At 48.9% G+C, this 110,940-nt stretch overlaps 6 protein-coding genes across 15 annotated transcripts; 3 read left to right on the forward strand and 3 right to left on the reverse strand.

Annotated features, from left to right (window-relative positions):
- Window positions 1–7,201: 7,201 nt before the first annotated feature.
- C17H12orf43 (chromosome 17 C12orf43 homolog) lies at window positions 7,202–43,771 on the reverse strand. 4 transcript variants are annotated; one of them, XR_009597047.1, is made up of 8 exons: window positions 43,606–43,771; window positions 34,191–34,233; window positions 33,891–33,989; window positions 30,193–30,266; window positions 29,557–29,647; window positions 27,952–29,056; window positions 19,832–20,015; window positions 7,202–18,969 (listed from the first exon to the last, which is right to left on the reverse strand). XR_009597047.1 is itself a non-coding variant. In XM_012097922.5 (6 exons), exons 1-6 carry the CDS (start codon window positions 43,727–43,729, stop codon window positions 28,723–28,725), a joined length of 765 nt encoding a protein of 254 aa, XP_011953312.1. In that variant the 5' UTR covers window positions 43,730–43,771; the 3' UTR covers window positions 27,808–28,722. The 4 variants fall into 4 exon arrangements, 2 of the variants coding, with proteins under 2 accessions (XP_011953312.1, XP_004017475.1); XR_009597046.1 differs by having other exon boundaries at window positions 27,952–29,059; XM_012097922.5 differs by lacking the exons at window positions 7,202–18,969; window positions 19,832–20,015 and having other exon boundaries at window positions 27,808–29,056.
- On the forward strand, window positions 9,964–27,858 carry HNF1A (HNF1 homeobox A). 4 transcript variants are annotated; one of them, XR_006056716.2, is made up of 11 exons: window positions 9,964–10,527; window positions 18,249–18,448; window positions 20,106–20,292; window positions 21,092–21,333; window positions 22,191–22,342; window positions 22,453–22,654; window positions 23,274–23,465; window positions 24,901–25,022; window positions 25,112–25,256; window positions 25,644–25,791; window positions 26,590–26,701. XR_006056716.2 is itself a non-coding variant. In XM_042234695.2 (10 exons), exons 1-10 carry the CDS (start codon window positions 10,196–10,198, stop codon window positions 25,727–25,729), a joined length of 1,860 nt encoding a protein of 619 aa, XP_042090629.1. In that variant the 5' UTR covers window positions 9,964–10,195; the 3' UTR covers window positions 25,730–27,858. The 4 variants fall into 4 exon arrangements, 3 of the variants coding, with proteins under 3 accessions (XP_042090629.1, XP_042090628.1, XP_042090630.1); XM_042234695.2 differs by having other exon boundaries at window positions 25,644–27,858; XM_042234694.1 differs by lacking the exon at window positions 25,644–25,791 and having other exon boundaries at window positions 26,590–27,858.
- A 1,776-nt stretch (window positions 43,772–45,547) lies between the features above and the next one.
- On the reverse strand, window positions 45,548–47,127 carry LOC121816896 (2'-5'-oligoadenylate synthase-like protein 1). The gene is made up of 2 exons (XM_042234225.1): window positions 47,103–47,127; window positions 45,548–46,500 (listed from the first exon to the last, which is right to left on the reverse strand). Exons 1-2 carry the CDS (start codon window positions 47,125–47,127, stop codon window positions 46,073–46,075), a joined length of 453 nt encoding a protein of 150 aa, XP_042090159.1. The 3' UTR covers window positions 45,548–46,072.
- Window positions 47,128–47,226: 99 nt separating this feature from the next.
- LOC101120864 (2'-5'-oligoadenylate synthase-like protein) lies at window positions 47,227–62,163 on the reverse strand. 2 transcript variants are annotated; one of them, XM_015101472.3, is made up of 4 exons: window positions 61,698–62,069; window positions 55,238–55,529; window positions 54,198–54,373; window positions 47,227–47,250 (listed from the first exon to the last, which is right to left on the reverse strand). In XM_015101472.3, the coding sequence occupies exons 1-4, from the start codon at window positions 61,887–61,889 to the stop codon at window positions 47,227–47,229; spliced, it is 684 nt and encodes a 227-aa protein (XP_014956958.1). In that variant the 5' UTR covers window positions 61,890–62,069. The 2 variants fall into 2 exon arrangements, with proteins under 2 accessions (XP_014956958.1, XP_060257264.1); XM_060401281.1 differs by lacking the exon at window positions 47,227–47,250 and having other exon boundaries at window positions 50,803–54,373; window positions 61,698–62,163.
- A 9,222-nt stretch (window positions 62,164–71,385) lies between these two features.
- Window positions 71,386–85,230, forward strand: LOC114118899 (collagen alpha-1(I) chain-like). Of its 3 annotated transcripts, XR_009596904.1 has the most exons (4): window positions 71,998–72,099; window positions 72,420–72,555; window positions 73,045–73,209; window positions 74,722–85,230. XR_009596904.1 is itself a non-coding variant. In XM_042234697.2 (3 exons), the coding sequence occupies exons 1-3, from the start codon at window positions 71,722–71,724 to the stop codon at window positions 73,449–73,451; spliced, it is 921 nt and encodes a 306-aa protein (XP_042090631.1). In that variant the 5' UTR covers window positions 71,386–71,721; the 3' UTR covers window positions 73,452–85,230. The 3 variants fall into 3 exon arrangements, 2 of the variants coding, with proteins under 2 accessions (XP_042090631.1, XP_060256781.1); XM_042234697.2 differs by having other exon boundaries at window positions 71,386–72,099; window positions 73,045–85,230; XM_060400798.1 differs by lacking the exon at window positions 73,045–73,209 and having other exon boundaries at window positions 71,386–72,099; window positions 76,352–85,230.
- A 17,606-nt stretch (window positions 85,231–102,836) lies between these two features.
- On the forward strand, window positions 102,837–108,136 carry C17H12orf76 (chromosome 17 C12orf76 homolog). Its single transcript, XM_042234699.1, has 2 exons — window positions 102,837–102,994; window positions 106,877–108,136. The coding sequence occupies exons 1-2, from the start codon at window positions 102,862–102,864 to the stop codon at window positions 106,960–106,962; spliced, it is 219 nt and encodes a 72-aa protein (XP_042090633.1). The 5' UTR covers window positions 102,837–102,861; the 3' UTR covers window positions 106,963–108,136.
- Window positions 108,137–110,940: the final 2,804 nt, after the last annotated feature.

The following is a 110,940-nucleotide window of genomic DNA, read 5'->3' on the forward strand; positions in this document are numbered from 1 at the left end:
ACCTTCAGTCTTCATCGTGGCATACAGGATCTTTAGGTGGGACCTGGGAACTCGTAGTTGCGGGATCTAGTTCCCTGACCAAGGATCAAAGCTGGGCCCCCTGCACGGGGAGCGTGAACTAGCCACCAGACCACCAGGGAAGTCCCTAGCCACTGTGCCTTATTTTCCTCGGCACCTTTAGTCTCCTCATCTGTAAAAACCAGCACAAAGATGACAAGGCCACTGGGAAGTGACACTTACCCAGAACAACAAATGATGAGGACACCAACCAAAATAACAGTAACAAGTGTTCAGCGAGCGTGAACTACCGCAAAGGCAGAGTGGCATGGAATAGCGGTCAAGGGCTTGGATTCTGACATCAGGGAGATCTGGGTTCAAAGTTAGCTCTGCCAAGCACTAGACGGGCAGACTGTATAGCCTCCTAGAGCCTCAGTTTGCTCATCTGTAAAACGAGGCTAAAAGTACCTACCTCATGAGGCCGCTGAGAGGTTAAATGAAAAAAGCATGAAAATTGCATATAGCAGCGACTGTTCAATAAAGGTTAAAAGGCAGTGGATCTGGGAGGAAGAATAGTCTGAGAATGAAAACAGATGCATCCTGAGGTGGGGTTGGTGGGGGTGGTAATTAAATTCCAAGAGCGCCGGGAGATTGGATGACAGGGCACCCCTCTTGCGCTGCTCCCTAAGTAGAACCCTATGTCTCGCCAGAATGTTCCAAACATCTGCTCACGCAGTAAGCGAGAACGGTGATAAAAGTTCACAACTACAGTTTACTGAACACCCTCTGTCCAAGATCACCTCTTAGGTCCGCAGTTCCCAAACTGTGCCTCCAGGTGCCCCTGGGCACCACAGACTAATTTAGAAGATTTTTGAAAGGAACAGCGACATCTATCGGCCAACGTTCAAACTACCAGGTCAAGGTAATTTGCATTTTGAATGTTAGATGTCATAACTCTGTGAAGCTGGGTTTATGGCAGTTATTCTAATTAAAAAAAAAAAGTTTCATGTAAAAATTATTGTAGGACGGGAAATGAAGGGGCTCACGTTCAATCTAATTCTCGAGTTTGAGCAGCTGTATGCTGCTACTGCTGCTAAGTCGCTTCAATCGTGTCTGACTCTGTGCAACCCCATAGACGGGCTCCCCCGTCCCTGGGATTCTCCAGGCAAGAACGCTGGAGTGGGTTGCCATTTCCTTCTCCAATGCATGAAAGTGAAGTCGCTTAGTCGTGTCTCAGCGACCCCATGGACTGCGGCCCACCAGGCTCCTCCATCCATGGGATTTTCCAGGCAAGAGTGCCGGAGTGGGGTGCCATTGCCTTAGAGCCCAATAAATTCACTTATTTCATTAGTACATACTTAGGATTATTTAAGAAGAAACAGTACATGAACCGAGAACTTCCAGATGTTCAAGCTGAATTTAGAAAAGGCAGAAGAACCAGAGGTCAAATTTCTAACATTCGTTGGATTATAGAAAAAGCAAGAGAGTTCCAGAAAAATATCTACTCTGCTTTATTGACTATGCCAAAGCGTTTGACTTTTTGGATCATAACAAACTGTGGAAAATTCTTAAAGAGATGGGAATACCAGATCACCTTAATGCCTCCTGAGAAATCTGTATGCAAGTTAAGAAGCAACAGTTAGAACTGGACATAGAACAACTGACTGGTTCCAAATTGGGAATGGAGTATGTCAAGGCTGTATATTGTCACTCTGCTTATTAAACTTATATGCAGAGTACATCATGAGAAATGCCGGGCTGGATGAAGCATAAGCTGGAATCAAGATTGCTGGGAAGAATATCAATAACCCCAGATATGAAGATGTCACCCCCACCTTAAGGCAGAAATCAAAGAAGAACTAAAAAGCCTCTTGCTGAAAGTGAAAGAGGAGAGTGAAAAAGTTGGCTTAAAGCTTCAGTTCAGTTCAGTCGCTTAGTCGTGTCCGACTCTTGAATGTGCGCGACCCCATGAATCGCAGCAAGCCTGGCCTCCCTGCCAACACCATCTACCGGAGTTCACTCAGACTCACATCCATCCAGTCCATGATGCCATCCAGCCATCTCATCCTCGGTCGTCCCCTTCTCCTCCTGCCCCCAATCCCTCCCAGCATCAGGGTCTTTTCCAATGAGTCAGCTCTTCTCATGAGGTGGCCAAAGTACTGGAGCTTCAGCTTTAGCATCATTCCTTCGAAAGAAATCCCAGGGCTGATCTCCTTCAGAATGGACTGGTTGGATCTCCTTGCAGTCCAAGGGACTCTCAAGAGTCTTCTCCAACACCACAGTTCAAAAGCGTCAATTCTTCGGCGCTCAGCCTTCTTCACAGTCCAACTCTCACATCCATACATGACCACAGGAAAAACCATAGCCTTGACTAGACGGACCTTAGTCGGCAAAGTAATGTCTTTGCGTTTGAATATACTGTCTAGGTTGCTCATAACTTTCCTTCCAAGAAGTAAGCATCTTTTAATTTCATGGCTGCAGTCACCATCTGCAGTGATTTTGGAGCCCCCCAAAATAAAGTCTGACACTGTTTCCACTGTTTCCCCATCTATTTCCCATGAAGTGATGGGACCGGATGGCATGATCTTCGTTTTCTGAATGTTGAGCTTTAAGCCAACTTTTTCACTCTCCTCTTTCACTTTCATCAAGAGGCTTTTAGTTCCTCTTCACTTTCTGCCATAAGGGTGGTGTCATCTGCATATCTGAGGTTATTGATATTTCTCCCGGCAATCTTGAATTCAGCTTGTGTTTCTTCCAGTCCAGCGTTTCTCATGATATGCGTTTAACTCTGCATATAAGTTAAATAAGCAGGGTGACAATATACAGCCTTGACGTATTTGGAACCAGTCTGTTCCATGTCCAGTTCTAACTGTTGCTTCCTGACCTGCATACAGATTTCTCAAGAGGCAGGTTAAGTGGTCTGGTATTCCCGTCTCTTTCAGAATTTTCCACAGTTTATTGTGATCCACACAGTCAAAGGCTTTGGCATAGTCAATAAAGCAGAAATAGATGTTTTTCTGGAACTCTCTTGCTTTTTTCCATGATCCAGCGGATGTTGGCAGTTTGACCTCTGGTTCCTCTGCCTTTTCTAAAACCAGCTTGAACATCAGGGAGTTCATGGTTCACGTACTGCTGAAGCCTGGCGTGGAGAATTTTAAGCATTACTTTACTAGCGTGTGAGATGAGTGCAATTGTGCGGTAGTTTGAGCATTCTTTGGCATTGCCTTTCTTAGGGATTGGAATGAAAACTGACCTTTTCCAGTCCTGTGGCCACTGCTGAGTTTTCCAAATTTGCTGGCATATTGAGTGCAGCACTTTCACAGCATCATCTTTCAGGATTTGAAACAGCTCAACTGGAATCCCATTACCTCCACTAGCTTTGTTCGTAGTGATGCTTTCTAAGGCCCACTTGACTTCACTTTCTAAGATGTCTGGCTCTAGATTAGTGATCACATTATTGTGATTATCTGGGTCATGAAGATCTTTTTGTACAGTTCTTCTGTATATTCTTGCCACCTCTTCTTAATATCTTCTGTTTCTGTTAGGTCCATACAGTTTCTGTCCTTTATCGAGCCCATCTTTGCATGAAATGTTCCCTTGGTATCTCTGATTTTCTTGAAGAGATCTCTAGTCTTTCCCATTCTGTTGTTTTCCTCTATTTCTTTGCATTGATCTCTGAAGAAGGATTTCTTATCTCTTCTTACTATTCTTTGGAACTCTGCATTCAGATGCTTATATCTTTCCTTTTCTCCTTTGCTTTTTGCCTCTCTTCTTTTCACAGCTATTTGTAAGGCCTCCCCAGACAAGTCTATGCCCCAACCAGTAATGCTGAAGAAGCTGAAGTTGAACGGTTTTATGAAGACCTACAAGACCTTTTAGAACTAACACCCAAAAAAGATGTCATTTTCATTATAGGGGACTGGAATGCAAAAGTAGGAAGTCAAGAAACACCTGGAGTAACAGGCAAATTTGGCCTTGGAATGCGGAATGAAGCAGGGCAAAGACTAATAGAGTTTTGCCAAGAAAATGCACTGGTCATAGCAAACACCCTCTTCCAACAACACAAGAGAAGACTCTACACATGGACATCACCAGATGGTCAACACCGAACTCAGATTGATTATATTCTTTGCAGCCAAAGACGGAGAAGCTCTATACAGTCAACAAAAACAAGACCAAGAGCTGACTGTGGCTCAGATCATGAACTCCTTATTACCAAATTCAGACTCAAATTGAAGAAAGTAGGGAAAACCGCTAGACCATTCAGGTATGACCTAAGTCAAATCCCTATGATTATATAGTGGAAGTGAGAAATAGATTTAAGGGCCTAGATCTGATAGATAGAGTGCCTAATGAACTATGGACTGAGGTTCGTGACACTGTACAGGAGACAGGGATCAAGACCATCCCCATGGAAAAGAAATGCAAAAAAGCAAAATGGCTGTCTGGGGAGGCTTGAAGCTTAACATTCAAAAAAACAAAGATTATGGTATCTGGTCCCATCACTTTATGGCAAATAGATGGGGAAACAGTGGAAACAGTGACAGACTTTCTTTTCTTGGACTCTAAAATCACTGCAGATGGTGAGTGCGGCCATGAAATTAAAAGATGCTTGCTCCTTGGAAGAAAAGCTATGACCAACCTAGACAGCATATTATAAAGCAAAAACATCACTTTGCCAACAAAGGTCTGTCTAGTCAAGGCTACGGTTTTTTCAGTAATCGTGTATGGATGTGAGAGTTGGACTAAAGAAAGCTGAGCGCCAAAGAACTGATGCTTTTGAACTGTGGTGTTGGAGAAGACTCTTGAAAGTCCCTTGGACTGCAAGGAGATCAGACCAGTCGATCCTAAAGGAAATCAGTCCTGAATATTCATTGGAAGGACTGATGCTGAAGCTGAAACTCCAATACTTTGGCCACCTGATGCAAGGAACTGACTCATTTGAAAAGATCCTCATGCTGGGAACGATTGAAGGTGGGAGGAGAAGGGGACAACAGAGGATGAAATGGTTGGATGGCATCACTGACTCGATGGACATGAGTTTGAGCAAACTCTGGGAACTGGTGATGGACAGGGAAGCCTGGTGTGCTGCAGTCCATGGAGGTCACAAAGAGTTGGACACAACTGAGAGTAACTGAACTGAACTGAAGAAGAAACTAAAACATTATTTTTCTTTCAATTTACATGCATTTTCAAGGGCCTCCCTTGTGGCTTAGCTGATAAAGAATCTGCCTGCAGTGTGAGAGACCTGGGTTTGATCCCTGGTTTGGGAAGATCCCCTGGAGAAGGGAAAGGCTACCCACTCCAGTATTCTGGCCTGGAGAATTCCATGGACTGTAAAGTCCATAGGGTCGCAAAGAGTCGGACACAACTGAGCAACATTCACTTCATTCAAGCGGCAACTAAGTTGACCTAAATATGAAACTGTTTCGGCCTCCCTTACTAAACATAACTGTTGGGGGTTTTTTTGCAGGGAAGTGGGGAGGCAAGTAGGGGCTGCCATAAAAAAAGATTACTGAGATATCTAGGGTGCCTAGAACCAAGAAAGTTTGGAATACTTGCATTAGGTATAAAAAGTTGGAGATCTATACCTCTGTTTTATACATAAGTCAGTAAAGGCAAATTCATTGCCTGAGGCCACCCATTGGGGTTGGGGTGTGTGTGTGGGATCCGTGAAATTCAAACTAGGTCTCATGTGATTTTCAAGAAGGCAAAATGCCTCTCCCAACCTCTATGTCCATTCAGATGTGTCCCCTGATTGTAAAGAAGGGCAAATTGGGGCCTGGATCCATCCCTTTCTGTTTGCCAAGCATCAATATCTGACACCCTTCTCATTCAAGAGGGGAGCCCTACTCAGGGGGCCCAGGGCAACAGCCTTTGTGTGCAGTGGGAGCTGAAGTTGGGCCCTGGGGGGATCCTCTTTCCTTAGACACCCTGCAGGATCTCTCCACTCCCGCTCTTAGTCCCCCTCCCAATTAAACCCACCTTCCGTCCCCAAGTCACTGGCTCAGGCACCTGGCTGCCAGGGGCCCCAGAAGTTAAAGAGTTTAAAAGTCGTGCCATGGTGGTTAAGACCGTGCTTCCACTGAAGGGAGTGAAGGTTCGATCCCTGGTGGAGGAACTAAGATCCCACAGGCCTCTTGGTGTGGCAAATAAAAGTCATGCTGGGCATCCAGGTCCCACCCAATCTGGCTCCACTTTCTAGGCAAGAGTCTCCAAGGGGGAGCTGCAGGTGGCAAGCAGCTTCCTGGAGGGGGTAACAAGGGGGAGAGCCACGAGGGGACAGCACATGGCATCGTCCCTGACCTTCGGTTGGACTTGAGGATTCTGCCCCCAGCGGTGAACTGCCTGACCCCAAAGCTACTTATGCTAGAGATAAGGGAAGCGCTGGAAGAATGTGGGCATCTTACTTTCCCAAGGGGCAATTGCCAGCACCATCTTGTGCAGCTAGACTGCCAGGCTCTAGGGGGACTCTGAGCAAGTCGTTCCACCCCTCTGAGCCTCTGTTTTCTCCTCCGCAGAATGGGAATAACAGTGCCTACTTCATAGAGTGGTTCTGAGCATTTCATACATTACTAAAGCTTAGTGCAGAGCTGAGTATACGTGGTCGGTGTGCAATAAAATGTGTTCATTCCATGAATATTTATGGAAAGTGAAGTCGCTCAGTCGTGTCTGACTCTTTGTGACCCCATGGACTAGCCTACCAGGGTCCTCCCTCCGTGGGATTCTCCAGGCAAGAGTACTGGAGTGGGTTGCCATTTCCTTCTCCAAGTGGATCTTCCCAACCCGGGGGTCAAACCCAGGTCTCCTGCATTCCAGGCAGGCGCTTTAACCTCTGAGCCACCGGGGAAGCCCTGGATGAGGCAACATTCTAAGCACTGGGAGTGAACAAGACAGACAAAAGCCCAGCCCTGGGAGGAGTGAGGCGGACATTCTAGCAGAGGCAGACAGGCCATAAAACACAAACATCATCCCGACGCAATGGACGTGAGTTTGAGCAAACTCTGGGAGATGGGGAAGGACAGGGAAGCCTGGCATGCTGCGGTCCATGGGGTCTCGAGGAGTGGGACATGACGGAGCGACTCTACAGCAGTGTGAGTAAATGACCGAGCGGCACAGTCCCATAAAGACAGGGTGTGAGCCGCACATGTGCTTTAAGTGTTTCCAGTGGCGCCATTATAAAAGTAAAAAGAAATGGGTGAAATTAAGGCTTCTAATTTTTTTTAATTTTTATTTTTACTTTATTTTACTTTACAATACTGTATTGGTTTTGCCATACATTGACATGAATCCGCCACGGGTGTACATGAGTTCCCAAACATGAACCCCCCTCCCACCTCCCACCCCATATCATCTCTCTGGATCATCCCCGTGCACCAGCCCCAAGCATCCTGTATCCTGCATCTAACATAGACTGGCGATTCGTTTCTTACATGATAGTATACAAGTTTCAATGCCATTCTCCCAAATCACCCCACCCTCTCCCTCTCCCTCAGATTCCAAAAGTCCGCTCTACACATCTGTGTCTCTTTTGCTGTCTCGCGTACCGGGTCGTCAGTGCCATCTTTCTAAATTCCATATATATGTGTTAGTATACTGTATTGGTGTTTTCCTTTCTGGCTTACTTCACTCTGTATAATCAGCTCCAGTTTCATCCACCTCATTAGAACTGATTCAAATGTATTCTTTTTAATGGCTGAGTAATACTCCATTGTGTATATGTACCACAGCTTTCTTATCCATTCATCTGCTGATGGACATCTAGGTTGTTTCCATGTCCTGGCTATTATAAACAGTGCTGCTAATTTTTAATGTAAAATGTTTAAAAATGTAGTTTTAAGATTAAAATCTTTCGGGACTTCCCCGGAGGTCCAATGGTTAAGGCTCCATGCTTCCAGTGCAGGAGGCGTGAGTTCGATCCCTGGTTGGGGAACTAGGGTTCCATAGGCCACACAGTGTGGCCAAAAATTTTTTTTTAAATACATACACACACACAAAAAAACCTTTCACCTAAAATATTGTTGTTTCCGCCAGAGGCATCAGCCACATTTTAGGTGCTCAGTGGCCACATGGGCCTCACGGTTGCCGAATGTGTCAAGTGAGTGCAAAAATGAAGACTTGACCTTCCCTCTGCTGGCCTGGCCTGGTCTGCAGCGAGAGCCTCCTGGCCAAATGATGCCTTCTCCCTTCCACTATTGGCAAGCATGACCTGGCTCCTCAGACCCCTGAGAGGTGCCCCAGCCTAGGGGCTCCTCAGCACCACCCTGCCCACTCAGGGCAACGGTGTGCACCCCTTGTTCTGGTGGCTTATGGCCGCTCCAGGGAACAGACAGCTGGAAGTTTTGTCCAGGCTCTACTGGAAAAGGGAAGAGGTGGGTCAGCGGGGTGTGAGTTTTTATCCAGGGCTGGGGTCAGTGGGAAGTGAGAGAGGGCTGGAACCTGCCTCTATTTAAAATTTGATATTTTTGTTCATCAGATTTGGGGCATTAATTAAGAAATATGTTTTATTCATATACTACAAAATTTGTCCATTTAAAGTGCAAAATTCAGCGGTTTTTAGTAAAGTCACTTAGTTGTATAACATCACTCAATCAATATTAGAACATTTCCATCGTCCCCAAAGAAACCTTGTTCCCACGAAATAGCCATTCCCTGCCCCCACCCCCATCCCTCCAAACCCTGGCGACCACGAATCCACTTTCTGTCCATGTGGACTTGCCTGTTCTGGATGTTTCCTACACGTGGGATCGTACAATAGCTGGGCTTTTGTGTCTGGCTTCTTTTCACTTAGCATACTGTCTTCCAGATTCACGCCTGTTGTAGTATGAATCAGGACTTCACTCCTTGTTGCTGTGTGTGCTCAGTAGCTCAGTCGTGTCCGACTCTTGGTGGCCCCGTGGACTGTAGCCCACCAGGCTGCTCTGTCCATGGGATTCTCCAGGCAAGAATACTGGAGTGGGGTGCCATTTCCTTCTCCAGGGGATCTTCCCAATTCAGGGATTGAACCCGAGTCTCCTGTGTCTCCTGCATGGCAGATGGATGCTGAGCTATCCGAGAAGCCCATCCTCCTTTTCATGGTCAAATAATACGCCATTGTACGGATGGACCAGATTTTTTTCTATCCATTCTTTCACTGATGGATATTTATGTTTTTAATTTTTTGGCTAAGGTGAATTATTCTGTTGTGAACATTCATATGCAGGTTTTTCTGTGGACATTTCTTTTAAATTCTTTTTAAGGCTTGCATTAATTTAGAATTTTTAATATCCTTATATAAACTATTATTTTATCTACTGAGTTTTTCCATCATCCCCTTAAAATTTGCACCTGAGTCAAGAACTTGACTAGCCTCACCCTGCTTACACCCTGCAGGTCCTGTCCCTGCTAGCTGCGTGACTTTGGGTGAGTTGCTTACCCTTGCAGAGCCTTAATTTCCTCCCCTGTAAAATGGGCACAATTCCTGTGCCCACTGATGGCTGTCAGGGGGCTGCATGGAGCTAATAACGTGAGTTATAGATCCAGTCCTCAGTAGACATGAGTCAGCGCGTTTTTCCTCCTGGGAGGCCTGGTGCCTGGGCTGGCTGTGGGGGGTGTCCCCAGATGGATGTGACCTTGCCCTGCCCTTGAGGAGAGTTGGTCCAACTGCCCGGAAGTCCTTGCTGCTTCTGTTCCCAAGGGTAACCTGCTGTTTGGTTACCTTGCTCCAGCCTGACCCACTACAAGGTCCTGCGGGGGTGGGACCGGATGCTGGTCACCCAGAGGCCTCCCCGGCTGCCAGCACCTTGCAGCCCAGCTGTCTGGGCCCCCCATCGCCGCCTCCCCCACCCTCCACTCTGCCCGTTCCTGTTGAAGGCCGCGGCTCTACCACTCTGCACTGCCATGAGGCCTGCACTGCGCAGGGTGAAGTCCAAAGTTCAGTCCCTTCGCTAAGCACACGGATAAATATGAACCTTGGAGAATTTCCCCAGCTCCAATGTAAACAGAGCGGGCAGGGGCCCTGATTCACTGGCCACTGGGGCCAGGGTTGGGGGGTGGGGGTGCCCACAGGGCTTGGCTAGTGGGGTTTGGGGGGGCAGCGGGTGCAAGGAGCCTGGCTGGGGCCTGCCTGTGGGCCAGCCAGCACGGAGCCAGCCCACGCGGTCGGGGGAGGCGGCCGGCTCGGTGGCCCCTGGCCGCGTGGCCTGGTGCTAGTGGAGCCATGGTTTCTAAACTGAGCCAGCTGCAGACGGAGCTCCTGGCGGCCCTGCTCGAGTCAGGCCTGAGCAAAGAGGCGCTGATCCAGGCGCTGGGTGAGCCGGGGCCCTACCTGCTGGCTGGAGATGGCCCCTTGGACAAGGGGGAGTCCTGCGGCAGTGGCAGTGGCCGAGGGGAGCTGGCCGAGCTGCCCAATGGGCTGGGGGAGACCAGGGGCTCGGAGGACGAGACGGACGACGATGGGGACGACTTCACGCCGCCCATCCTCAAGGAGCTGGAGAGCCTCAGCCCGGAGGAGGCGGCCCACCAGAAGGCCGTGGTGGAGACCCTGCTGCAGTAAGGACCCCTCCCTTGTCCCCCGCTCCCAAGGAGCCCTGAAAGAGGGACCCACCCTCGGCTTCTGCCCGCCCTTCCCAGTCCAGAGTCCCATGGGCTGTAGCCTGGTTTTTGAGACGGGGACAGGGGCCCGTTAGAGCTTGGAGGTGGTGGGAGGGGGGTTCTGACTTGGAGGCTGGAGTCTCCAGTGCCCGATCCGGCCCTCTGCAGATCCGGCCCTGTGCAGGGTCCCGTCCCCATGAGCCAAGGCTTGCAGCCCAGAGCTTGGGAAGTGAGGCATGCCCCGCAGGGGAACCCCAAGATGGGAACAAAGCAGAGAATCCACAATTTGAGTACCCGGGGAGAGAACCAGGGAAGGGGCGGTGGTGGGAATTTTTAGCTACCAGGCTCATTTCTAGTCCCCCAATCCTAACTTCCCTGCTAAGCATTGGGGCACACCCCTGGCTGGGGTTTTGGGGGGCCCCCTTGGCCTCCCCAGAACTCGAGCTTTCAGCCAGGAGAACCCAGGTCTTTCTTACCTGCGGGAAATGGAGCCTCAGGAGGGGAGCTACTCCCCTTTCCAGCACAGCCTCAGGCCCCCCATCACCAGCGGGTGCCGCTAGAAGCCTCCCCGCTTCGTACCCCCACCCACCGATGGCTCTCCCTGTCTCCTGGAGGACGGGGTGGGTCTGAGCCCTCTGCTCCCCTCTCCTCAGCAGAGCTGAGCTGGTTACTAATTACCCACGGGCTTTATTATTTCTCTTTTGTTTTATAAATTTATAAATGGCAAAAGGCTCTGATAAGGCCTGTGATCATTAACTTGTAAGGCTGGTGGCCTGGGGAGTCCTGAGCCAACTCCGACTTCCCCCTAGATGGGGGTGGGGGAGGTTGGAGGTGAGGGAAGGGGAGCCTGGGGGCTTCAGGGACAGGCCCCCCTCCAAGGCTCTGTAACCTCCCTCCTAACAGCCCGGGCAGGGGTGCCCGGCTAAGGCTTCACAGGCGTCATTTCGGGCAATGTTGAGATGAACTCTAGAGGAAGCTACATACAGAGAAGGATGAGGAAAGGAAACTGGGGCACAGAGAGGGGGAAGAGCTGGACCAAGGACACCCAGCTGGGGCTCCACATCCCTCTCTTGGGACCGGGGTCGGAGCTGGGGGCAACTGGGGGTGACTGGGGGGGTGGGTTGCTGAGGAAGAGTTCCCAAAGACTATCTCTTTTCTGTCCAAGGTCCGGATCACAGCCTGGGGTGGGGGAGGGCGGGATCCATCCCTCAGGGAGCCCTCAGGGCCTGCCAGGCCTTCTGAGGGCCGGGGAGGGGGCAGGGGAGCAGCCAGGGCCCCCTGACTTGGCAGGAGGTGGAGGGCAAAGGGCCCTGCCGGGCTGCAGGGGAGGGGCATGGAGTCAGGCATCACCAGACCCAGGGAGAGGGTAACCTGGACAGGGTGGGGCTGGGCCAGAACTGCTCAGGGCCCCAGATGGGCCTGGGGGCTTTCAGCAGGGAGTAGGGGGCAGGGAGGGGGTACCAAAGGCCTTACCTGGCTAGGTGGGGCCTCTTGACCAGTAGCCCCTCCGGTGGGATGATAGGTGGACAGAAAGGCTTGATCCACAGCACGCGACTGGGAAGCAGGGGTCAAAGTGCTCTCTGGGGACCAGCAGAGACCTGGAGGCGGAGGGAGAGAGGGGAAACAAGAAGGAAGAGATGGGAATGGCGGGGGCGTCTCGGGAGGTGATGGAGAGAGAGACCTGGAGAAGCAGAGTGGAGCGGAGCAGCCAGGAGGGGCCTGGGGCTGACATGCAGCTGGGAGAAGGGGCTGGGGAGAGAGCGAGGTGCCCCAAGCTGTGAGGAAGCTGGAGTGCTTGCCTCCCGCCCCGATTGGGTTTTCTTTAATGCTAACAGCATGCTATTTACTTTCCATTTAAATTTGAGATGTTGCTATAAATTATCAACCAGCTCCTTGTTCCTGCGGAGTTTATAACTAACTACCTGGGTTACTTATTGTTCAGGTAACAAAAGGGATCTGAAAATGCCCTGAGGGGGGAAAGTGGGGCCTTGAGCCTCAGGACACAGGCTGCAGAGGGGTGGGGGACCCCCGTGACGGCCCTGGGTGGTGGGGGAAGTTGAGGCTGGAAAGGATGGCGAAGGGGTAGGACTTCCCCAGGAAGCCAGGTGTGACCTAGAGTTACCTTGGACATGTCTCTTCTCATCCTGCCTTGGTTTCCCTGACCAGGACAATGAGTAAAATTCACACTCCCCGCCCACCCTGGTTCCCTGACCTCTTCCTCAGGTACCTCTGCCCCCACCACTTTCTTCCACTTCCACTACACTGACTTCACTGATTCCCACTTCAGGACCTTCTCCCTGGAGCCTTCTTTCCAGATCTTCCCATGACCAATTCCTTCCCCTTTTTGCTCCAATATCACCTCGTCGGGGAGGCCCTCCCTGATCACCCCATCTAAAGGTAGGTCCCAGCATCATCACTCTCTCTTCCCCTATTTTCGTTGACTTTCTCCTGAAATGCATCATTACTTATGATCATCTTATTTTTCTGTTTTCTGTCTCGGCCCATGACTACCAAAGCTCTTCTGGAGCTGTGTTCACCACTCAGACCCCTGATCTCCAGCCCGGTAACTGACATACTTCATGAATGAATGAGTGACAACTAGGTTTCTCTGAGCCCTGGGTCCATCTGCTGCTATGACCAAGGGGGAGCCCATCCCCAGGGCTCCTTCCTGAGTGTCCTCCTAGGCCCTCCTATCCCTGAGCCGCTCAAACTCGAGGGTCTCTGGTCCTCTCCACTGGGCAGTACCAAGGCCCGGAGACGCAGGAAGACAGGGGCTGAGGTGGGGCAACTGACACCCCAACAGAGGCCAGCCTGCCTGGACTTGATCCCCAGCTCGGCTGGGGGAGGCAGTTTCAGTTTTCTGAGCCCCAATGTTCTCTGCAAGGCAGAGCCGATCATAACACTTACCCACAGGGTTAAACAGCATGTAAGTGCAACAAATGACTGCTATTATCAATGATCCCATTTTACAGATGAGCAAACAATGGCTCAGAGAGGCAAAGTGACCTGCCCGAGGTAGTCTTACAAAGCAGTAAGGCCAGGACTTGGACCCAGGTCCTCCCCACTTGACCCAGCACCCTGAGGTCGTAGGCCTGTCTTTGACACGTTCGCCTCCCTCTTTACCCTCCTCCATCAGTCTCACTGTTAACCACTGACTGACTTCCACACAGTGCTCTAGGGCTCACGCGTGTGTGCGTGCTCAGTCACCAAGGCGTGTCCGACTCTGAGATGCTATGGGCTGTAGCCTGCCAGTCTTCTCTGTCCGTGGGGTTTCCCAGGCAAGAATGCTCGAGTGGGTTGCCATTTCCTCCTCCAGAGGATCTTCCCGACCCAGGGATCGAACCTGCATCTCCAGCATTGGCAGGTGGATTCCCTACCACTGAGCCACCTGGGAAGTCCCCTAGGGCTTATGAAGGGCTTACAAATGCATGAAACTCATTTTCTCCTCCTGATAACCTATGAAATATTATTAGCCGCCTATCACGGTTGAGGAATCTGAGGCACATGGAGGTTAAGCAACTTCCCAGAGCCACCTGGAGGGTGAGTGGTAGAGCTGGGGTTCATGCTGAGAACTCGGCTCCCCTCTAGATAAACGGCCCTTCAGGCTGGTCTCCCAGCTCTGTAACCTTAGACCCACCAAAATCCCACGGGCCCGTAAGCAAGAAGCCCAAAGTCTCAAATCTCTGAGGGACTCCAGAACCGGCAGGAGGTGGGAGGAGGGAGATACGGGCAGATCTCCACCATTCCTGAGCCCTCTTCCCTCTGCTGTGGGGCTGGGAGGGGCCAGGACTAAATTGTGGATGGTGATGGTGGAGGTGGTGGTGGTAACAATACCATTCCACTTACTGAGCACTTACTGTGCGCCTGGCCCTGACCTCAGCATTTCACCCCTACTAGAAACTCATCCAGTTCTCCCAATAGACAACTGGGAGGCAGACGTGGATCTATCATCCTGTTACAGGACGGATGAGAGGCATGTACACCACAGGCGTGAGGTCACAGTGGTGGGATTCGAACCGGGGATTGGCTTAACTCAAACCCATTAGCGTGAAGGCAGGAGATGCCTGGAGACCGGGCCTCTTAATTCTGCCCTGGGGAAAATGTCCTGAAAAGAGCCTGTTCTTGGAGACTCCGTGTGTGTGTGTGTGTGTGTGTGTGTGTGTGTGTGAGTGTGTGTGTGTGTGTTTTGTGGAGGTGGAGAAAGCAGAAAACAGAGAGATGGAAAGAGAGTGTGTGTGAAACAGAGACAGACAGAGAGACACGCGGGGTCACATGGACAGGGGGCGACGGCAGATCTTTAGTTTGAGCCTGGAGAGGCGCTGCTGAAGGAAGACTGGGCTCCTTCTCTCTGCAGAAGAGACAGAGGGAAGGAGGACCTCTCTCTCAGGAGGGGGACGATTGCAGTTGCGGGAGGAGGGACGCCATGAGCAGCCCAGCCCCGGAATCAGATAAACATGTTTGCCGTGGAGCACAAGGCTGGACTTTGTCCTGCCCTTCCCTCCCAGGACTGACTGGTATCTGGGGAGCTGGTGGAGGGGGGTGGTAGCAGGGAGGAGAGGCTTCTAAGGGCCCCTGAAATCAGGGAGACAGGGCTCAGGGAGATGTCAGGGGTACAGGCAAAGCGAAATAGTCCTGAGTCCCAGTGAGGTCCCCTTGGACAAGCACACACCTTTCTGAGCCTCAGTTTTCTCACCTGTGAAATGAGCCAACAAGTAGCACCTACCTTCCAGGGTTAAGATTAAAATGGCCAGCCCTTAGCACAGTGCCTGGCTCACTGTGAATACTCAAAAACATGCATTCTCCCGGCTACCAATCAGCCACTGACTGCTGATTGTTTTAACTGCATCTGTCCCTATCTTCCCTTCCTCCCTGCCTCTATGGGAACTGCTGATAAAAAAGGAGGAAGTCAGAGGGCCAATTAGTAGGAAGGTCTCTGTGCCCTTGTGTCTCAGAAGGGCACCGTAAGGGGGGCAGTTGAGACTGGTTCTTGGAGGAAAGAGAAGGCCCAGGGGGGAAGGCAATGCGGGGTGGGCTTTAGAGTGCTGGGGGTGGGGTTAATTTGCTTTTAGATTTTTTTCCTCACAATTCAGTTTTAAACATGATCTATGTAGTATATTATCATGTATGATATTGACATTTGTGATACATGATCCTGTATAATATAATTTACAAAGTGCAGAAGAGTAACAGAGAAAAGCCTCCCGCCCCGTCCCTAGCATCCAATCAATGTCTTCAGTTCATTCTGTATCCTTCCTGAATTTTATGTGAACACAAGCAAACATGTAGAAATCTTCTTTTATCCCACTTAGAAAAAATTTTTTTTAAATTTGGCTGTACCAAGTCTTCATTGTAGCATACAAGAGCTTTATTGCCTTGGGCGGGCTCTTAGCAGAGGCATATAAGATCTAGTTCCCTGACCTGGGCCCCCTGCCTAGGGAGCACAGAGTCTTAACTACTGGACCACTTTAAATTTTATTTTTTTAATATATAATTTTATTTGTTTACTTTTTGACTGTGCTGGGCCTTTGTGGCTTCGGGGGCTTTTCTCTAGTTGCAGCGAGTGGGGGCTACTTTCTAGCTGCAGCCTGAGAGCTCCTTATAGAAGTGGCTTCTCTTGCTGGGGAGCACGGGCTCTAGGGCATGTGGGCCTCAGTAGTGGGGGCACCTGGGCTTGGGAGTCGTGGCTCCCAGGCTCTAGAGCACAGGCTCAGCAGTTGTGGTGGATGGGCTCGTTTGCCCTGAGGCATGTGGGGCCTTCCAGGACCAGGGATCGAACCTGTGTCTGCTGTACTGGCAGGTGGACCCTTTACCACTGGACCATTAGGGAAGGCCCCACGCAGCAGATGTACCAGACGAATTGTTCCAGCTGGGCTTGTGCAGAGCTTTCTCAGGGGGTTGGAGGGAGGCACCGCAATTTGGTTGATCAGCTTCCTTTTGCCGGACGTTCAGGTTGTATCCAATCTTTGGCTGTGACGCGTGACGCAGCAACACATCACCTCCCGCACACGCCAGTCGTCACTTGCGCCGGTATTGGAGGCCTCCGATTTCCGAAAGCAAATCGCTGCGATGAGGCGGTGGGAACACAGGCTTGGGATCGCACAGACCTGGGTTCAAACCCCAGTTCTGCCTCTCTCAGCACGGTTGCACCTGCCTCGTGATGTAGCAGAAGCTCAGGAGAGGATGAAGGGAAGGAGGAAGGCTGAGACAGAGCAGGAGAGGGAAGGGCTTATGTCGGACAGGCAGCCTGAACCCTTTCTGTTCCCCACGGTGAGCTGAGGACGGGAGGCTGAGCCACAGTGGCCTCAGGTCCCTTGAACCCCTCCGGTGGCAGAACTACGTACATTTTTTCTTCCAAGAAGTTCTTGGGATGCCAGCCCATAACCCTGGACTCTGTTGAAAAACTAGCCATCCGCCTCAGGACTGTGTGGAGACTGGCCGCGCCACCATCTAGGGTTTAGTGCAGATTTTCAGGAGGCATTGTGACGCTATGTAACTTTTACCAGATGAGCCGACTTAGAACTAAATCCCTTGAGCTGGGGTGGGACTCTGCTGGGCTGACCCCATGACCTTGGGCAAGAGATGCAGGTGACACAGTGCTTTGAGCCTCAGTGACCCTGGCTGTCAAGTGGGAGAATCATGTTTCTCGCCTTCTTGGCGGATCCAATTTGTTTTTCCCAGTAGGTCACTCTCACCTGTACATCCACCCGCCCACCCACCTATCCACCCACACATCCATCCATCCATGCTTTCAACTGCTCATCCATCATCTACCATCTACCCATCAACCATCATATTGCTTCATCCACCAGCCATCCTCTCACTCGCCATCCACCATCAATCCATTGATCATGCCGTTACCTATCCATCCATCCATCCATCCATGCTTTTATCCACTTATCCACCCGTCTACCCTACCATCTGTCCATCCATACACCCACCTATCCATCCATTTATCGACCATCTACCCATCAACCATCCCATTTATCTATCCATCCATTCTCTCACCCACCACCCACCATCAATCCATTGGCCATCACATTACCTATCCCTGCATCCATCCATCCATCCATCCATCCATATATACATACACTCCTTCTTTCACGCAGTCACCAAGGGCATACTCTATGTCAGGCCTATGTTGGGTGCTGAGAACCAGACAGTCCCTGCCCTCCAGGTGTTTACAGTCTCTCAGTGGATAAGACACAGTCACAAATAACATTTCTAGGTAGAATGAGGAGGGGCCTTTAACAGAGGCACGGAAGTGAGGATCCTCCCCATGGGCCTGTGCAGCTTCCAGGGGAGCCTGTTTAAGTCTACATGTGTGTCCGTGTGTCACTGTGTGTTTCTAAACCTGTAACTTTTACCAGATGAGCCGACTTAGAACTAAATCCCTTGAGCTGGGGTGGGACTCTGCTGGGCTGACCCCATGACCTTGGGCAAGAGATGCACGTGTGTGTGCAGGGCTGGTTGGGGCCTGTCTACACGTCTGCCACGTGTGTGTCTGTGAATCTCTGCCCCCATGTCCTTGTGTCCTGACATGAGTGCCCATACCTCCCTGTCCCTGCGTCAGGCCACAGGCCCCTAGGCTCCGCACCTGCCTCCACCCACCATCCCGGCCTCCCGGGTGGACAGGGCTCCCAGCAGCCACCCCTGGCTCAGCAGACCGTCCCTTCCCCCAGGGAGGACCCCTGGCGCGTGGCCAAGATGGTCAAGTCCTACCTGCAGCAGCACAACATCCCGCAGCGGGAGGTGGTCGACACCACCGGCCTCAACCAGTCCCACCTGTCCCAGCACCTCAACAAGGGCACGCCCATGAAGACGCAGAAGCGAGCCGCCCTGTACACCTGGTACGTCCGCAAGCAGCGAGAGGTGGCCCAGCGTAAGTAATGACCGACAGCAGCCCGTCTTCCCGGCAGGGCCTGGGACTCCCTGCAGCTCGAGGGCAGGGGCTGGAAGTCTCGCCCCCTCCCCATTCCTCGGATAGGCAGACGGACAAAGCCGAGGAGCGGGTGGTGGGGGGTGGGATTCAACCAGCGTGTGTCACCTGTTCTGCGGGAGGCGCTCTGGTGGAGGGGAAGAGGGTTGATCCTGGGCATCGAGAGATGGATGAACTGGGTCCCTGCCTTCTAAGAGCATCCTGTGCGGAGGGGAAGCCGGAGGACAAATCCGCATGATTCGGTGAGACAAGAATTAAAATGTGATAACACCAACAAGAGCCAGAGTTTCTGGAGCATGCACCATGTGCCAGGCCCAGCACAGGGCACCACAGGGAACGTTTCCAAGTGTTGAGCTTGCAGAGAAGCAGCTCCTCTTCCTCAGGGAGGCAGGGGCATCAGGAGGGATCACATGAGGAGTATGACCTCTCGACTAAGTCTTGAAGTGTCAGTTGAATTTTGACCCCTGAAGAGGCAGGGAAGGGTGTTTCAGGCAGAAGGAACAGCAGCAGCTAAGGCTCAAAGGCGAGGTGTATGCTCAGGGAACCCTCCACTGCAAACCTGGGGAGAGCTAGGAGCATTTTCATTCAGGGCATGGTGGGTTTTACCACCTGAGCTTCATACCCTATAGAGTCCCAAGTACACTTCCACACTTTAGAGCCTAAGTGTAAAAAAGATGGGTTTTGATGTTTCCTTTATAATGATCCAGGTTTGTTTTTAGGCAATACTCATACTTAGTTTTACTAAAACAGAAGAAAGATTTTACAATAAAAATTAGGTGTCTTCTCCTAAAGCAGCCATGGGCATACCTAGTCTCATACAGATCCTTCCAGAGGTATAATATAGCGCTGCTCTTTAGTCACTTAGTCGTGTCCGGCTTTTGCCACCCCATGGACTGTAGCCCTCCAGGCTCCTCTGTCCATGGGGCTTCCCTGGCAAGATTATGGTGAACATTGAGGCACCAGGGATGACCCCCGTGCATACATGAGCCATATACTATATATATACACATATATATATTTCCTCTGCTGTTTGAAGGGCAGCTAGCTGTTCTGTTATTTGGAGGTGCCATTAACTGGCCTCCTACCAAAGAATCAGCTGAGAAAGTGGCTGGGTCTCTTCTCTCCTGGCTAATACTTGTACTTTAGGCTTGATTTTCAAGGCTAGAATGTTGAAAATAACTCTTGAATCTACTCAGGAGATACAAGCTCAGGTTTCTGCTCTACTGTGTGGCCCTGGAAAAATATTTAACCTCCCTGACCCTCAGTTACATCTTCTGTAAAATGGGATGGCATACGTGTCCAATGTGAATGAAAGGTGATGCTTACCTGGAGCCTTATATTGAGGACTGTGAGATTATATCGTGGCCCAATAGAAAAGTGTGCAGGGGTTGATTAGTGATGTCTGCCTTGGACGCACGTGAGGCAAAGGGTGACGTGTGTGATGTGTGTTTGTCATCACAGGGGTAGGCGGTTTCTGGGTTCGAGCAGCAAGCTCCTCTGGCTCAGCACCCTAGGAATAAGGAAGAAGCAGAGGCATGCTCAGGCTGATGCGGGAAGGTGGGCTGGCCAGTGTCCTGCTCACAGCTCTCTGTGCCCACAGAGTTCACCCACGCAGGCCAGGGTGGGCTGATTGAAGAGCCTGCAGGAGATGAGCTACCTACCAAGAAGGGGCGCAGAAACCGTTTCAAATGGGGCCCAGCCTCCCAGCAGATCCTGTTCCAGGCCTATGAGAGGCAGAAGAACCCCAGCAAGGAGGAGCGAGAGGCGCTCGTGGAGGAGTGCAACAGGTAGGATGGCTGGCGGTCGGCAGGGCTGGCTGGGTCTGGGCTGGGGAGAGGCTGGGGAAGGTAAGGAGGGCTCCAGATCCTGAGGGAGGCCCCCTGGTTTTGAGAGCTCCTGCTGTTGGCCCAGGAGTTCTCAGCTCCTGTTCAGGGCCTGAAACCTGGCTCTATTTCTGGCACCCACCCCCCACCCAGGGGTCCCCAGCCTCCAAATCTAATGCCTGACGTGATGTGGAGCGATGTAATATTAATAGAAACAACTGTTAATCACTCAGTAGTGTCCGACGTTTTGTGACCCCATGGACTGTAGTCTGCCAGGCTCCCCTGTCCATGGAATTCTCCAGGCAAGAACACTGGAATGGGTAGCCATTCCCTTCTATAGGGGATATCCCTGACCCAGGGATCGAACCTGGGTCTCCTGCATTGCAGGCAGAGGGAAGCCCCAACAGAAGCAGAGTGCACAATGCATGCAATGCATTTGAATCACCCCAAAACCATTCCCCGCTCCCCAGCCCATGGAAAAACTGTCTTCCGTGAAACCGGTCCCTGGTGCCAAAACGGTTAGGAGCTGCTGCCCCGCCTACCCAAGCGCCCCTGAGTGGGGCTGCTCGTCTCACCCGCCCTCCGCTTACTGCGCTCCCTCTGTATGAAGAGACTCAAGAGAGCCTAAGCCATTTGCTCAAGATCGCAGAGCAGACTGGGCTCGGAAGCCAGGTCTGTCAGCTTCAGCTGACTCTCAGGTAGAGAGCCCTGCTTCTCAGAACCTCCCCCAGCCCCAGAAGGCTCACAGTGCCCATCTCTCCAGGGCAGAGTGCATCCAGAGGGGCGTGTCACCGTCGCAGGCCCAGGGACTGGGCTCCAACCTCGTCACAGAGGTGCGTGTCTACAACTGGTTTGCCAATCGCCGCAAGGAAGAAGCCTTTCGGCACAAGCTGGCCATGGACACGTATAGCGGGCCACCGCCGGGGCCAGGTCCCAGCCCTGTGCTGCCTGCCCACAGCTCCCCTGGTCTGCCCCCGCCTGCCCTTTCCCCCAGTAAGGTCCACGGTGAGTGCCATGTGGGCAGGGGGACCGGGCAGTGGGAATATGGGGGTAAGTGGGAGAGTTGGGGAGCACCACCCAAGGACTGAAGCCACACAAGCCACTTGGCACCTCATTATGGCTCCAGCTCTATGCACACTGCCCTATCCGCCCCACCCCTCTCCTCTCCTCTGACCACTCAGCTCCATCCACTGCCCTCTCTTCTGTCCACTGCATTCACTCCAACCCCACTGGATTTGGGTTACAGCAATTCATTCCCGATCAAGCCAACTCAACTGCTTTCAGCTCAGTTCAATTCAACTCAATCCAGTTCAACTCACTATAATCTGAGTTTCATTTACATTTCATACAGTTTGGTCCAATCCCATTCCCAATTGATCCGTTTAACTAAATGTATTTCAAGGAAATTCAGTTAATCTCGTATCGTTCAGTTCAATTTCAATCCAATTCGATTTGATCCAGTTCAACTCAATCAATCTCAGTTCATTTCGGGTTTGCTTCAGCTTGATCAGTTTCATTCAACTAATTCCAATTCATTCTGCTCAAGTTTGCTGCGGTTTAATTTCATTAGCCTCAGTTCAGTTTGGCTCTGTTGTCTTTCACTGAGCACCGACTGTGTGTCTGGTGTAGCCCTGGGCAGTGGGGGCCACAGAGCTAATAAAACACAAAGCTTGTGTTCAAGGGGTTGAACAAGCAGCCAGCACAGGGCCTGGCAGGAAGTGAATACTCCAGCAAAATCTGCTGGCTGCATAGAGAAAGATAGTGTGAGTGGCCTGAACAAGCCAATACAATTAGGGGTGTTGGGGGCCGTGGGCGCAGGCAGGGAAGTGGGGCGCTGAGGCTGGACGTTGCTCCCACTCCAGGTGTGCGCTATGGACAGCCTGCCACCAGTGAGGGGGCGGAAGTGCCCTCAAGCAGCGGTGGTCCCTTGGTGACGGTGTCTGCATCCCTGCATCAAGTGTCTCCCACCGGCCTGGAGCCCAGTCACAGCCTGCTGAACACAGAGGCCAAGCTGGTGAGTGTCCCCCCACCTCCCCCATCTCCCCTCGGCTGGGAGATTCTGGGGCAGTACCCAGGGAGGCAGGGTGGGGCCCCGCCCTGACTCAGTCTGGCTTCCCCTCCAAGGTCTCAGCCACTGGGGGCCCCCTGCCCCCGGTCAGCACCCTGACAGCACTGCACAGCTTGGAGCAGACCTCTCCAGGCCTCAGCCAGCAGCCCCAGAACCTCATCATGGCCTCGCTTCCCGGGGTCATGGCCATTGGGCCTGGAGAGCCTGCCTCCCTGGGCCCCACGTTCACCAACACGGGAGCCTCCACCTTGGTCATTGGTAAGCTGGTGGGGCTGGAAGGGGGCCATCTGGGTGAGGGGCTCATGGAGGCTCCCGCTGAATCCAGGAATAGGGAGAGCCACTGGGACTCATTCATTCATAGATTTATTGAGTGCCTGCCCCATGCTCCACCAGTGACACACAAGTGAACCAAAGAGCCCCAGAACTCAGCCACCCACGTGGGGGAGGCAGATAAACAATACATTAAGTTACACAGTACCTGAGACGGTGAAACAGCTACGGGAAAACAGCAGCGCAAGGGGGACTGACGTTTCCTAGGTTTTAGGGTTTTTTTTTTTTTAAAGCTCAGAGACTTTATTCACAGAACTATTATGCAGAAGCTCAATATATGGGGAAGGGTTACAGAGTTAAGCCCCAGGGCCTTTGCACGGGCTGTGGAACCCCAGGGCACCAAGGAACCCTCTTTGACATACTCCCTGCCCTTATAGCGAGCTAGCAGCTCAGAGAGGGGGAGTCACTTGCCAGGGCCTTAACGCAGTACAAGGCTGTTTCCGGATTACCTCATCCCCTCCTCCAAGCCACAGGCTCTAGGAGGGAGGGATGGTGCCCCTGGTGGTCTCCGAGGCCTGGCCGACCCCTGCCCCTCCCACCACTCCAGGCCTGGCCTCCACGCAGGCACAGAGCGTGCCGGTCATCAACAGCATGGGCAGCAGCCTGACCACCCTGCAGCCCGTCCAGTTCTCGCAGCCGCTGCACCCGTCCTATCAGCAGCCACTCATGCCCTCTGTGCAAAGCCACGTGGCCCAGAGCCCCTTCATGGCCACCATGGCCCAGCTGCAGAGCCCCCACGGTGAGCAGCCCTTGGCCCCCTGCTGGGGGCGGGGGGGCGGGAACCCAGGGGAAGGGGCGGCATGGCAGATGCTGTGGTCTGTGTGTGTGTCTGATACTCACAGAAGTGTGAGTGCCTCTGTGATGGGGGCTCTGGGGGTGCTCAGATGCATGTCCATGGGCTGAATACATTTCAGGGTGTGAATCCATATGGTCATGTGTACACACCCACGTGTGCCCTTGGGGCCATGTGTACCTCTCAGCTCTTAGAAAGGTGATATGGTGCATATACCATGAAGACATACAACACTCTCAGCAAGGCTTGGTCCAACACCCCCTCATCAAACACCACTGTTTCTGCGGCCAAAGGGAGAATTCCATGAAGGGCAACCCACTCCGGTACTCTTGCCTGGAAAATCCCATGAACGGAGGAGCCTGGTGGGCTGCAGTCCATGGGGTCGCTAAGAGTTGGACACGACTGAGCGACTTCACTTTCACTTTTCACTTTCATGCGTTGGAGAAGGAAATGGCAACCCACTCCAGTACTCTTGCCTGGAAAATCCCATGAACGGAGGAGCCTGGTGGGCTGCAGTCCATGGGGTCGCTAAGAGTTGGACACGACTGAGCGACTTCACCTTCACTTTTCACTTTCATGCGTTGGAGAAGGAAATGGCAACCCACTCCAGTGTTCTTGCCTGGAGAATCCCAGGGATGGGGGAGCCTGGTGGGCTGCCGTTTATGGGGTCGCACAGAGTCGGACATGACTGAAGTGACTTAGCAGCAGCAGCAGCAAGGTTAATAGGCTCAGGACCGACTTCGCCACCAGACAAGCTCTAGCACTAACCTGATGAACATCGGTTAGTTTTCAGACCTTTCTGGAACCTGGACTCCTGGATGAGGGATTTGTGGACCTGATGTCTGTGTGCGTGTGGTGGAGGGCACCATTTATGTGTGTCTGTGGGTGGCTGTGTTTTCATCTGAGTCCACACGAGCGTATGTGATTTGTGTCGCTTCTCTGCTGGCGTCTGTGTTTTTCGGGGGCTGGGATTGCAGATGAAATGCTGGGTTACGCTGTGCAGAGGGGTCCTGGAGGTGGGGGATAAGATGTGCCCCCCTCACCAGGGTGCCGACCCTTCCGGGCCCTTCCGTCTGGGGGCCGGTACTGAGTACCTCATCAGCACCTGCATCTCTGGGTCCCTTCCACACCTGGGCTCTCCAGGTGACGGCCGGGGTGGGCTCCCCGCCTCCCCCAGGCTCCTCCCCACAAGACAGGCAGAGCAGGCCCCTGCAGTTGGTGACAGCGCCCATCTCTTCTATCTGGAGCTCCCAGGTTTTAGAAATCAGCCCTGAGTCCCCGACCATTGCCCCACGCCCCTGTGTTGAGGCCCCTCGGGGGAGGAGCCCAGCCGGACCCAGGTGCCATGTCTGTACCCTTCTTTTTCCTCCCTCCTGGCCAGCCCTCTACAGTCACAAGCCTGAGGTGGCCCAGTACACCCACACGGGGCTGCTTCCGCAGACCATGCTCATCACCGACACCACCAACTTGAGCGCCCTGGCCAGCCTCACGCCCACCAAGCAGGTAAGGCCCGGCCGGCCCCGCCGCTCCATGGGCCCTGGGCCCAGCCCCCGCCCCCGGCCGGCGGGGCTCAGGAGCTGCTCTTCTGCCAGGTCTTCAGCTCAGACGCTGAGGCCTCCAGCGAGTCCGGGCTCCACACGCCGGCGTCGCAGGCCGCCGCCATCCACATCCCCGGCCAGGACCCTGCTGGCATCCAGCAGCTGCAGCCCAGCCATCGGCTCAGCGCCAGCCCCACCGGTGAGCCCCCTTGCCCCGCGCCACCCCTTCTCGCTGTCCCCACAGCTGAGGAGGGAGGTGGGCGCGGCGGGTGGGGCGGAGGGGTGGACATGCGAGGGGGCACCGGTGCTCCCCTGAAGTGAGACAAGAGGGGTGTGAAACCACAGGAAGCGGGCCTGTCTCACCGGAACGTCCACTAACTCGGTGGAGGACGAAGATAGCCTGAAGTAGGGAGGAGTCAGGCGCGGGAAGGGCTTGCTGCGGGCGCCGGAAATGACTCCGTGGATGTGCTGCTCTGGCTCAGCGGGTGGCGTTTTTTGAATCTGTTGCCAACAGTTAAAAAACTAAGAGCTTTCACACCTTTCTGGCTTCTCCTGGGTAGTCAGAAGGACTCATGTTCCCCCGTAGCGACCACAGAGCCCGCCACATCCCACCCGAACCCTGCATTTCCGTTCCCCAAGAACCCGAGTCTGCAGCCGACAACGCCACGGTGACGAGCAGGCACTGTGGAGTCAGGCTGCTGGGCTCTGAGACCCGGGGCGGCTACTTGCTAAGTGTGAGTCTTGGGGTCCTCCATCCAGCCCTGGAGGCTGCAGGGACGGTCCCTGGGGGCTCCGCGGTCCAGGCTCCGTGCTCGACCCATGAGATGGGCGGCAGCATCCCTGTTTTCCGGATGAGAAAGCACCTGAGGAGAGGGACTTGGAGGTGGTGGGGCCAGGACCCAGACCCAGGTCCAAACTCCACATCCATTCATTAACCATGTGAATCAGTCAGGGTTCTCCTGGGACGCAGAACCAATAGGGATACACACACGTATTTAAGAAATTGGTTCATACAACCGTGGGGTCTGCAAGTCTGAAAGCTGCAGGGCAGGAGGCCGTGCTGCAGTCTCCTCCTCTGGGAAGCCTCACTTTTTGCTAAAGGCTTTGACTGATTGGATGAGGCCCACCCACAATGTCAAGGGAAATCTCCTCTACTTAACACCAACTGATGTAGGTGTTAACCACATCTGCAAAATACACGGTGACATCTGGACTGGGCTTTGGATCACAACTGGGTACTAAAAGGCAAAGCTGACGCATGAAACTAACCACGACGCCGGTTCACCAGGGCTCCTCTGACGTGCTTGCTAAACTGTGCTGGGGCTGCGGGGGCCACACCCTGGCAGCCCTGGAGCCAGGCTGGGTTAATAAGGCCTGAGAGCTGAGGTGTGACTTTGGGGTTCTAACCTGCTGAGACTCAGGAGGTGGTGGGGTGCTACTTTCCCATCCCAAACACCCTCAGGGACGGCGGTGGTGGGGTGAGGGGTCGGGACCGGCATGGCAGGCACCAGCCACCTCCTCTGCCTCCGCAGTGTCCTCCAGCAGCCTGGTGTTGTACCAGAGCTCAGACTCCACCAATGGCCACCTGCTACCGTCCAACCACGGTGTCATCGAGACCTTCATCTCCACGCAGATGGCCTCTTCTTCCCAGTAACCACGGCCTCCCAGGGGCCCTGAGCCTCCACAGTCTGCTGGATGGGTGACCAGGACATCTGAGCCTGCAAACCTTTACTGCTCACCGGGCAGCTGCTCATCCCTGGAAAACTGTGCCTCAGTCCCCATCCCCATCCTGGCAGCTTCAGAAACGGGGGCTTCTGAGGCGCCCCAACCTGAGGAGGGTTGCTTCAGTGCACAAGTGGGGACCGTGGAGAGCTGGAGAGCAGAGCCGGTTCCTGGTGGGTCACGGGGAGGGACTGTCCCTGCTGCCCAGGGTAAATCTTGTTGCTTGGAACACAACCACCCCGAGGCTTGGAGCCCTTGCACCCCGCAGGGAACTGCCAGCCACACTGCTCAGGACAGCAGCCCGTGTAGCTGGCAAAGGTCATAGGTCAATGTGGCCCCAATTCTGTCACCTATGCCCCAATCAGGCCATTCCACCCAGCCCCCCTGCTATTAACCGCATGCCCCTTTGGACCTACCTGTCCCCCACTCACCTAAGCCTCACCTGAGTGGCTCCTCTGGGCTGGGGCCTGGGGAAACGCAGGCCTCTCCAGCTCTCTTCCTCCAAAGCCAAACCTCTCCCCAGCCCATGACCTCCGGTTTTCAACATTTGTCCCCACTGAGCACCACACCTTCTGAGGCCAGCCTGGCATCCTGCATCTACTGGAAAGCCTCCCTCCCCTGCAGGCCGAGGCGTCGTGCCCTGCCCTTAGTGAGAGGCTGGTGCCAAGTCGAGGCTGTGGGGCAGCACACCCTTCCCGCCTTCGGGAGTGAGGCTGCTGAGCTCAGAAAGCAGCAAGGCCAGGAAAGCAGTGCTGAGGGGCCCAGAGGGAGAAGAGAGGCAAGATCAGTGGAGGGGTTGCACCTGGAAGCTAGGGCCAGCTGGCTGAGGGGAGGGTTCCCAGCCTTCCACCCCACCCCCCGAGGAGGCTGAGGTCCTGAGCGATAAGGCAGCCGTCTCAGCCCAGGGCTCACGTGACCTCATCTCCCGGGGGGGCTGCTGCAGATAACCCAGCCCTCGTAGACCACCGCCACCCTGGAGTGACAGGGCAAGGGGAGAACTAGCATCAGTGCAGCCTGCAGTCAGCTAATAGCGAGCCTGTACATTTATTTAACTTTTAGTAAACATGGACTGTGTTGAATATCTTGCTTGTCGTGTAGGTGGGGTGGGCAGGTGGAAGGGGGCTCGGGGCCTGAGGCGGGGCGGGGCCGGCACACACACTCTCACATCCCACCTCTGTCTTCCTGGCTCCACCGAATCTCCGAGGCCAGGCCTCCGAGCCGGAATGCCTCCTTCACCATGAACTTCTGCTACTTCTTGCAGGACATGTGGGTCCAGGAGTCCCAGGCCATGAGTGCTGTGACACTTCCTGCAGTCTTGAAGTTGGGGTGTGGGAACACTTCCTGGGGTGTAGGCAGGAGGACCCCACCTCCGTGATGCTCATCAAGTTCAGCACTGACTCAGGGGCAGCACCCAGATCCCTGTTACATTTCCGTTTCCTCGACAATTTATTTTCCATAATCTGGCTGGCTCAGAGACACAATCACACATGGCATATTCATATTGTGGAGATAGAAAATTCTGGAAAGCCAGGTGTGGGGGCAGAGTAGATCTCTCTCTTTTCTAGAGAGTGTTTTATGAAGTCTGTGTGGAGGGAGACACACAAGGAGGCCCACTCCACCTCGTCTCCTTCAGGTCGTCTGCTGCACCAGGCTGCGGCGGCGGAGCTCGACTACTTGGCTTTCAGCCTTGAGTAACCGGGAGTCTCCTTCTTCCTGGGGTCACAGAATGTTCTGGTACCATAGGTCGGCCGCGACCCAGGGGGAGCACAGGAGGGCAGACCCCCCCTCACCCTATGACCGCTTCTCAGCCCCAACGCCTGGGCTGGCCCCAGTCACGGGCAGAGCCTGGACTCATCAGCCAAATTCCTGCATTGGAGAGGGACTCAGGGCTCAGACAGGCTAGTCCCTATGGGAAGCCTGAGCTCCCGGCCAGCACACTAGGCTCAGTTCGAGGGCATGGCAGCAGCACTCTTTGTTGGGGGGGACGGGGAAGCCTCACTGGCCTTCTTTGCCTTTTTCTTCCGCTTCTTCTTTTTGGTCCCAGGGGGAGCCTGGTCCCCGTTGAGCTGGGCAGACTCCTTTTCCTGCCTTCCGACTGTAGCCTTGCTGGTGGCGATAGAGGCCACGTCGGCGCTGTCCTCATTCTTGGCTTTCTTTTTCAACTTCCTTTTCTTCTTTTTCTCCACGGGGACAGGGCGGTGGATGGCGGACTCCTGGAGGATGTCGGAGGCGGACACAGCTGCCTCTCGGCAGCGCTGTAACTCATCGCCATCATCGCTGCTGCCAGGGAGGGTGGGGGGAGTGTTAGTGGGACTCGGGATGGGGCCCCAAAGCTGCCGCGCACTGCCCCAGGCCAGGCCACCAGACAGAGGCCAGGGAGAGACGGCGGTATGTGGAGAACTCAGGCTTGGCCGGGGGCAGACCTGGGTTCCCACATAGGCTTCTCTCCTTCCAGGCTGTGTGACCTCGTTTTGTGACTTAACCTCTCCGACCCTCAGGGTCTTCACCTATCAAGTGGGGATCTTAACAGAGCCTAGGCCTCACAGGGATGTCCCAGGAGTGTGGTGTCGGGCATGAGATGGGTGCTCCGAGAGCAGTCAACATCCAGCCCCCAATGGAAGCTCTCCCCCTCCCACTGAGTTACTATGTCTCTAGCTACCTGGTGGGACTCCTCCTGGGTCCAGGCCTGACTGGGGTCTGCGTGGCTATCTGTGGGTGGAGGTGGGGGCGGATCTGGTCAAAATGAGGAAACCTGAGAAGAGGACATGTCATCTTACCTTGAGCTGGAAGGCAACCGTTTCTGGCGGGGCTGGGGAGCAGTTTCCTTCTCAGGGCCACCAGGGATGGACGTGAAGAAAAGGCGGAAGCCTGCAACCCATGGGGATGGAGTCAGCACGGCCAGGGGCCCGCAGGTGCCAAGGCTGCCCCACCTCTGTCCTCACGGAGCCCCTGGTCCAGAGGGCATTGCTCCTGTCTAATAAGAGAGCGGTGCCTTACAGGATGACAGGCAGCATGCTTCCTTCTGCTGCAGAGATGGGACCGGGTGCTTGAGGGGTTGCCAGCCACCGAATCAAGCCAGCAAGTCTCCCGAGGCTTCTGGGACGCAGCAGCTGAGCTGCCTGCCTATGGCAGCTTGCAGAGTGGTGAGTGAGTCGGGCAGGGGACAGAGACTCGTGTGTGAGAGGCTGTGGGGTGCAGCAGGCGCTCCTGCTCAGAGTCACCTGGGGCCAGTGGCCGCATTCCTGGACCCAGCTCCCCTCATGGGTCTCGTGAACAGGGTCACCATAACATCTGCCTCGGACAGGGCCTGCAGGCATGAAGGAAGATAGTATGCCAAAAGGGCATTTTGTAGCTCCAGACTCACAGGAGGGGCTTAATAAAGGAAAGCTGTTATCAACAGTCAAGCTGCTCACCATCATCCTCCAGGGCGCCTCGCTGCACCTCGGCCTTTCTTGGCTCCTTCACGATTTCTGAAATGGTAATGGAGCTATGGGAAGAGACAATGGATTTAGGATGAGATTTTGGGTAACAACAACAAAAATTCTTTTTAATTAAAACTTCTTTTTGTTGTTGCTAAATGGAGGGGACAGAGTAACGCAATGTTACGCACGGAGGCAGAGGGCCCCCAGGCTGATGGGAACATGCCTGGTCACGGCCATAACGTGGTGAAGAGCCCCTGTCAGCTCAAACAACGGTGACTTACTGGTTCAAACCCTACTTTATCCCACAAAGTGCTGAAGAAGTTTTGAAGATACTCACAGTACAACAGAATGCAACTTCAAATAAGGCAAAGAGAAAACGAGACCAAGAGGGACAGAAAGAGCCAGAAGTGTGGCCAGGAAGCCTGACAGACTTGCTAGACAGAGGGCACACATTTGGTTCTCAACTTCCTGGCAGCAAGCCCGAAAAGGGAAACATGACTGGTTGAAGAAAGAACGTTTCAGAGGTTCAGCTCCTAGAACAGGCAGACCTGCTTTTTTTTTTTTTTAAAAAAGCTTGAGTTAATACATATTGACACTCAGTGCCAAGAAATAATATGGGGAGACCCCATGTATTCCTCACCTGGTTTCTCCCTTGGACAACACTGTGTGTAACTAACATCCATGATCACAACTGAGAAACTGACTTTGTTACAATCCACTGACCTTTCTCAGGCTTCAGACCTGGGTTTTAAGTTCTGATTTTTGTCACTTACCCCTCTGAACACTGTGAGTGATGAGACTCCAGGCTTCCTAGAGCTGTTACAAGGTTCAAATGAGAAAGTGGACTCCAATCCCTGAGCATGGAGCCCAGCTGTGAACCAGTAAATGCCAGCCATAACAATGATGAAGATGACTACTGCTGTAAGATAAGCAATCAGTGGAGTTCCCTGGTGGCTCAGTGGTAAAGACCAAGCCTGCCAATGTGGGTTCAATCCCTGGTCCAGGAAGATCCCACGTGCCATGGGGCAACTAAACCCGTGAGCCACAACTACTGAGCCTGTGCAGGCCTGCGAGCTGCAACTACTGAGCCCACGTGCCACAACCACTGAAGCCCGTGAGCCTAGAGCCCGTGATCCCAACAAGTGAAGCCACCACAATGAGAACCCCTCGTACCTCAATGAAGAGGAGCCCCCGCTCGCCACAACTGGAGAGAGCCTGAGCAAAGCAATGAAGACCTGGCACAGCCGGAAAAAAAAGATAAGCAATGAGCTCCAGAGCAATGTGCTTTCTCTAGCACAGACGAAGAGGGGAGAACTGCCGAGACCAGGAAGCAGGTCTCGGGGAGTGCTGGCGAGGCAGTCACCTCGCAACTGGAGACCAACGCTCTAAGCGAAGCCCTTGCAGCAAACAGAATGACGCGCTGGGCGCTTCCCCTAACTGCCTTGTGTAGGTGCCAGAGGCCTCGTCCTGCATGGGACACGGTCTGGGGAGAGGGAACAGAGATGATGCCAACAGGGTCCTGAGCCTATCCTGGGTATCTAACCCGGTGGTTCACTGTCAGTCGGCAGGGACGTTAGGCGATGTCTAGAGATACAGCTGGTTGTCACGGCTGGTGGAGCAATGTTACTAGGATCTCGTGGGTAGAGTCAAAGTATGCTGCTAACCCTCCTACAGCGCTCAGTACAGCCCTGCACAACCATGAACAATCTGGGCCAAGATGTCCATGGTGCCAAGATAAGAAACCTTGATCTAACACAAGGGACTAACTGGGCTATCATTTCTTTGTGCGTGCTATGTTGATTCAGTCGTGTCTGACTCTGTGCAACCCTATGGACTACAGTCCATCAGGCTCCTCCGTCCATGGGATTCCCCAGGCAAGAATATTGGAGTTGGTTGCCATTTCCTTCTCCAGGGGATCTTCCCAATCCGGGGATTGAACCCACGTCTCTTATGTCTTCTGCACTGGCAGGCAGGGTCTTTACTGCTAGCACCACCTGGGAAGCCCTTAAAACACAAGACACGGGCTCAGGATAGCTGTGCACACTGTGTGCGTGCCAAGTCACTTCTCTGGAGAGAAAGAAGCACAGAACACGGCAGGAACTATCCTGAGGGTGGGTGACCAACGCCCTGGTGGATTTCCACCTGGGGAACTGCTCGTCATGGATTACTGCAATGCCAGGTGGCCCTGGTTACCCTGAAGCCGAACGGTCACTGAGAAAAATCACTCCCTCGGATTGAGATGCCCACCTGACCTTCCTAAACACGGTAAGCACATTCCCACACTGGGGACTGGCACTAAGGCCGTGGGGGTGCAGGCTGCTGAGGGCTGGCCCAAAGTTCTGTCTGGGATTAGCAGCAGCTGTGCACTTTGGGAGGGCTCATCTGTCCTTTTTGATGGTTACTTCAAATTGAAGGACCACAGCCCAAACATCCTGAGTCTCCCTTTCGAAATCTGCTAGGGCTTTGTCAAGTGAGAATAGATCTAGCCCAGCCTTCCCCAGACCGAGTCCCATGCCACGCCACTGGTCATCCTCGGAACAGAGGCCCTGTGGCCAAACATGCTCGCAAGATGCCAGGCTAAACAAAGTTACACAGCACTCTTTACTGTAGGACTTTTCAGAGCCTTGAAGACACTACTAAGAATCTAAATCTCCCAGGGCAGGGCTTCCCTGCTGGCTCAGTGGTAAAGAATCTGCCTGCCAATGTAGGAGACATGAATTCGATCCCTGATCCAGGAAGATTCCACATGCCGCAGAGCAACTAAGCCCACTAAGCCCACTAAGCAAACTACTGAGCCTGTGCTCTAAGCCTGGGAGCCCCAACTACTGAGCCCACATGCTCTAGAGCCCTTGCTCTATAACAAGAGAAGCCACTGCAATGAGAAGCCTGTGTACTCAGAGAAAAGCCCACACAGCAACAAAGACCCAGGATGGCCAAAAGTAAATAAATAAAATTACAAAGATAAATTAATTAACCTCCCAAGGCACAGTGGGTATGCAGAGTACAGCATTTCTCCACCTCCTCTTTGCAGCTGGAGCCCTGGTGCCCAGAGCCGCACTCTGGACTCAAGTTCCTGGGCACCTACTTCAGGAATGCTGATCTGGATCTCTCTCTTTTTTTAAGTATTTCTTTGGCTGTGCTAGATCTTACTTGCGACACACGTGATCTTTTCTTCAGTTGTGGCATGTGGGAGCTAGTTCCCTGACCAGGGATTGAACCTGGGCCTCCTGCACTGGGATCACGGAGTCTTAGCCATTGGACCACCAGGGAAGTCCTGCCGACCTGGATCTTCACAGATTATATTCTCGCAGCACCTGCCATACAGTAAGCACTCAGGAAATAGGAATTCCGCTGGTCCCTTGTCCTCTTGTGGGGGGAATAAGCTCCTGCATCCCGGGGTCCCCTCTTCCTCTTGGGGCAGCAGGAGAGCACAGTGGTTAAGAGCAGGGCCCTGGAGCTGAGCCCACTCTACTCCCTCCTCCGTGACTGCAGGCACATGCTTCTTCTTACAGACGGGAGCCTTTTCCCACAGCTGGGGAACAAGCACAACGACAGGCCCTGCATGGTAGGGTGATGCCTTGTGCTTACCACAGTGCCAACTTACATCTGCTGAGCTCCCAGGCCTCGGGGGCCATTAGTCCTGGAATGAATGAATGAGGGCAGGAAAAGAGAATGTAGGTGTTTGCTACCTGTCCAGCAGGGCTCCCAGTTTCTTGGCTACATGGGCTCGGAATTCGGGGGTGGTCTGAAGCTCGTTGCCATCTTGTTCGTGCTCATCTACCTTGTGCCTGCAACACATACGAAAGGACCTCACCTCCTGCCAGCTCAGAGGCTGCCCCCAAGAGGGTGGGGAAGATGTGTGTCTTGCTCACCCTGACATACCAGGGTGTAGCAGGGAGTACATGGGGTGGGGGTGGGGGGGCGCACAGGTGGCAGGAGCCAACATCAACGAATGAACAGATGAAACCTGAATCCAAAGTGCACAGTACCTGAGGCTTGGCTGGTTGGCTGGCAACTTAGCATTTGTAGCACCTGTGGAAATAATGAACACTGAGGTATTTACAGAGGAAACAACTATACCATCTGTTGTGTGCTGGGCACTATTTTATGTGATTTACACCTATAATTTATTGAATCTTTCCAAAAACCCGATGGGACTAACAGGGATGGGGGTGGAGGTGGAGCAGTCACCATCCCCCATTTATAGAGGAAACTGAGGCAAGGAGATGTAAAATAGCTTGTTGTTGTTCAGCTGCTAAGTCATGACTGACTGCGACCCCATGGACTGTAGCCTGCCAGGCTCCTCGGTCCATGGGCTTTCCCAAGCAAGAATGTTGCCATTTCCTTCTCCAGGGGATCTTCCTGACCCAGGGATCAAACCCATGCCTCCCGCATTGGCAGGTAGATTCCTTACTGCTGAGCCACTGGGGAAGCCCTATTAAACAGCTTAGCCAAACAGCTAACAAGTGACAAGAACTGGGATGAGGATCCAGGCTGTCTGGCTCCAGAGCCCCCTCTTTATCACCATGCTGAATAAGCACGTCTAAGTGTACTTTGATTCCAGCATTTATTGAGTGCCCACTGTGTGCTTAGCTGGGTGCTAAGTGCTCTGGAAGAGAGAAACAAAGGGGGCTCAGTTATGCTGATCACTGGACGGGGAGTCTTGCTGGGGTCTCAGCCTCCTCACTCCTTAGAGGCACCTTTCCGGCAAGTTCATTCATTTAAGAATTATTTTGCTGAGCAAGGTATAGGCCCTGGGGATACCATGGTGAACAAACACTAGACCTTGTGAAGTTCACATCATGCAACCTCTCACTCAATAAATTTGTGGAGCAAGTATGAGCCACAGTTGACTCTAGGTACTGGGGTTGGAAGGGTGAAAGGAAAAAAGGCAGGATAAGCAAAGAAGCAATGTAGAGGAAAGCTCGCGGTCGCTCCGAGGCGCAAGCTGGTGGTCCTCGTCCTCGCTGGCTGCGTTTACCTGAGGGACCTGCGGCCGCCCCCGGCCGGCGCCGCAGCCCCCCGGGAGCCCGGCCCCGAGGTGTGAGGTTCCTCCTCTATACCACCACTGCCGCCCCGCCCCCGCCCCGCAAATGCTTTGAAGCTGTCAGGAAAATAAGATGGAGAAGTCTAGAGGCTACTGTGAAAATAAAACTGAAAACCAGAAGCAGGAAGCTTAAACCCAAAGCCTGAAAACATTAGAGAACTCTTGAATTCAGGGAACATTAAGCAATAGGAGCTCATCAAAAGCCTTCATACCTACACTGAAACCAAGCTCCACCCAAGGGCCAACAAGTTCCAAAACAAGACATACCACGCAAATTCTCCAGCAACACAGGAACACTCCCCTGAGCCTCAATATACAGGCAGCTCAAAATTATCCCAAAACCTTTGATGTCTCATAACCCATTACGGGTCACTCCACTGCACTCCAGAGAGAAGAAACCCAGCTCCACCCACCAAAACAAGCCTCCCTAACCAGGAAACCTTGACAAGCCACTGATAGAACCCCACCCAAAGTGAGGAAGCTCCATAATAAAGAGAACTCCACAAATTATCAGAATATAAAAAGGCCACCCCAAACGCAGCAATATAACCAAGATGAAGAGACAGAGGAATACTCAGCAGGTAAAGGAACAGGAGAGTTGCCCACCAAATCAAACAAAAGAGGAAGAAGTAGGGAATCTACCGGAGAAGGAATTCCGAATATTGATAGTGAAAATGATCCAAAATCTTGAAATCAAAATGGAAACACAGATAAATAGCCTAGAGACAAGGATTGAGAAGATGCAAGAAAGGTTTAACAAGGACCTAGAAGAAATAAAAAGAGTCAAAATATAATGAATAACACAATAAATGAGATCAGAAACACCCTGGAGGCAACAAATAGTAGAATAACGGAGGCAGAAGATAGGATTAGTGAAATAGAAGATAGAATGGTAGAAATAAATGAATCAGAGAGGAAACAAGAAAAACGAATTAAAAGAAACGAGGACAATCTCAGAGACCTCCAGGACAATATGAAACGCTCCAACATTCGGAATTATAGGAGTCCCAGAAGAAGAAGACAGAAAGAAAGATCATGAGAAAATCCTTGAGGAGATAATAGTTGAAAACTTCCCTAAAATGGGGAAGGAAATAATCACCCAAGTCCAAGAAACACAGAGAGTCCCAAATAGGATAAACCCAAGGCGAAACACCCCAAGACACATATTAATCAAATTAACAAAGATCAAACACAAAGAACAAATATTAAAAGCAGCAAGGGAAAAACAACAAATAACACACAAGGGGATTCCCATAAGGATAACAGCTGATCTGTCAATAGAAACTCTTCAGGCCAGGAGGGAATGGCAAGACATACTTAAAGTGATGAAAGACAATAACCTACAGCCCAGATTACTGTACCCAGCAAGGATCTCATTCAAATACGAAGGAGAAATCAAAAGCTTTACAGACAAGCAAAAGCTGAGAGAATTCAGCACCACCAAACCAGCTCTCCAACAAATTCTAAAGGATATCCTCTAGACAGGAAACACGAAAGGGTGTATAAACCCGAACCCAAAACAATAAAGTAAATGGCAACGGGATCATACTTATCAATAATTACCTTAAACGTAAATGGGTTGAACGCCCCAACCAAAAAGACAAAGACTGGCCGAATGGATACAAAAACAAGACCCCTCTATATGCTGCTTACAAGAGACCCACCTCAAAACAAGGGACACATACAGACTGAAAGTGAAGGGCTGGAAAAAGATATACCACGCGAATAGAGACCAAAAGAAAGCAGGAGTGGCAATACTCATATCCGATAAAATAGACTTTAAAACAAAGGCTGTGAAAAGAGACAAAGAAGGCCACTACATAATGATCAAAGGAACAATCCAAGAAGAAGATATAACAATTATAAATATATATGCACCCAATATAGGAGCACCGCAATATGTAAGACAAATGCTAACAAGTATGAAAGGGGAAATCAACAATAACACAATAATAGTGGGAGACTTTAATACCCCACTCACACCTATGGACAGATCAACCAAACAGAAAATTAACAAAGAAACGCAAACTTTAAATGATACATTAGATCAGTTAGACCTAATTGATATCTATAGGACATTTCACCCCAAAACAACGAATTTCACCTTTTTTCAAGTGCTCATGGAACCTTCTCCAGGATAGATCACATCCTGGGCCATAAATCTAAACTTGATAAATTCAAAAAATCGAAATCATTCCAAGCATCTTTTCTGACCATAATGCATTAAGATTAGATCTCAATTACAGGAAAAAACTATTAAAAATTCCAACATATGGAGGTTGAACAACACACTTCTGAATAACCAACAAATCACAGAAGAAATCAAAAAAGAAATCAAAATATGCATAGAAACTAATGAAAATGAAAACACAACAACCCAAAACCTGTGGGACACTATAAAAGCAGTGCTAAGAGGAAAGTTCATAGCAATACAGGCATACCTCAAGAAACAAGAAAAAGTCAAATAAATAACCTAACTCTACAACTAAAGCAACTAGAAAAGGAAGAGTTGGAGAACCCCAGAGTGAGTAGAAGGAAAGAAATCTTAAAAATTAGGGCAGAAATAAATGCAAAAGAAACAAAAGAGACCATAGCAAAAATCAACAAAGCCAAAAGCTGGTTCTTTGAAAGGATAAATAAAATTGACAAACCATTAGCCAGACTCATCAAGAAGCAAAGAGAGAAAAATCAAATCAATAAAATTAGAAATGAAAATGGAGAGATCACAACAGACAACAGAAATACAAAGGATCATAAGAGACTACTATCAGCAGTTGTATGCCAATAAAATGGACAACGTGGAAGAAATGGACAAATTCTTAGAAAAGTACAATTTTCCAAAACTGAACCAGGAAGAAATCGAAAATCTTAACAGACCCATCACAAGCACGGAAATTGATACTGTAATCAGAAATTTTCCAGCAAACAAAAGCCCAGGTCCAGATGGCTTCACAGCTGAATTCTACCAAAAATTTCGAGAAGAGCTAACACCTATCCTACTCAAACTCTTCCAGAAATTGCAGAGGAAGGTAAACTTCCAAACTCATTCTATGAGGCCACCATCACCCTAATACCAAAACCTGACAAAGATGTCACAAAAAAAGAAAACTACAGGCCAATATCTCTGATGAACATAGATGCAAAAATCCTCAACAAAATTCTAGCAGTCAGAATCCAACAACACATTAAAAAGATCATACACCATGACCAAGTGGGCTTTATCCCAGGGATGCAAGGATTCTTCAATATCCGCAAATCAATCAATGTAATTCACCACATTAACAAATTGAAAAATAAAAGCCATATGATTATCTCAATAGATGCAGAGAAGGCCTTTGACAAAATTCAACATCCATTTATGATAAAAACTCTCCAGAAAGCAGGAATAGAAGGAACATATCTCAACATAATAAAAGCTATCTATGACAAACCCACAGCAAACATTATCCTCAATGGTGAAAAATTGAAAGCATTTCCCTAAAGTCAGGAACAAGACAAGGGTGTCCACTTTCACCGCTACTATTCAACATAGTTCTGGAAGTTTTGGCCACAGCAATCAGAGCAGAAAAAGAAATAAAAGGAATCCAAATTGGAAAAGAAGAAGTAAAACTCTCACTGTTTGCAGATGACATGATCCTATACATGGAAAACCCTAAAAACTCCACCAGAAAATTACTAGAGCTAATCAATGAATATAGTAAAGTTGCAGGATATAAAATCAACACACAGAAATCCCTTGCATTCCTATACACGAATAATGAGAAAGTAGAAAAGAAATTAAGGAAACAATTCCATTCACCATTGCAACGAAAAGAATAAAATACTTAGGAATATATCTACCTAAAGAAACTAAAGACCTATATATAGAAAATTATAAAACACTGATGAAAGAAATCAAAGAGGACACTAATAGATGGAAAAATATACCATGTTCATGGATTGGAAGAATCAATATAGTGAAAATGAGTATACTACCCAAAGCAATTTACAAATTCAATGCAATCCCTATCAAGCTACCAGGCACATTTTTCACAGAACTAGAACAAATCATTTCAAGATTTGTATGGAAATACAAAAACCTCGAATAGCCAAAGCAATCTTGAGAAAGAAGAATGGAACTGGAGGAATCAACTTGCCTGACTTCAGGCTCTACTACAAAGCCACAGTCATCAAGACAGTATGGTACTGGCACAAAGACAGACATATAGATCAATGGAACAAAATAGAAAGCCCAGAGATAAATCCACACACATATGGACACCTTATCTTTGACAAAGGAGGCAAGAATATACAATGGAGTAAAGACAATCTCTTTAACAAGTGGTGCTGGGAAAACTGGTCAACCACTTGTAAAAAGAATGAAACTAGATCACTTTCTAACACCGCACACAAAAATAAACTCAAAATGGATTAAAGATCTAAATGTAAGATCAGAAACTATAAAACTCCTAGAGGAGAACATAGGCAAAACACTCTCAGACATAAATCACAGCAGGATCCTCTATGATCCACCTCCCAGAATGCTGGAAATAAAAGCAAAAATAAACAAATGGGATCTAATTAAAATTAAAAGCTTCTGCACAACAAAGGAAAATATAAGCAAGGTGAAAAGACAGCCTTCTGAATGGGAGAAAATAATAGCAAATGAAGCAACTGACAAACAACTAATCTCAAAAATATACAAGCAACTTCTGCAGCTCAACTCCAGAAAAATAAACGACCCAATCAAAAAATGGGCCAAAGAACTAAATAGACATTTCTCCAAAGAAGACATACGGATGGCTAACAAACACATGAAAAGATGCTCAACATCACTCATTATTAGAGAAATGCAAATCAAAACCACAATGAGGTACCACTTCACACCAGTCAGAATGGCTGCGATCCAAAAATCTGCAAGCAATAAATGCTGGAGAGGGTGTGGAGAAAAGGGAACCCTCCTACACTGTTGGTGGGAATGCAAACTAGTACAGCCACTATGGAGAACAGTGTGGAGATTCCTTAAAAATTGCAAATAGAACTACCTTATGACCCAGCAATCCCACTGCTGGGCATACACACCGAGGAAACCAGAATTGAAAGAGACACATGTACCCCAATGTTCATCGCAGCACTGTTTATAATAGCCAGGACATGGAAACAACCTAGATGTCCATCAGTAGATGAATGGATAAGAAAGCTGTGGTACATATACACAATGGAGTATTACTCAGCCGTTAAAAAGAATTCATTTGAATCAGTTCTGATGAGATGGATGAAACTGGAGCCGATTATACAGAGTGAAGTAAGCCAGAAAGAAAAACACCAATACAGTATACTAACACATATATATGGAATTTAGGAAGATGGCAATGACGACCCTGTATGCAAGACAGGGAAAGAGACACAGATGTGTATAACGGACTTTTGGTCTCAGAGGGAGAGGGAGAGGGTGGGATGATTTGGGAGAATGCCATTCTAACATGTATACTATCATGTGAATTGAATCGCCAGTCTATGTCTGACGCAGGATGCAGCATGCTTGGGGCTGGTGCATGGGGATGACCCAGGAAGATGTTATGGGGAGGGAGGTGGGAGGGGGTTCATGTTTGGGAATGCATGTAAGAATTAAGGATTTTAAAATTTTAAAAAATAAAAAACTAAAATATTAAAAAAAAAAAAAAAAAAAGAAGCAATGTAGAAGAAAGGAAAGCATTACATATGAAGGGAATCACATAAAGTATGATGATCGTGGAGAGAGGGCATGTAACCCAGTCCTCCTGAAGAGATGGTGTCTCAGCTGTATTAAAGGATAAATTGGAGCCAGACAGGAAGGGGAAATGAGTCCATGACGAGAGACCAACCACATAACTGCTGCTCTCTACTGGGCCTTTAATGTGTGCCAAGCACTGCAGATATATCATCTCTGCTCCTTACAAGGGTGGGTACTATTCCACATTACAGATGAGGAAATTTAAATACAGTGAGGCTTTAAGTACCCTGCCCAAATTCTTCCTGCTAGTGAGTAGTGGCAGGACTTTATTTTGGGGGGCTCCAAAATCACTGCAGATGGTGACTGCAGCCATGAAATTAAAAGACGCTTGCTCCTTCGAAGAAAAGCTATGACCAACTTAGACAGCATATTAAAAAGCAGAGACATTACTTTGCCAACAAAAGTCCGTCTAGTCAAAGCTATGGTTTTTCCAGTAGTCATGTATGGATGTGAGAGTTGGACTATAAAGAAAGCTGAGCGCTGAAGAACTGATGCTTTTGAAGTGTGGTGTTGGAGAAGACTCTTGAAAGTCCCTTGGACTGCATGGAATTCCAACCAGTTCATCCTAAAGGAAATCAGTTCTGAATATTCATTGGAAGGACTGACACTGAAGCTGAAACTCCAATACTTTGGCCACCTGATGGGACGAAGCAACTCATTGGAAAAGCCCCTGATGCTGGGAAAGATTGAAGGCAGGAGGAGAACGGGATGACAGAGGATGAGACGGTTGGATGGAATCACCGACTTGATGGACATGAGTTTGAGTAGGTTCCAGGAGTTGGTGATGGACAGGGAAGCCTGGCGTGCTGCAGTCCATGGGGTTGTAAAGAGCTGGACACGACTGAGTGACTGACCTGAACTGAACTGAGTGAGTGATAGAGATGGAAAGGCATTTCTGCACACAGAAAATTTAAAAATGGCAGTTATGGTGACCACAGATGAGAGGACATAGTATGGTCTGGAGCCTACCTGTGGAACGTGTGGCAGGAAAGCAAGCTGGGAATTGATTACCAAAGGCCAGGAATTGATTACCAAAGGGTTTGTAAGTCCTTTTATTTACTTATTATTTTAACTTTTATAGAAATTATTTATTTACTCAGCTCTGCCGGGTCTTAGGTTCAGCACTCTGGATCCTTAGCTGCAACCTATGAACTTCTTAGTTGCAACATGCAGTCTAGTGCCCTGACCAGAGATCCAACAAAGGCCCCCTGCATTGGGAGCATGGAGTCTTAGCCACTGGATCACCAGGGAAGTCCCGAGGGCTTGTGAGTCCTTTTAAACAAAAGCAGGAGTTAACCTTGCTTTGCTATGGCCTGCTCTGGCAGCCTGGATCCTTCTCAGAATAATTTTTTAGATGCAAAAAATACAACACATAGGATTACAAAGAAAACCAGTGATAGCGAAATTCAGTTATCATTAAGAGTAAAAAGCAAAATTTGGGACACTTTAATATATATGCTTCTTCATTAATGTATTAGATCTACTGATGGACCTAAAAATTACTGTAATTTTTTAAAAATTAATTAATTAATTAATTTCTGGCTGTGCTGGGTTTCCGTTGCTGCCTGAGGGCTTTATCTAGTTACAGCAACTGGGGGCTACTCTCTAGTTTCCATGCTCCGGTTTCTCATTGCAGAAACCGGCTTCTCTTGTTCCAGAGCACCGACCCCAGAGCTTACCAGCTCTGTGGTTTTAGTGCTCAGGACTTAGTTGCCCTGTGGCATGGGGAATCTCCCTGGACCAGGGATGAAACCAGTGTGCCCTGCGTGGGCAGGTGAGTTCTTAACCTCTGGACCACGAGGAAGTCCAAAATTACTTTAATTTTAAAGCAGGGATGAGTGGAAACGACTTTGTTTCCAACATATTCACAACAGTGAATAAAATATTTTTGATATATCTGAAAGACTAACGGGATTTGAAAGTCTTGAGACTTTTGTTAAGACAAAGTAACAGATATTGCCAAAACTACTGCGGTTGTTCACACGCATGATGGAAAGAGAGGCTAAATTTCGGAGACTAGTGAAAGTGAGATGAAATATTCTCCCCATTCAGATTCACAGGCCCTCCGCAGTCTATCCACCATTGGGTGCCCTTATGTTACAGGGTCTGGGATTTATTCCCAGGGCACTAGGGAGTCAGTGAAGGATGGGGAAGATAGTGAAGGATGGGGAAGGCTGGCGGGCTGCAAACCATGGGGTTGCAGAGGCCACGGTCAAGGAGGTGTGGGACACAGCTCGCTGGCAGCCCCAGGGAGTGAGAAAGTGCTGGAGCGGAGGAAAGCCTGGATGCAAGAATCCAGCTCTCGCAGTAATCTCCGAGGAGTGGCGGGGCGCCCGGGGTGCAACAGTTAGGACGGACCCAAGGAGGCAGAGTTAAGAGATATTTTGGTGCCTTGGTTTCCCGAACTGGGGTCATGGAACACCCCGCCCCGCTGCCCTTGTCCTTATTTTGACTCTGAATCCTACTCTGAACCCCACCCAGGCCGTGGAGCCTCCTCAGGGAAAGAAGTCGAATGCCGGTGACACCCTCTTCACCGTCCATCCTCTCAGGCCTCAGGGGAAGATCATACGCTCTTCGGCCAGACCCCCCGAATATAGCCCCCTACCGACTCTTGGCTTCTCTGGACCCCTCGGGCGCTGCTCCAAGCCCCAAGCCGGCATCGCTGCCTCGCGGCACCGTTCCAGCTCCTCTTCATCGCTGCTGCTGCTGCTGCTCTCCAGATCACTCATGGTGCCGCTGGGTGCCGCCACCTTGAAGCACCGCAAAGGATTGTGGGCAACGCCTCCTGGAGCGGTAGTCCTCCTAGGTCCAAAAGGGAGCTGAAAAAAACGCAGGGCATTGTGGGGATTGTAGTTCTTAGACTCAGGCCACCATTGGTCCTAAATTGTCCTGAAGGGTTTCCTGAAACGTGAGAGCTGGAAGGGCCTAAGAGATCAACAGATCTATCCTTGATGAGAAAAATAAGACCTATAGACAGGAAGGAATTGCCTAAGGTCACACAAGGGGTTAATGACAGTCAGGATCGGTTCCCACGTTTTGGTCCAATGCACTTTGATTATCATCCACTTATTCTACAAATTCAGAAGTCTGTTTGGGCATCAGAAGTACCTTAGGGACCTTTGTGTCTGTGGCGGGGTAGGGTGGGGGGCAAGGGGCTTCCCAGGTGGTGCTAGTGGTAAAGAACCTGGCTTCCAAAAAAAAAAAAAAGAACCTGGCTTCCAGTGCAGGAGATGGAAGAGTCACAGGTTCAATCCCTGGGTCAGGAAGATCCCTTGGAGAAGGGCCTGGCAACCCATTCCAGTATTGTTGACTGGAGAATTCCATGGACAGAAGAGCCTGGCAGGCTACAGTCCATAAAATGGCACACAACTGAAGCAACTTAGCAAGCACACACGCACGTCTGTGGTAAAAGTCACATAGTATTTTGTTGTTTAGTTGCTAAGTTGTGTCTGACTCTTGCGACCCCACAGACTGTAAACTGCCTGGTCCTCTGTCCACGGAAGTCCCCAGGTAAGAATACTGGAGTGAGCTGCCATTTTCTTCTCCAGGGGATCTCTCCAACTCAGCGATCAAACTTGCGCCTCCTGCATTGTAGGTTGATTCTTTACTGCTGAGACACCAGGGAAGACCACATCATATAAAACATACTATTTTAACCATATTTAACTGTATGCTTCACATTGTTGTGTAGGGGACTTTTTAAAAAGCAGATTGTTGAGTCTCACTGAAAACTAGGCAAATCAGAGTCTCTGAGAGGTGGGACTCAAATCCGTATTCCTTTCAATATCCTAGGGCTTCGCTACCACTCTCAGTATAATCCATGAACAAGCAGCATCAGCAAACTCCAGAGCCTGTTAGAAATTCAGCCTTGGTTTCAGCCTAGACCTGAATCAGCACCTGCATTTGAACAGGATCTCCAGGTGATACAGACTTCCTTGGTGGCTCCGCAGTAAAGAACCCGCCTGCCAATGCAGGAGACACAGGTTTGATCCCTGGGTCAGGAAGACCCCCAGGAGAAGGAAACGGGAACCCATTCCAGTATTCTTGCCTGGGAAATCCCATGGACAGAGAAGCCTGGTGGGCTACAGTACATGGGGTTGCAAATAGTTGTACTTGACTTAGCGACTCAACAACAACAGCAACAACAATAGGCTATTACAGAGTGCTGAGTCGAGCTCCTCATGCTATACAGCGGGTTCTTATTAGTTATCTGTTTTATATGTAGTGTGTATATGTCAGTCTCAATCTCCCAGTTTATCCCTCCCCTTTCCCCCTTCGCCCCTGGTAACCGTAAGTATGTTTTCTACATCCATGACTGTACGTCTATTTTGTAAATAAGTTGAGGGGATTTTTAAAACTACATCATCCTCCATCTCCCTTATCTCTATCTCACTTTCCTGCACAGTCCTTACTTTCCAGAGTTGAGAGGCTCATATGCTTAGGCTATAACTCCCAGGACAGCCTTAGCACCTGTGGAAATAAATGAAGACCACCCGAAAGAGAACAAACGAAGATTATTTATTCCCAACTCGCTATAGCCAGGGGGTTAGCCACCATCCCTTGCCTATGGCAAAGACACCAAGGCAAGGAAGGCAGTGAGACAGCTTTATAGTGGCATAAAGAGAAGCCTTCAGGTATACCCCAGTTGAGGTTGTTTGCATGGGAAGCTGGAGGTGGGCTAATTAGAAGCAGAGCATCCTATATGATTGGTCAGGGAGCTTGTTTGGCTTTCTTTCATCAGTCCTAAATTGAAAGGGAGGAAATAGGGAAGCACGTAGTTGTTGGCTAAATCCTGATGGTTTCCAGTTAGTTGATACAATGGTTTGGCTTCCAGGCTGGTGGCTGCAGAGCTTGTGGGTCAGAATTCTAGTGTCAAATATGCTCTGGCTATTGTTGGTTTGCATATCTAGTCTCATATCCCTCGTCATGCGTCTACTTGCAAGGTTAGGTGAAATCGATGGGACCTAGATTAAACAGCAAAAACGCACAGGGAGATGTTTCAGAGGAAACTAACTGGGTGGAAATAGAACCTATTCGGCTGTCTTCTTGGAGAGGATGAGGGTGGAGTTGTCTCAGACACCACAGAATCTCAAACTCCACTCATCCTGCAGGACTTGGCTTTGGAACTCTAGCTGTTGCTTCTTTCTGAGTAGCCCCTCCCTCACTTCAATCTGACACTTCAGGTCGAGGACTAAGCTGCTGGAGTAAATGGCATAGGCGTGGCTCCCACCGCTGGGATTCTTCAGGAAGACCTGCATCTCAGGAGAGACAATCTGCAGCAGAGAGATATGAGCGTCAGAGAAGATACTGTAATCTGCCAAGGAGGAGATGTTCCCGAGGACCTGTCGCTCCCCACCAGGCTCCTGGAAGGACAGACGCTGTGGGGCCGAGGACTCCAGCTTACACTGGATCTTCTCTTTAAGCTTCTGTATGGACTCATAAGGGTTCACCTGGATGATGAAATCCACACAACCCCGCTGCTCCACTGTCACCTTGATGTCTCATGCAAACTGGAAGGGAGAGGACAGAGAGGGGTTAAATCCACCTTCCGCTGTCTGAGGACAAACGTGCCCTTCAGGGATTTCCCTGGTGATCCAGTGGTTAAGACTTCACCTTCCAGTACAGGGAGTGTGGGTTTAATCCCTGGTTGGGGAACTAAGATCCCACATGCCTCGTGATAGAAAAAACTGAAAACATAAAACAGAAACAACAGTTGTAACGAATTCAGTAAAGACTGGAAAAGTAGTCCACATTAAAAAAAATCTTTAAAAAAATTCTATTGTGTGGACGGATGTTAAAGAAAAAAAAGTGCCTCTCACCTGTCCTTGTCTTTGCAACAGCAGCAGCTGCAAACATTTTGTTTGGTTGCTAAGTCATGTTCAACTCTGTGACCCCATGGATTGAAGCCCACCAGGCTCCTCTGTCCATGGGATTTCCCAGGCAAGAATACTGGAGTGGGTTGCCATTTCCTTCTCCAGGGGATCTTGTGGACCCAGGGATCAAACCCCTGTCTCCTGCACTGGCAGGTGGATTCTTTTCCACTAAGCCACCAGCATCTCATTCTGAACTTCTAGCCTCTGGCAGCCAGAGAGGAGACATTACCTTCAGTTTCCAGTTGGGGATGCATGTCTCATTGTTGTCGTAGCAACAGGACTGTTTCAGGCAATGGCGGGCCCTCTGAGCCACTATAGCCCACCTGTAGCCTGTTGCCACATTGTAGGTGGGGTCAGCCGGATCCAAGATGATGGGCCTGCAACACAGAGAGAGGGAGCCCAGGTTCTTTCTTGTTTGGAAGCCTAAAAGCCAGAAAGAAATCTTCTTGGCAATTATCTGAGCATCTGCTGTGTTCAGAGCCTGGGGTCGTCAGTCCAAGAGGGTCCACAAATATTGCCAGAAAGTAACAGAATGACGAGGGCTTCCCAGGTGGCTTAGTGATAAGGAGTCGGCCTGCCAATGCAGGAGACTCAGGAGACCTGGATTCGATCTCTGGGTCAGGAAGATCCCCTGGAGGAGGAAATGGCAACCCACTCCAATATTCTTACCTGGGAAATCATCTGGACAGAGGAGCCTGGGGGGCTACAGTCTGTGGGATCACAAAGAGTCAGACTCGCCTGAGTGACTGAGAAGCAGCAGCAGCAACAGAATGAAGAGGATTCTGTTTCCAAGAATTCCTCAGGACTTCGCTTGTGGTCCAGTGGCTAAGACTGCACTCTCAGCGCAGGGGGCCTGGGTTCGATCCTCAGTCAGGGAACTAGATCTTGCATGCTGCAGGTAAAGATCCCGCAGGTAGCAACTATGATCGAAGATCCTGACTAAATGCCACAACTAAGTCCCAGTGTGGCAAAATAAATAAATAAATGCTTAAAGTAAATTTCTCTTGGGGAGAGTATTTTAGGTATTTGTAAGGAATCTTTGAGGTGTACAGAGGTTGAGACCCCCAAAGCCATGATGGAACAAGAATACTGGTCCCTCAGGCAGACCACACCAGCATGTGGGTCTCTTAAGTTCAGAGCTTTCACTTTGCTGAACAGGCTACATAAATGAGTTCAAACCTAGAGCTTCTGAATTGCTTTGGATGAAAACAATATCGCTGGTACCATTACTGATGTTTCCTGAGGCACGGGGTCAATCTCTAAGTAATCTATTTTAATCCCTGCAACAATTCTCTAAGGTAGGACAATGATGGTGGTGGTGATGATGATAATTTCTCCCCACTTTACAGATGAGAAAACTGAGGCACAGACCTCCCTAGGTTCTCCCAACCTGAAGATGGGATTCTGATCCATCTCCTCTGCCTCAGCAGAGGGGAGATTGAGCTTCCTCCAAGTGTCTCTCCTCTAGGTAGCTGTTGAATAGATATTTTAAAGACTATTGGCTTGAAGGGGTCTAATAGCTGACTGAGGATGCATGGGGTGACCATAGGTCTTGGATGTCAAGCCCATGATGAAGCCCTGGCCCTTGTGTGGTTTTCCATTTTTGTTTTATTTGGCTGAGCTGGGTCTTAGTTGTGGAGTGCCAGTTTTCACTGTGGCACGTAGAATCTTGGCTGCGGTACATGGGATCTTTTTAGTTGTGACTTGTGGGATCTAGTTCCCTGACCAGGGATCAAACCCGGGCCCCTGCATTGAGAGCATGGAGCATTAACTACTGGATCACGAGGGAAGTCCCAAGACCTGGACCTTGTACCCCGGAGCTTTTGACTTAGGCAGGAGCTGAGACTTTATCTAAGTGACAGAATGTGTTAGCAGGCTAGTGACATGAACTGGACACTTTAAGCTCCGTGCTTTCAACCCCCAGCATCCCTGGCTCCCTGAAATGGTCCTGCCTGACGGAGTCAGGGAGCAGTGCCACTCTGTCCTGTGGATTCAACTCACCTGATCCAAGTGACCCACCAGGTGAGCTGGAAGGTAGAGCCTCTGCCTGCTGCTGCTGCTGCTAAGTCGCTTCAGTCGTGTCCGACTCTGTGCGACCCCAATGATGGCAGCCCACCAGGCTCCTCCGTCCCTGGGATTCTCCAGGCAAGAACACTGGAGTGGGTTGCCATTTCCTTCTCCAATGCATGAAAGTGAAAAGTGAAAGTGAAGTCTCTCAGTCATGTCCGACTCCAAGCGACCCCATGGACTGCAGCTACCAGGCTCCTCCATCCATGGGATTTGCCAGGCAAGCCTTTTCCAGAGCCTCTGCCTAGTAATCAAATTAGTTCCTTCTGGAGTTTGGACCAGAAATGATGGATGTTCCTCATCACCTTGGAGTAAGAGGGGAGTAGGGCAGGTATGGAGAGAGAAACAGAGGCAGTGAGAGGGGAGGAAGCACATGGGCCATGAGAGGGAATAACAGAGAAGAGGAGTCTATACTAGTTTGCCTCAGGTCCCGACGGTTTTCCCAGGTCAATATTCTGGGCATCCATACAATAAATTGTCTTTTCGTAAGGAGACCTGGTTAACTCTTTCTTGTTTAAAAAATAAAAAATAAAGGCCTGACACTCACATGAGGGAACAATAAATATTCTTATGATATTGCTTACAGTGACCCAAAGCTTCTAGTATAAAGAGTTGTCTCAGGCTGGGCTCTCCTGGAAGCAAAACCTAAGATGAGGATTTGAGTGCAAGTCATTTATTTGGAAGGAGGTGCCAGGAAGCACCGAAGAGCAAGTGGGAAAGTGAGACAGGGACGGGAAGGCTGCCAATAAAGGATATGCATCAAGGTGATTATCTCTGTGAGCAGCTGGGGGTTGGACTCTGAGAACTAGTGTAGAACACCCGACCCAGGAAGAGTCCCTCCATCTGAGATGGGAGGGAGCTGAGATATTTACACACCAATCTCCACCAGTCACTAAGGGAAGCTGAAAACCCACAGGCAAAGGGACACAGGTGCTGACCTTCCTGGAGGTTGAGCCAACCTTCCCTGAAATGGTAAAGGCCCAGAGGATGCAAACGGGTACAAGCAACATGTGTTACAGTACTGGACATTTGGCTGGCGTCCATCATAGGCTAGAGATACAGTGGCCCTTTACGTATATTTTCTCTGACTATCCTAAGAGTCCTTCATGGCTGGTGCCAATTACTCCTGTTTTGGGCTTCCGTGGTGGCTCATTGATAAAGAATCGGCCTACCAGTGGAGGAAATGGGTTCAATCCCTGGATTGGGAAGATCCGCTGGGAAAGAAGTGGCAAGACACTCCAGTATTCTTGCTTTGGAAATCCAATGGACAGAGGAGCCTGGCAAGCTATAGTCCGTGGGGTCTCGAAAGAGCTGGACAACAACAATAACTCCTGTTTTACAGATGAGGAATGGAGGCTCACAGAGATGAGAAAACGGCAGAGCTGGGATTTAACTTGGGTCTCCATGGTTTTTTTTAGTTTCTCATGCTGGGAAAAAGCACTGAAATGGTCTTCTGAGGGTAAGAGGATTAACATAGAGTGGAGTGATAGCTCAAGGAATAAGGAAAAGGCTTATAGCCCCTAAGGCCCTGGCGATATGAAAGGCAATCAGCTTGAGATGTCAACTGTGTTGGGGTGAGATATCCGCTTTTCTACTTAATAAAGTCCACCCAGGCTTCCCTGGTGGTTAAGAATCCGCCTTGCAATGCAGGGGACACAGGGTCGATCCCTGGTCCAGGAAAATTCTACATGCAATGAAGCCCGTAGTGACCACAGCTACTGAAGCCCGTGCACCCTGGAGCCAGTGCTCCGTAACCAAGAGAAGCCACTGCAGGGAGACGCCTTTGAACCACAGCTAGAGGGCAGCCCCCCGCTCGCCGCAAGCAGGGGAGCGCATGCGCAGCAACAAAACAGCACAGCCGAACCGTAAAACAGATGGATCTTTAAATATATATGTTATGTATAGTGATTTTCTATACAAAATAAAGCCCGCCCAGGAAACCCGATACCACCTTTCCCTTAATTCTCTTTCTCTGAGATGTGGCTGGCACGCGACCATCCAGTACGTCTTTTCTCTGAGCTGGTTTCTGACAAAGTCCTCAGTGATCGGGTTCTGCAACGTGTGGTACTTGGTCCAGTAGACGCAGAGGTGCTGATATTCGTGAGCAGCAGCAGCACAGTGGCCAGGCCTTCGTCCAACCTGAAACGCTCTTTCTCCTCAGTACCCGTTTCCCAGGCATAGATGGTCAGTAGCTCAAGGGCATACATCGGGGGCAGCTCCGCCCTAGGGCACTTGGCTTTCACATAGTGTTGAAAGACATGGGAAGAGAGAGAGAGTGACCCCAAGATTCCTTTGAAGGATGACATTGGACCCGAAACTGGAAAAATCCAAGTTCTTGTCCCAGCTTTGCTACCTACCTGCAGCGTATTCTTGGCCAAGTCACTTTTCCTCTCTGGCCTTACCTGGGTCTCCCCATCTTAAAATTAAGCAACTGGGTGAGTCCAGTGGGTTTCAAACTGTACTTGACATAACTTTCGGAATGGAGTGATGAAGAAGTAGCCCAAGGAGTGAGTAGGGACTTTCCTGGTGGTCCAATAGCTAAGATGCCCTGCTCCCAGGTTCCATCCCTGGTCAGGAAACCTAGATCCCACATGCCATAGCTAGAGATCCCGCCGCAGTGAAGGCAGAAGATCCCACATGCTGCAACTAAGAGCTGGTGCAAACAGATAAATACTGAAAAGAGAAAAAAGGGAGTCAGCAGATTGGGCTCTGTCACCAGCACCCCAACTGAAATAACTCTTATTTTAATCTATTTGGGCTTCTGGGAGATTTCTTTTAAAGAAAAATCTTAGCTAAAGAGAAAAAAATGTGTTTGTGTGTGTGTTGGGGGACTATGTTATCATTGCTGTTTAGTTGCTAAGTCGGGTCTGACTCTTTTCGACCCTGTGGACTGTAGCCCGCCAGGCTCCTCCAGGACTCGGTAATAGCTGAGAATCTGTAGTGAACGTTGGGGTTGCTTCTCTAACAGGCATGTCTTTCTTCCCCATTGTTTTAGTGGCCATGCTGTTTGGATGCGATTGGCCCAATCCTCATCTCCAGGGTTGGCCCTGACTGGACAGGATCACGAGGATAAACCTTTCCCCCCTTGCCAAGTGGTTGGTTCAAGAGATGCCTTGTGATCTAAGCTGGCTCAACTTGAGTCAAATCTAGTTCTTTAGTTCTGTGGTTGAGAGAAGAGAAGTCTAAGTGAACGTGAGGGCAGGAACAGATGTGGCCATTTTGCCACCATGAGGGAAACCAGATTGGGGACCAAGTTGACATATAATATTAAGAGCAGCTGTTCCAGGTGGCGCTAGTGGTAAGAACCTGCCTGCCAATGCAGGAGACATAAGAGATGCTGGTTCCATTCCTCGGTCGGGAAGATCTCCTGGAGGAGGAAATGGCAGCCCACTCCAGTATTCTTGCTTGGAGAATCCCATGGACAGAGGAGCCTAGTGGGCTACAGTCCATGGGGTCGCAAAGACTCAGATATGACTGAAGCAACTTAGCACACACACACACACACACACACACACACACACAAGAGAATTACAGAGAAACAGAGCTGGAGCCTTCACCAAACAGTGCCTGAAGCTCTCTCCACTGTTGTAGGTTTTCACACATGAGCTGATAATTCTCTTTATTGGTTAAGCTAGTTAGAGTTGGTTTTACTGTTACTCTCAATTAAAAAACAAAAAGAAAAAAAAGTAGAATCAATTACCCAGGTTAATGTTCTTATTTTTGATGGCTATATGAGGTGGGGAAAAAAAGCTTTCTTTCTTTATTTCCTACCCTCAGTATTGGAGAAGGAAACGGCAACCCACTGCAGTATTCTTGCCTGGAAAATCCCATGGATGGAGGAGCCTCGTAGGCAACAGTCATGGGGTCGCAGAGTCAGACATGACTGAGCAACTTCACTCACTCACTCACCCTCAGTATATGGCTATACATAGTGCAGACTTAAATGATATAGCGTTCCAACTGACATATCAAAATTTAAAAAAAAATGACTTTGTGCATGAGCATACACAAACTTGGACATCTCTGAGATCAGTGATATTCTTACAGTTAAGATTTGGTGAAATCAAATAAAACCCAGAGAATCTAACTTACACATTCCTTGGCCCCAGTGGATGAACTGGTAAGAATCAAAAAATACTTTTGAATCATGATGGTAAATGACAACTCCTGGGTTGTTACAAATTCTCCAGAAAAAAATGAACTGACAACCTTTTTAGCATTACAGGACTCTAGTTCTGTTTAACGTATAATATGAACTCTTTGTGTCCTTGAGTGTTGATCAACACGTCTTGTAACACTTGGCTAAATAAAAATTCTCAAATAAAAGAAAACATCAAATGAATAATACTGAGTCAAGAAACTCTCAAAAAAAACCATATACAGCCAACATCTTGTCTTAGAGGCAGAGTCTTTTAAAGGTTGTTTGTTTTTAGGCTGTGTGGGGACCATGGTTCCCTGACCAGGGATGGAACCCAATACCCCTGCAGTGGAAACTCGGAGTCTTAAGCACTGGATTGCTGGAGAAGCCCCTTAGAGGCAGAGACTTGTACAGAGAAAGGGCTAAGAAGTAAAGCTGGCATGCTTTTCTGTGGACATTGCCAATAAATGTCCCTGTTATATTCAGGAAGAAAACACTTTGAAAACTTAGTCAAACAAACAAAACAAACAGGTCATTCGAGTTCTAGCTCTTCAGATCCACAAAACTTTGGATCATTTCCTGTTTAAGTGACTGACGGGCCAAAAAAACCAATTTCTTTCTTGACTTCGGTGTTGCTAATATCTGAAGATACATCACAACCTTTGTTGAGGTGATAACTATGTAAGAAAACTCTATTTTTCCATCATAAACATACTAACTTAAACAAACTTTCGTAGTATCTCGATTTTTATCTTTAACTACTATTTTTTTCTTTTTTGGTTAAACCAGTCTAAACTCTGACTCTTACCAATTTTTTTAAAATAAGAAATCCTTTTTCTTTTCTTTCTTTCTCATGTTTTGTTTGCTTCTGAGTCTTCCTTTCATAAGCGGAGATGACTCTGCTCATCTGGGTATTTGGAAATACCCTTGGTACCATGAAGACATCCTATGTGAAATCTAAAAAGTAGCTTGTCATGAAACGGGTAACTAACTAACTCCTCTCCCTCCCCTACGACCGTTACCCCTCCTCACAGTATCCCCCTGATGACAAGTCTGGTTCCTTTTCTTCCCCTCCCTCCCCCATCTTCTGCTCTTGCCGCCATCAGGCAGCCTCCTCACCTCCAGGTACCAGTGTTTTACCAGCCGCAGGAGGCTCTTCAGCTTGGTTGGCTTGTATTTCACGAAGTTTCTCTGCAGCTCGCTGAAGGATGGGGAGAAGTGTCCAAGAGTATGGCGGGCCTTAATCAGTCTCGCATAGCCCTCTGGGGAGGGCTGAAAGTTGGGAACAGAAGGCCCTGAGGAGGCAAAGGGGAGACAGTGAGGGCTTAGAAAGCCCCGGTTGCTAACAAGTCCTCAAGGGTTTTGTTGTTTAGTCATTAAGTCATGTCTGACTCCTTGTGACGCCATAGACTATAGTCCGCCAGGCTCCTCTGTCCATGGAATTTCCTAGGCAAGAATACTGGAGTGGATTGCCATTTCCTCCTCCAGGGGATCCTCTTGACCCCAGGGGTCGAATTCATGTCTCCTCTATTGGCAGGCAGATTCTTTACCGCTGAGCCAGTGGGGAAGCTCTCAGGGGAGAGACTGCTAATTCATTTGAGTATCTCTCCAGGGAAGCCTGGAACCACATAGCTTGAGATACTAAAGGCTTGCCTTCTTGACTGTCCTTCTGGAGAATGAAAAGTGAGTTTTGCAGAAACAGATTCACAGATATAGAGAATAGACCTGTGTTGCCAAAGGGGGAGACGGATGGGTGGGGTAGGGATAGATTGGAAATTTGGGTTTAGCTGACGCAGACTATTATATATAGCGTGGGGAAACAACCACCCCCAGGGTAAGTGTTCCAGAGTCACCCCGGGGGTTGCTCTAATGCTTTCCCTTCCTTGACTCTCCCTTGCTCGACTCTCCCTTCCTCTCCAATCATACATTTATTTGCGTGATTCCTTGATAAATCTGTTTGCCCCATTGAACCACAAGGATAGCCAGAGCTGAGTCAGTCCCAGGCATTTCAGTCGCTGAAATGCCCAGCACCCACCACGGGATATGGGTTGAATGGGTACATGCAGGCATCTGCACGTGGCCACAAAGGAGAGGTGAAGGAGCTGCGGGTCCTCCCCCTGGGGAGGGCAGGTGTGCGAGTCAGGTGGGCTTTCCCTTACTCAGGACCCTGTAGGCCGGCACGATGGTGACAGTGACTTGCTGTTCCATCTCCCAGGTCTGAATGGTGAAGGGGACAGCAGAGGTGACTCCGTGGACCAGCCTCAGGTTCTGGGGCTGGAGGTGAAGCAGATCCGGGCAATCCGTGAGCTTTTCACAGAGCATGCTCAGAACATGCTTGTGGTGGTTGTGGTTGCTGGCTTCCTCCTGGAAGCTGCTAAAGCCACTCAGGAACATCACCAGCTCCACCTCCGCGTGGTTCTTGAGCACCGTGCCATTCCCGAAGGAGCCCACCTGTGGAACACAGAGTCCCATCACCCCAAGGCCACTGCCAGGACCAGGGAATCCCTACGGCTCTCCCACAGATGATCCCGTTCATCGTTACCTGCCTCACCGATGGGTGGGAAGTACCCACATCACCTCTTTACAGGGGAGGAAAGTGGAGAGGTCAAGACGGCAAGCCGCTCACCCAGGGTCACACAGTGGATGTGTCAAACTGAGGCAGCCGGACTCCACAACCATGTTTCTTATTTACTCCACTGTCTTTCTTCTGAGACTCAGCCTTATCTGCAGAGTGATCCCCACTCCAAGGAAACCATCGTCCTCTACAGGGGGGCAGTTGGAGGATTCTAGGGGGTGGGAGGGGCAGGTCTGAATAATTTTGTGCTCTGTGTGTGTATGCAAAGTCACTTCAGTCGTGTCTGACCCTTCGGGACCCTGTGGACTGTATAATCCACCCGGCTTCCCTGTCCATGAGATTCTCCAGGCAAGAATACTGGAGTGGGTTGCCATGCCCTCCTCCAGGGGATCTTCCCGATCCAGGGATTGATACTGTGTCTCCTACCATCTCCTGCAGTGGCATAATTTTATGTCATTAAAAAAGGCTGTGGAGATCTAGGGGCTTCCCAGTTGGCGCTAGTGGTAAAGAATCTGCCTGCCAGTGCAGGAGACATGGGTTCCATCCCTGAGTTGGGAAGATCCCCTGGAGAAGGGAATGGAAAACCGCTCTAGTATTCTTGCCTGGAGAATCCCATAGATAGGGGAGCCTGGCGGGCTACGGTCCATAGTGTCACAAAGAATCAGACACGACAGAAGTGACTTAGCACACGCTCATGCCCTTGGTGATCTAGCTGGGTGGGATGAAAGGAATGGGAGGGAGGTTCAGGATGGAGGGGCTATATGTATACATATGGCTGACTCACTTTTTTGTACAGCAGAAACTAACATAACATTGTAAAGCACGTATACCTCAGCAAAAAAAAAAATTTCTCAATAAAAAGGGGGCACAGGATTTCTTGGTGGATAAGAGCCATGGGCTGGGGAATGGGGCAGCCTAATCTTGACCTCCCCTCTCGCTCCTGTTCCTCATCAGTCATCTCAGAGTAACGATAGCACATGAGTCACTGGGTTATTGGGAGGATTTGGTAAGACTATTTATGTCAAGGGCTTGCCGTGGTGCTGGTTACACAGGAAGTCAGCCATATAGCTCTCTTCCTTCTCTTTCTCGAGTTGACTTAGATCACCTCTTCTGCTTGAGCTTCAGCTTCCCCATCTGAATTGAAGGAGACTGAGCTGGATGATTTTGAAGGGGTCTTTTTGATGTTCTGAGATCCTGGACTTGCTCTCCAGTCCTGCTGCCTCTGGTATACAAAGGCCCCCAGCTCTTTGGCTTTCTCTCTTTCTCACTCGGGATCGAGAGGCGGAATTGCCACAGATGTATCAGACCTCAGGTGGGTTACCTCTGCTGGTGGGTGGAATCATTGAAAATTGACTATGACCCAGCTGCCACCAGCTGAGCCCTCACTGTGTCCGGCACCACTGAAAGCCTTTTATACAAACAGTCTTTTAATCCTCAGTCTCACTAATTGAGGCGGCGTGTCAGTCTCTCAGTCATGTCCGAGTCTTTGCGACCCTGTGGACTGTTGGCTGCCAGGTTCCTCTGTCCATGAGCCTTTTCAGGCAAGAATGCTGGAGTGGGTTGCCATTTTCCATCCCCAGGACATCGTCCCAACCCAGGGACCAAACCCAAGTCTCCTGTGTCTTCTGCATTACAAGTGGAGGCTTTACCTGCTGAGCCATCAGGGAAGCGCCCAGTTGAGGTGGAGGGACTAGGGTAATTATCCCCATTGTACAGATGAAAAAAAGGAGGCAATTGGGGGTTAACGGATTTGCCATGGACTCATAGCCAGGAGTCATGGTCACAGTCAGACAGAGGGTCAGAACGCAGGGTGTGGTTCATCTGCCTCTTTATTGCCAGTGACCCATGTCTACGTGCCAGGCCCTGCGTCTGCGGAAGAGAAGTCTGCCATCTTTATTTTCCTCTTCCTTTTTGGCCTCACCATGTGGCATGCAGGATTTTAGTTCCTCATCCAGGAATCCAGGAATCAGACCCACAGCCCTTGCATTGGAAGCGTGGGAGTCTTAACCACTGGACCTCCAGGGAAGTCCTCCTCTTCCTTTTCCATTTTTCTTTTTCCACCTGCATTCAGAGTCAGCATTTCTGCCCCATGTGAGAGCACTGGGGATGGCACTCTGTGTGCCGATGAAAGCCACAACTCCTTGAAGGCTGTGCCCTTCTTACCTTTCCCAGTGGGAAAATACAGGCAGAGAAGGGAGAACATTCTAGAACAGGCTATATGATTTGCTCTAGTCCAAACCTATTCCAACACAAGGATAAGCATTCACTCATATGGGCCAGCACAGCTCACCAGATTTTCATGGGAGGGAAGAGGGTTTAAAGCCCAAATAGAGTGCTAATTTCTCAATGGCCATTGCTCTTTGGGTGTCTCTATTATTTATTAGTTTCAAGATTGGAGAAGGTTGCAGGCAGGATTTGAGGGCTGGGTTAATACCACTTCCTGCCGTCAAAACTCATGTTTGAGACATCCTTCTGTCCCACTCACTTGCCCCATGCCATCTGCATTATTCTCAGGGTTAGTGGGGTGGGGTGGGCTTGGTCTGGGAGGAGTCATACTGGTGCTCCAGGCCCAGAAGAAAGCTCGAGCAAAAGTTGATAACAATGCCTTTGTTTTTGAACATTGACTAATCATTTAGCCTGCACCGCTCTATTTGGTTGATGAGGGACAGATGATGATGATGGTGTGGGTGCGTGCTCAGTTGAATCTGACTCTTTGTGACCCCATAGACTATAGCCCAGCAGGTTCTTCTGTCCATGGAGATTCTCCAGGCAAGAATACTGGAGTGGGGGCCTTCCCTGATGGCTCAGTGGTAAAAGCATCCATCTGCTAATGCAGGAGATGCAGGTTCAATTCCTGGTCCAGGAAGATCCCACATATCACAGAGCAACTAACCCCACATGCCACAACTACTGAGCCTGCGCTCTAGAGCCCGGGAGCTGCAACTACCGAGCCCTCGTGCCACAAGTACTGAAGCTGGTGTGCCCTGGAGTCCGTGCTCTGCAACAAGAGATGACACCACGATGAGAAAACCGTGTATTGCAATGGAGAGTAGCCCCTGGTATCCACAACCAGAGGAAAGCCCATGCAGCAACGGAGACCCAGAACATGGCCAAAAATAAATAAAATAAAATTATATATATATAAAAAAGAATACTGGAGTGGGTTGCCATTCCCTCCTCCAGGGGATCTTCCTGACCCAGAGATGGAACCTGAGTCTCCTATATTGGCAGGCAGATTCTTTACCACTGAACCACTAGGGAACCCTTGCCTCCCACCCTCACTGTGATGCCGGTGATGTCATCCCAATTACACATGAGAAGACTGAGGGTTTGAGAGACAAGATTGTGACTCTAAGGTCACCTACCTAGTGAGGGAAGAAGCCAAGAGTCAAGCCCACGCCTAGTGTCAAAATGTATGGTTTCTCACTTCTAAATCACATGGCTTCAGGCTCTGGGTGCTGGGGATGAGAGTTAAAAAGCAACATGGGCCTGCGGCTTCTAAACCCTTCCCTGCAGTGACTGCTCCTAAAGGCAGAATTAGAGCACTGAGCTTCGAGACAGGAGTCCCAGTGTTAGCCTTGCCTGGACCACCAGCTTTCTGTGTGAACGTGGAAAGTTTCTCACCCTCTCTGTGCCTCAGTTTCCTTAGTGTTTACAGGAAGGATTGGCTGAGACTGTCTGCCTCCAGGACCTTTCATGTTGGGAAGCTGAAACTGGTGGATTGAATTAAGAACATGTAGGGTTTCCCTAGTAGTCCAGTGGTTAAGAATCTGCCTTGCAATGTAGGGGACACCGGTTTGATCCCTAGTCCGGGAAGATTCCCTACGCAGTAGGGCAGCTGAGCCCCTGCGCCACAATTGCTGAAGCCCGTGTGCCTAAAGCCTGTGCTTTGCAACCGGACAGGCCACTGTGGTTGAGAGGTCCACGCAGCACAACTAGAGAAAGCCCTGGTGCAATAACAAAATCCTCAGTGCAACCAAAAATAAAATAAATAAATAAAATTTAAAATATGTAGGTTTTTACTTGATGAATGAGGGGGCACAAGCCACCCATACGGGCAGGTAGCTGCCCCAGCAAGCCCACCTGTAGGGTAATGAAACTCACGGGGCCATCTGGAGGAAAGACACAGTTTCAGTACACCCATACAGAGGAAGTGGAGTCATAAGATTTATTACTTATACAAACAGATAACTAATGAGGACCTACTGTACAGCTCAGGGAACTCTACTCAACGCTCTGTGGTGACCGAAATGAGAAGGAAATGTCAAACAGAGTGGATAAATGTATAGGTATAACTGCGTCCCTTTGCTGTACAGCGGAAACTAACATTCTAAAGCAACTGTACTCCAACAAAAATTCATTAAAAATTAATTTTAAAAAAGGCTTATTACTTAAAGATCCCAGAAGCAAGGGGACTCAGTGAACCGGGGAGAGAGCAGGCCTTCTCCCCAGATCACAATTCAGCAGGACGCAGAACAGGGTAGAAAGCATCCAGTTCTTACAAGGTGATTGGGGCAGAGGTTACTAACGTTTCGCAGGCTTAACTTTCAAGTGGTTATTTTATTTTATTTTTTAATTTAAAAAATCCATCTTGACTCTATATTAAAAAAAAACTTAAAAAAAATTTCGTTATTTCTTTTGGCTGCATCGTGTGGCTTGTGGAATTTCTCTGACCAGGAATCGAATCTGTGTCCCCTGCAGTAGAAGTTCAGAGTCTTAACCACTGGACCGCCTAATAACTGGTTATTTTAAAAGGCCGCACCAGGAGAAGCAAAGCATAAACTTGCAGGGTGCCCAAAATTTATCTAAAGTTCCAGACTCTGGACTTTTGGTGTTAGCAGGATCATCATACTGTAAGGCACCTAGGCAGCAACTCAGAAAAAGAAAATTGTTTTTTTGTTTTTCCTCATCACACCTCAAAAGTCATTTTTTCTCATCACACCTTACTAGTTTTGACCCTCTTGGAGTATTATCCTAGTTAGGACCAGAGGTGACAAGAGGCAGCTGCTGAAAGGGTTTTGGGGAAATAAGGCTCAGTGGGTGCAGCCCAGAGTGGAGTAAGAAATCCCAGCTTCACCACCAGCTGTGTGACCTTCAGTAAGTCCTCACCTCCCTGATCTTTCATTTAAAAACAACAACAACAAAAAAAAACGTTCCATTATCAAAATTTGTAAACATAAAAATAGAAAGAGAAAACAAAGAACATTTATACTTCCGCCCCATCAGATTCAACATGTCTAAACTTCTTGCCATGTTTCCTTCAACTAAGCCACTTTAAAGTAAATTACAGGGACTTCCCTGACTGTCCAGTAGTTAAGACATCACCTTCCAAGGCAGGGCATGCAGGTTCAATCCCTGACCTGGAACTAAGCCTCGAGACCAAAAAACCAAAACATAAAACAGAAGCAATATTGTAGCAAATTCAAGACTTGAAAAACGGGCTGCATCCAAAAATCTTAAAAAATAATAATAATAAAATAAATTACAGAAACTGAGGACCATTGTCCATAAATACTTCAGCATTTATGTCCAACCAAAGAGAACATTTGCCCCCACAACCACAAAACTATTACACTTCAAAAAAAAATTCCCATATATATATACATATAAAATCCAACATTCTGGCCATATTGAAATTTTCCCAATTGTTCCCAAATTATATTCTCCGGATGGTCCATTCACACCAAGATTTAACCAGAGACCTTGCGTAGCATTTAGCCATTGTAGATCTTAAGTCACTGAGTTTGCATTGTGCTCATCTGTAAACTGGGAAGACTAGTGCACACCTCAGAGGGTGTACAAGTTAGAGACAGTACCTGAGAAGGGCTTAGGCAAGTGCATCCAAAATGTACGCTACTATTATCAGCTTCCTTACTCAACTTGCCCTGCTCCAGGCAGCAGTGTGTTGGGATGCTGTGTCTTGAGATGTCAGTAGCATAGACTAGAGATAATGAGGCAAGAGGTCCCTAGCATCCTCAGAGACATGGACCCATGGGTTGGGTTTTGCCCAGCCCTGGCTGGGAAATGGAGGGGACCAGTCCCACCTGAATCACCTTCAGCACCTTCTGGTCCAGCCCATGGTCCCCCTGGAAGTGCTGCTCCTTCAGGAACTTCTCCACGGACCGCACAGCCTTCACCACATCTTCTTTCCACTCCTTGATGTTAGGCTGGCACTGAGCCACAAAGGAGTTCAGCCTAGAAGCTGGGGTATCAAACAGCTCCAGGGATACTGCCATCTGTCTTGAGAGTACCACTGGCGGCTAGGTATACAGCTATGCACCTACCTAGCTGCTGGCACACGCCCCCTTCTTTAAGGACACTCCTTTCCAGTACCCTGTGGAATAAAGGACCAGAGTGGAGAGGAAACCAAGGGTGTCCGGCTGACCTGGGGCTCCTCTTTATTGAGGCTGTGTACAGTGGCTGGCGCGCCTCAGACACTGAGTGATGACTGGAAGGTCAGGTGCCACCTTAATGGGTGTGGCTTTCAGTCACCCTTCCTGTGGCAGGTTTCGTGTCTCAACTGTTAGCTTTCCTTTTTTTTTTTTTTTTTTTTAGCTTTCTTTTTATAAGCTGCAAACTGACATTGGCTTGAGGATGGCCCTGGAAGAGGCAACTCCCGCAGTTGGATGGTATCCACCAATCCCATCGCCCTACGTTGTCATCCAAAGCAGGCTGACAAAGAGCAGGGACCCACTCTAGGTTGAGCAGAAGCATGGGAATTCTAGGTTCCCCAGTACAAATGCTGGAATTCCAGTCTGCCCTTTGTCAGACTCTTAACCTCTCTGCTGCTGCTGCTGCTGCTGCTAAGTCGCTTCAGTCACGTCCAACTCTGTGCGACCCCATAGACGGCAGCCCTCCAGGCTCCCCCATCCCTGGAATTCTCCAGGCAAGAACACTGGAGTGGGTTGCCATTTCCTTCTCCAATGCATCAAAGTGAAAAGTGCAAGTGAAGTCGCTCAGTCATGTCCGACTCTTCGTGATCCCATGGACTGCAGCCTACCAGGCTCCTCCATCCATGGGATTTTCCAGGCCAGAGTGCTGGAGTGGGGTGTCACTCTGACCTTCACATAAATAATCCTTAAAATGGGTTTAGGAATAATACCTATCCCATAGGGTGTGTGGATTAAGCCTGAGAACATTTAGAAGGGAAAGTATTAAGCAAATGTACATATTGGACTTCCCTGGCAGTCCAGTGGTCGAGACTCTGTGCTTCCAGTGCAGAGGGCATGGGTTTGATTCCTGGCTGGGCAACTAGGATTCCACATGCTTCACGGCCAAAAGCAAAAAATATATGCAAGTATTATTAGTTTACTATACATCTAGTGAGGCTTCCCAGGTGGCTCGGTGGTAAAGAACCCGCCTGCAAATGCAGGTGACATGGGTTCAATCCCTGGGTTGGGAAGATCCCCTGCAGGAGGAAATGGCAACCCACTCCAGTGTGCATGCCTGGGAAATTCCATGGATGGAAGAGCCTTGGTGGGCTACATTCCATGGGGATCACACGAATCGGACACGACTTAGCGACTAAACCATCTTCCATTCCACATGTGTGGATAGTGAGGGGTGATGGTATTTGGGAGGTTAGTCTCAAGTAAGGTGGTTAGGGAAGTTCTGAAAAGCAAATATTTGAGCAAAACATGAAGGAGGCAAAGAGTGGGCTGGATGTACGTCGGAGGAAATAATGGGAGAAGGCGCAGCAAGTACGAAGGCCCCGTGGTAGCAGTGTGCCTGGTGGGTGTGAAGAAAAGCAGTGTGATGGGAATGGGATGACCAAGGGGAGGAAAGTGGGAGGGGATGAGGTTTGAGTAGTACAGAGTGGGGGGCAAATTGTGTAGGATCTTGAAGACTACTGAGACTCTGGCTTCTACTCTGAATGAAATGGGCTTCCCTGGTAGCTCAGATGGTAAAGAATCTGCCTGTAATGCAGGAGAGCCAGGTTTGATACCTGGGTCGAAAGATCCCCTGGAGAAAGGAATGGCTACCCACTCCCGTATTCTTGTCTGGGAAATCCCAGGGACAGAGGAGCCTGGCAGGCCACAGTTCATAGGGTGGCAAAGAGTCAGACATGACTGAGCAACTAGCTTTCACACTGAATGAAATGGGGAACCATGGGGGAGTTCCAAGCAGAAGAGGGACATGGTCGGACTTTTTACAGAATCACATTGGCTCCCGGTGGGAGGATTAGATTAAAAGTAGAGGGTGAGAGAGGCGGTGAGAGCAGAGCAAGAATTTATTAAGAAGTTACTGCAACAGTCCAAACGAGAGATGTGGTGGCTTGGATCAGAATATTAGCAGCGAAAGGGAGGGAGAAGTGGTATTATTTATTTTTCTTATGGAAAATTTCAAACATGAACAAAAGTAGAATATAATGAATGTCTCTGCTCACCTCCCACTTCAACAATTATCAAAGCGAAAGTGAAGTTGCTCAGTTGTGTTCGACTCTTTTCGACCCGATGGGCTGTAACCTGCCAGGCTCCTCTGTCCATGGGATTTTCCAGGCAAGAATACTGGAGTCGGTTGCCATTTCCTTCTCCAGGGGATCTTCCCGACCCAGGGATCAAACTTGGGCCTTCAACATTGAGGGCAGACTTTACCATCTGAGCCACCAGGGAACCCCTTCAACAATTATCAACCTATAGACAATTTTTTATGTTTATTCAGGTCTTCTGCCCATTTGTGCGTGTGTGTGTGTGTGTGTGTGTGTGTGTGTGTGTGTGTGTGTGTGTGGCTATGTGGCTTGCAGGATCTTAATTTCCCAATCAGGAATAGAACCTCTGCAGTGGAAGCAGAGTCCTGATTGCTGGGCCTCCAGAGAAGTCCCAATCTAGAGACAGTCTTTCTTGAATGATGTCCCCATCTCCCCTCTTGTGTTATTTGGAAGTGAATCCCAGACATCATAGGGGCTTCCCTGCAGGCTCAGTCAGTAAAGAATCTGCCTGCAATGCCAGAGATGCAGGTTCAACCCCTGGACTGGGAAAATTCCCTGGAGAAGGAAATGGCAATCCACTCCAGCATCCTTGCCAGGAAAATCCCATGGACAGAGGGGCCTGGAGGGCTACAGACCATAACCTTGCAAAGAGTCGGACACAACTGAGTGACTAAGCATAGGCGCGCAGCGAAGACATATTTAAAGACATGAGTCTGGATGACTTCAGCAAGGGAGTGAGTGTAGAACAAGACGAGAAAAGGACTAAAGATTGAGCCCTGGAACACTTAATAATATTGGAGAAATGCAAGCATCCAGTAAACAAAAATGAGGCAGATCGAGGGAGGTGGAAGAAAAATCAGGAGTGTATCTTGATAGCCAAGTAGAGACGCTGTTCTGGGAAACAGAAAGTGATCCACTGGGTCAAATGTCAGGCAAAACCTGTGCTGACTTTGTCCTGAGGACAGTGGCAAATCAGACAAGAGACCAGAGGAAAGGTTGCCACTCTGGGCAGATTGGCCTGGCTGTTTCTGCAGGGAGGGTGGACTGCAGGGGGCGAAGACAGACATGTCAGGATGCTGAGCTGTGGCCCAGGTGTCAGGGAAGGTGTGCTGGACTCAGCTGGAAGCACTGGAGGTGGGAGAAGGGATGGGATTTTAGGTCTACGTTGAAGGAAGGGAGGTCAGGATTTGGTGACTACAGGTAGGAGGTGAGGGAGAAGACAGGATGGCTATCATCCTTCTGGCTTGGGTATCTGGGTAATGGGTGAAGGAATAGAGACAGGGCAGGAACAGAGACCCAGAAGTAGAGAACAGACCTGTAGGCATGGCTGGGGGCAGTGGTAAAAGAGGGGAATGAATTGGAAGATTAGGCCTGACATACAGACATGACCATGTGTAAAACAGATAGCTAGTAGGAACCTGCTGAATAACACAGGGAGCTCCGCTCTGCGCTCTGCGATGACCTAGATGGGAGGGATGGGCGCGGGTGGCGGGAGGGTGGGAGGGAGACTCAACAGTGAGGGATAAATGAATGTCTATAGCTGATTCACTTTGTTGCACAGCAGAAACCAACACAATATTGTAAAGCAACTCTACCCCAGATGAAAAACAAACAAAAACAAAGAGAGGAAGGTACAAGGAGGAATGGAAAGCGGGGAGGTCTAGAAGGGCAGCTGTTTAAGCCAGAGAGCTTCAAAAAGGTGTCCATATTGCTTAATGGTTCTGGTGAGTTCAGGAATCTAGGCTTGAGATGCACCCAAGAGGCTGCCGGTGATCATGATGGTTCAACTATAGGGAGAGCTGGGAGCACAGGCCAGGTTGGGGGGGTGTTGAGTAGTAGGTTGGGTGAGGGGCATGAACACCAGGAATGGAGATAACCCTTTCAAGAACTTTGTTGTGAAAGGATGGAGAAAGACAGGGTGTGAACTGGATGAAGTGGTGAGGTAAAGTCTGTTTAGTGTCTTAAATACCATTTGTGGACAAATAAAATGAAAACCCTCAATCATGACACATTTCAGTGTAAACGTTACAACTGGCTAACCCCAAATGGAGAGAATCACATTTTTAGTTACATAAATTCTTAACATATCCAGATTTCCCAAGTTTGGTGGTGTTTGGTCCTTAAACAGTCCTATATTACAATGGTTTAAATGACAAGAGTGGTTTTGCAAATGGTAGTCAACAATAAACTGGGATTCTAAACATTTGTCCAGTGTTTATAATGACAGATAATGAGGTTCAAGGCAAAATAGAAAAGTTATTCAAGCAGTGAACATTCAGACTTGACATCTTAGTTAAAAAAATTTTTTTTGAAATATAATTGATTTACAATGCTGTATTGGCTTCAGGTATACAACAAAGTGATTCAATAGTTTTACGGATTATACTCCATTTAAAGGGCTTCCCTGGTGACTCAGTGGGTAAAGAATCCACTTTCAATGCTTTAGATGCAGGAGATGTGGGATCAATCCCTGGGTTGCGAAGATCCCCTGGAGGAGGGCCTGACAATCCACTCCAGAATTCTTGCCTGGAGAATTCGATGGACAGAGGAGCCTGGTAGACTACAGTCCATAGGATCACAAAGAGTCGGACATGACCAAGCGACTTCACTTTCACTTTCTGTGCTGTAGAATAGATATCAGTTCAGTTCAGTTCAGTTACTCAGTCATGTCTGACTCTTTTTGACCCCATGGAAGGATGCCAAGCTTTCCTGTTCATCACCAACTCCCAGAGCTTGCTCAAACTCATGGCCATTAAGTCGGTGATGCCATCCAACCATCTCATCCTCTGTCGTTCCCTTCTCCTCCCACTTTCAATCTTTCTCAGCATCAGGGGCTTTTCCAATGAGTCAGTTCTTCACATCAGGTGGCCAAAGTATTGGAGTTTCAGCTTCAGCATCAGTCCTTCCAATGAATATTCAGGGTTGGTTTCCTTTAGGATGGACTAGTTGGATCTCCTTGCAGTCCAAAAAACTCTCAAGAGTCTTCCCCAACACCACAGTTCAAAGCATCAATTCTTCTGCGCTCAGCTTTCTTTATAGTTCAACTCTCACATCCATACATGACTACCGGAAAAACTATAGCTTTGACTAGATGGACCTTTGTTGGCAAAGTAATGTCTCTGCTTTTCAATATGCTGCCTGGGTTGGTCATAACTTTCCTTCCAAGGAGCAAGCGTCTTTTAATTTCGTGGCTGCCGTCACCACCTGCAGTGACTTTGGAGCCAGATATAAAATAGGTATGTCCTTGTGCGTGCGTGTTGTTGCCTCAGTCGTGTCCAACTCTGTGACCCCATAGACTATACAGCCCGCCAGGCTCCTCTGTCCATGGGACTCTCCAGGCATGAATACTGGCGTGGGTAGCCATTTCCTTCTCCAGGGGATCTTCCCAACCCAGGGAGTGAACCTGCGGGGCGGGGGTGGCAAAGGAGAATGAACTGACACCAACAGGTTCCCTGGCTTGCTCCTCCCCAAGGGGGATGGGCGCGTGTCTTCCTCATATGGGGCGAGCATAGGGGTGCATCCAGGGGTCGGGCCAGAGGGGTGGCTTGGGTGTTTTGCCCACCCCTCTGGCAGTGGTGTGTGCAGGGACAGTGGGGTGGAATGGGCAGTACCCTGGTTTTGCTCCAGGCTCCTCAAAAGAGGCAGTTGAGTCTTTTTGACCTTTGGGTCCAGCGTTTGCCCCAACTGCACCCGCAGGCAGTTATTTTCAGCCCTCTGCAGTTTCGCTGTATTTCGTTGCCTGAGGAGAAGTGTGTCCAGGTGCGAGCACTGGAGCAAAGTGTCCCAGGTCCCAGTCTGTCTGACTGTGTGTTGATTTTATGGTTTGTCAAAAGGCCACCTAGTTGAGCACGTTTCTATGGGGGTGAGGGAAGAGATAGTGGTTAGAAATGGTGTGGGCTAGGTCTTAGGAGGGAGGAAGATACATAAAGAAGGGTTTTCTTTTCACTTGTATACCTCTAAATGCAAACCCTGAGACAATGATTTGCATAAGACTTGTTTTAGGAAATGATCCCAAGGGACGGGTGTGGGGGACTGAGAAGGAGGGAAAACCAATCCAAGAAATATCAAAAACTCGATCACTATCGCGGGCCGCTGAGGTTTTGTTAGGGTAAGCACACTGACTGAAACCGCCCACCCTGGCCAGCCACCATAGTGACGAATTGGATGAGTTGTTTGACAGGAGGTCCTGGTAAGGAACACAGAGCTAATAAGCCACCACCAAGCAGGAGAGCTCAGGAAAGGTCAAAAAGGGACACCACGTGTCCAACCACCTCCCAGAATCCTAATCGTTGGCATCCATCTTGGCTGAACAAGGCAAGTACCACCAGGAAGGACTCTGAGTCAGAATGATTGGCTAAAAACAACCTGGAAACTAATCCCATCAACATAAAATCTGAGACTGTGAGCCACATGGCAGAGCAGTTCTCCTGGCTTCCCTTACCCTGCTGTTCTCAGTCCGGGCGTCCCTTCCCATTAAAGTCTCTTGCTTTGTCAGCATATGTATCTCCTTGGGCAATTCATTTCCGAGTGTTAGACAAGAGCCCACTTTTGGGCCTTGGAAGTGGTTCCACTTCCTGCAACAGTTTGATCCCACTTGAGAGAGCAATGTAGAACATGCATCAAAATTATCTACCTGAGAGGTGTAAGAGGGGGGTATGTACTCACTAGTTCCCGTCTTTCCAGGGGGCAAGGCTTGCCCCGTGCAGTGTTAAGTCCCTAGAACTTCCATTTGTGCTCAGAGTTACTTGGAAGTCTTAAGACACAGTCTGGTGAGTCTCGCCACCAGAGGACCTGACTCAGGTAAGTCTGGGATAGTTGCTGAGAATTTGTAGTTCACAGAGATTCCCAGGTGATGCCGATTCTGCTGGTCTGGCGTCCATCTCTACTCTTGAGGATCGATGGTTTAGAGTTTTGAGTACTGAAAGATGATAACATGGGGGAAAAGGGTAGTTGACTCAAAGTCATGGAGTTGTGAGCCAGCATTAAATGTTCTGGAATTACAAGTGTTTGGCCACATCTGATGTGTTTTGAGAGTGATGAAGAATGACTGTAGGACCAGCAAAGGGGTAAATGATCAAGGATCCTGAACGCCAAGCAAAGGAACTTGAACTTAATTCTGTAGGTAATAAGAGCCTATCTGAAGGACTTTATTTTATTCTTTTACTTCTTGGTTTGTTTGTTTGTTTAGAATCCCTGACATCTACCAAGTCTCTCAGCATTTTATTTTTATTTACTTTTATTTTTGGCTGTGCTGGGTCTTCGTTGCTCTGAGGGCTTTTCTCTAGTTGCCATGTGTGAGCTTTTCATTGTTGGGGAGCATGGGTTTTAGGGCACGGGGGTGCAGTAGCTGTGACTCCCAGGCTTTAGAGCGTAGGCTCAGTAGTTGCGATGCACGGGCTTAGTTGCTCCTCAGCATGTGGGACCTTCCCAGATCAGGGATCGAACCTGTGTCTCCTGCGTTGGCAGGAGGATCCTTTACTACTAGCACTACCTGGGAAGCCCAGAAATGTGGGTGAATGAGTGAGTGAGTGAGTGAAGTCGCTCAGTCGTGTCTGACTCCCTGCGACCCCACGGACTGCAGCCCATCAGGCTTCTCCATCCATGGGATTCTCCAGGCAAGAGTGCTGGAGTGGATCGCCATTTCCTTCTCCAAGAAATGTGGGTGAGAAGCAGTAATTCCAACAGACAAGAATGATCCTGTTTATCCCTACTTTGGCCTCATTTCACCCTGGGCTTCGTCACTTAAACTCAAAACACACTTTTAATATTTGGTGCTTGTAGCCATCACAATGTACTACCCTCCACAACCCATTAATGAGACCACAAGGAGCTATAAACAGGTCTGGCTTTCCATGGCACCACAGGCGTGCTCAACTGCTTCAGCCACGCCCACCTCTTTGAGACCCTCAGGACTGTAGCCCGCCAGGCTCCTCTGTCCACGGGATTCTCCAGGCAAGAATGCTGGAACGGGTTGCCATGCCCTTCTTCAGGGGATCTTCTCAACCCAAGGACTGAACCTGTGTCTCTTCGCATTGGCAATCGGGTTCTTTACCACTAGCCCTACCTGGGAAGCCCAACCACTTGTCCAAGCCGGTACTTTCCCACATTTGATCAACAGATCACTGACACATAAGGACTGTGCAAAAAACTTTATTATACATTATGAAGCGAACACGAGGGTTCTGGAAGGAAGACAGGGAGAGGGAAGGACTCAGCTGTAGGCAACGGGGGAGGGGGTGGGCAGCAGAGGGAACAGGACTAGGGCCTCTGTCTGCTGTCCTGAGGACTGACCACTGGGATGGGACAACAGCCTCGAACAGCCCACCTTTGAGAGGGGAAGGTGGAAGGCAGGGGAAGGGAACGGAGTGCTGTATCTCCAGGCGCCCGGTTTGCTCTGGAGTTAGAGGGGTTAGGGTTAGGCTCGGTTTCACATGGAAACAGCGCCCACATGAGGCCCAGCCTGGGAGGAAGGTAGACACTGTCTGTCCCCAAAGTTCTTGGCTCAGGTCTTCATCAGCCTCTTAGACTCCAAGGGAGTGGATCTCACCCTGGAGGAGGACGACTTGGTTGATGGCCCAACAGTCTTGTGTCCAGCCAAGTCCTGAGCAGGTGATGGGTCCCTAACAGCATGGCGTCTCCTGGCTGTGACCCCTCTGGAGCTGGGGCTGCTGAGGGTAGAGGGTGGGGTGGACACGCCTCTAAAGGCAACCTTGGCTGGGGGTGGGCTGTCTCTGGGCTGGAAGTATGGGGGCTCTGCCTGGGTGCACCCCCAGGCATATGACTGAAGATAGGGGCAGTAAAGCCTCCAAAGCCGGGCTTATTCTAGTGCTGGGCTTATTCTTAGCCCTGGGCCCCACGGTCACCATGGGGGGGCTCTGGCCAGGAAGGCCCCAGTGTGGCGGGCCACTCTTCCCACTCTGCTGTGTGTGGCTCTCCGGGCTCCCCTTCTTTCCGTTGAAATACTGAGAGCTGCAAAGGGGCAGCTGAGATCCAGTACAGACGCTCCCCTCCCAACGCCACGAGGTTCTGCCGAGACACCCGGCCTGCAGGGGGCTGTGCTCGATCCACCAACTGTGGAGCAGCGAGGCCTGCTGTTGGGCCCAGCACTGGGCACGGCCTGGGGCACGCTGGTGTCAGCTGCAGAGCCAGGGGTAGGGGCTGGGCCGGACGGGAATGCAGCTGGGGTGGCAGCCAAGGCCGGCTGGGTGTGGGTATGGGTGCCCATGGCGGAGTTGGTGGGTGGAGCTGGGGGCCCTGGAGCAGAGGTTGGGTCCCCGGTTAGGGCTGGAGCTGCTGGAATTCCATCGTGTGGAGAGTGGTCCCAGGCGGGGGCTCCACGCTGCTGGACATCAGGGGCCCCACCGATGGGCTGGGCAGGGGCTCCAGTGTGAGAGGAGCCGCTGAACCTGAGTCCAGGCAAGCTGGTTCTGACCGTGACAGGGGCCGCGCTGTCCCTGGGGGGCGTCTGCAGGGCCTGGGAAGATGGGAAGAGGCTCCCGCTGGAGCCAGGGGGAGACCCGAAGAGGGGAGACTGGGAGAGTGGAATGGTGTCCATGGGGGTGACCTCAGTGTCAGAAGCGGGGTGGAGAGCCAGGTCTCCAGATGTGCAGTGTGAAGGTCTGGTTTGGTGAGCAGACGGGATGAGTTGGTTGGTGGGGGGCAGGGATCGAGAGTCAGATACGGGAGGGCGGCTCAGGGGGGTGAAGACAGGAGAGTCCAGGCACATGGTTGTGGAGGACCCCATGCCCGAGGAGCCGGGCGCTGCAGGGAAGGCCGGTCTGGCATCCTCCGTAGCCGGGCCCCACGCCAGGGGCTGGGAAGGGCCTCCTCCTGCCGCGTTCGTAAGAGGCCCCCAGACGGGCTTCTGCTGGAAGCCGGGAAGCCAAGCCACACCCGGGGCCGGAGCCAGGCTTCCCGTCGCACCCGCCGCGCCTGGCGCGGGGGCCGAAGCAGGGGCGGAGGGGCCTGGAGGCCGAGCAGACAGGCCCGCGCTGCCCGATCCTGGGGAAAAAGCGCAGGTGGGCAAGGTGAACCGGGCGGGGGCCCGTGAGTGGGAAGGAGGGCCCGGGAGAGGCTGGGACCGGGGGGAGAGGGGCCCGGGGGAGCCGTGCCGCCCCCCTGACCAGGGATGCGCAGAGGAGGCCCCTCCAGCAGACGCCCGGGTGTCCACTGGCGCTGGGGAGGCCGACTCCCTCTGGTCTCTCTCGGGCCGAGGAGCCCTGCCGGGGGCCGGAGGGTCGGCGGGCGCGGGGAAGGGACGGCAGGGCTGCGGGGCCGGGGTCTCAGCCCGCAGCGCGCTGTTGATGCGCCGGAACGCCGCTGCTTTCTCCGCGTCCAGGTCTTCGGCGGTGACTCGGAAACCCAGCTCAGGGGGTGGGGGCAGCCTCAGCGGCTCCCCTTGCCTGCGCGGCAGCAGAGGAAACCTGCGTCTTCCCGGCCTGGGACTGTCCGACGTAGGGGCGCCGTTCTCCCAGGTTCGTTTCTGCCCCCTGGTTGCCTCCGCGACTTCGTCAGGCCGGCTGTTGCTCTGGGAAGCCACCCGGGCGGCACAGGGCGGCGGCGGGCCCCTCTCGCTCGCTTTCCTCGAGGACCTCCGGGGCAGCCCTCGCGGGATGCCGGGGCCCGTCCTTCTCCGCCCTGGCGGGAAACCTCGGGTGGAGCTGTAGGAGCTCGCGATGGCGTTTCTTTGGGGGCAGGAGCTTACACAAGAGGTCTCTAGTTTCTTGGTGGATCTGTCTACTGAGCTCTTAGCGTGGAGGTTTCTCCGCAGAGACCTGGGCCTGGGCACGAAGGCAGAGAGGCCTCCCTGGACCCCCAGGGGCTTAAATGTTGATCGTGCACCGCGAGAGCCATCGGGGCCCGGTTTCTGATGGTCCTTCCCTGTGGATGCGGGGTCTTCCTCCTGCTGGGCCATGCCCTTCCCGCTCTCTCCCTGGGCCCTCCTCACCATCTTCTCTGTGCAGGAGCCCGGGGCGCACCTCAGTGTGGTGGGCGGCACGGGGGTGACCTGCTGCTGGCGCCCGCCACACACAGTGACTGTGCCCCCTGCGGACGCCGAGCCGCGGCGCCTCGTGGAGATGCGAGCGCCCAGCACCGCCTTCCTTTGATGGCATTGCCTGCAGAAGGAGGTGAGGGCTCCCAGGAAGGAGCGCAGGGTGTGCGGAATAATAGAACACCGCCTCAGGGACGCTGTGACAAAGCGCAGATGCAGAGTCACCGGGTACTTGTGCGCTGGCCTGCGGGTGGACAGCGGGGCCACAGCTGGGTGACCTGGGCCGGCCACGGAATATCGGTGGGTGCGGGGATCGGGCTGCGGGCGGCCGAGCCCTCCTGGCAGGTGCTGGCCCCCCACAGCCTGGGGTGGGGGTGAGGGCCAGGGCCTGCCCAGGTAACTGCCCATAGGGCACGTGGGTGGGTTTTCAGCGCTTGGATAGAGAGCTGAGCTCAAAGAGCTCTGGTTCAGCTGCCAAGTCAGCCAAAGGCAAATCAATTACTGCTTGGGGCGTTGCTGGGACGCAGCTCTAGAACCTGTGAGCAAAGAATGAGCGCGCGTGTGCAGGGCGCGAAGGTTCTAGAGGGATGGCGCATGCGCGGGGGAGTGTGCCTATGTGTATGTGTGTCCCTGGTGTGTGTGTGTGTCCCTGGTGTGTGTGTGTGCCCCTGGTGTGTGTGTGTGTGTGTGTGTGTGTCCCTGGTGTGTGTTTGTGTGTGTCCCTGGGACGGCATAGGGACGCGTTGCTGAACTTGGGCGCTTCCAGATCTCCAGGAGCTGTGGGTTGGAGGTGTTTGCCCTGAGAATCGGAGAAGGCAATGGCAACCCACTCCAGTACTCTTGCCTGGAAAATCCCATGGATGGAGGAGCCTGGTAGGCTGCTGTCCATGGGGTCGCTAAGAGTCGGGGATGACTGAGCGACTTCACTTTCGCTTTTCACTTTCAGGCACTGGAGAAGGAAATGACAACCCACTCCAGTGTTCTTGCCTGAAGAATCCCAGGGACAGTGGGCCCTTGTCTATGGGGTTGCACAGAGTCGGACACGACTGAAGTGACTTAGCAGCAGCAGCAGCCCTGAGAATGACGAGCTTCTTGACAGGACAGGCGCCCCTTCTCCAGGACTGAGCTCTAATTGTACAGGATCAGTCCCTGCTCAGCAGAGTGGGGACACTGGGGAGCAGGGTGCCTGGCTCAGCAGCCACTGCATGGGATGGCAGCTTTGACATCAGCACTGCGGGTCCTCCTGCCCTCTCACCTGGTTACATTGGAGAGAGCTGCTAAGAACAGAAGCGCCCACGCCACTCAGATCTGCTGGGGTGACAACTGAAATGGTGGCCAGGGCAAGTGAGAGGGACCTATACTCCCTGTATATTCCCCAGTCCATGTGGGAGAGGAGGAGTCTAAGTTCCATGGGTACTAAATAACACAGAGATATGTCCTAATCATAGAGAAAATCCATTGTGAACTCAGGAATAACTCAATGCGCTGGACACACCACATAGGTCAACCCCGCTTCAGCACTGAGAAACTCTCCTGCCTTTTGTTTCAGCTGAGCTCAGGCAGAGTCTTAGCCTTTCTCCATTACTGCAGTAGTCTTCAATATCATCTTCCTTGCCTGTTTAACTTTTTTTTTTTTCTATTTTTTTAGCCACACCGGGCATGAGGGTTCTTAGTTCCCCACTGGGGTTGGAACCTTGCAGAGGAAGCTGCTGTCTTAATCACCAGACCTCCATGGAAGTCTCCTGTTTAACTTATTTGGGGTGCAATTTTTGCTTTGACCACAGTAAAATGTAGAGGCTTTATAGCAATATAGATTTTATTACCCTTTGCTCTTTGTTATAGTTGTCATGGGCTTCTCCCCACCCCCACCCCAACCCCCCACCCCCGACCCCCGCAGTGTTAACAGCTTGGTATTAAGTTCCCAATGGGCAAGGGAAGGCGAATGCTTTTATAGAGGGGGGGGAAGGAAGTTGGGCGGGCTCTAGAAAAGAGGTCATGGCTTTTCATTGGCTGAAACCTTGCCAGGAAAGAAAAGGCGTCTTCCTTCTTCCTGTTGTGCTCTGCTATGGTCAAAGGGCATGAGAGCTCTCACTGTGGCCTCCCAACTTATTTGATTGTGGTTTCTGTTTATTAATTTTTTTACAGAAGCATCATGATTGAGGTTGAAAACAAGTCTTGTCTTCTCTAGGTGTCTTCAGTGAATTAAACAGCAAACAGTGACATACTGTACACCCATCTTAGTCATAAAATAAATATGAGTGGATAAATACCACCCACTTGGTCAATGAATAAAATTACACTATTAATTCATAATTTTTTCCACCTTAAAACAATAGCCATTGATTATCACACAGTTCTGTAAGTCAGAAGTCCATTCTGGCTAAATTGGATTCCTTACTCAGGGTCTGGAGGTGTGAGGCCAGCTGACTCCTTTTATTGTTTTAGATGACACCCAGAGAACCGGAAAAGTGTAGGGAGGATGAAAATTGGGAGAAAATATAAAGGAAGTCAGACTGATTTCAGATTATTACTTTTTAAAAAAATATTTTTTGTCCACGCCTTGAGGTATGCAGGATCCTAGTTCCCCCACCAGGGATCGAACCCCTGCATTGGAAGCGCAGAGTCATAACCACTGGAACACCAGGGAAGTCCCTCAAATTATTACACACAATTGTTTATCATCCCACAGTAACTGTTTGCGGCCTACTTTTTTCTGGATTTCTTTGTATTTGTCCAAAATCAAGGCCACAGACTCCGCTTTCTACTAAGTTTATCTCTTTAAAGAATCTTTAAGATCACACCAGTTGGCTTCCCTGGTGGTTCAGTTGGCAATCCGCCTGCAATGCAAGAGACCAGGGTTCAATCCCTGGATTAGGAAGATCCCCTGGAGAAGGAAATGGCAACCCACTCCAATATTCTTGCCTGGAGAATCCCAGAGACAGAGGAGCCTGGCAGACTACAGTCCGTGGGGTCTCAAAGAGTCAGGCACGATTGAAGCAGCTTAGCACGCACAATCCACATAAAACTGGTAACAGATTCTGTTAGAAATGTTTACCAATTGTCCTGGGAGAGCAACATAAACCAATGTTTTGCCTGGAGACAAAAGGAACGGTTCCTAGAATGAGGAACAGCTGATCAATGGGCACTGGGTGCAGTGGAATTTCACTGTCATTCAGGGTTAAATGCCTTGAGAAACAAGGAAAGCTGAACATTTACCTATGAATTTAAACTGCTGTAATTTTTAATATTGTCACCCTGCCTCCTTAACTTACATGCAGAGTATATCATGCAAAATGCCAGGCTGGATGAAGCACAAGCTGGAATCAAGATTGCTGGGAGAAATATCAATAACTTCAGATACGCAGATGACACCCCCCTTATGGGAGAAATCGAAGAACTAAAGAGCCTCTTGATGAAAATGAAAGAGGAGAATGAAAAAGTTGGCTTAAAATTCAACATTCAGAAAACTAAGATCATGGCATCCGGTCCCATCACTTCATGGCAAATAGATGGGGAAACAATGAAAACAGTGACAGACTTTATTATATACTTGGGCTCCAAAATCACTTCAGATAGTGACTGCAGCCATGAAATTAAAAGATGCTTGCTCTTTGGAAGAAAAGCTATGATTAACCTAGACATCATGAGAAACGCTGGACTGGAAGAAACACAAGCTGGAATCAAGATTGCCAGGAGAAATATCAATAACCTCAGATATGCAGATGACACCACCCTTATGGCAGAAAGTGAAGAGGAGCTCAAAAGCCTCTTGATGAAAGTGAAAGAGGAGAGTGAAAAAGTTGGCTTAAAGCTCAACATTCAGAAAACGAAGATCATGGCATCCAGTCCCATCACTTCATGGCAAATAGATGGGGAAACAGTAGAAACAGTGTCAGACTTTATTTTGGGGGGCTCCAAAATCACTGCAGATGGTGACTGCAGCCATGAAAGTAAAAGACGCTTACTCCTTGGAAGAAAAGTTATGAAGTTGTGACCAACCTAGATAGTATATTCAAAAGCAAAGACATTACTTTGCCGACTAAGGTCCGTCTAGTCAAGGCTATGGTTTTTCCAGTAGTCATGTATGGACGTGAGAGTTGGACTGTGAAGAAGGCTGAGCGCCGAAGAATTGATGCTTTTGAACTGTGGTGTTGGAGAAGACTCTTGAGAGTCCCTTGGACTGCAAGGAGATCCAACCAGTCCATTCTGAAGGAGATCAACCCTGGGATTTCTTTGGAAGGAATGATGCTAAAGCTGAAGCTCCAGTACTTTGGCCACCTCATGCGGAGAGTTGACTCATTAGAAAAGACTCTGATTCTGGGAGGGATTGGGGGCAGGAAGAGAAGGGGATGAACGAGGATGAGATGGCTGGATGGCATCATGGGCTGGATGGACGTGAGTCTGAGTGAACTCCGGGAGATGGTGATGGACAGGGAGGCCTGGCGTGCTGCGATTCATGGTCTCGCAAAGAGTCAGACATGACTGAGCTACTGAACTGAACTGAACTGAACCTAGACAGCATATTAAAAAGCAGAGACATTACTTTGCCAACAAAGGTCTGTCTAGTCAAAGCTATGGTTTTTCCAGTAGTCATGTAGGGATGTAAGGTTTGGACTATAAAGAAAGCTGAGTCCTGAAGAATCGATGCTTTTGAACTGTGGTTTTGGAAAAGACTCTTGAGAGTTTCTTGGACTGCAAGGAGACCCAACCAGTTAATCCTAAAGGAAATCAGTCCTGAATATTCATTGGTAGTGTTTCAGGAAGGCGGACCCCTTCCAGGGCCCGAAACTGGGCTCTTGTCTAACACTTGGAAATGAATTGTCCAAGGAGACACATGTGCTGACAAAGCAAGAGATTTTATTGGGAAAGGGCGCCCGGGTGGAGAGCAGTAGGGTAAGGAAAGCCAGGAGGACTGCTCTGCCGCCTGGCTCGCATTGTCGGGTTTTATGGTGATGGGATTAGTTTCTGGGTGGTCTTTGGCCAATCATTCTAATTCAGAGTTTCCTGGTGGTGCACGCATCACTCAGCCAAGATGGATGCTAGCGAGAGGGATTCCGGGAAGTGGACGGACACGCGGTGTCTCCTTTAGACCTTTCCTGAACTCTTCTGGTTGGTGGTGGCTTATTAGTTCTGTATTCCTTATCAGGATCTCCTATCATAAAACAACTCATGCAGATGGTTACTATGGTGCCTGGCCAGGGTGGGCAGTTTCAATCACTGTGCTTCCCCTAACAGCAGGATTGATGCTGATGCTGAAATTCCAATACTTTTGCCACCTGATGCAAAGAACTGAAAGGCCCCTGATGCTGGGGAAGATTGAAGGCGGGAGGAGAAGGGGGCGACAGAGGATGAGATGGTTGGATAGCATCACTGACTCGATGGACATGAGTTTGAGCAAGCTCTGGGAGTTGGTTATGGATAGGGAAGCCTAGCGTGCTACAGTCCATGGGGTCGTAAGAGTTGGACACAACTGAGCGACTTCACTTTCACTTTTCACTTTCATGCATTGGAGAAGGAAATGGCAACCCACTCCAGTGTTCTTGCCTGGAGAATCCCAGGGATGGGGGAGTCTGGTGGGCTGCCGTCTATGGAGTCGCACAGAGTTGGACATGACTGAAGCGACTTAGCAGCAGCAGCAGAGCAACTGAACTGAACTGAACTGAATTTTTAATAATCTTGTGAGGACTAGATAGTCAGGATATTGTAGTTATCAAGAGACAGAAACGGTTACAAAACTAAAGAGTCATAGGATCAGATGGGTCCTTGCCTTCTGGCAAGGATATTTCAGAACTTGGAAGGGAGGTGAGAGGTCTGGCTTCAGTTCAGTTCAGTTGCTCAGTTGTGTCCGACTCTTTGCGACCCCATGAATCACAGCATGCCAGGCCTCCCTGTCCATCACCAACTCCCGGAGTTCACGCAAACTCACGTCCATCGAGTCGGTGATGTCATCCAGCCATCTCATCCTCTGTCGTCCCCTTCTCCTCCTGCCCCCAATCCCTCCAGCATTAGGGTCTTTTCAAATGAGTCAACTCTTCACATGAGGTGGCCAAAGTATTGGAGTTTCAGCTTCAACATCCCAGGGCTGATCTCCTTTAGGATGGACTGGTTGGATCTCCTTGCAGTCCAAGGGACTCTCAAGAGTCTTCTCCAACACCACAGTTCAAAAGCATCAATTCTTTGGCACTCAGCTTTCTTCACAGTCCAACTCTCACATCCGTACATGACCACTGGAAAAACCATACCCTTGGCTAGACAGACCTTTGTTGGCAAAGTAATATCTCTGCTTTTGAATATGCTATCTAGGTTGGTCATAACTTTCCTTCCAAGGAGTAAGTGTCTTTTAATTTCATGGCTGCAATCACCATCTCCAGTGATTTTCAGTTCAGTTCAGTTCAGTTCAGTCTCTCAGTCGTGTCCGACTCTGCGACCCCATGAATTGCAGCACGCCAGGCCTCTCTGTTCATCACCATCTACCGGAGTTCACTCAGACTCACATCCATCCAGTCCGTGATGCCATCCAGCCATCTCATCCTCTGTCGTCCCCTTCTCCTCCTGCCCCCAATCCCTCCCAGCATCAGGGTCTTTTCCAATGAGTCAACTCTTCTCATGAGGTGGCCAAAGTACTGGAGCTTCAGCTTTAGCATCATTCCTCCAAAGAAATCCCAGGGTTGATCTCCTTCAGAATGGACTGGTTGGATCTCCTTGCAGTCCAAGGGACTCTCAAGAGTCTTCTCCAACACCACAGTTCAAAAGCATCAATTCTTCGGTGTTCAGCTTTCTTCACAGTCCAACTCTCACATCCATACATGACTACTGGAAAAACCATAGCCTTGACTAGACGGACCTTAGTCAGCAAAGTAATGTCTCTGCTTTTGAATATGCTATCTAGGTTGGTCGTAAATTTTCTTCCGAGGAGTAAGTGTCTTTTACTTTCATGGCTGCAGTCACCATCTGCAGTGATTTTGGAGGCCCCCAAAATAAAGTCTGACACTGTTTCCACTGTTTCCCCATCTATTTCCCATGAAGTGATGGGACCAGATCCCATGATCTTAGTTTTCTGAATGTTGACCTTTAAGCCAACTTTTTCACTCTCCTCTTTCACTTTCATCAAGAGGCTTTTGAGCTCCTCTTCACTTTCTGCCATAAGGGTGGTGTCATCTGCATATCTGAGGTTATTGATATTTCTCCCGGCAATCTTGATTCCAGCTTGTGCTTCTTCCAGTCCAGCGTTTCTCATGATGTACTCTGCATAGAAGTTAAATAAGCAGGGTGACAATATACAGCCTTGACGTACTCCTTTTCCTATTTGGAACCAGTCTGTTGTTCCATGTCCAGTTCTAACTGTTGCTTCCTGACCTGCATATAGGTTTCTCAAGAGGCAGGTCAGGTGGTCTGTATTCCCATCTCTTTCAGAATTTTCCACAGTTTATTGTGATCCACACAGTCAAAGGCTTTGGCTCAGTCAATAAAGCAGAAATAGATGTTTTTCTGGAACTCTCTTGCTTTTTCCATGATCCAGCGGATGTTGGCAATTTGATCTCTGGTTCCTCTGCCTTTTCTAAAACCAGCTTGAACATCTGGAATTTCACAGTTCACATATTGCTGAAGCCTGGCTTGGAGAATTTTGAGCATTACTTTGCTAGCATGTGAGATGAGTGCAATTGTGTGGTAGTTTGAGCATTCTTTAGCATTACCTTTCTTTGGGATTGGAATGAAAACTGACCTTTTCCAGTCCTGTGGGCACTGCTGAATTTTCTAAATTTGCTGGCATATTGAGTGTGGCACTTTCTCAGCATCATCTTTCAGGATTTGAAATAGCTCAACTGGAATGCCATCACCTCCACTAGCTTTGTTTGTAGTGATGCTTTCTAAGGCCCACTTGACTTCACATTCCAGGATGTCTGGCTCTAGGTGAGTGATCACACCATTGTGGTTATCTTGGTCGTGAAGATCTTTTTTGTACAGTTCTTCTCTGTTTTCTTGCCACCTCTTCCTAATATCTTCTGCTTCTGTTAGGTCCATACCGTTTCTGTCCTTTATTGAGCCCTTCTTTGCATGAAATGTTCCCTTGGTATCTCCAATTTTCTTGAAGAGATCTCTAGTCTTTCCCATTCTGTTGTTTTCCTCTATTTCTTTGCATTGATCACTGAGGAAGGCTTTCTTATCTCTCCTTGCTTTGAAACTCTGCATTCAGATGCTTTTATTTTTCCTTTTCTCCTTTGCTTTTCACTTCTCTTCTTTTCACAGCTATTTGTAAGGCCTCCTCAGACAGCCATTTTGCTTTTTTGCATTTCTTTTCCATGGGAATGATCTTGATCCCTGTATCCTGTACAATGTCATGAACCTCCATCCATAGCGGGCTTTGCTGGAACAGCCGTGAAGAGATACCCCACATCCAAGAGAAACCCAACTAAGACGGTATATGTTGCGAGAGGGCATCAGAGGGCAGACACACTGAAACCATAATCATAGAAAACTAGCCAATCTGATCACACGGACCATAGCTTGTCTAACTCAATGAGGTATGGCTTAGAACAGGGAAAAGCAAGGTCCTTTCATAGACTTTGACACAGTGCCACCTAGCGGGTTGCTGTGAGATGGCTAGACCCTTTTATGATTACTGACTCAGTGGACATATTCATTCCCTCAGTCGTTTCTGACTCTGCAACCCCATGGGCTGCAGCACACCAGGCTTCCCTGCCCTTCGCTATCTCCCGGAGCTTGCTCAAAATCATGTCCCTTGAGTCAGTGATGCCATTCAACCATCTCATCGTCTGTCATCTCCTTCTCCTCCCGCCTTCAATTTTTCCCAGCATCAGGGTCTTTCCCAATGAGTCGGCTCTTCACATCATGTGGCCAAAGTGTTGTGAGCTTCAGCATCACCATCAGTCCTTCCAATGAATATTCAGGGTTGATTTCCTTTAGGATTGACTGGTTTGATCTCCTTGCTGTCCAAAGGACTCTCAGCACACTTCACAAGCTTCAATTCTATGGCGCTCAGCCTTCTTTATGGTCCAACTCTCACATCTGCCCATGACTACTGGAAAAACCATAGCTTTGACTATTCAGATCTTTGTCAGTAAAGTGATGTCTCTGCTTTTTAATATGCTGTCTAGGTTTGTCATAACTTTTCTTTCAATCGTCTCTTAATTTTATGGCTGCAGTCACCATCTGCGGTGATTTTGGAGCCCAAGAAAATGAAGTCTGTCACTATGAATGAACTCAATGGACATCACTGACTCAATGGACATGAATGTGAGCAAGCTTTGGGAGACAGTGAAGGACAAGGAAGCCTGGTGTGCTGCAGTCCATGGGGTTGCAAAGAGTCAGAAACGACTTAGCAGGTGAACAGCAACAACGTAAATCAAATGTTAAATATGTCTGCAACTGTCACTCAAGAATTAAAGCCTGTCCAGGGTTTAAAATATTTGAAGAAAAAAATGCAAAATATGTGGGAGCATGTTCAACATCAACAAACTCTTAAATTTCTTCAAGGGTTTAGTAATAAAGGCATTTTTTTAAAGTAAAATTTATAAACTTACATTATGACCTCATATTTTGAATCTCAAAAACATTTAAAATAAGCATCATGATTTTTGATACACCGTCATTTTAATATTTCCCTATGCCATAGAACATGACGATGGCAATAAGAGATTTCTTCTTTCCAGGCATTGATTGACAGTAAATGAACTCAAAGTTTTCCTTCAGGTCTGCAGATATTGTTTACAGTTTCAGAATTCTAAGAACTTTCTAATGCAAAACTCAGGTAGTATTAAAGAAGGAACTTGAGATTCCTGTTTCCAGTGTCACTGAAGAGCCCATATTTTCCAGTTACTTAAGAATACTGGAGGCACATGATCCATGGCTACAGTACTTAAAGATGCACTTCTGGTTGAGCCAGGGAGATATCAGGACCCAGATACATGCCAGAGTTAAATGTAGAGTCTCAGTTATCAAGTGCTTTTGGCTGGACGTTTAGCAGAGCCTGCTCAAACTACTGCACAACTGCACTCATCTCACATGCTAGTAAAGTAATGCTCAAAATTTTCCAAGCCAGGCTTCAACAATACGTGAACTGTGAACTTCCAGATGTTCAAGCTGGTTTTAGAAAAGGCAGAGGAACCAGAGATCAAATTGTTAACATCCGCTGGATCATTGAAAAAGCAAGAGATCTGTATGCAAGTCAGGAAGCAATAGTTAGAACTGCACATGGAACAACAGACTGGTTTCAAATCAGGAAAGGAGTACGTCAAGGTTGTATATTGTCACCCTGCTTATTTAATTTATATGCAGAACACATCATGAGAAATGCTGGGCTGAAAGAAGCACAAGCTGGAATCAAGATTGCCAGCAGAAACATCAATAACCTCAGATATGCATATGACACCACCCTTACGGCAGAAAGTGAAGAGGAACTAAAAAGCCTCTTGATGAAAGTGAAAGAGGAAAGTGAAAAAGTTGGCTTAAAGGTCAACATTCAGAAAACTAAGATCATGGAATCTGGTCTCATCACTTCATGGCAAGTAGATGGGGAAACAGTGGAATCAGCAGCAGACTTTATTTGGAGGGGGGGGCTCCAAAATCACTGCAGATGGTGATTGCAGCCATGAAATTAAAAGACACTTACTCCTTGGAAGGAAAGTTATAACCAACCTAGACGGCATGTTAAAAAGCAGAGTCATTATTACTTTGCCAACAGAGGTCCATCTAGTCAAGGCTATGGTTTTTCCAGTGGTATGTATGGATGTGAGAGTTGGACTATAAAGAAAGCTGAGCGCTGAAGAATTGATGCTTTTGAACTGTGTTGCTGGAGAAGACTCTTGAGAGTCCCTTGGACTGCAAGGAGATCCAGCCAGTCCATCCTAAAGGAGATCAGTCCTGGGTGTTCATTGGAAGGACTGATGTTGAAGCTGAAATTCCAATACTTTGGCCACCTGATGCGAAGAGCTAACTCATTGGAAAAGACCCTGATGGTGGGAAAGATTGAGGGCAGGAGGAGAAGGGGAAGACAGAGGATGAGATGGTTGGATGGCATCACTGACTCAATGGACATGGGTTTGGGTGGACTTCGGGAGTTGGTGATGGACAGGGAGGCCTGGCGTGCTGCGGTCCATGGAGTTGCAAAGAGTCAGACACGACTCAGCAACTGAACTGAACTGAAGGGTGGCCTGGCATGTTGTGGTCCATGGGGTCTCAAAGAGTCAGACACGACTGAGTGACTGAACTGAACTGAACTGACCAAAGCCTGGGAATCAGAGCAGATCAGTTCCACGCCTCTGTGTGTCCTGGGTTCCAGGACACATGTTCAGGAACAAGAGGCGGGATTTTAGCCCCTGCTGAGTAAGATCTTGAAACATGGATTCCAATCAAACATAGGAGGGTTTTATTGTTATTTTACTTATTTTTTAAAATGATTTTGGTGCCTCAAGTTACATAGTTCCCCAAGTAGGGATTGAACCCATGTCCCCTGCATTGGAAGCATGGAGTTGTAACCACTGGACAGGCAGGGAAGTCCAAACATAGGAGACTTTGAAAGTCCAGAACTGCCAAGGATAGTGGGCCAGGAAAGGCTTTACCACTGACCCAGGGGAAGGTGCCAATCGCTTCTCTGTGCAAATCTCCAACTGGGAAAAATATTGTAAGTAACTTCAGGATCAAAGGGTTGAGACCCCCGACCTGGGCTCTGCGAGGAGCAGGTCTGCTGACACTGAAGGAGGAAACAGACAGAGCTGGACTCGGCCGCCTCTCCAATGGACTCTGAACTCTGCGCTTAGTGCTTATGGAAACTCCAATAGAAGGATAAGACCCCCTCTGGACAGGGGAATCTTGAAGATCACATCCAGGTCACTCATCGCCCAAGAGAAAACATACTCTAATCACTCCTGCCTCCGGACAGGTCATAAATTCTTTCTGTATCTATCGGCAGGCTTAGTGATTATTAAGTGTTGGAACACATAACACATGAATGATGGGATTATTGTGATTGTGTTTACCCTTCCTTTGTTTTAGGTAAATCTCAAGGAAATTGGGGTGGTGGGTTCGGACACGTACACATGGGGTATAAAAGATTTTCACAAATGCTGGTCGGGGTCCTTCGCTAAGAGGAGACTCTGCCCTGGGCCCGCTGGTGTAATAAACTGCACTCCACTATCTGCATTGTCCTTCTGAGTGAGTTTGTTTCCCGGAACGCGTGGCTATAACAACACCCTGGTCCTCCCAGATCACGCTCAACATTTTAAGACCTGCAGAGTAGAAATGGGCAGAGACCTGGAATGCACCTTGTCCCCTAAAAGTCATTTTTCTTTCTAATTCCCCACCCAAACTTTGCCCCTCAATTAAAAGAAAATTAGAATGCTTTAAGGGCTTCCCTGGTAGCTCAGCTGGTAAAGAATCCACCCACAATGCGGGAGACCCCAGTTTGCTTCCTGGGTTGGGAAGATCCCCTGGAGAAGTGATAGGCTACCCACTCCAGTATTCTTGGGCTTTTCTGGTGGCTCAGACAGTGAAGAATCCACATGCAATGCGGGAGACCGGTGTTTGATTCCTGGGTTGGGAAGATCTCCTGCAGGAGGCCACGGCAACCCACTCCAGTACTCTTGCCTGGAGAATCTCATGGACAGAGGAGCCTGGTGGGCTACAGTCCATGGGGCTGCAAAGACTCGGACCTGACTGAGTGACTAAGCGCAGCACAGCACAGTGCTTTAATAATAATAGAACCATCAATGTCACGGCCTCCGTCTATATCAGTAAGAAAAGGTCACAGAACATACTGCTTTGAAAATTGCATTTGTTTTTTTATTTACAAAAGTGGGAAATAAAAAGAAATGCAAGTAACTTAGAATCCTAACTCAGCATACCCTCGAGTTAGCACTGCATTGAGTTTCTTTCACATTCTTGTGTTTTGAGTTTAATTTGTATGCAGAAAGTTGGCAGAATCTCAGCCCGAGAAACGGTGCCATGAGGGGACCAAGGCCGTTCCACGGGGCTCCACAGAGGCTGAGGGGGTCCCCAGGGCTTGGGCAAATCCCAGCCAGGTGTGAATCCTGCAGGGTCCCCTGCTTGATGTCAGGGTGACTGTGTGCCCACAGGGAACTGCCTGCTTGTTATGAGCAGGAACCTTGGTGCCTCTGCGCGCCTCACCCTTGTCCAAGGAGGCCTGAAACGGGGGTGGGGGTGGGGCATCAAGGGCGTGTCACACTGTCACCACACCGATCAGTTGAGGAGCTCCTTGTTTAGTCTGAGAAGGTCAGGAGGACAGGACACTTAACCATACCAGGGACGCTTTCCACAAAGAATGCAACGCGACCTGTCCCTCCCAGAGTTGTGCATATGGTAGCGCTGCAGGCACGTACGGCCCCCTCTTCGGGGCCTGGGAAGGACTGGGTGTCCATTCCCTGGGACATGTAGGCAGTTCACCCTTCCCTCGCTGGCACTGATGGGAGCCATCACTCATCTCCCCTGCACAGTCCCATGCCGTGGTGGCCACCCCAGGGCGCTCCTCTGGTTTGGGGGTTTCCCTGAAGTGCACTTATCCGCCTTCTGCACGCCCTCCTACCCTCTCTAACACTCACATTTCCTCTTCTTGCTCTTTTTCATCTCCTTTTACTTTCTTGATTCATTCTCTTGAATGCAGGACAGGAGGATTTCTGGAATTAGATTCCTGATGGAAGAACCTTTTTCTAAAAATAAATTGTGTAATCCTGACAGCTGAAAGGCAAGAAACAGCTGTGCGTGTCGAGCCATCCAGTGCAGGAGAACCCCCATAGGAGGGGTACTCAGTTTTTCTGATGCCCAGCCCGCCTCTATGCTGGCCGCTCAGGATTGCTCAGCACAACTCAATTGCGCAGACTGGGTGTCAGGCGTCAGGATGACGATGGGAAAGCCAGGGAGGGAGGAGGGCTGGAGAGAAATTTTTCTAGACATGGAAGATCTCTGGACCTCAAGTGTCTGGACAAGACCAAGTTCTTTAGGATGAAAATCATAAGAAGGAATGGAGAAGAGCAATGAAGAAGCATCCACCGGTAGAATATAAACAGAATTAAAAAAGAGAGAGACTTAAATAGGAAATTAATTACAGGCAGATTGCTGGTCTCCGTAACTCAGTCCTCAGAATCTGTAACACAGGCTTCTGCGTGCACGAGGGCAGTAATGGTGATGGAATGACCTTGGGGAAAGAAAGCACACTGTTAGGGTGGGGGCGATTCCTTAAGCCCCTGCTGCCCCCTCTAACATTTCCACCCCTGGGAGTGCCCTTAAACCAGGGTTAAACCTGAGGCTTCCCAGGTGGCTCAGAGGTTAAGAATCTGCCTACCAACACAAGAGACTAGGGATTGATCCCTGGTTTGGGAAGATCCTCTGGAGGAGGGCATGGCAACCCACTACAGTATTCTTGCCTGGAGAATCCCATGGACAGAGGAGCCTCGCTATATAGTCCAATTCAATTCAGTCGCTCAGCCATGTCCAGCTCTTTGAGACCCCATGGACTGCAGCACACTATATAGTCCATGAAGTCACAAAAGCGTTGGACACCACTGAGCAACAGAGCACATGATCAGCACATGTAAACCTGAGGTCAGGGCGTGGAGGTGCTGCCACGAGACCTGAATGTGCAGAGGGCGTGTCTGCTAGCGTCTGGAGCACACACAAGGGACTCTCCAGGTTCAAGTGTTTGCCAGGGAGTCGTGTCTCACCAGACGGCCTTTCTTGTAAATCAACACCAAAACCCACCCCCAGAATGCTAGCATTCAATTCCTGAGAGATGCCAACCAAAGGTTTTGAGGTTTGGCACTGGAAGAATCAGGAAACAGCAGGTCTTGGTGGGGGCACGGGGGAAGATAAGCTTGCAATACCAAAGTGAAAAAACAGTCAAGGTTCCCAAAGCAAGAGACATGAGAGCTCTTATTCTTTTATTAAAAAAAAATTTTTTTTTATTTTCTTGGCTGCGCAGCATGGCATGTGGGATCTTAGTTCTCTGACCAGGGATTGAACCTGTACCCCTCGCATTGGAAGTCAGAGTCTTAACCACTGGACTGTAGGGAAATCTTAGTGAGCTCTTAAGTCATGAAATCATAAAAAGGACACACGTTTCCTTTTTCTCTCCCATTTTACACCCTTCTCCCTCTGTCTCTAAAGCAACAGGTATAGCCCAACCGCTCCCAGGATCCTTTTCCCCTTGAATCCTACCTGAGCGGTTCCCTACCTGGGGAGTCTTCGTCCTCGCTACTTGAGTTATATCTTCGGTCAACAATCCAATCTTTAGAGACACAAACGTGAGCAACAGACTTAATAGAGTGGCTCACTCCTTTCTTCTACTCCAGCTGGGGCATCATCTTTGCTCTGAGGTCCTAGAACTTCCCGGGGCTCCCTGGAGCCAGAGCCCTCCACCCAGACATTGATCACAGCTGCAAATCCTCAAATGAGAGAGGGGATCCCCCTCTAATTTCTCACTTCCCCATTTCCACCAGATCTTTCTGGCTCTAGTCTCCAAAGGGATAAGCCTTAAGTTCCAACTCTTATGGACACATTCAGACGCGGTCTGTTCACTCTTCCTCTCTCAGATTCCTCCAGAACTGAGAGGGACATGTGGGTTCCCCCTGGGGCTCCTGCAAAATAAAAGGAACTCTGCCCCCGAGCCCCAGAGATGAGGGAGATTTAATGCTGAGACCTCCTGTAATCCAACGGTTTGAGGAAGAAGGGAAGGAGCAGGAATGAAGCATCCTTGGGGGATATATCCATTTAGCACTAAAATATCTGATGGAGCAAGGGCTGGGGTTGGTGCATTTCAGGCCCAGCAAGCATCCTACACAAAGAGGCCCCGGAACATAATCGATGCCAAACGCATGAAGCTGAGCTTCTCCCAGGCAGTAGGGGTGTGGGAGAAAGTGCATAGGCTCTGGATGGAAGAGTCTGGATGGCCTCCCTCAGTTCCACAACCACAGTCTGTGCGACTCTCCTGAATTCAGCCACCTTCCCCAGTCTCTGCTTTCTCTCGTGAGAAATTAGGACAGGGATGACTTCTTTTCATTTATCATCCTGTCAAACTGAATATGAAAGGTTGGATGGAGGAGAAAATTATGAACAGAAGTTGTCATTGACCCAATCACAGTACTCTTGGAACCTTGTGGACATTTGCCAGGCTGGTGATGAGATTTTCCCACTGAGCTTACTGAGGTCTACCTGCCATACCATGAACTGCACACATTCTAAGTGTATGGTTTGAGACATTTTAAATGCATTTGATCATATGAAACAGTAGCAGTGGGATTTTTTTCATTTAGAGCTTGACACTAGGGATTTCCCTGGTGGTCCAGGGGCTAAGCCTCTGAGCTCCAAGTGTAGGGGTTTGGGGTTCAATCCCTAGTCAGGGAACTAGATCCCATGTGCTGCAACTAAGACCTGGTACAGTCAAATAAATAAATAAATAATTTAAAAAAAAAAGAAGTTGACACTGGCAGTTGTGTTGTTGGAAGCAACATTAACCTAGGGAAGTACACACACACAGACACACATATGGGGTCACCACCTAAAGGCAATCTAAATTTAAAAATTTTTAAAAATTGAACATCCAATGCAGCCAAAAATAAGTCAAATTTAAAGGCAATGAAACTGTTAGTTGAACAATAGCCATGGGGGCATCCCTGGTGACTCAGTGCTAAAGGATTCACCTGCCCACCCAGGAGACACGGGTTGGATCCCTGATCCAGGAAAATTCCACCTGCCTCAGAGCAACTAAGCCCTTGAGCCACAACTGCTGAGCCTGTGCTCTAGAGCCCGGGAGCCGAAACTTACTGAATCCCTGTGCCACCACTACTGAAGCCCGAGGGCCCTACAGCCCGTGGTCCACAACAAGAGAAGCCCCCCGCATGAGAAGCCTGCGCACGGCAACCGGAGAGTAGCCCCTGCTCGCTGCAACTAGAGAAAGCCCAGGTGCGGCAATGAAGACCCAGGGAGCCGGAAATCAACAGGTACTTAGAAAAGAAAAACGGCCAGGGTTCTTTGCCGGGGAAGTCAGCTTCTATCACCCCATCCTCAGCCCCGGTTCCCAGCAGGAATTCAGAAACGGGGAGGCTCTCCAGATGAAAGTCTGCCAACACAGCCCATCTTTCTCATTATCCGCATTCTCTGGCCCCGCCCCCTCCCCCAACGAAGCAAATGAGTAATTCCAGGGTACGTACCATTTTCAGTTAGTCCTGAGGTCACCTGCCACGACAGAAGAGAGAACACTGTGGGTATAAGACCATGCTGTGTACTGTTGATGTGGGTCTTTGATCCTATAGGGGACTTTAGAAAAATAGGCGGGAAAACTGTCCAGTCAAAGGTCCCAAAAGATAGTGTAGAAGACAACACTGGTGGAAAAGGGACACGCTTTTCCCGCACCATGGATCTTTCAAGTCCATACTGGTCTGCCCATTGCAAAATTCTTACTTCACTGAGGAAACATTTCTGATGAGGAAAGGTCCCTGCGTGATCTCTAAACCCATGCTGCCTGTGTGAATGGCCTAGGGCACCCTGGTGGCTCAGACGGTAAAGAATCTGCCACAGGGCAGGAGACCCGGATTCCATCCCTGAGTTGGGAAGATCCCCTGCAGAAGAGAATGGCCACCCACTCCAGTATTCTTGCCTGGAGAATTCCACGGACAGAGGAGCCTGGTGGGCTAAAGTCCACGGGGTCGCAAAAGAGTGAGACATGACTGACTAACACCTTCCCTTTCTTTTTTGGAATCACGGGTCATAGGTGAGAGACTCAATGCTCCTCGTTAAGGACATTGTAAATCCCACCTCTAATGCACACGCTCGGATTTTCCTATGTGAATTCAAACGAATTCGAAACGAAAGAAAGAAACCAAAAAAGCAGCACTCTTATCCCAGACAAAGATGGGTGAACTTGGACTTCCCTGGTGGTCCAGGGGTAAAGAATCCACCTGCTAATACAGGGGATGCGGGTTTGCTCCCCGATCTGGGAAGATCCCACATGCCCAGGAGCAACTAAGCTCGTGCGCCACAGCTACTGAGCCTGTGCGTCCTAGAGCCTGCGTTCTGCAAGAGAAGCCACCGCTGTGGAAAGCCTGCACACCGCAGTGAAGAGGAGCTGCTGCTGGCCACAACGAGAGAGCCAGTGCGCAGCAACCAAGACCCGCTGTAGCCAGATGTTAAGTTTATCAATGAATTAAAAACGGTTGAGCTTACCTTGGTGTTAGACGGGCTCTCTTCCTCTGCCCTGCGCATGGGCAGGTCCTCCACCAGGCCCTCGGGGGAAGCTGGAAGGACACAGAGCGACTGTCAGTCTTTGGTGACGCTGCTCAGGAATCACTCAGAGAGGTCTGCTTGATGTAGACCCCGGGTGAGAGTCTATGGCCGTGATCGGTTAACAAGCAAGCACTGAGAATTAGGGGCCACCCTCCTTGGTGGGCGAAGAAAGGCAAAGGAGAGGAAAAGGAAAGAAATGAGAAGCAGGGTGTTCAGGCTAACAACAAAGCCAAATCCTGGGTTCTTATCTATCACTGTCCTGGGGGATGAAGCTCACATGAGTTACAGAGCTTGTGGTCATAATATTATTAAATACACTAAAATATCTCCCTGATTTTTTTTTCTAAAAAACAAGTCTTAACAATTGAAAAAAATTTTTTATTTATCTTTTGGCTGCAGTGGGTCTTTATTACTGCACAAGGGCTTTCTCTCTAGTTGTGGTGAGCAGGGGCTACTCTCTAATTTTGGTGTGAGGGCTTCTCCTTGCTGTGGCTTCTCTTGTTGCAGAGCATAGACTGTAGGCACATGGGCTCAGCCGTTGCGGCTTGAGGGCTCTAGAGCTCAGGCTCAGTAGCTGTAGAGAACAGGCTTAGCTGCCCTGTGGCGTGTGGGACCTTCCCAGATCAGGGATGGAACCCGTGTTGCCTGCATTGGCAGGTGGATTCTTTACCACTAAGTCACCAGGGAAGCTCTCTCCCTGATTATTATATGGTTGGGGCCAGAGGCTCAGGAGTGACCCTAGCACTAGTAGATATCAACCTGCATTGTCTACACGGAGTCTCAGACTCTGTGGACTAACCAGGAGCATGTGGCTTCTGATGGGCATTCACACTCACGTCGGTGCCAAAGTTGGCTTTAAATGCACCTATAGCTTCCCTGGCTTCCCTGGTGGTTCAGATGGTAAAGAATCTGCCCACAGTGTGGGAGACCAGGTTCATTCGATCCCTGGGTTGAGAAGATCCCTGGAGAAAGGAATGGCAAAACACTCCAGTATTCTTGCCGGAAGAATTCCGTGGACAGAGGAGCCTGGCAGGCTACAGTCCATGGGGTCGCTAAGAGGCAGACACGACTGAGTGACTCAGCTTTCACTTTCACAGCTGTCCTGGGTTCTGGGACCACTGAGGCCCCTTCTGATGATGGGCAGTGTCTGTGGCCTCTGTACCCCGATGCCCAGACTGTCTTGCCCTAAGATGAATGACCCCAAGGTTGAGTGATAAGTGAAAGTCAGTAGTTTAGCTTCTTGGCCACACGGTTGGATTCACATGTTGGTTCTTCCACATAGGAGCTCCTGAGCATGGGTCAATCATCTCTGTGCCTGTTTCTCTCTCTGAGAAGTGGGGATAGAGGGTCATTGCCCAGGCACAGTGGGGAGGGTTGAACGAGATAATGTACATAAAGTATTCGGTGCTGATGGCACTTTTTGGGAAATGTGACGCTGGCAATTGTGATATGTAAGTGGGACGTATCTACGGGGGAAACGTATCTTTTAAAAATTTATTTATTTGGCTGCTCTGGGTCTTAGTTGTGGCATGCCAGGGGTGAAACCTGGGTTCACTGCATTGGGAGCACGGAGTCTTAGTCGCTGGATTATCAGGAAAGTCCTGGGAAACACGTATTTTTAACTGTACACATTGCCCACACATTCACAATCACTTCACACAGATCCTCCCCACATACACACTTCTAAAGCCCCATGTATGCAGACCCACACCCCCTCAAAGGAACACAGCTATTCCCGGGGGGGCAGAGCTAGGCCATAGTTCTTTACTTGGGGATTCGGTCCTTACCCCACGGCTCCAGTCCTCATCCCCAGCAGGAAATTGGAAACAGGGTAACTTTCCAGACCTAAGACCAGCAAGAAAGCCCCACCTCCCTTTTCCTCATTGAGTGAGTAATTCTAAAACACATACCCTTTTCACTGGTTCTTGAGACCACCTGCAGATACAAATAGCAAAGAAGATACTATGAGGGTAAGATCAGGCTTTTTTTTTTTAGGAGTTTGAATTTCCTTTCCTCACCTGCACCTGCACACGTCTTTTGTTCTCTTGGTGAATCTAGAAAACCAAATGGGAAATAGCAGTTGACTCAAGGGCACCCAAGAGCAAAAGGGGCCAAACCTACTCACGCCAAAAGGTACTGACTGGCTTTTCCTAGAGAACGTGTCCCTAAAGTCCGTTTTGTTTGGCAATCACAGAATCCTTATCCAAGGAGGAGAAATGCCTGCTGGTGGAAATGCTTGCTACAGTAGGGCAGATGCTGCCATTTTGGGATGCCCTCTTTTTATTTGATTTTACTGATATGTGCTTGACTGCATTGGGCCTTAGTTGCAGCACTCGGGGTCTTTTGTCCCAGGGCACTGGACTCTCCATTTGTGGCACACAGGCTTAGTTGCTCTGCGGCTTGTAGGATCTTAGTTCCCCAGTCAGGGATTGAACCTGCAGCCCCTGCATTGAAAGGCAGATTCTTAACCACTGGACCACCAGGGAAGTCCCTTGAATACCCCTTTGTATCAGGTGTCAGTGGTTAGCGATCCGTGAGGGGCACTCTCCCCATCACGGAAACTGTGTAAACCATCGATAATCTTCACTGTCAGATTTTCACGGATGAATTCAACTGAACATGAAATAAACCAACAAAGCAACATATCCATCTCAGACAAAGACAAGCGGCCTTACCTCGGCGTTAGATAGGGTTTCTTCCTCTGCTCTGCCATGAGGGAGCTCCTCCAAAAGGTCCTCAGGGGAGTCTGGCAGGCGGGGGTGGGGGGACACAGAGTGACTGTCAGTCATTGGTGGTGTTGCTCAGGAATTGCTCGGTGAGGTTTTCTTGCCTTGGGCAAGGAGATAGGCTGCGTGGATGTGGTGGGTAAAACAAGCATGACTCAGCTGCTGCCGGGCCATCTGCCTTGGTGGACAAGGAAAGGCAAAGGAAAGGAGCAGAAAAGAAGTGAGACAGAGCCCTTGGCTTTTCAGCTGAAGGCAACCTATATCATTGTGAAATATTCAGTCTACAAATGGTACTAAACTCCATGTTATGATTCAATGAGAGTCCCATCACTCACCCTGCCCATTTTGAAGTCCAGCTAAATTGCTTTTTTTTTTTTTTAATTTATGTGGACTGGTTTTAAAGTCTGTTTGAAGCCTATTGAATTTGTTACAATATTGCTTTTGCTTTACATTTTGGTTTTATTGGGCTGTGAGGCACGTGGGATCTTCGCTCCTAGAGCAGGGATGGAACTCACACCTCCTGCACTGGAAGGCGAAGTCTCAACCTCTGGACTCCCAGGCAAGTGCCCGATGCTCTATTTTTAACATCTGCCAAAACCACGCCTGCCTCCGTGAATTCATATAGGCAGCTACCACACTGATCATCTGTTGTTTAGAATTTTGTAGGTGATTACAAGCACACTTTTATTGGGGGACTGGATTGAATTCCAGACAAAATAATCTATTTTATTCATTCGACTAACATTTCATCATAAATATAATCAATTATAGAAGTTTTGAAAATACAGATATCCTGCTGTTTAACCACGACTGGACTTCCCTGGTGGTTCAGTGGAAGACTCTGTGCTCCCAATGCAGGGGGTCCAGGTTCGATCCCTGGTCAGGGAACTAGATCCCACATGCTGCAACTAAGAGCTGGCACAGCCAAATGAAAAATAAAACAACCCTTCCCCCAAAAAAACCTGTCCTAAATACTAACATCCATTAATTTAAAAAAAAACACACAAAAAAACGTGATTGCACAGTTTCACGGAGAGACCTACTTCTGCTAATATTCAGCCATCAGCTAACATTCAAACATTAATATCCAGACATGGTTGACTATTACATGTAAACAAACCTGAGTTGTAAACACGCCTTTACTTTTCTGGTCATGGCACAAATAACTTGGCAAATTTAAATTTTCATACATGGAAAAAAAGGAAAATAGCTTAATATTTTTATAGTTTTCTCTTACACACAGTATACTAAATAAACTTCTATCATTATTCTGCAGTCTATTTAAAGACTGAATTTCTAAAGTACCTTCAATTGACTGGTTTGTGGGGTGCACCCTGGGGTGTGGCAGGATGCCCACTTTTCTGACCCACTGCTTGGGGTGAGGTGCGTATCTTCTTAACTGAGGATCAAGTTTCCTTTTTGTCTCCATCAGGCCAGATCCTAGGAAATGCATTTATAACAAAGACAGCTGTTGGCATCTTGATGGCAGAAGAGCACAGGGAAGTCAGTGATAGCTTATTCAGTTTAAACCTTTGATCCCCTTACCCGACCAGCTGCCTAGCAGAGCCTCCTGAATCAAAGTTGGGCTTTAAGAAGATCTTGCAGTTTGGGGTGCACTTAAAACACTCAAGGGAGAGATTTTGTGGATAAAATATCTTTAATTTTTTCTTTTGGCCTCACCATGTGGCATGTGGGATCTTAGTCCCCTGACCAGGGATCGAACCCACGCCCCTGCGTTGAAAGCACAGAGTCTTAACCACTGGACCACCATGAAGTCCACCAGGTACCTTTATTTAGATGAGGCAGCATAGGAAGGCAGCACAATATAAACTGAGAACATGGGCACTGGTTCAAATCCCTCTAGAAGCAGCATGAACCCAGGAAGATGATGGACTGACTTCTCCCCACAGTTCTCTGCACTGTTCTTAAATAGTACCTATAGCATCGTGGCATGAGGCTTAAAACAGTTAAATACAAGGAAAAATTAAGAAAGAGTACTTCAGAAGTCCTCTTTAAGCGCTTGCTCAATAAATGTGCAGAAGAAAAAGCTAGAAACTGGGTAGGCTTGCCTCCAGAGAGAGGGCTTGGATGGCTATAGGACAGGTAAGGGTGGGTGTTTACTTTTCATCCTGTGCATGGGAGGGGTGCTTTTGAGGCTCGTGGAGAATGTGTCTCAATGTTTCCCATGAGTCCCTGTGTCAGCCCTGTGGAGGGGACAGTGCGGCGGCTGTAGCCCACGTCGTGTTGTTGTTATTTAGTCGTTGTGTCCGACTCTTTGTGACCCCTCGGGCTGTAGCCTGCCAGTTCTGTCTATGGGATTTCCCAGGCAAGAGTACTGGTGTGGGTTGCTAGTTCACAGCATTGAAATTTAGAGATTTTAAGTGCCTCGTCCAGAGTCACACGATGTATGATGGAACTGAGACAGGAACGTAGTTGGTTCCTTGAGGACAGAGATCCCTGAATTCCTAAGACTTCCCGATGATGCCTTATTCACGAACCAAGGGCTCCTCTCCCCCTTTTTCAAAATATCCTGCCCCAGGGTTTCTGCAAGGAGAGAGTTGATACCCCAGAGGAGGTCTTGAGCCAAAATAATGGCTCAAACCCTGACCCAGCCCCCCATCTCTAGGAATTAATCCCTGACCCCAAACATGACAGATTTCTCCGAAGGAAGCCCCTCTGAAGGATCAGGGGAAGTACAACCATGTGTTCATCCTCCCCCAGCGTCTTCACACTGTCAGCTGTCTCATGCTGAGCTTTCCCGATGACCAGGTGACCACCCCACGTGACCAGCGGTCTGTTTGACCCCTAAGCTGGCTCAGAACTTAGGACATTCCAAACCAACTGTCACATGATGGCTCTGCCAAGATTTAACTCCCCTTCAATGGACCAGCCTTGGATGAGCAAGGAGTTCATACAAATTTAACTGGGAAAGTAGTGATCTAGGCTGGTACCCTGGGAATTTAATGAATTAAGTCTGTGACCCTCAGTGTCTTACTGACTTAAAAAAATATTAAGTATATTAAGATATTAAGTATACGGCTTGATGACTTCTTGTATATATAAATGTGTCTATGAAAAGTGAAAGTGAATGTCTCTCAGTCGTGTCTGACTCTTTGTGATCCCATGGACTATATCATCCATGGAATTCCCTAGGCTAGAATACTGGAGTGGTAGCCTTTCCCTTCTCTAGGGAATCTTCCCAACCTAGGGGTTGAACCTAGGTCTCCCAAATTGCAGGAAGATTCTTTACCAGCTGAGCCACAAAGGAAGCCCAAGAATACTGGAGTGGGTAGCCTATCCCTTCTCCAGTGGATCTTCCTGACCCAGCAATTGAACCAGGGTCTCCTGCATTGCAGGCAGATTTTTTACCAACTGAGCTATCATGGAGGCCCCAACATGTGTATGGCCAACATCCAAATCAATATACAGAACTTCTGAAAGACGCAGACAGGATGGTTTTCACCATTTTCCAGTCAGTAACCCCCCCTCCAGTAGGAACCCACCATTCTGACTATGATCACCATATTTTAGATTTCTCTGCTTTTGACGTCAAATAACTGTAAACACAAGTCTGCACTCCTTTGTGTTTGGCTGAATATTATGTCTGAATAGTCTTTGAATTCATTGAGGTTGTTATGAGAAGCAAGAGTTCATTTTGAATTGCTGGCTCAGTATCTAACATGCTATGAATAAGCAAACCAAGTTTACCTCCTCTGTGTCTTACGTACTATAACCCATGTCGTTTTCCATGGTGGCTACTCAGAATGATTCTGCAATGAATGATTTTGTACAGGCCTCCACGTGAACATAAGCATGTCTGCTTCATGTATCTAAGGGAGAGAAGTTAGTCCAAAGATAAATAAATAAAAACGTATTGTATGAGTCCACTTACACGAAATGCCCAGATTAGGCAAGTCTGTAGACACGGAACATAGTGTGTTTCATGGTGTACTGGAGGTAGGGGGAGAGGAGAAGGTTTGTTTCCTGTTGATTGAAAGTGTTTAGTGACAGGTTCCAAATGGTTTACTGGTTGTAGGAGTTAGTTCCTGAGTCTTAAAACAAACTTTTAAAGATCACTTATACAAAAGAGAAGGTTCTTTTATACAGACCACCCCCACCCCACCAGGGTGACATTGTTCTGTGAAGTAGAACTGTGACTAGCGTCATCAAACAAACAAAAAAAGAGAGGTGATTTTCAAAGTGCTTGAAGTAGATGTACTCAAACTGATGGAGAGTAAAATTTGTGAAGTTGATAGTTTTAAAATTAGAATGTCGATGAAGCCAGATTTCACCCTGTCCCAGGACGCAGGAGCATAAACATGTTTCTGCTTGAGAAAAATGAAAAATGCAAACTTGATTAACAACAAAAAGGGACAGATGGTACAGAAGACAGCTGCTTCCTTGCAGTAAATGTAGGTGAAAATATACATTTGCAGCTGTACTTTAGATATAATATATAACTTTCTTGGAAGCCAGTCTCTTATCATTATTTGGCACTCCACTTTTTTTTTTTTAATGTCATTGAGTGGCCTGTGGGATCTTAGTTCCCTGGCCAGGGATTGCACCTGGGCCCCCTACATTGGGAGCACAGAGTCTTAACCGTTGGATCACCAGGAAAGCCCCTTGACATTCAACTGCTGCTGGGGTTTTTTAAAAATGTAATCCCAACTGCCCAAGTAAGAAAAAAAAAATGGTCTAAAAGAACATGAAGGTCATGGGTGGATTTCCTGTTTCAGGTCAACATGTGCTGAAATGAATTAAGGATAGGAGAGGGCGGAGGTGAGAGTAAAGCTGGCTGGGTCCCACTTCAGCTGAAAGGACAGGTCAACAACTGAAACAGACATATCCTGTGCTAAAAAGAGTTGGATAGGATATTTCTTATTCAACTCAGGTATTTGAAGGTCTACCACATAGGGATCCTTTGGGGGTGAAAATCACAGCCACCTGACTCGACAACTAAACGAAAGAAAAAAATTAAAGAAAGAAGACTTCCTTGCTAGTCCAGTGATTAAGACTGTGTTTCCAAAGCAGGGAGTGTGGGTTCAATCCCTGGTCATGGAACTAAGATTCCATGGTGCAACCAGAAAATAAATTTTTTTTTTAAAAAAAGAAAGAAATTTATCAGCTTAAGTGACTGCAAAGTCTAGCCTCGTTGTCTGGAGCTAGATGCTAATGTCATCCGACTTCATTTTCATCTCTACAGTCATCACAGACCTCCTTTCTTCTGTGTTGGTTTTGTCAACTGAAGAAAAAAAAATATCCACAACCTAAAAGTTGAGAGTTATGTTTCATTCAGTGGGAATATTTAGGACTTCAAGCCCCTGGAGACAGCATCTCAAGTAATCCTGAGAGAACTGCTCTGAGGAGGTGAGGGAAGGAGTCAGGTTATATAGAAGTTTTACAACAAAGGGCAGGTAGTCCAAACATCGAGAGATTATTATTAATTAAAGAAAACCAGATATTCCAAGTTAAGGAATTCTGTGTTTTTCTAGGTATGGAAAGATGGGAGAGTCTGGGGTCACTGAAATCATTCTTTTCATATGCATGTCAGCTATCTTGGGCTAGTATACTGTGTTGCTCACATCCCTGGCTCCCTGGGGGTTCACCATAGGTAGTGGCTGCAGCCCAATAGCTGTCAGATCTCAGGGATTCTTCTCCCTCCCCCAGTGCCCTTAGGGCTCATGAACTCACACCGGAGGGCTGCAGTCGCTCATGACTGTGACATCCTTGTTTACTGATATGCCAGGAAATAGTCCATTTCTCAGTTTCATCTTCTCAGCAAACAGTAAAAGATTCCAAACTATACCTGAGTCAAGGTGTAGCTCTGCCATTGACTCTGTGCAGCACTGGGCCAAACACTTAACTAAGCTGTTTCCTCATTTATTCAGCCAACATTCCAAGAACATAATACGCTGCCCTTCCAGACTCTGGGACAACAGTGAGCAATGACAAATCTCTGCCCCTATAAACCTTACATCCTAGGAGGGTGGCAGGTACTCAAAGCGAACTAAAAACTGTCACTTGCCTTCTGTGTTTACACGGATGAGTTCATGAGTTACATGAGCAGTCAGTGACTTTCAACACACCCTGAAAGGAGTTCACGGCAGAGGTCAGGAATGAGGCACTTTGTGCTCTGGGAAAAACTGGTCTTCAGATAGTTAAATATTTTTTAGGATACTTTATGAGCCCAAATCCTTGAATCTTCTTAAATCTATAAAAGCACTAACATCATTAATAGAGACACCAGCTCCTTCTGACTAGCAGTAAACCTCTACCAAAATGTGTGCTTGACTGCATGGATCCCTCTTCGTTAAAGTCTTATAACTGAGCTGGACCCTGTGAGGCCTTCCCAGGACAGGCCTTCCCCATATCCTCTGCTTTAGCTCCTAAGGCTTTGACTGTGTGGATCACAATAAACTGGAAAATTCTGAAAGAGATGGGAATACCAGACCACCTGACTTGCCTCTTGAGAAACCTATATGCAGGTCAGGAAGCAACAGTTAGAACTGGACATGGAACAACAGACTGGTTCCAAATTGGGAAAGGAGTATGTCAAGGCTGTACATTGTCACCCTGCTTATTTAACTTATATGCAGAGTATATCATGAGAAATGCCGGGCTGGACGAAACACAAGCTGAAATCAAGACTGCCAGGAGAAATATCAATAACCTCAGATATGCAGATGACACCACCCTTATGGCAGAAAGGGAAGAAGAACTAAAGCACCCTTGATGAAAGTGAAAGAGAAGATTGGAAAAGTTGGCTTAAAACTCAACATTCAGAAAACAAAGATCATGGCATCTGGTCCCAACACTTCATGGCAAATAGATGGGAAAACAGTGGAAACAGTGGCTGACTTTATTTTGGGGGGCTCCAAAATCACTGCAGATGGTGATTGCAGCCAAGAAATTAAAAGACGCTTACTCCTTAGAAGGAAAGTTATGACCAACTTAGACAGCATATTAAAAAGCAGAGACATTACTTTGTCAATAAAGGTCCGTCTAGTCAAGGCTATGGTTTTTCCAGTGGTCATGTATGGGTGTGAGAGTTGGACTATAAAGAAAGCTGAGCGCTGAAGAATTGATGCTTTTGAACTGTGGTGTTGGAGAAGACTCTTGAGAGTCCCTTGGACTGCAAGGAGATCCAACCAGTTCATCCTAAATCAGTCCAGGGTGTTCATTGGAAGGACTGATGTTGAAGCTGAAACTCCAATATTTTGGCCACCTGATGCAAAGAGCTGACTCATTGGAAAAGACCCTGACGTTAGGAAAGATTGAAGGCAGGAGAAGAAGGGGACAACAGAGGATGAGATGGTTGGATGGCATCACCGACTCAATGGACATGGGTTTGGGTGGACTCTGGGAGTTGCTGATGGACAGGGAGGCTTGGCGTGCTGCCCCTTATGGAGTCGCAAAGAGTTGGACACGACTGAGCCACTAAACTGAACTGAAAGTACTTAGATAATAGTATTTGATGCACACTTCCGGAATTGCACACATTTTTTTGGATGTGAAAACTCCCCCCCACCAAATGGAAAATGTTAACTTCTTGATGACCATAAGCACATAGCCCCAGGCCTCCTGGAGACTAAGGACTGATACAGTTAACCCCTGTAACACTACCCTGTTCCCTCACTATCAGCCAGTCAGAGAACTATGCATGAGCTGATCACATACCCGTGACCCCCTCTCCCCGTCTCCACCTCAAGCTGGCTTTTAAGAGTGCTTTGCTGAACACCTTGTGGGGAGCAAGGGGCTTTTTAGGGTATAAGACATGTGTCTCCTTAAATAGCCCTGCAGTAAGCCTTTCTCTGCTCCAAACTCTGACGTTTTGGTTTGTCTGGCCTCATTGTGCCGTTGGGCACACGAACTTGCACTAACAATCACATTTATACCGACTTGCCCCCTACCACTTCAGAGGAGTTCTTCAGAGATATCTAAGAGTCTGTCTCCTGGGCTATAGTCCTTCAGTTCAGTTCAGTTCAGTTCAGTTGCTCAGTCGTGTCGGACTCTTTGCGACCCAATGAATCACAGCACGCCAGGCCTCCCTGTCCATCACCAACTCCTGGAGTTCACTCAGACTCATGTCCATCGAGTCGGTGATGCCATCCAGCCATCTCATCCTCTGTTGTCCCCTTCTCCTCCTCCCCCCATCCCACTCTTCGCATGAGGTGGCCAAAGTATTGGTTTTGCCCCCAAATAAAACTTAACTCACAACTGTAACATTGTGCACTTTTTTAGTCAAAATAACAAAATGTAGGTTAAATGTATAGGTAAACAGGAAGGGGTTATGAGGGGATGAGAGAGGTTAGAGTAGGGAGTATACATAGAGAAGGAGTGGGAAGGTTAGCGTTTCAGAAAACCATGTCCAGGTAAAAACTCCCAGAGAAGGTGGCATTTGTAAAATAGGAATAGTGTCTTTTCTTTTTTAGGCCTGTGGTGAAGATTTAATAAGAAAATACATGGATTCGTAAAACACCTTCCAGAGGTCCAAAACGGACCTAAGAAACCTCCATGCAAGGGGGCGCACCTGGAACTCAAAGGAAGGGGGAACGTTGGTCAGGACGGAACTGTGATGGAGGTGGACATTGCCTTGACGGAACGGTGATCCCCTGAAAATTGGGCCGGGTGGAAACGTTAGTCCTGGAGGAACGTGGATCCCCGAGGAACCTTGCTGAGGGCTGAACTCTGGCGGGGGAGTACAGTTACCCTGGCAATGACCCTCTCCCGGTGCGATAGAAGGTGGTAGGCGGGAGGAGACGGGACGGGGCTTCCGGCGGAAGTGACTAGCCTTCCACCGACTGTCAGGGAAGATGCTGCGTTCAGTGTGGCAGTGGCTTTGCCTCGGACTGTACAGCCTCCTGCTGGGACAGGCGGAGGCCCCGACACCCGTGGAGCCGCCAGAGCGGAGCCGGCCGTATGCGGTGCTGCGTGGGCAGAACCTGGGTGAGTGGCCGCGGGCCGGCGGTCTGGTCTGTGCTTTCGCCGCTGCGGGCAGCCGGAGCCTGGCACGCGCGGTGTGGACGGTGTGGGCAGTGTGAGGGCAGCGGGTGCTGGTGCAAGCCCTCTCCGAAGGCCTGGGGCTGAGCGGAAGGTTTGGTCCACTGCGAGCTTGACAGGTGCAGGTTGCATGAATGCCCTGGATAACCCAGGTCACACTCTGGCTCCCCTCCTCTGTGACTGTGTGCGCCCGAGCTAGGCAACACGGCGCAGAATATACCTCACCCCTCGGCTTTCCTAACAGGACTAGTAGTCATAGTCCATAATGATCACTGACATTTGTTGAGCGTTTCCTATGTACCGTGTTGTACTAGGCACGTTATATACATGATTTTATTTGAGCTTCACAGTAACTTAACGAGAAAGGTACGGTTTACAGATAAGGAAAGTGAAACTCAAAGAGGTGAGGTTATTTGCCCAAGTTTACACGGCCAGCCAGGTGGACAGACTTCTCTGGACGCCCAGTAGTTAAAACTCTGCTCTTCCACTGCAAAGGGCAGGAGTTCCAAAAATAAAGGAAGTGGTGGAGGCCAGTAGGAGAACCTTAGTTTTCTGGGGCTTGAAACATCCTTTTGGGAGGCTGTCATCGAAATGCACACACACATATATACATATAGAAGTACGTGACTTTGGAAGGGGCCGTGGAGCTCAAAGGTTGGCAAACTTTAAAAAGTCTTTTGTGCTGAACTTCATTGGTAGGTCTGTATATCTACCATGCTGCCATGTGGTACTGTTTCTGGATTACCTTGACTCTCCGTGAGTTCATTGTCGTGTATCGACCACTTTGTACCCAAGTACCTTGTACTTGCTCCATGGTTTCCATACATCATCCTGCTTAGCTTAATACTTTAGAACAGGATTTCTCATCCTGGTGCTGCTGACATGTTGGACCAGATGATTCTGTTTGAGGGTTAAAGGCAGTGGCGGGGTTGGGGGGGTGGTGGACATACTATTCTGAGCACACACTGTCTGAACACTCTGAGATATTTAGCAGCATCCCCAGCCTTTACCAACTAGATGCCAGGAGGACACCCCACTCTCAGTTCAGAGAATCAAAATGTATCCTGACACTTGCCAAATATCCACTGGAGGCAAAATCCCCATGGTTGAGAATCTGCTGCTGTTGTGTAGAACAGTACTATTCAAGGAGTGGTGGCAGAGCCCTGTGACATCTGCAGACTCTGTTATCTGCAAAGAGATGTCTTAGAGCACTTGAGATTATTTAGAAATTTAAGTGTGACATTGTTGCAACATCCAAGCAACTCAAAACCACTTCTAGCTCTCTAAATGGGAATGCTTTCTGGGTAGTGGGAGCTGCTAGTCAGTCATGCCCAGTAGGGCTAGGTAGTGGCACTGGGACAGACAAGTTACAAAAACTAGTCCTTTACCACAGATTGTGAGAAACACTCCCCTGGACAGTTCTATGCAGTGGAAATTTGTATCTCCATCTTTACAGAAGAGGAAACAGACAGAGATTGTGTAACTTCTGTAAAGTCACGTAGCCTGTAAGTGTAGATGGAAACCCAGACAGTCTAAACCCCAAACCATGTGTTCTTGACTGCTGTGCTGTGTTGCCTGTCTTGGTGATAATAACAGCTTTCATTTATCATGTGCTTATTATCTGCCTGGCACTGTGTTAAGCGCTTTTCATATAAAATATGAAAAAATTTTTGAGATCTAAAATGCAATTTGTTTGAGTAAGACACAATTGACAGTTAAAAAAAAATCATGATGTGGAGGTGCTTTTAAATTTTCTAGTATTTTGGTTGGTTGACAAACAAACACACAGAAGTATTCCAAATAAGAGTTGGAACTGCCAGGAAGATTGTAGAAAAAACATTCGCATTCAGTGGAAAGCTGGACCAGATGTCCTTTGAGAGCCTTCCAAGGCTAAGATTTTAGAATTCTTTCAGAATATATTGGCCACTTTTAATATTATGTTTAAAACAATAGATTCCATGTGACAGTGTTAACTCAAGCTAAAAAACAAACAAAAAAAGAGCAGTATTAGAATAGTTCCAAAACAGTACAAAAACATTTCACTTGAAATTCACTGTTTAAATGACATTCATCTTTAGCCCTCAGGAAACTCACTCTTGTGAGATGGGTTTCATTTGCCCCATGTTACAGAGTAGAAATGAGGCTTGAAAAGGGGAAGTGACCATAAGGAAGGCCCTAAGTAGCCTTAAGGGCTTCCCAGGTGGCTCAGTGGTAAAGAATCCACCTGCTGATGCAAGAGAGGTGGGTTCGATCCCTGGGTCAGGAAGATCCCCTTGGGATGGAAATGCCAACCCACCCCAGGATTCTTCCCTGGGAAATGCCATGGAAAGATGAACCTGGTGGGCTACAGTCCATGGCGTCACAGAAGAGTCAGACACGACTTAGCGACTAAACAATGCCACCACCAAGTGGTCTTTAAGTTCTCCCAGGTCCTGGGAAATGAAGAGTGGCAGGTTTATCCAGGCCCATAAGGTTAGCTATCCCAACAGATTATTGTGTACCTGACAACTTGGGGTTTAAGCTCTTCTTTTTTCTTTTTTAAAGAAGACTTACATTCTCCAATTCTAGTCCCCTGCATTCCTGCTGGGAGGTTTGGTTTTGTTGAGCCTTTTCAAAAACAGGTTGGGGGGCGGGGGGCAGGGAAACATTGGTTTAAATGGAATAAGACAACTTTAGGTCCAATTAAAAACAGAGCCTTAGAAACTCATGGAATGCAGAACTTTGAAAATGAGGGCAGGTATTTAGGTAATGAGGGCTGTTTTGAACAGAGACCCTTAAATTTCCCTCTGGCCTCTTGGCAGTTTCCGTTTTGGTCACCTTCTTCATCCTCCCTCCCTCCCTCTCCAGTGAAAGGTGATCTCTCTACATGGCCAGTTTTTAAATAATAGCTCAGTTCAGTGAGTGTGTGGGTGGGGTAGATAAGATACGCTCAAATTACTCATTTAAATAAAACTTTGGTCAAATCTTGTTGGTTTTGTTCAGAGGAACAGTAACCAGTCTGGAGACCAAGCATGATTAGGCCCCAGGTAGAGCCCAGGTTACTTACCAATACATACACGTACATTTACTTGTTAAGGTAACTTCAGTTTGAGCTTCCCCCAAGGTTTCTGGGATACACACACAAAGAGGGCTGCACATCACTTCCGGCAGGTTGCTAGTTAGGTTAAATCCCACCTCCTTATATCTAGTCTTGCACTGCGGGGCGGGGTCGGGGGGGGGGGGGGGGGGGGTGGGGTAACAACAATAGGTTCCATTACTCACCTAAGCAACTTAGAAAATTTTGATGTGAAATTCACTCAGAAACATAATAGATTTATGAAGTTGTTTCATTGCTTCTTTGACCAGAAAGCCCTTGTCAAGACGCCCCAAGAGACTGAAGCACGTTATTCTTATTGAATCTCCAATCTTTATGAATGGCTTTAAAAACATAGTTGGGCTCCCTGCTTCTGTTCTTGTCCCCCTATAATGGGGTGGTTCTCCACACAGCAGCCAGAGGGATCTTTTTTCTAACTAAGTCAGATCATGTCCCTCTTTGCCCATAAGCCTCTCTTTAAGCTCCCTAGTCGACACGGCCCTGCGTGAGCTGGCTCTTTGCTTTCTCCCTGGCTTCATTCCCCGCCTTTCTTGCTTCGCTCCCTCCTCCCAGCCCAATTTTCAGGGGATCACCATTCCGTCCAGGCAGTGTCCACCTCCATCACAGTCTGTCATGGCTGGTTCCCCCACACCCGGCACGGTGCCTGGTACCGAGTGGCATTGGGCACGTCGCTGTCAGCGGACGACTTGGAGAGCTTGAGCTGCCCTTGGGTGGTAACTGTTTTCCTTTTGCAGTGTTGATGGGAACCATCTTCAGCCTCCTGCTGGTGACCGTGATCCTCATGGCATTCTGTGTCTACAAGCCCATTCGGCGCCGGTGACAGCCGAGCAAGCAAGTCCTTCCACGAGCATCTGGGAACGGAATAAGTTGTGTTGCACGCGGGTCAGTGGAGAAGCTGGAATCAGAACGTTACTGTTTGGAAATGATCTTTGGTCTGGACAGTTGGTAAATTCTGAACAACTTAGAGAAAACATCTAGCCGTTGTCTTATCCTAATGCTGGAAGGCAAGCACTGGGCCCTGAGTCTGCTTCTCGGTGTTTCTTCTTGTATCTGGTTGTGCTTGTTGAGAGTAAGACCTGAAGTTCCAGGGCTCAGCGTAAAGATGGAGTGCTCACGAGAAAGAAAGCATAACTTTGTGAGTGGTGAAAAAACCACCCTGGATAGGAAAATTTGTTTGAAACTGTTAAGGAAGACTTGACCTGTTGACATTCCCTACTTAAGAATCATTTGGTCACAATGGGATAAGAATAACAAATGTTTTTAATTATCCAGAGGTGGCCTCGATGCCCCATTTGCAAAGCAGTGTCCACCGTGGGGAACGTAGACGGTACCCCCTCCGCCCCACTTCTCACGCTGCATAGAGCTCTGTGCTCAGATGCCTCCACTGAAGTCAGGGTCGCCAGGTAGGCCTGTGACCACCGGCACCCTTGGGCTGGGAGGCTCTGGGGGCGACCGGAAGTATAGCAGTTGGCCCATCTCAAACACGTTGACTTCCTTGTCCTGCACTTAAGTCTTCCCAGCCCGTGGCCTGGAAGTCAGGGCAGCTTTCTGATTCTCGGCAGGCGCTCTTTTCCGCCCTGGGTGGGGAGGGCGCGGGGCGCAGCAGATGTGCGTATTCACTGTCAAGGCCAAGGGGCAAGTAGGTGTGTGTTTACACAATTTAATTTCAGCTTTGAAAATGCTGCTATTCATTTGCACTGTTGGTGAACTGGAACATCCCCCCGTGGAAATACTTTCATTCTTAACAGTATTTATTTTAAGGGTGCTAGGCTTATCTGTGTTACTAATTTAAAACGCTTATCTTGTTTTGTGCTCCATTCTAGCACAGCACTGATTTTTTTTTTTAAACAACCTGAACTAAATGTGAAATAACTGAAGTGAGATACTATAACTGACCTAACGATTTTGTGTGTAACCCTGGACTGAGCCACTGACATGTCCACTGTTCTGTGCTTCTGAGCAAAATGCCCATTAAAACTAAAGTAAAATCTTAAGTGATGTTTTATCCTAGTCATTATTTCACAAGCATCTAAAATGCACGTGTGTGTGTGTTGGAATCTGATTTAATCTCTTAAGGAGGCACTGTGAAGTAGAGCTCCAAGCTACTCAGAAAACTGAGCCCTAAGTAATCTCTCAAGCTGGGTCGGGGCCAGAGGACCTGGATTCCTGTTCCGGCTCCAGTTACAAACAGGCTTGACTTCTCTTAGAGCCTCAGTTTTCTTATCTATAAAACAGTGATATACACACTTTATCTTTCTTTATTCTAGTGAGGATCAGGTGATGTGAAAACTAACAGACGGAAGTGGGATCACCACTGCTGGCCTGTGACTGGAGGGCGGAGTGGGGGGGATTCTGAGCGGCAGGGACAGAGTCAGATCACAGGAGCCCACATCCCCACATCATCTGGGATGCCGTGTTTTGTTATCTGCCTAAACACTTATTGCCATTTTTAGCATTTTAAAAGGAAACAGTAAAAACTTATCAGACTCATAAACCTTGTGCCCTGCCTTTTGCCCAGTAATCACCAGCCAGGTAAACCAATCATATTTGGTTTTCTGAAACAAACTGGCCATAGTCATTCTATGGAAAACCCAGCCTGCATCTTCATCCCAATGTTACCATCTGTTCAGTATGAGAAAGTAGTAAAGGTGAAAGAAAATATCAATTCTGGAAGCAAGAGAGAAATAAACTGAAAACTTTTATGCCCAGCTGCTGTTTTCAAGTGGAATTATTCTCCTGGCCTTCTGCTTCAGGGGTGCAGGGGGCAGGGGTCAAACCCTAGGTTCCCTAAGCTGAACTGTACTCAGGTTACTTGCCATGCCCCCCCAGCAAACACATTATACTAACATACACAAAAATGGGTTATTTTAGCAAATACTGATCTTAACATCCTCTAAAGTTGAGACTAAGAAGTTTGCAGGTTGTTGCTTGGATTATAGGGGCTTGGAGTCTTATTAGTTGATTACACATTTTTCCTTGCAGGATCTCAATCGTAAATCCACACTCATTTCTAGACATGGGTCTCAGTTCAGTTGCTCAGTCGTGTCCAACTCTGAGACCCCATGGACTGCAGCATGCCACGCCTCCCTGTCCATCACTAACTCCCGGAGCTTACTCAAACTCATGTCCACCGAGTCGGTGATGCCATCCAACTATCTCATCTTCTGTCATCCCTTCTCCAGCCTTCAATCTTTCCCAGCATCAGGGTCTTTTCCAAAGAGTCAGTTCTTCGCATCAGGTGGCCAAAGTATTGGAGTTTCAGCTTCAGCATCAGTCCTTCCAATGAATATTCAAGACTGATTTCCTTTAGGATGGACTGGTCTGATCTCCTTGCTGTCCAAGGGACTCCCAAGAGTCTTCTCCAGCACCACGATTCAAAAGCATCAGTTCCTTGGCACTCAGCTTTCTTTATAGTCCAACTCTCACATCCATACATGACTACTAGAAAAACCATAGCTTTGACTAGATGGACCTTTGTTGGTAAAGTAATATCACTGCTTTTTAATATGCTGTCTAGATTGGTCATAACTTTTCTTCCAAGGAGCAAGCATCTTTTAATTTCATGGCTGCAGTCACCATCTGCAGTGATTTTGGAGCCCAAGAAAAGAAAGTCTGTCACTGTTTCCATTGTTTTCCCATCTATTTGCCATGAAGTGATGGGACCAGATGCCATGATCTTAGTTTTCTGAATGTTGAGTTTTAAGCCAACTTTTTCACTCCCCTCTTTCACTTTCATCAAGAGGCTCTTTAGTTCTTTGCTTTCTGCCGTAAGTGTGGTATCATCTGCATATCTAAGGTTATTGAAATTTCTCCCGGCAATCTTGATTCCTGCTTGTGCTTCATCCAGTCCAACATTTCTCATGATGTACGCTGCATATAAGTTAAATAAGCAGGGTGACAATGTACAGCCTTGATGTACTTTCCCGATTTGGAACCAGTCTGTTGTTCCATGTCCTGTTCTAACTGTTGCTTCTTGACCTGCATACAGATTTCTCAGGAGGCAGGTAGGATGGTCTGGTATTCCCATCTCTTTAAGAATTTTCCAGTTTGTTGTGATCCATAGTCAAAGGCTTTGATGTAGTCAATAAAGCAGAAGTAGATGTTTTTCTGGAACTCTCTTGCTTTTTCAATGATCCAGCGGATGTTGGCAATTTGATCTCTGGTTCCTCTGCTTTTTCTAAATCCAGTTTGAACATCTGGAAGTTCACGGTTCACTTACTGTTGAAGCCTGGCTTGGAGAATTTTGAGCATTACTTTGCTAGCATGTGAGACGAGTGCATTTGTGCAGTAGTTTGAGCATTCTTTGGCATTGCCTTTCTTTGGAATTGGAATGAAAATTGACCTTTTCCAGTTCTGTGGCCACTGCTAAGTTTTCCAAAATTGCTGGCATATTGCGTACAGCACTTTCACAGCATCATCTTTTAGGATTTGAAATAGTTCAACTGGAATTCCATCACCTCCACTAGCATTGTTCGTAGTGATGCTTCCTAAGGCCCACTTGACTTCGAATTCCAGGCTATCTGGCTCTAGGTGAGTGATCACATCATTGTGGTTATCTGGGTCATGAAGATCTTTTTTGTATAGTTCTTCTGTGTATTCTTGCCACCTCTTCTTAATATCTTCTGCTTGTGTTAGGTCCATACCATTTCTGTCCTTTATTGTGCCCATCTTTGCATAAATTGTTCCCTTGGTATCTCTAATTTTCTTGAAGAGATCTCTATAGTCTTTCCCATTCTAGCGCTTTCCTCTATTTCTCTGCATTGATCACTGAGGAAGGCTTTCTTCTCTCTCCTTGTTA

This window comes from Ovis aries, chromosome 17, assembly GCF_016772045.2.
Source record: "Ovis aries strain OAR_USU_Benz2616 breed Rambouillet chromosome 17, ARS-UI_Ramb_v3.0, whole genome shotgun sequence".
NCBI lineage: Eukaryota > Metazoa > Chordata > Mammalia > Artiodactyla > Bovidae > Ovis > Ovis aries.

Coding starts and splice junctions, on each gene's coding strand:
- HNF1A (XM_042234694.1), top strand. CDS start 10,196: ATGGTTTCTAAACTGAGCCAGCTGCAGACGGAGCTCCTGGCGGCCCTG. Junction 22,655..23,273: donor AGCCTCCACCTTGGTCATTG/GTAAGCTGGTGG, acceptor CCACCACTCCAG/GCCTGGCCTCCACGCAGGCA. Junction 25,023..25,111: donor GCCTCACGCCCACCAAGCAG/GTAAGGCCCGGC, acceptor CTCTTCTGCCAG/GTCTTCAGCTCAGACGCTGA.
- LOC114118899 (XM_060400798.1), top strand. CDS start 71,722: ATGAGTTGGTTGGTGGGGGGCAGGGATCGAGAGTCAGATACGGGAGGG. Junction 72,100..72,419: donor ATCCTGGGGAAAAAGCGCAG/GTGGGCAAGGTG, acceptor CTCCGCGTCCAG/GTCTTCGGCGGTGACTCGGA. Junction 72,556..76,351: donor TAGGGGCGCCGTTCTCCCAG/GTTCGTTTCTGC, acceptor ACTTACATGCAG/AGTATATCATGCAAAATGCC.
- C17H12orf76 (XM_042234699.1), top strand. CDS start 102,862: ATGCTGCGTTCAGTGTGGCAGTGGCTTTGCCTCGGACTGTACAGCCTC. Junction 102,995..106,876: donor GCTGCGTGGGCAGAACCTGG/GTGAGTGGCCGC, acceptor TTCCTTTTGCAG/TGTTGATGGGAACCATCTTC.
- LOC121816896 (XM_042234225.1), bottom strand. CDS start 47,127: ATGCATCCCCAACTGGAAACTGAAG. Junction 46,501..47,102: donor TCCCCAACTGGAAACTGAAG/GTAATGTCTCCT, acceptor AGTTTGCATGAG/ACATCAAGGTGACAGTGGAG.
- LOC101120864 (XM_060401281.1), bottom strand. CDS start 61,889: ATGGCAGTATCCCTGGAGCTGTTTGATACCCCAGCTTCTAGGCTGAAC. Junction 55,530..61,697: donor AGGTGCTGAAGGTGATTCAG/GTGGGACTGGTC, acceptor TGTGTTCCACAG/GTGGGCTCCTTCGGGAATGG. Junction 54,374..55,237: donor GCCGGCCTACAGGGTCCTGA/GTAAGGGAAAGC, acceptor TTGCCTCCTCAG/GGCCTTCTGTTCCCAACTTT.
- C17H12orf43 (XM_004017426.6), bottom strand. CDS start 43,729: ATGAGTGATCTGGAGAGCAGCAGCAGCAGCAGCGATGAAGAGGAGCTG. Junction 33,990..34,190: donor GCCAACCAGCCAAGCCTCAG/GTACTGTGCACT, acceptor TATGTGTTGCAG/GCACAAGGTAGATGAGCACG. Junction 29,648..30,192: donor AGGCGCCCTGGAGGATGATG/GTGAGCAGCTTG, acceptor CATGGGTTGCAG/GCTTCCGCCTTTTCTTCACG.